General features: G+C 49.8%; 8 protein-coding genes, 1 long non-coding RNA gene and 2 other non-coding genes across 31 annotated transcripts; 5 read left to right on the top strand and 6 right to left on the bottom strand.

Moving 5' to 3' along the window:
* Positions 1 to 3557: 3557 nt before the first annotated feature.
* On the top strand, positions 3558 to 15779 carry LOC103670013 (paired immunoglobulin-like type 2 receptor alpha). 7 transcript variants are annotated; one of them, XR_570479.2, is made up of 5 exons: positions 3563 to 3814; positions 4129 to 4521; positions 8317 to 8511; positions 11818 to 12503; positions 13217 to 14301. XR_570479.2 is itself a non-coding variant. In XM_008698406.2 (4 exons), exons 1-4 carry the CDS (start codon positions 3760 to 3762, stop codon positions 11820 to 11822), a joined length of 648 nt encoding a protein of 215 aa, XP_008696628.1. In that variant the 5' UTR covers positions 3563 to 3759; the 3' UTR covers positions 11823 to 14301. The 7 variants fall into 7 exon arrangements, 3 of the variants coding, with proteins under 3 accessions (XP_040490770.1, XP_040490771.1, XP_008696628.1); XR_005835953.1 differs by having other exon boundaries at positions 11818 to 13088; XR_005835955.1 differs by lacking the exons at positions 8317 to 8511; positions 11818 to 12503 and adding an exon at positions 14688 to 15779 and having other exon boundaries at positions 3562 to 3814; positions 13217 to 13420.
* Positions 15780 to 16157: 378 nt separating this feature from the next.
* Positions 16158 to 17676, bottom strand: MBLAC1 (metallo-beta-lactamase domain containing 1). The gene has a single exon (XM_008698405.2). The coding sequence runs from the start codon at positions 17127 to 17129 to the stop codon at positions 16377 to 16379; it is 753 nt and encodes a 250-aa protein (XP_008696627.1). The 5' UTR covers positions 17130 to 17676; the 3' UTR covers positions 16158 to 16376.
* A 138-nt stretch (positions 17677 to 17814) lies between these two features.
* CNPY4 (canopy FGF signaling regulator 4) lies at positions 17815 to 22100 on the bottom strand. The gene is made up of 6 exons (XM_008698404.2): positions 21834 to 22100; positions 19879 to 20005; positions 19686 to 19782; positions 19343 to 19465; positions 18717 to 18834; positions 17815 to 18623 (listed from the first exon to the last, which is right to left on the bottom strand). Exons 1-6 carry the CDS (start codon positions 21946 to 21948, stop codon positions 18463 to 18465), a joined length of 741 nt encoding a protein of 246 aa, XP_008696626.1. The 5' UTR covers positions 21949 to 22100; the 3' UTR covers positions 17815 to 18462.
* A 146-nt stretch (positions 22101 to 22246) lies between these two features.
* Positions 22247 to 31094, top strand: TAF6 (TATA-box binding protein associated factor 6). 2 transcript variants are annotated; one of them, XM_040634832.1, is made up of 15 exons: positions 22247 to 22388; positions 26168 to 26383; positions 26487 to 26573; positions 26700 to 26853; positions 27045 to 27101; positions 27218 to 27337; positions 27546 to 27691; positions 27798 to 27875; positions 27978 to 28079; positions 28185 to 28367; positions 28825 to 28899; positions 29033 to 29158; positions 29683 to 29856; positions 30079 to 30273; positions 30551 to 31094. In XM_040634832.1, the coding sequence occupies exons 2-15, from the start codon at positions 26228 to 26230 to the stop codon at positions 30929 to 30931; spliced, it is 2034 nt and encodes a 677-aa protein (XP_040490766.1). In that variant the 5' UTR covers positions 22247 to 22388; positions 26168 to 26227; the 3' UTR covers positions 30932 to 31094. The 2 variants fall into 2 exon arrangements, with proteins under 2 accessions (XP_040490766.1, XP_040490767.1); XM_040634833.1 differs by having other exon boundaries at positions 22367 to 22490.
* On the bottom strand, positions 31028 to 34932 carry AP4M1 (adaptor related protein complex 4 subunit mu 1). Of its 2 annotated transcripts, XM_008698403.2 has the most exons (15): positions 34733 to 34932; positions 34545 to 34633; positions 34122 to 34228; positions 33947 to 34043; positions 33705 to 33815; positions 33543 to 33623; positions 33269 to 33331; positions 33098 to 33164; positions 32941 to 32994; positions 32687 to 32793; positions 32491 to 32585; positions 32198 to 32242; positions 31902 to 31952; positions 31660 to 31771; positions 31028 to 31520 (listed from the first exon to the last, which is right to left on the bottom strand). In XM_008698403.2, exons 1-15 carry the CDS (start codon positions 34788 to 34790, stop codon positions 31299 to 31301), a joined length of 1359 nt encoding a protein of 452 aa, XP_008696625.2. In that variant the 5' UTR covers positions 34791 to 34932; the 3' UTR covers positions 31028 to 31298. The 2 variants fall into 2 exon arrangements, with proteins under 2 accessions (XP_008696625.2, XP_040490769.1); XM_040634835.1 differs by lacking the exons at positions 33947 to 34043; positions 34122 to 34228.
* Positions 34933 to 35097: 165 nt separating this feature from the next.
* On the top strand, positions 35098 to 42545 carry MCM7 (minichromosome maintenance complex component 7). Of its 5 annotated transcripts, none has more exons than XM_040634827.1 (15): positions 35098 to 35245; positions 36430 to 36509; positions 36797 to 36961; positions 37345 to 37469; positions 37544 to 37724; positions 38024 to 38161; positions 38463 to 38612; positions 38800 to 38914; positions 39010 to 39141; positions 39375 to 39458; positions 39709 to 40102; positions 40400 to 40483; positions 41011 to 41179; positions 41925 to 42034; positions 42156 to 42545. In XM_040634827.1, the coding sequence occupies exons 1-15, from the start codon at positions 35215 to 35217 to the stop codon at positions 42355 to 42357; spliced, it is 2160 nt and encodes a 719-aa protein (XP_040490761.1). In that variant the 5' UTR covers positions 35098 to 35214; the 3' UTR covers positions 42358 to 42545. The 5 variants fall into 5 exon arrangements, with proteins under 5 accessions (XP_040490761.1, XP_040490765.1, XP_040490763.1 ...); XM_040634831.1 differs by lacking the exon at positions 35098 to 35245 and adding an exon at positions 35797 to 35815; XM_040634829.1 differs by lacking the exon at positions 35098 to 35245 and adding an exon at positions 35822 to 35865.
* A 907-nt stretch (positions 42546 to 43452) lies between these two features.
* Positions 43453 to 46142, bottom strand: COPS6 (COP9 signalosome subunit 6). The gene is made up of 10 exons (XM_040634838.1): positions 45994 to 46142; positions 45647 to 45772; positions 45305 to 45436; positions 44893 to 44981; positions 44736 to 44798; positions 44386 to 44433; positions 44195 to 44309; positions 44011 to 44103; positions 43815 to 43915; positions 43453 to 43710 (listed from the first exon to the last, which is right to left on the bottom strand). Exons 1-10 carry the CDS (start codon positions 46115 to 46117, stop codon positions 43570 to 43572), a joined length of 1032 nt encoding a protein of 343 aa, XP_040490772.1. The 5' UTR covers positions 46118 to 46142; the 3' UTR covers positions 43453 to 43569.
* Positions 46143 to 65526: 19384 nt separating this feature from the next.
* LOC103670106 (zinc finger protein 3) lies at positions 65527 to 126974 on the bottom strand. 8 transcript variants are annotated; one of them, XM_040634819.1, is made up of 8 exons: positions 126837 to 126974; positions 116788 to 117303; positions 116390 to 116543; positions 114290 to 114381; positions 113884 to 114010; positions 110867 to 111685; positions 82884 to 83484; positions 65527 to 69587 (listed from the first exon to the last, which is right to left on the bottom strand). In XM_040634819.1, the coding sequence occupies exons 2-8, from the start codon at positions 117211 to 117213 to the stop codon at positions 68759 to 68761; spliced, it is 3048 nt and encodes a 1015-aa protein (XP_040490753.1). In that variant the 5' UTR covers positions 117214 to 117303; positions 126837 to 126974; the 3' UTR covers positions 65527 to 68758. The 8 variants fall into 8 exon arrangements, with proteins under 8 accessions (XP_040490753.1, XP_008696721.2, XP_040490750.1 ...); XM_008698499.2 differs by lacking the exons at positions 82884 to 83484; positions 110867 to 111685; positions 113884 to 114010; ... (2 more) ...; positions 116788 to 117303; positions 126837 to 126974 and adding exons at positions 71466 to 71592; positions 71864 to 71955; positions 72980 to 73116; positions 75187 to 75307; positions 76505 to 76634 and having other exon boundaries at positions 65527 to 69828; XM_040634816.1 differs by lacking the exons at positions 82884 to 83484; positions 110867 to 111685; positions 113884 to 114010; ... (2 more) ...; positions 116788 to 117303; positions 126837 to 126974 and adding exons at positions 71466 to 71592; positions 71864 to 71955; positions 72980 to 73116; positions 75187 to 75223; positions 76505 to 76602 and having other exon boundaries at positions 65527 to 69828.
* On the bottom strand, positions 120235 to 120341 carry LOC121104147. The gene has a single exon (XR_005836510.1). It is a non-coding gene; the product is annotated as a U6 spliceosomal RNA (small nuclear RNA).
* A 329-nt stretch (positions 126975 to 127303) lies between the features above and the next one.
* Positions 127304 to 133962, top strand: LOC103670004. Of its 2 annotated transcripts, none has more exons than XR_570473.2 (4): positions 127304 to 127429; positions 130555 to 130783; positions 131318 to 131663; positions 132239 to 133962. It is a non-coding gene; the product is annotated as an uncharacterized LOC103670004 (long non-coding RNA). The 2 variants fall into 2 exon arrangements; XR_570472.2 differs by having other exon boundaries at positions 131315 to 131663.
* Positions 128457 to 128529, top strand: TRNAK-CUU. The gene has a single exon. It is a non-coding gene; the product is annotated as a tRNA-Lys (tRNA).
* Positions 133963 to 137059: the final 3097 nt, after the last annotated feature.

The raw sequence follows: 137059 nt of genomic DNA, 5'->3' as shown, positions 1-137059 counted from the left end.
TATGTCTTCTTTGACAAAGTATCTCTTCAAATCTTTAGCTCATGTTTTCAGTTGGGATTTTTTTTTCACAAATTTTGGGGGTTCTTCGTATATTTGGGATACAAATCCTTTGTCAGTTATGTGATTTGCCAATATTGTCTCCCAGTCTGTAGTTTCTTTTCATTTTCTTGATACTATCTTTTTTTTTAAGATTTTATTTATTTATTTGACAGACAGCCAGTGAGAGAGAGAAGGCACAAGCAGGGGGAGTGGGAGAGGAAGAAGCAGGCTCCCAGCAGAGCAGGGAGCCCGATGCGGGGCTTGATCCCAGGACCTTGGGATCATGCTCTGAGCCAAAGGCAGACGCTTAACGACTGAGCCACCCAGGTGTCCCTTGATAGTATCTTTTGAAGAACAAATTTCATTTGAGGGGCTCCAATTTGTCAATATTTTCTTCAATGCTTTTGGTGTTGAATCTAAGAAATCTGTGCCTAACCCAAAGTCACAAAGATTTGCTCCTGTTTTTTCTTTTTTTATTGACTTCCATAATTTTAGGACTTACATTTAAGCTGATGATTCATTTTGGGTTAATTTTCGTAGATAGTGCAAAATATGAAGTGAAGTTCATTTTTTAAATATAAATTTGTAGTTGTTCCAGTACCAATTTTTCAAAAGAAATTACAATTTCTCCACTGAATTGCCTTTGCATCTTTGTTAGATATAAATTGACCACATAATTGTGGGTCTCTTTCTGTACTCCGTTCTGTTCCATTGATCTATTTATGTCTTGACACCAATACATTTTGATTACAGTAGCTATACAGTAAGGCTTAAAGTCTGGTAGTGTAAATCCTCCAACACTGTTCTTCAATTTCATTTTTTAGCCATTCTAGGTACTTCGAATTTCTGTAGGAATTTTAGAATTGGCTTGCCAATTTCTACAAAATAGCCTACTGGGACTTGGTTGAGGTTGTGTTATATCTACATATCAATTTGGGGAGAATTCACTTCTGAGCAGTATTGAATACTGTTCATACATATGTATGAAATCTCCATTCATTAATCTTTAATTTCTCTCAGTAATGTTTTATAGTTTTCGTGTTCAGATCTTGCACATCTGTGGTATTATTTCTAAGTATTTCATATTTTGAAGCTATTGTAAGTGGAACTATTTTCATTTGACTTCCATTTTTTGTCATACTTGTCATAGAAAAGCAACTGATTTTCATGTATTGCTCTTGTATCCTGTGACCTTGCTTAAATCACTTATAGCTCTAGTAGCTTTTTTTTGTTGATTCCATTGGATCGTCTACATAAACATTCAAGTCCTGTAAGTAAAGAGTTTTTCTTTCTTTCTTTCCAATCTGGATGCCTTTTGGCTCAATTCTTATACTCACAGGGTTTTAATTTATATGGGTGACTGAGTGATGACACAGAGAGGGTAGTGACACTGAAAGAAGGTTTTTATAACTTACATTTCCTGCAGAGAAGGAAAATGCCATGCCATAGAGGGCCATCTGTGGAAGCACTAGAGGAGGCAGAGGCAAGACCAAGGGGAAGGCACAGACCATAGCCTATAGTGTGTTTTCCCCTGGCAAGACAGGGCAAGGGAGGGGAAACAGCTTAGGATTGGCTCGTTTGACTAATTCTGGTAGGCTTTGGGTTACACGTATTATCTCTAGTTGTCTGGCACCTGGCATAGGACTGACTCAGGGCTGAGGAAATATTGGCTTGGTGGGTGAGAGTTAGATAAAGGAGGTGGTTTAGAATATGGGCCCTAGATTGATTAGTTTCCATAGGAAAGGCATGCTCCTAGAAATGCCCTTTGCTCTAAGAATAGGCTAGCCTTGGGAGTGGCCATCTCTCCCCAGTCAGCAAGGCCACACATGTCAGAGCATCAATAATGCAGAAAAAAAATTTTTTTAAGTTAATAAATTGCCCTGGTTGGATGAATGAATGCCAAAAACATAAATACAGAATCTAAGAAAACACAGAACAGTTTTGTTTCTTTGTCTTGCCTTATTGCATGGGCTAGAATCTCCATCACAATAAATGGAGGTAGTCAGACAGGCATCTTTGCCTTACTGCTGGTCTTGGGGGGAAAGCAGGAGCAGGGTGAAGTACTGTGGAGGAGGTAGGGACTGGGGTAGTGATGGATATAGCTAATGAGGAAGGGAGAACAGAAACTTAGGAGAACTTGGGAGAAGATCTAAGGCAGTATTCTCAAAATGTGGTCCACAGCTCATAGGCCTCATTCTGTCTCTGCTCCTGATCACGTGCTTCTGACCCCTCCCCCTTGGCCACCCTCTGAGCTATAGAGCTGCATTTAGGCTCTGTCCATCTATGAATCACAAAACTCCAGGCCCTTCTCCCACCAGAAGCCCCCTCTGTGAGAGCCACAGCTCAAGGCTGATTACTGGTCCCTCTCATTGGTTCCACCTCCAGAAGATGAGGCCACTTCCTGTGATGAAATCATGCTCTCCCATCACCATCTACTCAGTAAGCCAATGCCAACCTCATCCAGGGAAGGGAGGGAGCAGAGCCTCCTAAAACCTGCCCAGGGAGTCACCAAAGGTCCCAGCCCCACTCTCTCACCCCCACCCACCACCAGTCACAGGCTGGCAGGGCCCTCCATTGGAGACTGTCCAGGGACTGTCACCAGAGTGACTCATTACTTCTGGTCAAGGACAGCTACGGATTAGCCAGGGCTCTCAGAGCTGTGGAAGGAATCACCTTAAGAGCATTATAAAAATACAGCTTCCTGGGGCTCACCCCCTAGAACTCTGCTCTTGGGAGCTGAGGCCCTGAGGTTGTATGGGGCAACAAGGCAGAAGCACCCAAAAGGAATAGAATGCTCTGTGGACTCAGCAAGACTGGAGTTTGAATCCTGGACCTACCATCTGAGAGTCATGTGACCTGGGACAGGGCTTCCCTGAGCCTTGGTCTCCTCATCTGTAGAGTGGACGACAGAAGGCAAATCCAGTCTTGCATCCAGGGGGTCAAGGAGTGGCCTCCAGAAGGCCCGCCCTCATCTCTTAACCCCGGGGAGGGTGTGAGACTGCACAAAAGGGACTGATCAGGGCAGGGAAGGGGACTGGTGGGCCTGGGTCCTGCACAGGACTGCAGGGGAGGGACTGAAGGGGAGCCCCTGCTGGGAGAGGGAAAGACCAGGAGCAAGCTGGGTGTCCCTGGTGCTGGGGCTGGAGGTCGAGGGCATCTGACCACCAGTTGTTCCCTCCTCCTTCTCTCTAGGGGGCTGAAGCTGGGCAGAGACTCATGGCTGCCTGTCCTCTTGCCGGAAGAGCTGGAGCTGGTCCTGCTGCCTCCCCTTCATCTGGGAGGACAGACAGCATCCAGGAGATACTCAGCCAATGAAAAGGGGAGCTAGAGAGACAGACACTGACTCCTAAGGAGAGGTAGAGGGATGGCTGTAGCCAGGAATCAAGGTGGGAGGGAGAGGCCACACATGGCCAAGGTCAGAACCATGGCCCTCAGGGTGAAGATAGAGGCTGGGGGCTCTGTCATGGCTCTCTGCACTCTGACCAAAAGGAAGCACTTGTGCAATATAGGAAAAGAAGAAACCAGATTGATAAAGGAAGTGCTGGTTACTCTGGGTGCGGGTGAGTTTGGGGAAGGCTCTCACCCTCCCTTGCTCTTCTGAAGGGGCCTGATCCACGCTCTCCGGGTGTCCCCTGACTCCCCGAGGAGGGGTGCCTACGGCCTCCCCTCTGGCCTTGACAGAGCTGCTGTCTTCTCCTCCCATTAGAGGAGGGTGAGGCAATGGGTCTGTCCCTGCTGCTGTCTCTGCTGCTGCTGCCGACATGTCTGCAGGCTGGTGAGTGTCCGGGACACCCTGGCTCTGCCCCGGGGCCCAGCGAGTCCCCAGGAAGGGCTGTGGCTGGGAAGTTGGAGAAGGGGTCTGCTGGGGTAACTGGTCAGGCCTCCCAGCCCCAGCAAGCAATGGTGCTAGGTCAGTGCCAACCCTTCACCCTCCTCCCTTCCCCAAGCCTGGCGAGGTGCACCCAGGCCAGAGAGCCAGTCCTACCACCTGTCACACTACTGGCCGTGGGTGAGGGCGCAGAAGGTCTGGGGTTATCTTCTTCATCTCTCCCAGTGGCTTGAAAGTCTCTCCTCTCCCCCCTCCTGCAGATAGCTCAAAAGAATGCGATTCAGATCCTGACTATCGTCAGATAGACCAACCAAAGCACCTCTCAGCCCCCATGGGTGGCTCCGTCCACATCAATTTCTCCTTCTATTACTGCTGGGAGTTAGCCAAGAATTCCAGAGTGAGTGTGGCCTTGAGACGGACACAATTCCATGGGGAGTTCATCTACAACAGTACTTGGCCTTCCTTCCATAAGGACTACAAGAACCGGATCTCCCTGAACTTGCCAAAGGGTCAGAAGTCTGGCTCCCTGCAGATATCGAACCTGCGGAAGGAGGATGAGAATATATACTTTTGCCGGGTCCAAGTGGAAACACGAGAAGATGGCAAGAAGGTGTGGCAGGCCCGCCAGGGGACCAAACTCACCATAACCCACGGTGAGTCCAGCTGCCCCGGCAGCCATCACGCCCACCCTGCTGAGGCTCTTAAAGGCCATGGTGCCCTCATCCCCCAGGCCTGGCCCAGGCCCCAATCTTCCTGCTCACTCCTTCTCTCAAACTCCTCTCCCCACACCCACCTCCTCCCCAGGCCTCTGCCAACTTTACTCTTTCTCCTCCATCTCCCCAGGCCTGGGCTGCCCTCCGCGCCGACCCCCTTCCAGGCCCCAACCCCACTCCCCGGCCTCAGCACCTTCTGGGCTCCCCAGTTATCTTCCCTTCTTGCTCCAAGCTGGGGCTCCAGCCCTGCCTCCCTACCGTCGTCCCATGCCATCCCGGTGGACTTGACTTCTTCAGGATGTGGGCTGCCTTCCCTTTGTCATGTGTCCGTCTGTGCAGTCCCAGCCAGCCCCGAGTCTTGCATCTCCCCACAGCCATGGGCTCAGCCCAGCACACACAGCAGGTACCCAGTGATGACCCGAGAGCCCAGGTTCCCTGGCAACACCCCATTACCTGTCTTTCCAATCTCCCCACTTCCTTCTCCTGCTCTGTTCCTCAGAACCCGACCCACAATGCTCCCTGCCCAGCCCCAGCCCTCCTCTCCTTTCCTATCTCCCTTTTCCCCTGCCTCCATCCTCTTGACCCTCCTTGCTCCCCCATCCCTACTGCCCACCTCTGCCTGTACTGTCCCCATTGTCCACTCCGATCTCGCTCCTCCGTGCTGGCTTTGAGAAGCACGTGTGCAGCAGAAATATGGCAGCTCTCGCTTACTGTGCACTGTTGGGTTGAACAACTTGGTATGCATCACCCTAGTGAACCTTCCCCATGACCCCACAGTAACAGTAGGTACTGCTGTTGTCTTCCTGTTACAGATAGGGACACTGAGGCTCCAAGAGCCCAAACGCCTGCCCAAAGCCACAGTCGTGGTGCAGGCGGGACTTGAACCCAGTTTAAGCCAGAGCCTCCACTCTTAACCAGTAGCTGCTCAGCCTCACCAGCTGACCTGATCATATCGTTGTCTTGACCTATCTTTCACCCAATGATGGGATGTGTCACATTAATGGATCTTCCCAGTCACTCAGCAGGCCGTGGGAACTGGAACCTAGGTTTGTCCCCAGAGCAGTGTGGGGAGGGCGTCTCTCCCAGGAGCAGGCACTGGGGGACGCACTGTCTGTAGGCAATTCCTTAAAAACTAAACATCGTAGGTTTGCCTTTTACACCCACTTGCACCGGCAATTCTGAGCAATGCCTCACTGCTCTTGGTGGGAAGGACACTCTCTGCGGCCCCGCCCTCGGTAACCCCTGCCCCGTAGGACCACCGCGCTGGTTTACAGCAAATAGACAGTGGCTCACAACCTGAATTAGGCAAGACAGCCTTGGATTTATATTTCTGGCACCTTCTCCATCTTCCCTTAAATGGCCTTTCCGGGGAGATTTTGGCTCTCCTCAGACCCCTCCTTCCTCCTTCCTTAATCCTCCTAACTTTTCTCATTTCTCAGTTTCAGTCACGTTTGCTATGAGTTTCATCAATAAATTAATTTTTTCCATTAATACAATTAATTGGATATTCATGCTCATATATTTTTTTAAAATACAGGAAAGTAATAAAAAGAAAAGTTTTACCTAAGTGAAGTACTGCCATGCAAAGACATCACCCCAAAGGGATGTTTGCAGCTAATAGAACTGATAAGTTTGTGGTTGGCTTAATAATGTTTTTTACATACAGATGTTTTCGTTTTGTAGCCAAATCTCACTGTATTCTCCTTTGTAAATTCCTGTTTTATTTCTTAACCCAAAATCCTATGTTCCATTAGGGGCTGAAAATATTTTAATTTCTTCTGACTTTTTTAAAGAATTTATTTATTTATTTACTTACTTGTTTGCTTATTTGCTTATTTATTTAAGAGAGAGAGAGAGTGTGTGTGTGTATGAGCACAAGCAGGAGGGGAGGAGCGGAGGGAGAAGGAGAAGCAGACACCCCGCCGAGCAGGACCCTGAGATCATGACCTGAGCCAAAGGCAGACACTTAACCAACGGAGCCACCCAGGCACCCCTAATTTCTTCTGATTTTTGTATGCTTTCTTTTGACAGTAAAACTCATTAATGTACTGAGGATTTCTTTTAGTATATGGTATGAGGTAAAGAACTAAATTGATCTTTTTACCAGGAAACAAATCAATCATCCCAACTGCGTTTATGGAATCTTTTTTCTCCTCTCCATTGACTCATAGGCCTGGCCTTTTTGTAGGATGGCACCCACTTCTGGTCTGTCGGCTCCATTTCCCTGTTCTGCCTTCTCTCTTGTTGCCGCCACACTGTTCTAGGGACTGTAACTTGGTCATGTTTCAGTGGCTGATAAGACTATGTCCATCAGAACCATGTTACTTCCTCAAAAACCTTATTATGGTTTTGGCCTATTGCTTCACATAAATACTAGAATAAGTTTGCCAAGTTCTGAAGAAAACAGCTATGGGTATTTTTAAAATCAGAATTACATTAAACCTATAAGGCAATTGAAATGGAAATCAGTGTAATGTCCAGTCTTCCCACCCAGAAATGGCCCCTGTTCTATACCCCTCAGTAACCTTGGGAGTGTTCTTCTAAAGACCACGTAAATATCTCACAAGATGCTTTCCTCTAAATCTTTTATTTTTATTATTAATATGCAAGATTATTTTTGAACATTCATTTTCTATAATTTTCACTAGAAAATATTGCATAAATTCTGGCCAAATGGTGAGTTATATGCACATTTACCTCCCCTCCCTACCAAACCCTACTAAAATGACAGCAAAGAGAATTTTTTAAGACAAAATCCACACGGACAAGAAATATGTGAGTTATGTGGTTAAAAACAATATTTGGGAAGCTGGAAACACATAGACTAACGTACCTGGCCTAGGAGACCAGGGGAGCTTAGCCCTAAACCAGCAGTGGGGAGACCCAGAAGAAAGGCAATTTTTACACTGCAAAACCCCTTGATGGTTCATGAAGGGTGACCCCAGAACCCCCGACAGTGGGAGTGAAAGTGGGTCAGAAACCTGGAGGGCTGGGTGAGAATCTGTTTAAGAAGCAGGGAAACCTCTATGCCCCCTTCCCCCCGCCCCCCCGCAGAGACTGGAAATTTGCTTTCCAGAAAGGATGGACCAGAGGGACTCTGGGGGCAGTACCCCAGGCATACTGGGGGCAAGGATTCACTCCTTGAAACTGAAGATTTGGTGAACTGATGAGACCCTAAACGCCTTGCCCCCCCCCTTAGATGCCTCCCAGGACTCAGGCATCCCAGCTGGTATCTCCCACACAACCAAGGGCAAGAAATCAGCAGATTCTTCTCTGGGAAATCTATCTGATGGGCCCCAAAAAGAATCTAGAAATCCTAACAGATCCTACAGCCCATTAGCTGACAAGCACTTTCTCCCAGACCACACACACAGCTTCCAATCAGCTTGGCTTTGTGCACACTGGTGGCCAAGGGGGCAAGGACTTGGATCTCCGTCTTCCACAGAATCCCCCAGCCCTGAGGCTTGACCCCTCCCCTCTGCTGTGCCTGGGATGCCTGAGGCTAGAGATTTAGTGATCCCTATTTGTCGGCGATGAAATGAGGTTCTGAGGTCACAGCGCTGATGGGAGGTAGAGTCAGCATTTAAGCTGGGTGATGTGGATTCTGTACCCCCTCCCTGTGAGAGTTGCTCCCCTCCCCCAATATTCCCCAAACTAGGGAACAATGTGACAAGTTTCATCCAGAAACCTCCAGTCCTCCAGGAGAGAATCTGCTAAATTCTCATGTCTTCTCAGCTGCCATGATGACCACCGAGGGCCCCACCAGCACTGCCCCCACCACCACGGGCCTCGGTGTCTCGGAAGGCAATGGGAGCTCAGCATCTTCACCCCTGAGTGTGGGAGCTGCAGTCGGGGTGGCACTGGCTGGTGCCGTGCTCATAATTGCAATTTTGGGACTGATACTCTACCACAGGTGGAGGAGAAGCAAAGGTAAGTGGTTCTGGGCCACGCCCCCTGCCGAGCATCATTCTGCATTAAAAAATGCAGATCCCTGCTGGGCTTGAGGTCTGGGCGTGGGAATCTGCATTTTTAAAGGTCTCTTCAAGTGGCGTCTGTGTGTGATCAAGTTTGAGAACCACTGCTCCAGACCAATCCTTCTCCACAAACTGATCATTTTCCAGTTTTTGTCTTTTGACTTAATCATTTCTCATCAATCCTCACCTTTTGGTTCATGGGGATGGGAGGGTCAGCCCCGGGCAGAGTAAGGAGAGAACAGAAGGGACAGGAAGCTGGCTCAGCATTGGTTGAGGGCCTATTTTCCAGGGTCTGGCTTGTAATTGGAGATAACAAATGTAAATAAAGCATAGGTCCTGCTCTCAAGGAACTCAGTGGTGGAGGGAGGGGAGAGGGAGTGACTGCCTCATTTGGAAAGAGCTGTAGTCATTTGGGTGGAAGGAGGGGAATCAGGGAGGACTTCCCATAGGAAGTGTCCCTGCAAAAAGTCTCAAAGAATATGAAAATTGGCCTGGCAAACGGTGAGGGTGGTGAAGAGGTCACTATCCATGCAGGTGCAGGAAATCAGTGTGCGAACTCTAAGTAGCTCAGTGCTGTGGAGGAGGCTGGAGATGGGAGAAGAGCACCTTGTAAATGAAACCCAAAGCCTCTGATCCCAGAGGCAACATCAGCTCTGCCTTACAGATACATCAGTCTGTGGTGGAGGGGCCAGAGGGGGCCGGGTGGGGCCAGTCTAATGTGGTCGCGGTGGATGGAGGGAGAGAGCCAGATCCTGAACAGTTTAAGAGGGAAAACCAGTAGGACTTGGTGATTGGACTGGTGTAGAGGTGAGGGAGTGGGAAGAACCAGGGTGAATGAATCCATGGTGAAGCCACCGAACGAATTAGAGAACACAGGGGTCAAAGACCATGTTTGGGGGAGAATGATGGTTCTCTAGTTTGGGATATGTTAGAGATGCCTGTGTGGCATCTGAGCAGAGATGTTCATCAGAAATGTGGATGTGTGCATTTATAGCTCAAGAGGAGAGGGCTAGAGACATTCATTATTTACACCCCAGCACCCTCCAATATTGATTTGAAATTCCTCTGAAGAAGATTTTCAGGGAGAGGAGATTAGCCCCAGCAGATGTTAAAGCACAGAGGTGAAGAGCACAGAGTCCGGACGGCCTGCAGTCAGATCCTGGCTGAGTCAACTCTGGGGCAATGATACTATGACTCTGTGCCTCAACTCACTCATCAGGAAAATGGGAAGAGTAATTATACTTACCCCGAGGGTTGTCATGACAATTAAGCGTAACACACTGAGAATAGATCCTGGCACGGAGTAAGGACCATATGAGCAGTAGCGCCTGCAGTTATTAAGCTGTAATGATTAAAATGATGCGATGCTGTCATACTAAAACACAGATAAACCCATATATGAAAAGAGAAAAGCCCACATATAGGCAGGATGAAACAGATCAAAATATATTCAGGAATTTAGTAGGTTAATAAGTAGTATTTCTTTTAAAGATTTTTTTTTTATTTTTATTTATTTGACAGAGATAGAGACAGTCAGCGAGAGAGGGAACACAAGCAGGGGGAGTGGGAGAGGAAGAAGCAGGCTCATAGCGGAAGAGCCTGATGTGGGGCTCGATCCCATAACGCCGGGATCACGCCCTGAGCCGAAGGCAGACGCTTTAACCGCTGTGCCACCCAGGCGCCCCATAAGTAGTATTTCTAATCAATGGGGAAAGATGAGTCATTCCACACACGGTGCTGGAAGAATTGATTAGCCATCTGGAGAAAATAATATTATCTCATAATTTGCACCAAAATAAATTCCACAGAGATCAATCAAAGAGTTAAATGAGGGGGAAAATAACCCCAGTACTAGAGAAAGCATGTGAGGCCATCTTATATCCATGGAGTGGAGATGGGCCTCCCTAAGTATGACATAAAACCTAAAAGCCATGAATAAATATATTGATAAACTCAATGATACACAAATTGTTTTTAATTCTGCAGAGGAAAAAGCACAGCAGTTGTTTCTAGAGTGAGGATGAGGTTTGGAGATGAAGAGCTGTGACAGTCACTGGGGGAATGGAAGATGGTATCTCAGGATTGCACCCAGATGAGAAGCCAGAGCTCTGTAAAAGCATCACTGCACATGATCATGTTTCCCCCAGCAGTATTAGCCATGCAGATTTAGAAACTTCTAGAACTTGTTGCTTAGAAGTTACGTTCCCCTGCTGGCACCAGAGACCAAAAGTAACAGGGCTTAGATAAGACAGAGTTCTTGTTTCCCCTCATATAAAAGGATGAGGAAGTAGATGGCAGAGGCCACTGTCCTCAGGCACTCAGGCTTCCATCTTCCTGCTCACTGTCCTGCCTACTGGCTTCTATCCTGAAGGTTGCCTCGTGAGCCAAGACAGCTGCTCAGGCTCCAGCCATTATTTCTGAATCCAGGCAGGAAACAGGAGGAAGGAAGAAAGGATGAAAAGACCACAACTTCCCCTTGAACCATATTGGCAAGGATGTGGTCATAGGTCTCATATCTATCAGTAGGGGAGCATACGGCCACCCCAGATAAAATCAAGGTGCTGTAACTGAGTAAGAAGAAATGAATGGATATTGTATAAGCAAATAGCATCCCCTGCCATAGGCTGCATCCAGAACTAAAGATGTGTCAGCTAAGTGTGGCAGAAAGACAGGAGAACAGGAGAGGTCAAGGGGCTCATGAGAGGGGGAGTGGAGAGTAGAGGATCAGCAGGGAGCTTGCACAGCCCGAAAGAAAGTGGATTATTAAGGGATAAGAGTTCGGGGGCTCAAAACACAGGTATAGCAAGCAGGATGATGGTAAGAGAAAGCTGGAAGGAAAGAAAGACGTAGCATAAAAATGATGCTGGCATTTAATATTTCCGAGTTCTCAGTCCCAGAGAAAAAAAAAAAAACAAAACACCCCAGGGTATGGCAGAGTAGAGGGCACTGGAGTTCGGGGGACATGAGTCCCATTTGTTCAGAGGGCTGTCTCTGTGGATGACAGGACCTCCCAGGATGGTTTGGGTGGCAGGGGGGATGTCTGTGGAGCAGGGGCCAATCCTTGGGAAATGTCGCAGAGAAACTCGGGAGGATGAAGAGGGAAGAGGGCGGTGGGGAGACCGGCGGGTTTCAGTGGCGCAGGGTGGAGAGGAAGAGGCTGCAGCGCAGACCCTGGTTCCAGCCATGAGGTTCCCAAGTCAGGAGAAGAATAACCGCCACTCCCCTTCCACTGTCTCACGTCCTTCTCCTTCCTTCTCGCCAGGATGAAGCTCAGGACAACAGCGGCGTCCTCTATGCCTCCCTCTCCCTCTCCAGCTCCTTGTCACCAGCAGCGCCTCCCTGCATCCCTCCCAAGGACAGCCCCCAGGAGTCGTCCCTATACTCTCTCGTAAAGGCCTGATGAGTGGGACTGGAGGATGACCTCCTTGACTAAGCTGCCCAGCGGGTCACAGCTTTGATAATAACGCCAGCCAGACACAGAAGACTCAGAGCCAGAGGTGTGGAAGGCCACCAAGGACCGCAGAGAAACAGAGCCATCTGCTCCAATTCCCTCTCCACCTTCCCAGCCCTTGCCCACAAGAATAAAAGTACCCGCAGAATCTGTCTGAAGGCATCTAAGGAGAAAACTGATGGCATCTTCCACTTCTGTCTTCTCCTTCTCACCAAAAATGAACTATACTAAAGAGCTCACACTGAGATCCCTCCCCCAGTACTGGAGTTCGGTGACTGCCTCTGGGGACCAATAAGCCTGAAAGCTGGTAGCCAGCCCAGAACCCAGGGTCTGCCCCTCCTCTACCCGTTCTCCTTTCCCGACCATCAGAACGAGCATGTGTCCAGCGCACCACCTCATTTAAGCATCTCCAACAAGCTGACCCGGGACTGGACGCACTCACCTGAGGCGTGAAGAGAACCACAATGGTTAGCGCTTTTCTCCAGGCCACGCACCTAGTAAGTGGCTGAGCTGGGTCTGAACCCAGACCTGCCCTTCCCGACAGCCTTCTCCCAGGACTCCGGTGTCCCAGCCTTCCCAGATCCCCACGCTGTGCCAGCCTCGCATAGAAACAGGGGCGTTCCACAGGAGCGGAGGGGAGGGAGGGAAGCTGCAGGGAAGCATGTGGTTAGAGACCGACTACAGAAAGCTGGAAAGCTGTAACCTGTTTTATTCACTTGTAAACCGCACAGCTGGGACATTAGCCAGTTAACCTGCAGCCGATGAACAAGCCCCACATGTAGCAGCTTCTCAGAGACCCTCTGAGGGTCTCTCCCTGCTGCTGGCAGGGAAGGGGGTGAGAGAGCAGCAGGGAGGCAGGCGCGCACAGCTATTCCTCGAAGAAGGCCAAGGTGAACTCGCCGGCCGCATCTCCACACCGCGGCTCCTCCAGCTGCTCCGGCTCTTCTCCAGCATCTTCCAGGAGTTGCTCCAGGTCCACGTCACTGGAGGCTTCATCGTCAGGGGGCACACTTCCAGCCTCCCGAGGACACTTCCAGCCTTCTTTCCCCACCACAGGACAGGCCCCGCGATGAGCTGATGGGGTCAGGTCCTTGGGCACCATTCTAGCTTCTTTGTCCTCAGACAAGCTGGTTCCTGCGGCCTTGCTTGGAGGAGCTCCTTGTTGTGTTCCTTGTTGTGTGAGCCTGTTGTGTTTTTCTCCCTCCTACAGCTTTGACCCATCAACTCTCATTCCACCCTGGAATCGGGGCCCCAAAGCCCTCTGGCAAGACACCCAAAGCTTCCTGTAGGAAGAGGTGAACAGGAAGGCCCTTGAGTGGTACCACTGTGTTTGCAAAGTGGACAAGATACTGGAACTTCTCCAGAAGCTGGGCAGGAGTGAAGTCCTGGGCAAGGAGTCAGAGATGGGCCACAGGTAACAGATGCCCAGAGAAATCAGGAAAATTGCACGTGTTTATTTCATGATGTTTACAGACAGACCACCAAGCTCTGGAGCATTCAGAGAGAGGCATTTTTCTTAGTTTCTGCTCTCAAGGGGCACCGTGTGGAGAGGACATTTCCAGAAAAAATGACTAACACCAGCCATATCTAGTGCTAAGTGAATAATATAGAGAATGCGTTACAAGCGTCTAAAGTAGTGGAAAATTCAGAGGAGGTTTTTCTGTAGGAGATGAGCTGAGTTGAGCCTGGATGGTTGGGATGGTACAGCAGAGGGAGGACAGCAGGAGGAGAGGAGGATTAAAGGCCTGCGGGAGAAGGGGGAGGCAGGCGATTCTGGCAGGCAGCAGGCAGTTCCAGCCAAGCTGGAGCAGAGTTGTCTTAGGACTGGGAGAGAAAGTTTGGGTTATTCTTCAGGCAATGTGGAGCCCCTGAATATTTGTGAGTAGAAGCATGTAACCATGGGTCAAGTTTTCCCAAGAGTTTACACAAAAGGCAAGTTGGAAGAAACTTCTAAGAGTATAATCACTCTGGGCCCCACCCTGTAAGACTGCTTTCCCACGGTTCCCGTGGCCTCTCTAATGGGTCATTTCCACCAGTGTCTGTATCCACCCAGGGGCTCCTCTTGTTGCGACTGAAAGCAGAAAGCAGCTCAGGCAGCAAAGTGGGGGATTAGTCCAGGTGACTGAAAAATGCAGGGGTGGGTCTGGCTTTCAGAGCACGAACTTGTCTTGATCTGTTTCTCTTCACTGCTCATTTCTGCCCCCTACTGTTCAGTTTCAGCCTCAGCCTCCACTCGGCCCCTGAGCCCATGGGCTCTTCCCACAAGGTGGCAAATAAACCTATTCTCTCGTGTCAGTTTAAGTTTTTATTTGAATTCCGGTTAGCTAACATACAGGGTAGTATTGGCTTGAGGTGTACACATCGTGATATATGTAACTATAGTGATTCAACACTTCCATACATCTCCCAAGTCAGTCTTCCAGGAAAGAACTAGACTTTTTTCCACTAGCTCCAGCAAAACCCTAAAGATGGCCAAGCCTCGACTAGCGAAGGTGACCTGTCCAATTCCAGAGACAATCAGTGTGGCCAAAGACATGTGGTGTTCTAGATGACCAGACCTGAGTCGTGGGCAGAGGACCATGTTCTGGAAAGTAAGTCAGGACTGGAGTTTTTATTTGTACAGGTTGAAAGTGCATAGTTGTAAATAACCCCCATCTGCCCCGTTTTCATCCTCCCTACAGCCCTGAAGCTGTTGGATCTGCACTCCACATACCAGATGGGGCCCCTGACGGCCATGGAGACCTCTTAGGACACAGTGCTGCATTGGTGGGCCCACAGCTAGCTCCTGTACTCTCTGCACACACCGGTGGCCTCCCTGTACTCTGTGACCCAGAAGCTAGAAAACCTGGCCAAGGGCCCCCACACCATGGTAGTTCTGAGGCTGGGTGCCCACATTGCCACCTTCACTCCATTTATCTTTATCTGGTGACTGGCAGGGATCTGGGCAGCTGTGGCCGCACTGTTGGCCCGGGAATTCTGCACTCTGTGGCCATCAAACTGGCCAACACCAACTACAAGTCTGTTTGTGGCAGCTACTGGTTCACCCTCTAGGTAAGCTGGTTTCTCTGAGCTGCCTTGGTGACCTCCACCTGGCCTTTGTGGACACCTGGGAAATAACCCCCCCGTCAGGCCCTGCCCCGTGGCATCCACTCAGGATGGCTCGTCATTTGCAACAAGGTGGACTTGCTCCTCTCCTTCATCTGCCCCACCTGAGTGCTTCTGTGGGTCCTGGGACTGTGTGGATGGAGGGCCTGGGACACAGTTGTGAAGAGGACCAGTGCCATAATAGGATTTCTAGGATATGAGCAGGTGCCACTGACTCCTCTTGCCTGGAAGACTGCAACAGTTTCCTAACCAGTCCAGCTGATTCTATTCTTGCCCCACTCCGACCACTTCTCCACTCAGAACAAGAGTACTTACTTTAAATGAGACCAAGTCATGCCTCCTCAGAAGCCAAAGCTTTCTATCTCAGTATAAATCCAAACCCCTAACGCGGTCCACAATGGCCCCGCCGAACTCTGCATCCTCATTTGCTGTCACCCTTCTCTGGCACTCTGCAGTCCAACCCCATGCTCTTCTTGCTGCTCAACCAGGTCAAGCCGTCCTGCCTCAGAACCTTGATATCTGCTGCTCCTGTGGCTGGGATGCATCTGCCAGAGCCCCATATGGCTGGCTTTCTTCTCATTCAGTTCCCTGATTTAAACAGCATCTACTCAGAGGCTTTTCCTGACCACCTTAAATAAAAGAGGCCACCTTTCCATCCAGGCACTCTACTCCCTTCTTGCCCTCCTTTTCTTTCATATCACTAAACACAATCTGTAATTATTTGGTTTACTATTATTAGTTGTCTTTCTGTCTCTCTAGAATGTAATCTCCATAAGGAACTGGGAGTTTGTCTAGCTTGCTCACTGTTGCAGCCCCATGATCTAGGGCAGTGCTTGAATCATTGCAGGTGTTAAATATTTCTAGAATGAACAAATGGATGAAAGTCAGATGACTAAGGTGTTACTTCCACGCCCTGCACCTTCTCTCGGCAAGCCTCCATCTTATGAGAAATAAGCAACTGGCCAAAGTGCCCCCCCCACCGTTACACTTGCTAATTACCAAATTTGCATGATTATCACTAGTAAGGATTCATATTTACTTAGGGCTTTATGATTTTTCCATGCAGTTTCCTATTTTTATTTTCCCATTTCACGGGGGCCCCAAGAGATGGCACATGGCTGAGCAAGTCCTTGGTCCAAGTTTGGTTGCAGAACCAGTGATATCCATGACTGTCCTCGCTGGAAAACTGGACTCTTGGAAGAGCTGGAAGCGATCACCCCTGACTCCTCTGACTCGGCTGACTGGGTCCTCTGGTCTTCTGGACATCAGTTCCTTGGCTGCGGGGCTTCCCTGACCACCCTAAAGGCGGCTCCGTGACCAGGCACGACCACGTCCGCAGTGCCTAAGATCCTCTTCCGGCTCCGCTCCTGGGCCACTGGGTCTTCGCTCAGCGCTTGCCATGAGTCCTCGTCTCCGTTGCGTTCAAACACATCGCCCGCCACCACCACGGTGCCCAGGACCGTGCCCGCCACCACCACGCTCACGTCCCGCTGGCCCCCATGGCCCGGCGTGGCCCACACCTCGAGCCCCGGGCCCAGCTGCAGAGGCCGCTCCTCACCTAGCCCGTGGGGGAGGTAGCGGCCCCCGGGGAGGCAGAAGTCGTGCGAGACCAGCAGAGCCGCCCCGGGAAAAAGCCCCAGGTTCCCGATGTGATCCGAGTGTCCGTGGGTGCCCACCACTAGAGTCACGTCTCCGGGGGCCACGCCCTGCCCCGCCAGGGCCCCCAGGAGCGCCTCCCGAGCCCAGGGACCTCCAGTGTCCACGAGGATGGGGCCACGGGCCGCCTCCTCCAGGGCGGTCTTCACCCCGCCGCCCTCGGGAAGGGACTCTCGGTGGCTGGAATCTGAGCCCCAGGTCCGAGGCAGCACAAGCGTCACGGAGCCGTCAGCGCGTACCGCGTCGTCGACCCCCTCGGGCTCCGCGTAGCCCTGCAGCAGGACCACCACGGAGTAGGGGTCGCCGCACACCAGCAGAGGCAGCTCCCCGCGCAGCGGCTCGGTCCGCACCACACCGCTCATGGCTGGATCGGGACGGCTGGGGAAGGCAAGTGGGGATGTGGGCGACTGTCCAGTCCCTTTGGGTTCCCACGTGCGCCCTGCCTCCTCCAAGTAGCACCTTCCAAGTCTGTTCTTTGCCACCCCCTCGCACCCTTAAGATGGTATCGCCCCAACCCCCTTCCCTAGATGGTATCGTCCAAGCTTCCCTTAGCGTGAACCCGCCAGTCCCTCAGTGTCTTCGGCCGTCGCTACCCTTCTCTTGCGGTAGGTCCTCACCCATCATCCCCCAAAGGATATCCTCTTTATTTCCCTCATTCTAACCGAGGCGCTCCCCGCCTTGGACCTTGTTTCCCCGCTTCTCCTAATTCTTGCCTCACTCCAAGGTTAGGCAGTCCTCGGAAAAGCGCGCGAGATTTTGTCCACTGCGAGCTCCCGTAAGCCCAAAGTATGGTGGCCGGGACGCACGGCCGCACGCTGATTTTTAATTGCGGTGCATTCTCCCGCACGCGCCGTGAGGGGTTGCACAGACCCGCGCCTAAATAGTTATCAGCCGAGGGACCCCTGCCAGCCTCCCTGGACTGCAAATTACAAAGCACCATTAGCTTCTAACAGCCGGCGACCAACGGCCGTATTCTCTGGGCGCTGCTGTATCGGCCAGGTATGATGTGTGCAGGGCAGTTGTTTGAAACGATGGGCCCACGTGATATTTTTAAGAAAATTTTTACTAGTGATGTAGAAAATTTGGCACCTGTGAAATTACATGGTGGGCCCTCGGTGAAATTAGTATGAAGTAGACCAAATATCTATTCCACCTAACTTATCAACATTGCCTCATCCTCATAGTGTCCCCTTCTTGTTCAGTTTATTGGCTTGTAGCCTTCTAGATGCAGGCAGTGTGTATAGGTCGTAGAGAATGTCCATGCTGGCTTCTTCCTTGTAAGGATCTAAAAACAGACCCCCGAAGGCAAAGTGCCTTTCCCAAGACCCAGGGCTCCAATGCCTTCACTGACCTCTGGGTGGGGTGGGAAGTAGTAGAGAGATTTAAAGGGGAAAGCCTTCAATACTGTCACCACAGACCCCCACACACACACACCTGCCAATTAAGGGGCTAGATGGCAGGCAGAGGACTCATCTGTTGGAGCAGGCCTTCTGCCTACTGCTCCCACCTTTGTCCCCATAGCCATGGCATGTTGCACCACAAGTATCCTGCCTGAGACCAGATAGGAGAGAACAGTTACAAGCTCTGGGGTGGGATCACTAACACACACGCGCGCCCTTATATGGAGCAGGGAGAGCTCAGACTTCAGAGGGTTCTCCATGATTCCTGCCCCTCCTGGGGGCTCAAAGGCAAGAGTCAAAGATCCTCTGGGTCATGGTTGGAGTGCCCTGGTATGTTGATCATCTCTTCCTCCCCTTCCTCTTCTTCCTCCTCCTGATCTTGCTCCTCCTCCCCTTCTGTCTTCTCTTGCCCATCTGTGATCTTTTCCTTTCCAGTCCAAGTTTCCTGTAGACATGCTAGGTTGGGTGATAGAACACAATTTAGATATTAGTCTGGAGGGTAGAGGAGGTTGTGGCCTGGCAGGAAAAGGGCCAGCCCCACACACTTACCAGTTTCAGCAGGGGGGAGCACATGACCTTCACAGAGAAAATGCTGTAGGGGCTGCTCCTGATGATGGAAGTACCAATCTCCCACGACATCTTCGAACTCCTCCAGCATCGTCTCACACTGATCAAGTGGAAGGTTCAGAAGGGAATCTACTCTGCTGGGCTTTGGAAACCCTCCTCTCTGCTTTCACTCCTGTCTGCCCACCCCACCTTGAAGAGCAGGTAGCCAGGAGGCTAAACTTGGCTTACAAGATGGCGATCCTCATTCAACAAACATTTACTAGCACCTATTCTGCCAAGTAGGCTATTAAACTCTATGTCTCAGCTCCTTGCTTATAAAATGGGAAATGTTAACAGTACCTACCACATGAAGTTGTTGTGAGGGTAAAATGAGGCAGCAGCTGGAAAGTATGTGGGCCCGAATCTGGCACATAGTAGGTGCTCAATATGTGGAATTAGATATTATTAGCCTCCAGTATTACTCCTTGATATGCTCCTGGTCCCACTTCAATCAGTGACAGAGTCCTCACTCTGCCCCCTTCTCCCTGCTCAGAGGTAGACTTCCCAAGGATCTAGGTCTCCCATCAGTTCCCTTCTATTGCCCTGAGCAGTGCAGTATCCTGTCCTACCTGCTTCTTGAGGAACGTGACTTCCACACTGGGCTCGTCCCACAGCTCCAGAGGGATCCCCAGGTCCACCTTCACCCCCTTCTGCACCAGACCTTTCAGCGTTGCCATGGTCTGACTCTGACCCTGAGAGACAGGAATTTGGGATCAGCCCAGCTCACTGCCCCACCTCCTCCTTCCCCTTTCTGCCACAGCAGCATTGTCAACTACCAGAGACTGAGGGGTGAACTTCATGAGGGAGTCTAACAATGGGGAGGGGACACTCTCCAGAGCTGGAGGGAGATGGGTCCCAGGGGATACCTGTTGTTTCTGAAAAGCGGGATGCTGCCCTAGGGAAGAGTCTGACCTTGGCATATCTCAGTGAGCCCTTGCGCTCGGCATGAACACTGTAATCCAGGATCCTCTCACACAAATTCTCCAGGGCCTCTTCCAGCCTCGTCTCTCTGTGGGAAGAGGGGAAACGAAGATTTCTTGGATGCTGTAGGAGCTCCCAAGACTCCCTCGGGTTGGGAGGTAGAGGAGCAACAAGAAGAACTCACGAAACACTGTAAGGGATATGTCTTTTCCTCTTGCCAGTGTCTAGCACCTGCCCCAGCTCCAGCACCTCTCGAGACCGGCCAGTGCGACTCAGCTTTTCCTGTAGCTCCAGGCTCAGCAGCTTACACACTAGAGGTCCAAAAGGATGTGAAAGATAAACAAACATTCCAGCAACTCATTCTGTAGATGAGCAAAAGCAGCAGAGCCTGATGGTTACAAGTGCAGACTGGAGCCAGACTGGCTGGGTTAGAATCCTGACTCAGCCACTTAATAGCTATGTGGCAATTATGCTGTGCCTTGGTTTCTGCGTCTCTAAAATGGAGATAACAATATAGTAGAACCTCCTTCGTAGGGGTGTGGTGAGGATTAAATACATCAACCTCTGTCAAGCTCCTAGACTAGTGCCTGGCATATAGTGACCACTGTGTAAGTGTCTGCTTTCTTTCTGCGGTTATTTACTGAGCTCCTATATGCACGAGAGCAGTAAGACCCATGATCCCTATCCACAGGACATTGCTGATGTAGTTGGGGACAGATAAAAAATAATGACAATGTGGTGTGATGGGCCCTACACTAGAGGTTAACAAGAGATTTAATCTCTAGGAAATGCACAGTTCATTCAATGGTCATTTACTGACTCGCTGCTAGCTTGTGATTTCTTTAAGGAAGAGCATTGCCTATGTTCCACCACTGTCTTCCCGCAACTAGCACCTGACCTGGCATGAGGTGGGTCCCAAGAAAGGGAGTGGCTTGTACAGAAGTGCCAATCAAGCTAAACTCAGGGCAAGTAACAGAAGTGCCTTAAATGTCCCAGGCACTATGCTAGGACCTCGGAGACACGGGTACTCTCCTTCCCTCTGAGGGCTTACAGTATAGTGGGAGGTGACAGAAAAGGAAGAAGGCCTCCAAAGGAATTGACATCTAAACTGGGTCTTCAAGCAAATACAGAAGGGAGAGGGTTATTCCAGGCTAAGAGAAAAACTGCTGAGGCACAGAGGTGCAAGAGGTAAGGCAGGCTCAGTAACAGCTGGGAAGTTCAGTGTGGCTGACGCATGGGCACTTTGAGGATGGGAGTTGAGGTACAGAAATATAAGAGCGGTGGGGGCCAAACAACAAAGAGACTTCTATGCTGTGCCAAAAATGGGTGTATTCTGACCACAGCAGGAGGCCTGCAGAGGTGTTACAGCAAGGAGGAGAGGTGAGGTAGGCTCAGGTCATGCGGAACACCAATACTGAAATGCTGGGTGGAGTGGGGTGAAAGGAAAAAGGATCCAGGAAAGAAATTAAAGTCAGGAAGGCAACTAACTAGGGAACCAGGGAACTCAATGGCCCAGCTCCAAAGTGTTCCCCCCTGACCCGGTCACCACCCTCATGGAGCCACATAAGATGCTGCTCACAGTAAAATCCATAAGTACACACCCTCTGCAAAGCCTCACACGTATGGGTAACCTCCTCCATTTGTGGCCTCCTCTTTATGAGCTTCAAGGCCTTATTCACTTACCCCCAAACCCTCCCCAGAAGAGCGGGGGACTGTAATTTGAGAGCGTCTCTGCAAGGGTGGAGCAAAGGACATCCACAAGGTATGAGCCTCACACCCAGCTCCTGCAGGCTCCCCAGGTTTAGGTTTAGTGTCATGGGGGAAAACACTTTAGAAGTTCGAAAGAGTGGGCGATCCTGGGCAGATGGTCTCAACTACAATTCCCACAGATCACCGGGTCTACGCAAGCAAGAAAAAGAGGACTTCCTCTGGGTGCCCTATGGGAATTGTAGTGCCACGGTTGTGGGGTAGCGCTATACATTCCCTCCCTTGACCCCTTTCGAATTCAGCCAAGCTCCACCAGAATCTCCCTCAGGTCTTCAAGGAGATCGAGTGATCCACCCATCACGGTCCATTTGGTCCGGTCCAGACTAAGGACATGGGCAGAGGGATGCGAATAGGAGCCCTCCCTTTAGATACCTTCGCATTTGCTGGGCAAGCGTTCTGTGTCATCGTCTTCCTCCTTCGGCGTCCCAACCCAAGCGCCATACACAGCCAAAATGAAAAGCAACATTCCCAACCGCACAGGACCCATGGCAAAGTGCTGTCCACAACCAACAAGCCCTTGCCTTCAAACCAACTTCGGGAAGGCAGCGGGCCCTTTAAATTCCGAGGGGGTCGGCGGCAATTTCCATCCAGCCTGGCTTGGGAGGCGCACGCGCAGTCCTGGTCCGGAAGGGGGTGGGGCCTCATTGCGCTCCCGGCTATCCCGCCTCGGTTTTGTGGCGCCTTCTGGGGTCCTGGTCGCCGGGTAGCGAACGTATAAACTGAAGTAGTTGCAGCAGGAGGGTGTGCTCCTTGCACGTAGACAGAAAAACTCGTTTTTTTACACCACTTCAGGCCCTGAGCCTAGGAGACTCATTCCGGCTCGGGGAAGGGGCAGTGACTTCCTCTCCGTCTCTGCCAGGACCTGCTCCAGGGAGGGGGCGGGGCCAACATGGCGCCGAGCGCCGGGTGAGCGGCGCTTTGGCGGCGGTGAGAGACTTTTTTGCGTGGGGCGTTCGGCTGGCGGGGGCGGGTCTGAGTGCCCGGGACTAGGCCCTTTGAAGGGCCCGTTTGGGAGCCTGGAGGAGGACGGTGGGTTGTGTGTCCGTGCGCGTGGGGACTCTGTGTGTGAGTGTGTGTTTGCATTGGAGGATGTCGGGGGGCTGAGGTGGGCTCTCAGCGCCTTCTTCCGCGCTGTACCCATTGCTTGGGGAGCTTCGCCTCGCTTCCATGCTGGGTAAGCCACTACCCGCATCTCGTTCAAGTTAACCCTCTTCTGTGAAGCTTTTCTGCCAACTCCACGGACCTGAGGGGCTCCTGAGGTCGTAGCGTGTTTTGTGAGCTGGCAGAGGGTACGGAGGGTATTGAAGGCTTAGTAAGAGTTCGCCAGTGACCTGGGATACGACAGCGTCTTGCATACCCGCGTCAGGCACAGAGTATGTGTTGAATAAATGTGTTCCCTGAACATAAGACTTAAAACAGTGGAGGAGGAGACCAAATTCTCTTTCGCCCCCGTGCTCACCCCTCCAGCACGCCCCCATCAACACCCCGCAGTCAGTCCTAAACACTTTTGACAGTAGTCTTCCTAATGCCGACTTCAAGCGAGCCGCTCTCCTTTTGGTCACGAAGCAGGTTCCAAGCTTGGACCTATATCTTGTTCATCTTGATAATGGTGGTACCGTGTATTTATTGAGCGCCTACATCTCTAAGCCTAGTAATTCACTGATTTATTCAACAAATGATTTACTGAGTACAGTGGCTCATGCACCAGTGTGGGATCTTGTAATACATCAGTGAGCATTACAGAGATTTTTGCCCACACAGTGGGGGCTGGAAGGGGAAGGTGTGGTGGTGATAAACAATTAGAAACAATACAGTGTATAATAGTAGATGTTAAATGCCATGAGAGGAAAAAGCAGAGTGGGATTGGAGTGTGGTGTTGAATAGGGTGATGGGAGTAGGCAGCCAAGCCGGCATCTGGGGAAGAGCATTCAAGGCAGAAAGAAAAGAGCAAAAGCCATAAAGCAAGAGCTTCCCTGCGAGGTTTGAACAGCAGGAGGACAATGGGGCTGGATCAAGATGGAAGAAGGAAAGAGCAGATCAGAGCTGTGATGGGGAGAGGCCAAATTATGAAGGGCCTTACAGACTGTAATTAGGATTTTGGATTTTTCTCTGTGGTAAACAGGAAGCCATTACAGGTTTTTGAGCAGAGAAATGACCCAGTCTGATTTATATTTTGACAGAATCACTCTGGCTGCTATGTTGGGAATAGATGTGGGGAGCAAGGGTGGAAGCAGGAAGACCTTGTCAGGAGACTGTTGAAGTTAGCCAGGCAAGAGATGGTGGTGACTTGGCCATGTAGTGGGAGTGGAGGAATCAGGTTGGATCACCTGGCTGATTTGATGTGAGGGCTCACATATAGAGTGAGTGCCTGGGTAGATGGCATTGCCATGAAGATGAAGAAAAATGGAGCAGGTGGGGAGAGAGATCAAGAGTTCAGTTCTAGAAGAGATTTTAAGTCGACAGTTTGATATACAAATCTGGTGTTAGGAAGAACGTTCTGGGCTGAGGATATAAACTTGGCCACCATCAGCCTATAAGTAATATGGAAAATTGAGGGTAGTTGACGTCATCAAGGGAGTGAGTGTAGCTACAGAAGAAAACGAAAGACCGAGCTCAGGCAGCATCCTTAGGCAGATGAGAAGAGGAAGAACTGGTCAAGGAAACCAAGAGGGGGTGACCAGTGAGGTAGGAGGAAAGCCAGAGGAAGGCAGTGGAGTAAAGAGTTTTCTGGAGGGAGTAGTCAGCTATAGTGTGTGCTGTTGGCAGGTCAGGTATGATGAGGACAGAGAGTGTACCTTGGATTCGGCAATGTGGAGTCATCAGCGACCTTGATGAATGGTTTTGGGGACCTGGTGGTGTCAGAAGCCTGCTGGGAGTAGGTGCAAGAGAGGAGAGGAGAAGAATTAGAAAGTTAAGATAACTTTCAGGGAGTTTGGTTGCAAGGAGGAGCCAAAAAACACGGTATCTGTTGCCAAGAAAGTGGAATGAAGAAAATGTTTTATATTTGTAATTGTGAAGAAATACACATAAGCTCACCATTCTGAGCCATTTCAAGTATCCCGTATAGTGGATTAAATATGTTCACATCGTTATACAACCGTCACACCATCCATCCTACCAGAACTCTTCATGTTGTAAAACGGAATCTCAGTTGCCATCGAACACTAACTCCGCATTCTTCCCTGTCCTACCCCCAGCAACCCAGTTCCACTTGCAGAGTCTATGAATTTGACTCCTCTACGAACCTCATACAAGTGGAATCATACACCATTTGTCCTTTTGTGGCTGCCTTGTTTCACTCAGCATAATGTCCTCAAGGTTCATCCATGGCATAGCACATGTCTGAATCTCCTTCCTTTTTAAGGCTGAATACTATTCCATTGTACAGCTAGACCACCGTTTTGTTTTCTGAAGATGTGAGGAATAAGTCCATTTTGTAGGCTGGCAGGAATGACTGGGTAGGTTGAAAACTTGGTCTGATGTAGGGAGGAAGTGTTGGGAGTTGGTGAGGGGCACAAGCGGCTTCTCTAACAGGTAGGGAGTCCCTGGGTGGCTAGGCATCCAACTCTTTTTTTTTTTTTTTTTAAGATTTTTTACTTATTTATTTGAGAGAGAGAGCACAAGCAGCAGGGAGGGGCAGAGGGAGAAGCAGACTACCTACTGAGCAGGGGTCCCAACGCAGGGCTTCATCCCAAGACCCTGGGATCATGACCTGAGCCAAAGGCAGACACTTAACAACTGAGCCACCCAGGCACCCCAAAAATTCAACTCTTGATCTCAGCTCAGGTCTTGATCTCAGGGTCGTGAGTTCAAGCCCCATAATGGGCTCCGTGCTGCATATGGAACCTACCTTCTTAAAAATAAAATATTTAAAGTAACAGGTTGGGGGGGGCGCCTGGGCGGCTCAGTCGGTTAAGCGTCTGCCTTTGGCTCAGATCATGATCCCGGGGTCCTGGGATCCCATGTCGGGCTCCCTGCTCATCAGGGAGCCTGCTTCTCCCTCTCCCTCTGCCTCCTGCTCTGCCTACTTGTGCGCTCTCTCTCTCTGTGTCAAATAAATAAGATCTTTTAATAAAGAAATAAATAAGTAACGGGTGGGAAGGCAGAAGATGTGGGCGCGGGGGCTATTAGGTTGGTGGATATGGTGGGACTCTGTGGAGGTCTCTTCTGATGGCCTGAAGTGAGGAAGGGAGGAGGTATCTGAGTGTAGGGAGGTGTAGTACGATTGCCCGGCAGCATGAGGGGTTCGTTTGAGGTTCACGGCCGTGAATTCAAAGTGAGAACTGGTCGGGATGGTTGTGTGTTTTTTCTTCACGTTCAGTTGAACGGGTGTGTAGGCTCAGAGTGGGAGCGTTGTATTTAACTGTTACTGCACGTTTGTGTCAAGCACGAATAATGGTGCAAGAAGGGGCGGGAGAGATGAAGGTATACAGTTCCTGCGAAACAACCTTAGGAAACAAGGCCTTTTCCACATCCCACATAAGGGGAAGAACCCCAGAGCTGGGAGAATGTCAGTGATTTGCCCAGATAGCCCAGCTAGGGCGTCGAGGACCAGGATTTCAGTCAAGGCCACGTCCATTCACTGTGCCTCACTTGCACAGCACGGGGCACAGAATCCGAGCTCAGTCCTTGTGTCGCACTGCATCGGATTGCTGCCTGCTTCTGTTACACCCTAAGCTGACTCACGTCTCCCGTCCCCCTGCCAGGGTCTCCATCTCTCCACCCTGGGGTATCGCTCTTTGGGGGAGGGAAAGAGGGGCTGCAGAATGGCCGAGGAGAAGAAGCTGAAGCTCAGCAATACGGTGCTGCCCTCGGAGTCGATGAAGGTGGTGGCCGAGTCGATGGGGATCGCGCAGATTCAGGAGGAGACCTGCCAGCTGCTGACCGATGAGGTCAGCTACCGCATCAAGGAGATCGCCCAGGTAACCTGACCCGTCCGCCCAGCCCTGTGTCCAATCAGGGGTGCTGCTCAGGCCCCCTTCTTCCTCAGGCTGTCAGGCTGGTGACTGTCTGTCTCCCCGCCAGGATGCCTTGAAGTTCATGCACATGGGGAAGCGGCAGAAGCTCACCACCAGTGACATTGACTACGCGCTGAAGCTAAAGAACGTCGAGGTGATGGAGACAGGACAGGGTGGGGGCAGGGTGGCGAGACCCATCCTCCCAGATGCTGCACCTGCCTTCGGCCGTGCCTCCTCAGGCTCCCTTCTCATCCTGGTGTCTCTCTCTCTCCTGATACAGCCACTGTATGGCTTCCATGCTCAGGAGTTCATTCCTTTCCGTTTCGCCTCTGGTGGGGGCCGGGAGCTTTACTTCTACGAGGAGAAGGAGGTTGATCTGAGCGACATCATCAATACCCCTCTGCCCCGAGTGCCCTTGGACGTCTGCCTCAAAGGTTGGGGTGGGGAGAGCAAGGTGGCGGGGAGGAGGGAAAGGGGGTGGGGGTCACAAGTGGAGAAGCCCACTGCGTGAGATTGCTGGTGAGTTGCAGGAAGTGGGAACAGGACAGAAAAGACGTTCCTAGTGTGGAGTGACTCCTCGGTGTCCATGTCCAGCCATTCAACTTGACACCTTCTTTCCTCGCAGCTCATTGGCTGAGCATTGAAGGCTGCCAGCCAGCTATCCCGGAGAATCCACCCCCAGGTAACCTTGTCCATCCCCAGAGCCCCCCCCCCTCTGTCTCGCCTGCCCTCTCCCCTCTCCTTCCTGTCCATCCCCTGCCTCTCTCGTCACTCCTGCTGTGACTGCTTTGCCACCAGCTCCCAAAGAGCAGCAGAAGGCTGAGGCCACGGAGCCCCTGAAGTCAGCAAAGCCAGGCCAGGAGGAAGATGGACCCTTGAAAGGCAAAGGTCAAGGGGCTGCTCCAGCTGATGGCAAAGGTCAGTACTGCTAGGCCAGCCCTCTCCTGACTCCTGCCACAAAGCCACGTGGCGAGCTGTGAGACGGCTGGGGTCTGGGCAAGGGGTGAGACCTGTGGCTGGAGAGCCCTGAGAGGAGCCAGGCCCCAGGTCTCACTGGGTGGGGAGCAAAGGTCTGTCTGGTCCAAGGCCTCTCCTGTTTTCAAACCCATCTTCCCAATTCACCCAGGGAAAGAGAAGAAGGCGCCACCCCTGCTGGAGGGCGCCCCTCTGCGGCTGAAGCCGCGAAGCATCCACGAGCTGTCTGTGGAGCAGCAGCTGTACTACAAGGAGATCACTGAAGCCTGTGTGGGCTCCTGTGAGGCCAAGAGAGCGGTGAGGCGCCCCTGACCCGCTTTTATCCCGGCCTCCCTTCTCCCGGAAGTCCCACGGATCTGTCTGCGGTCTCTGCCCCCACGTCACTCGCTCCCTCCCCCCACAGGAGGCCCTGCAGAGCATTGCCACGGACCCGGGGCTCTACCAGATGCTGCCACGGTTCAGCACCTTCATCTCGGAGGGGGTGAGGAGGCAGACGGCCAGGACCTAGGATGAGGTTCCGGGCAGTGAGGAGGCGGCGGGGGAGCTCATCCGAGGGTCTCACCGCCCGCTGCCCCTCCCACAGGTCCGTGTGAACGTGGTGCAGAACAACCTGGCCCTGCTCATCTACCTGATGCGCATGGTGAAGGCGCTGATGGACAACCCCACGCTGTACCTGGAGAAATACGTGAGCGCCCCTGCCCACTCCCCTCTCCGCCCAGGGCCGGGCACCTTGCTGCCACCGCCGGGAAGCTGTTCGTCAGAATCCGCCAGCTCGCCGCGTCTTCCTTAGGTGCATGAGTTGATTCCGGCGGTGATGACCTGCATTGTGAGCAGACAGCTGTGCCTGCGGCCAGATGTGGACAATCACTGGGCACTCCGGGACTTTGCTGCCCGCCTCGTGGCCCAGATCTGCAAGCATTTCAGCACGACCACTAACAACATCCAGTCCCGGATCACCAAGACCTTCACCAAGGTGAGCAAGAATGAGGAGTGTAGGGGCGCCTGGGTGGCTCAGTCGGTTGGGGGTCCGGGTCTTGATTTTGGCTCAGGTCATGATCTCGGGGTCATGGAATTGAGCCTCCCTGCTCCCTGGTGCTCCACAGTCAGCAGGGAGTCTGCTTGAGATTCTCTCTCTCCCTCTGCCCACCCCCCCAAATAAATAAATCTTAAAGAACGAGGAGTGTAAACAGTTTCACATCTGCACCCCAGGGTGGTGACCAGGACGAAGAGCTTCAGCCAAGCCAGGGGCGGGTCAGTGTGGCAAGAGGAAAGGGACACTGAAAACACAGGGCAGAGGGACAGGGCCTCAAACTCGGGCTCTCTCTATCATGTCTTCATGACCCACAGCAAAAGTGTGTTCATGAGACTTGGTCCTTAACAGCTAGTCTCTCAGGCCCTTTTACCCGGGTTTCTCTTCCTTCCCCTTACAGAGCTGGGTGGACGAGAAGACTCCGTGGACCACACGTTATGGCTCCATCGCAGGCCTGGCAGAGCTGGGACACGATGTGAGGCCCCCGCGGGGAGGCGGGGGGAGCCCTGGGGGAATGGAGGTATTGTGGGTCCTAGTGGGCAAGAGCCCTACCCGGGAGACCCCGTGGTGACCTAGGACTCCTGGCTTCTCTCCTTCCTTTCCGACAGGTGATCAAGACTCTGATTCTGCCACGGCTGCAGCAGGAGGGGGAGCGGATCCGCAGCGTCCTGGACGGCCCCGTGCTGAGCAACATCGACCGCATCGGAGCTGACCACGTGCAAAGCCTCCTCCTGGTGACCAGAGCGCCCATGCCTGCCCTCCCCCTTCTTCCCATTCCCACTCCCCCCCACACACACAGGGGTACAATGTTCAGCAGGCAATGGTTGTCTTTTATTTGCTCATCCCGTCTTTGCCTCGTACGCTCAGAGTCCAATACTGTTGTGCAGACGGAGACCAAGGCGCCAAGAGGTTAAGTAGGAAATGAGAGGCCCTAAGTCTCAGCCCAGGACGTGCCCTAGACGGGACTGCCCGAGGCTTCCACATCACTGTGCTCCATTTCGTACAAGGCATCACCCTGTGGACCAGCCACCCCTTAGAAATCACCAGTGTATTCAGCGAGTCACCCAGTCACACCAGTGGGTGCTTGTTCTCTCCTGAAGAAAAGCCAGCAGTCCTCACACACACGGCTGTCCCAGCAGTCCGACCTGTGCCAGGAACATACTGAAATTTGGGGTGCTTTCTTTCTCACCCCCTACCTGTCACACTTCCTGAGGGGCCCAGCCCCCCACCTATTGGCTTGTCTTTGCTTTCTCCTCAGAAACACTGTGCCCCTGTTCTGGCAAAGCTGCGCCTACCACCTGACAATCAAGATGCTTACCGGGCAGAATTTGGGTCCCTCGGACCCCTCCTCTGCTCCCACGTTGTCAAGGCCCGGGCCCAGGCCGCTCTGCAGGCTCAGCAGGTCAACAGGACCACTCTGACCATCACTCAGGTCCGTGATGGGGGAGGAGGGGTTTGGTGAAGAAGAGGGATGGGGGGGGGGACTCAGACATGAGCTCACTTTTGGAAAACACAGGGCCCTCTCAGCAGTGTTGGGGGAGTCTGGCCCCCTTAGTGGAGGATTCCCCAACCCCAGTGAGACCCGCTGAGCAGCAACAGGTGCCCTTCCTTTTCTTAGACTTTGACGTTTTCTTCTCGCCTCTTGTCTGTGCAGCCCCGGCCCACGCTGACCCTCTCCCAGGCCCCGCAGCCCGGCCCTCGGACCCCTGGCTTGCTGAAGGTCCCAGGCTCCATCGCACTGCCAGTGCAGACGCTGGTGTCCGCGCGAGCCGCCGCCCCACCTCAGCCGTCCCCTCCTCCGACCAAGTTTATTGTAATGTCCTCCTCCAGCGCCTCCTCCACCCAGCAGGTACTGGGAGCCTCGTGGGACCAGGGATGGTGGGGAGCACGACCAGGGTTACCTTCAAGTACCCGGGGGGCTCCAGAGTAGAGCCCACTTCCCTCTGGGCCCAAAGACAGGAGCAGGAAGGGGCATTTGGAGGAGGCTCGCGAGGCCACGGCTGGTCATCCCGAGCATGGCTCTCGATACGGCAGCCTCCAGGCTCCTGAGCACGTGAACTGTTACCAGCTGTCCCACTGAGCAGGTGACTCCTCCCCCAGGCTGCGCCTTTCCTTTCTTCCCCCAGGTCCTGTCCCTCAGCACCTCAGCCCCCGGCTCAGGCTCCACCACTACCTCTCCCGTCACCACCACTGTCCCCAGCGTGCAGCCCATCGTCAAGCTGGTCTCCACAGCCACCACCGCACCCCCCAGCACTGCTCCCTCTGGGCCCGGCAGCGTCCAGAAGTACATCGTGGTCTCTCTTCCCCCCACAGGGGAGGGCAAAGGAGGCCCTGCTTCCCATCCTTCTCCAGCCCCTCCCCCATCCTCTGCCCCCTCCCCGCTTGGAGGCAGTGCCCTCTGTGCGGGGAAACAGGAAGCTGGGGATAGCCCCCCTCCAGCTCCAGGGACTCCAAAAGCTAACGGCTCCCAGCCCCCCGGATCTGGCTCCCCTCAGCCTGCGCCTTAATGCCGTTGCACACCTGCCAGTGTTCTGTCCCCGACACACACACACACACACACACACACACACACACAGGCGGGGTGGAAGGAAATAATAGTTTGCTTCCTCCGTGTTACTTTTTTTTAGATATTGTACAGCCAGTTCCTCAGAATAAAAGTTTGATTTGTAAGTTCTGATCCACCTCAGCCCTTCCTGTGTCCGGTGCCACGGGAAGGTCGAACTTGTCGACCAGGACTGGTCTCCTGGACTCCCAGGACTCAGGACTGTTCAGCCAGATCCATCGCCACGGGCCAGAAGGGTGGAAAAGACAGTATCATCCTCTCCAGCTCCACAGACGACCATCTTTGCTGCCTGTGTCCTCGTTTGGGGAGCCTCAGATCCGGATGACATAGGCATCGCTGTGGCTTAGGTGTCGCACCCACTTGTGGGGGTTGGCGTTGCCACAGGGTCTGAACGCCAGCCTGAGGAAGCGAACCTGGAGGCCAGAGCACGTGTGCCGGGGAAGTTCAAATGAGAGGCTGGCGGGGCCCAGGCCCAGAGGGGCCGAGGTGGAGGGTCCTTGACCAGGAGGCCCAGGGAGGCCCGGAACATCCATCTGTAAGGGACAGAGGCCGGGGATGGGTACTGAGGCCCAGAGAGGACGGAGGGCAGGGAGGCCCACCGCATGAGGAGGGGCGGGGTGGGGCTGAACGTGCAGGTGGAGGAGAGGGTCTCCGAGAGGAAGCAGCTTGTACCTGGAAAAGGCCTGACAGCTGGGAGCCGCCCTGAACCCGAGGCAGGTCCCAGCGAAGGGCTCCCTCCCCCAGCTCTGCCTTCTGCTCGGGACCGCTCAGCTCCTGAGACAGGCTGGAATTTGGAGAGGCGCTGCGCTCAGTCCTGCCTTCCTGGGGCAGGCCAGTTCCACCCTTCCCAGGGCCACCCTGTTGTCCAGGAAAGCTGGTGCAACCTCCCAAGCCCCTGCAGCTCACCCACTAACCTGACCACCCCTCGCGGCAGGGGAAGGTGCAGCCTGACATTGAGAGCTTGGCTACAAAGAAAAAAGGAACAGAGTCAGTCCCTGGAAGGCAGTGAGTGACCAGTTCCCACTCTTCATTAGCATCACAGCCAAGGTTCAGCCCAAGTGCTACCCCATCCCCTTCCCAAGCCCCCCTGCCTCTAACTGAACAGGATTCCGAAGCCGGTGGATGCAGCTGAAGGCGGGAGCAATAGGTATGTGGGCCCTGGGTCCTACCCCACGTAACAGAACTAGGCTTGGCTAACCCCCGCTCGTACCTCTTTGGGGGCAGGTCACATCGTAACTTCAGGTAAACCTGGAGCCTGCGTGGAAGGGCACGGAAGTGTTACTGGCTGGCAGCTCACCATCCACCCCCCCCCCAGGGCCTCTGTGCATGGCTGCTGGGTGGGTCGTGCCCCAGCGAATCCACTAAGAGCTGAGTCCACGTTGAGGGGAGGGTGTCTTTTTCTGACTTGTACCCTATTACCATCACTCCTCCATAATGAGTTTTGGGAACATCTTTGTCTTGGCTTAGACTTCAGAGAAGTTCTGGAACAGGAAATGGTCTCACCTGCCCGAGCCTCGGTCCCACTGCACAGAGGGAAAGAGCCGGAAGGGGAGCGGGGAGGGGAGGTCGTCTGAGAGTTGGTACCGCATCACAGTCAGCTGAGACCAGACAGGAACGGAGGTCAGTTTGGTCTCCTCGCCCCTGAACTAACTCCCTTCCCCATGGTGGATGGAACGTGCAAGGCCAGCCCGATCCTGACCTCGCCCTGTGGGGGCTGCAGGCGCAGAATTCGATGAGACTCAAATTCTTCCAGAAGCACCGAGCTATGAAATGAGACCTCATCCACACGGATCCCCGGCCCGTAACCTGGACGGAGAGAAAGTTTCCTCTTGGAACCCACGTCATGCAACAGGAGAGCAGCAGGGAAGAGCTGGGGGAGAACCTGTCTCTGTGTTCCACGCAACTTCTGGCAGTGACCTCTACGTAGGAAAGGGAGACCTACTTTCTTCTCACCTCTCAGTTCTGACTTCCCCACACAAAATTCTTCGGTCAAGCCGATGCGCATTTCTGTCAGATAAAAGAATGCCAGAAAAGGCTGCCAGATACCACCAAACGGCACCAAAGAGCCTGTCCCAGAGCCCACCCTGGGCCAAGCCTGCAGACTTCTCACCAGAGCCACTGGGAAGAAAGCTCTTGAGCCGGATCTCTCCCTGCACGTCTACCTTCAGCAGCGAGCCCTAAAAATGGCAGAGAGCTCAAGGCCCAGGGACGACACCCACCTCCCCATACATTTCCCAAATGCCATCTGTCCTCAGTTCTAGGGTTGGGGGCCCAAACTTACATTAGATGCTATCAGCACAGACAACCTCTCGACCACATCCAAAAACACTTCGTTCTTTTGGCTCTGAGGAAGAGAGGGGATTTGGACGCTTGGAGGCAGAACAGCCTGTATTCTAAAGTGGACAGGCAGAAAGGACAGGGCAGTGGAGGCTAGGACCCTGGGGTGGGGACACGCGTAAGGAAAGGAATTATCCACATCTAACAATGCCAGGATCTCCATCTCTGGTGTCCCAGAAAAAAATCAGAGGGTCCAAAACCACGACGCCCGCCCTCACCTGGTCAGAGCGGCTGGCCAGGACGGGGCGGCTGGCTGCACTGCTGGGGGCCACTTTGCTCTGTTGCGTCTCGGCCCCAAACTGGAAAGCACCCAAAGCAACGATCTTCAGGTTAGACACTACCCACCAACCCTCCTCCTCCTCCTCTTTCCCTTGACTAACCAAGCCAACGCTGCTGAGGTCAAAGAGGCTGAAGGGCTTGCTGACCACAGCCTCGGTCTGGATGAAGTTCCGCAGCATCTCCATGGACGTGGTCTGTACGTAGCCATAGTCCTGCAGGCAGAGGAAGGACAGCCCTTGGGTGGTCAGCGGAGGAAAGGGGTGAAAATGAATGGACTCAGCTCCCCATCACAGCACACATCTGCAGGGCCTGGGGTGCGGTGGGGGAGATCCCCGGCCCTCACCAGCACTTCATCCAGGAGTTCGTAGACAAGAGCCACGTTGCGGGAGATGGTCCCCTCGCTCAAGGAGCCACAGTAATCACCCAGGAGAGTGGCCAACCTGAGAAACAGGACGGAGTGTGCATACACTCCCACGGTCGCATCCCCGCGCCCAGGTGCCCAGCCCCGCCCTCCTCACCGGGAGAGCAGCTCTAGGAGGCTGAAGGGAGAAATGTTTTCTGAAGTCGTGGCCACCAAATAGAGGCCGCTGTGTCTGATGTGAATGAAATGACGGTCATCGTGGTGCTGAGGCAGAGGCGGGGAAGAGAGCGTTAGGAAGAGAGTTGTGATTCGGCGCCCTCGAGACTTCCTAGCGGTGGGCCTTGGGGCGAGCGAGGACCCCCACACACACACCGGGGCCCAGCTGCCTAATGTGTCAGCGGAGGTAGCCCCCCAGTACCTACCCCGGAGTGGCGGGGCTGTGCCCGGTATAGTGTTAGCGCTCGAGAAACTGTCGCTCGGATGATTTGGCAGAAGGTACTCCCCCAAGCAGAAGCTCTCAGGGAAACAGCCTCCCACCCCCGCCCGCTGGGAGCCTACGCGAAGCCCCGCCACTGGTTACCATGACAACCGGGGACTCATCTCCGGGCAGTCCCGTCAGCTTCCGGTAGAAGAGCTCGGCCACATCGCGGCCGCCACTGTCCCCGCGGACTGATCGGTGGAAGGACAGCTAAGGAGTCGGCGACACAGGCTGGCTCTGAGGCACTACTCCCACCCAGGCTCCCCTCCCGCCCCGCAGGTCAAGGATACAATCCTTGTAGATGAGCGGGTCCCCTTTGGAGGACAGAATGAAGAACTGGGAGATCATGGCGGTTCTGGAGAGTAAGCAAGGAGACAGCGAAAGTTGGGCCTGCCCCGCCCTGCGGCCCCGGAACAAAAGGACGCGCGCAGCCTGGCCCTTTAAGAGCAATTTCTCCTCCGCCCCTGCCAGCTCGGACCGCGGGAAACCCGGCGCCCGCCCCGCCCCACTCCGCCTTTCCCTCCAGGTGCCCGCGCCGCTGCCCCGTCACTCAGCCCAGGCTCGCCCGATGATTGGTCGAGGCTGGAGCCTGCGGGCGACTGGGAGGGGCGAAGGGCCTCCTCTCTGATAGGCCCGAACGCAGCGGCGGCGGTCACGTGGGGCGCGACGTTTCGCGCCAATTTCGGTTGGTCGGCAATAGCCCGCCGCGCGGACCCTTTCTGCTGTCCGGGGAGTGAGAACCTTGAACCTGCCAACTGCTGCCACACGGGCGATGGCAGTTAAGGACTACGTGCTCGAGAAAGGTGAGGGTATGCAAACTTGGGCGGAACGTCCTGCGCGGGAAGCCTCCCAGCCAACACCTGTTGGTGTGAGCCGGCGTCCTCGGGGGCCGGACTCGGCGCGCGAGGCCAGAGGCAGGGTCGGGAGGCGGCGGGGCAGAGGCAGACGGTGCCTGGGAGGGGCGCGGGCCACCGAGGTCGGAGAAGAGCCGATGATCTTGTTTGGGGAAGGAGTGGGGGTTCGCGGGCGGGGGGGCGTGGGACACCCGGACTGGGGGCCCCAGACGGAAGGGTCTTGCCCGGGAGAGACCTAGACCTCAGGAGACCCTGTCTAAGGGCTTGCGTCCTCAGGGACGGGCACCCTGGGTCCGCGTTCCTCCGCGCCCTTAGGCATTCGGAGCGCCCGCGTCCTCCGGAGACGCGCCGGAGTCCCGGGGGCGGGCGGGCCCGGGCCGCTGCGCGCCGGGATTGGCCATTTTAGGCCAACCTCCAAGCGGAAGTGAAGGCGGGCGGAAGTTGCGCGACGTCGCTGGAGGGAGTGTCGTGTGTAAACAGTGTCCTTCCGCGCGGCGGCCTTGGAAAGAGCTGCTCGGGGTGGGGGCGTGCCTGGAACTGGGGGCCTTCGCGGGAGCCCGAGAGAGGAGGTGGTGGGGTTGGACGGAGTGGCCCTGAACGAGCCGGCCAATCGCCGGACGGGCTCCCGCCCTGGGCGGAGGAATCCCGGGCTGTGAGGCGGCTGCATCTGGGCCCATGTGCTTCTTTGTTTACTAAGAGCGGAAGCAGTGGCGGGAGAGGGGGTGGGGTGGTGGACGGGCCTAGTGGAGAGATTGGGGAGACCGAAAGAAAAGGGGAAATCTTACACCTGGAAGAAAAGCTGAGAACCTTGAGCTCGGAGTGTGTGGCGGGGTGTGGGAGGTCTTTAGGAAAGAGTCCTGAGATTTTTAAGACAGAGACTGGAATTCCTGGGGCGGGGGGTTTGGGTAATGGTCTTAACTGCCCGGGCCCCTTCTCCTTCCTTAGGTCAGAACAGGTTTGTTAGGAGTTCTGCCCTACTTGGGGAGAATTACGAAGGCTTACTTAGATGTTCATGTAAACTGATTCCTTCATACGTTTTGTAAGTGAAAGTGAGTTTTTTAGATTTATATCAAGGGGGTTCGCGGTAAAGTATCTGGAAGACTGATTCTCGTGATTTTACATTTTCCTTCCAGAAAAGGTTAAGAAATTCCTACAAGAGTTTTATCAGGATGATGAATTTGGCAAGAAGCAATTCAAGTATGGGAACCAGTTGGTGAGTCTAAGATAAAGTGGAGGGAAGGGGTGCTTGCTTAAGGAGCTGTAAGAGGTGGCTTGGTTTATTTCGTTAGATATATGCTCTAGGGTGACCCCTTCAGCGATGTATTTAATCCGGTAAGTGGATGTAATTGTACACGCATAAGATCAGACTGTTCTTTAGGAATTTGGAGGCTGTCTTTTGAGTGCTGAGAAGCGAGTCTCCCGCTGCTCTCTCCCTTGTGGGTGGCGGATGCTGCCCAGCAGGGTAAACGTGGCTCTGTTGCTGTCTCTTCCCTACCGCAGGTTCGACTGGCTCATCGGGAGCAAGTGGCAATGTACGTAGACCTAGACGACGTAGCTGAGGATGACCCCGAGTTGGTGGACTCGATTTGTGAGAACGCCAGGCGCTACGCGAGCCTCTTCGCCGATGCCGTACAAGAGCTGCTGCCTCAGTACAAGGAGAGGGAGGTGAGCGGTTGCAGAAAAGCGGAGGGCAGGGAACAGGTTGCTTTCAGGAAGCTTCTCAGGTACTGGTGGTTTTCTGAGCTGGCAGAAAGAGGGCAGTAATTTCTGTGTGGTGCCCTTTATCAGCTTTCCTTACTTCGTCCTGCTATTCGTTTTTCTATCTTCTTTTTTTTTTTTAAGATTTTATTTATTTATTCGACAGGATAGAGACAGCCAGCGAGAGAGGGAACACAAGCAGGGGGAGTGGGAGAGGAAGAAGCAGGCTCATAGCGGAGGAGCCTGATGTGGGGCTTGATCCCATAACGCCGGGATCACGCCCTGAGCCGAAGGCAGACAGACGCTTAACTGCTGTGCCACCCAGGCGCCCCCTCTATCTTTTTTTTAAGGTGGTAAACAAAGATGTTCTGGATGTTTACATCGAGCACCGGCTGATGATGGAGCAGCGGACCCGAGACCCTGGGGCAGCCCGAAGCCCGCAGAACCAGTACCCTCCTGAGCTCATGCGCAGATTGTGAGTGGCTTCAGGGGGAAGCGTGTGGGAATTTGTTCTCCAGGACCTTCCTCATGACCCTTTTTTACCCCTAGTGAGCTGTATTTTCAAGGCCCAAGCAGTAACAAGCCTCGCGTGATCCGGGAAGTACGGGCTGACTCTGTGGGGAAATTGGTCACTGTGCGTGGAATTGTCACTCGTGTCTCTGAAGTCAAACCCAGAATGGTGGTGGCCACTTATACGTGTGACCAGTGTGGGGCGGAGACCTACCAGCCGGTATGTATGGAGCAAGAAATAGGAATGCACTTAATTGGTAGTGGTTTCCCCCAGAATTAGTTTTCTCTGCTGATGTTTGTGTTATTTGTTGTGTTCATTGTAAAACGTGACTGTGTTCACGTCTTTTTTTTTTTTTCCGGTTTGTAGTGTTCTTTTCATCCATTTTGTGTTCTTGGTTCTTATTATCAGCTTAGGATAGGTCAAGACCTTGTTTCCAGTTCGTGGTGTGTACTGTGAGCAGGAAGTGTTGACTTGGTAACGGACTCCGTTTCCTTCCGCTTTCCTTTCTCGCTTCCCAGATCCAGTCCCCTACTTTCATGCCTCTGATCATGTGCCCGAGCCAAGAGTGCCAGACCAACCGCTCAGGAGGGCGGCTGTATCTGCAGACGCGCGGCTCCAAATTCATCAAGTTCCAGGAGATGAAGATGCAGGAACATGTGAGTTTGGGGTACGTGGCCCCAGGGAAGGTGGAGCCGGGGGTCCCCTCAGGTTCTGCACTCAGTGGAAGGAAGAAAGAACAAGAGGCTGAGGCAGGGAGGTCACCTAGAGCAGGAGGGAGGTTTAAACTGAACTTTCTATTTCTAGTTGAGTTAGGAAGGAGCAAAGAAGATCTCGGGCTCACTTCCATTGGCTCGTCTGAGGCTGAGAAGTAGGGGGTGGGATGCCTGAGCCCGGAAAATGAGGTCCTCACAGGCTTCGTGTTCCTTCCTCCTTGCCCGTGGGCCTTGTCCCCTGTAGAGCGACCAAGTGCCCGTGGGAAACCTCCCTCGTAGCATCACTGTGCTGGTAGAAGGCGAGAACACACGGATCGCCCAGCCCGGGGACCACGTCAGTGTCACTGGCATCTTCTTGCCGATCTTGCGCACTGGGTTCCGGCAGGTGGTACAGGTAAGAAAGGGGCTTGAAAGGAGGAGGAAAAGATTTCTCTTTCTCCTTGTCCACTCCCGCTGTCCCCGCAGAGAGAACCGTCAATGGTGAAGTAACACAGAGGCTTTTGTCAGGACCTGCTGAGGGAGTCGGGTGAGCGGGCGAGCGAAAGGGCCTTCATCTCTGCCCTGGTGTTTTCCTGCCCCAGGGTCTCCTCTCTGAGACCTACCTGGAAGCCCATCGGGTCGTGAAGATGAACAAGAATGAGGACGAGGAGTCTGCGGCTGGAGAGCTAAGCAGGGAAGAGCTGAGGCAGATTGCAGGTGAGTGGCCTTGGGGAGCCTGGGAGCGGGAATCTCTTCCTGGCACCCACCCCCACCCCAAATCCCACCCTCAAGTACTCTCAACTGTCCCACAGAGGAGGATTTCTATGAGAAGCTGGCGGCCTCCATTGCTCCGGAGATCTACGGGCACGAAGACGTGAAAAAGGCCCTGCTGCTGCTGCTGGTGGGAGGGGTGGACCAGTCTCCTCGGGGCATGAAGATCAGAGGTGAGGGGGGGATGAGGGGGCGGTTGGGAGGGAGCCAGGATGTCAAGGACCGGTGTTCTGTGACACTGATCAAATCTGTGACGTCTGTGTCACAGAGAAAAAGAGTCAGCATCTGGGCTTCGTGGACACGGAGGGATGAGAAGAAATAACGGGTATTGGGAAGGATCTCAAGAGTGTGTGTTGTTGGGCAACTTGCATGGGAAGGTTACCTGGGGGTTCAACCCTTCTTCCAGGCAACATCAACATCTGCCTGATGGGGGATCCCGGTGTGGCCAAGTCTCAGCTCCTGTCTTACATCGATCGCCTGGCACCCCGCAGTGAGTAACCGAACCCAGGGAGCAGTGAATGTACCAGACAGTGGGGCCCCCATGCTTCCCTGTGCCTTGGGGGGTCAGGGATGGGAGGTGGTTCTGGTGCCAACACTCAATTTTCAGCTGTCTCAGGAAGGCCTGGACCTGGTGGGTCGGTAGAGCGGTTCCAGNGCGGGCCTCACGTCTGCCCTATTCTTGCTTCTTCCCTTGTTCTTTTCCTCAGCGTGTTTGCTTTTTTCCTGATCCTGCCGTTTAGGCCAGTACACCACGGGCCGGGGCTCCTCGGGAGTGGGGCTCACGGCGGCTGTGCTGAGGGACTCTGTGAGCGGAGAGCTGACCTTGGAGGGTGGCGCCCTCGTGCTGGCCGACCAGGGCGTGTGCTGCATCGACGAGTTCGACAAGATGGCCGAGGCGGACCGTACGGCCATCCACGAGGTCATGGAGCAGCAGACCATCTCCATTGCCAAGGCCGGCATTCTCACCACGCTCAACGCCCGCTGTTCCATCCTGGCTGCCGCCAACCCTGCCTACGGGCGCTACAACCCTCGCCGCAGCCTGGAGCAGAACATACAGCTTCCTGCCGCGCTGCTCTCCCGGTTTGATCTCCTCTGGCTGATCCAGGACCGGCCTGACCGGGACAATGATCTACGGTGAGTGGAGCTCAGCCCTCCAGGGCACACACCCCGAGGGTCTGGAGGGAGGGAGGGAGGTGTGGAAACTCCTCCAGTACCCTGCTGGCGGGAACTCCAGAGCCTTCTCCTCTTAACACGGGAGCTAGTCCACGGCGCTTCAGGGGATGGGGGTCAGGACTAAAACCCTAGTGAGGATTTCCTGGGAGAGCCTCCCTGCCGCGCCGTGAAGGGATGGTGAGCTGGGGCATGGGTGGGACGGGGCACGGGGTGTGTAGCCCCCAGGAAGACGTGTCCGCTTGCCTCCTCTCTCGCTAGGTTGGCCCAGCACATCACCTACGTGCACCAGCACAGCCGCCAGCCCCCAGCGCAGTTTGAGCCTTTGGACATGAAGCTGATGAGGTAGGAGAGCTGGGGCAAGGCCAGGGTGCTCGACCTGCCCCCCCGTGTGGCAGCAGCTCGGGCTGTGTATGTGTCTCCTGGGACGGGGGTTTTTCACTACCACCCTGTGGCCTCACAAGAAGAACCTGGCATCAGCCCCTTTCTCACCAGGTGCCTGTCTTGGGGTGGAGGCAGGTTCCGACGTCAGCAGTGGCTGGGTGCTGCTCGCCGTATCTGATCTGTTGGCTCCGAGGGGCCCCAGCGAGCCCTCAGTTCTCCCCTTGGCCAAGTGTATTCCCCCCGCCCCCCGTCCTAGGTTCAGGAGAGGGGATTTGACCATCTCCTGTGACAGATGGACTTATTCTATAAAATCCTTTCTCTGAGAACTCCCTAGAAATCATTTGTAATGTGCTATTTGGAGACCACCACCAGTGATGCTCAAGTGAATTTGTTTTTCCTACTTGAAAGTGCCCCCTCCCCATCCCCCAAGTGTTTGCTTAAATGGAAAATTCCCAGCCTTGCTTTCCCACGAACCTCGTCTCCCGCAGACGGTACATCGCCATGTGCCGGGAGAAGCAGCCCGCGGTGCCCGAGTCGCTGGCCGACTACATCACGGCCGCGTACGTGGAGATGCGGCGGGAGGCCTGGGCCAGCAAGGACGCCACCTACACTTCGGCGCGGACCCTGCTGGCCATCCTGCGGCTGTCCACGGCTCTGGTGAGCGCCCGGGCCCGCTCCGCTGGCGGGGGGCCGTTCCGACGCTCCCCGGGCAGCCCGCCCCGCTGCGCCCGCGGCCGCCTCCCTCCCGCTCAGGCCCTGCCGGTGCTAAAGTGCTGACAGTGCAGATAGCGGTCCTGCGTGCTACCGCACTGTGGGTACTTGCTGCTCCGGTAGGGCACGCACGGCGTCCCCGGAGGGAGAGGCAGGCTCCCGCTTCTCCAGCCTCATGGGGGGGGCGGTGAGAGGGTCGCCTTCGCTCCCCGTGTCCTAGATCCTTGCTAGAAACCTGCAGTTCTGTCCGCACACCCTGGACCTTGGTCCCCGGGGGCTCCAAAGTGCTGTTCGTGCAGGTAGCGTGATTACCTGACCTACTGCTGAGCCAGCACTTCCCGAGCCCCGGGGACGCGACCTCTGCCAGTCACCTTCTTGGCCAAGCTCCCCCTGCTCTGTCTGTCGTGCTGGGGAGCCCAGGGGAGCTCCGAAGGGTCTGGTCTCCCTCACAGGACAGCGGAAGCCCGGGACTGGCCAGCGTTGCGAGGCGGAGACTTGGGCAATTGCTGGACGCTGCCCGCGCATTGCACTTGTCTCGGTCTGACAGTGCCGGCCCCGCACTGCGGCTGCTGGGCGGGGGGCTCTCCTTGCGTCTTCGGGGCCGCCCTCCTAAAAGCTAGAGCTGGGGGGCAGGGGGCGATGTTGTCCCATCCCCTCCTTCCGTGCCCATCTCTCCCTCCCTTCCCCGCAGGCGCGGCTGCGGCTGGTGGACACGGTGGAGAAGGAGGATGTGAACGAAGCCATAAGGCTCATGGAGATGTCCAAGGACTCCCTGCTGGGTGACAAGGGGCAGCCGGCCAGGTGAGCCGCCCGGGGCTGGGCTTTCCCGCCCCAGCTACTCAACCTCGGGGCTTCTGCGTCCACACGCGCGTGGTGTCTGCCTCGGGGGGCTGAGCGCGCACACCCCCGCTGTTCCCTTCAGGACCCAGAGGCCGGCGGATGTGATATTTGCCACCGTGCGGGAGCTGGTCTCCGAGGGCCGGAGCGTGCGGTTCGCGGAGGCGGAGCAGCGCTGCGTGTCCCGCGGCTTCACTCCTGCCCAGTTCCAGGCGGCTCTAGATGAGTACGAGGAGTTAAACGTCTGGCAGGTTAATACCGCCCGGACGCGGATCACATTTGTCTGATTCCATCCGGCTTGGGCGACGCTGGGGTCTACTCCGAGTTCCTTCCATGTGCTGACTTACCCGTTCCTTGGAAGAGCTCATGATGCCTCTGAGGAGAGAGGAGGACCCCCCCTCCTTTTCTCCTGAGCTGCACTTGTTTTATTCTTTTTGCCAATAAAGTGTTTGCAGATTGCTTTGATCTCTTCAAACAGGGTGTTAGGAGTTTTCTAGATTCTTACCTTGTTCCTTCATGCATGTCTTATCTTATCCCGTCCACCCCATGAATTCAGCAAGTAAGGCGCCCACTCTACCTGCCAGGTACTGTTACTCCTTGCATCCCCAGCCTAAAAGTCCCGCTGTGCCGAGATGACGTGGAAGCTGGATCTTCGCTCCAGTCCCCTTTTCGGTCCTACTGTGCCCCCCGGCTCTGGAGAGAGCGCGCCAGTACGAACTGCAGAAACTCCAAGCCAACAGCTCTCCTTTTCTACTTCCTAAAATGCCTCAAAGCTCAGACCTTCCCTCGTCCCCAACTCCTACTCTAAAGCTCTGTAAAGCTCTGTTCGGGGGTGAGGGACAGCGAGCTAGAGGCTGGCACAGGGAGATAGGACACCTCACACAGATGGCCACAAGTACCAGTCCCCACGTTCGCGCTTGGCCTCTAGTATGGCCACCAGAGCCTCTGCCTGCGAGGGGTGAGGCGCCCCCCGGGTCAGGTGTAGGTCTCCCTGTCGTAAGCACTCAGTGAGCATTAGCAACGAGAGAAACCTCTTCCTTGGCAATGAACAGTGCCCGTACGGTCAGAACTTCGGGGCTATCCAGAAAAGACAAACTCGCTTAGCGTGGACAAACGGTCATCGGTCAAGTGTGTAGGGCTGGTCTCTGCACTGCTGTCCCAGGGAGACCTCAGAGAACAGAGCTTGCTGCGGTGGAAGCCAGCAGCCTTTGGCTCCGTGTAGACGCATCCACCGGACCGGACATGGGGTCACCCCAAGTGGCAGTGAGCGCCCCATCACTGCAGGCTGTCGTGCCTGAGCGAGGCTGGAACCGAGGGCCTCTTTTTAAGATCCAAGTTGAGAAAGCTGTGTGGTGCCCAACAGAGAGGACAGAGCCACTGGAAGGGGTGCTGAGGGGCTGCTCCCCTTTTATTATCGACAGGTTTCTCTAACGGGACTGAGACACCCCTCCCCTGTGGGACCATTGTCCGACCTGTGCATCGTCCCTTCAAGTACCCTCTCAGAAGAAGAGCCCCCGCATCCGCCTGCCGATGCCTTGTCGGTCATAGAGGACGTTGAACTTGTTCACAAACTGGTTCATGGTGTTGCAGGTCTTGGTGATCGTGCCAAGGTAGGCCATGAGCCCCACGTCATTGCATTGCTGGAAGAAACGGACCAGTTGCCCCGGGAACAGCAGACCGTCCCAGGTCCTGCATACGGAGATGCCCGTAAGCCCCACCTCCCCAGCCTGGGTTTCACACTCACATCGTAGAAGTCTGTCTTGAACTTGTCCGTGCTGAGCACTGGGAGGCAGTGACACAGGGCGTAGGCCTCCCGCAGGATCTCATGGTTGAAGGGGACCTCCCCTAAAGGCACAAAAGGACTGCGTTAGTGTGGAAGCTGTCTCCTCCCCAGGAGGGAGAAGAAAAGTGGTATGAATGCCAGGGAGACCCTGTCCCACCTGCTTCAGAGGCTTTGACATACTCCAAGATGAGCTTGACCCGGCTGTGCAGCATCTTGATGGCGCTGTGCTGCGCAATCAGGTGTTCGGCCACTGCAGGGGGACGGGAACAAGCCAGGTGGAAAAGGCACATGGCGGGACTTCCCAGCGCCACAGCCAAGGAAGCCCCTCCAGCCTTCCTTACCAGTGGAGTTCTCGCCGCTGCCTGTGGCTGTCATTCGGGCCACGTGGTCGACGCCAATGCGTTCAGCTTCCTCCGTGGCCAGAGTGTAGGTCAATTCGGCAAACAGCATGGTGGCCTACAGGGCACCAAGGCAGAGTCAGAAGCAGGAAAGGCCAGGAGCAGAATCAGAGGGTGGAAGGGTAGGGCATTACCTCTCCATTGATTATATCGATGACAGACTCAAAAACACTGACGGGAAGCTGGAAAGAAGCAAAGGAGACAGCTCTCACTGACAGCGAGCGCACCTGACTACCACCGGCCAGCAGTTGGGCTTGGCTCTTCCACAATAGATTTTTCCCAACTAATCTCCCCAAGGACCCACTGAAGTAAGGATAATCCCCATCTCACATGGGAGACAAAAAGCAGTTCAGGGGTTCAATGACTAATGCAAAGGCACACAGCTACTGTTGGGAGAATTCACTTCAGGTGGAAGATTCGACCCAACAGAGATGTCATAAAGGACCAGGGGAGGAGGATGAAAGAGGCACGGGGTATTACTCACATCTGTGTGCTTGGTCATAGGGTTCAGCTTAAGAAACAGAGGGCTCTCGATGATCTCGCACACCTGGAAGAGGGGATAGTGGACGTGTCAAAGCTCATCTCTCCCCCTTCCCTCACCCTCGTGCTCTGCTCCGGCACGTAATTGTGAGCACATGTACCTGCTTGTGGACGTGGATGTCGGAGGGGTCAGGCGGCCCCCCAGTGGTATACCAACCCAGAAACTCCAGCTCCTTGAACACCTGTTTGACTGCAGAGAAAGAGCCAGAGCACAGAGAATTTCTTTAAATCACCCTCCCTTAATTGGAAGCTCCTGGTATATTTTTCATCAGCTTCTCCCCTCCCCACTCAACTCCTGGCTCAATTCACAATAATTAATCCCTTCTACTCTCATCCTTTACTGTCTTTGCAGGGAATATCTAAATGTGTTTTTTTTCTGAGATCCTTTCCGCTACTCTCCTCATTCTCCCCTTCTTGTCCCATTCTCCTATTTCTTCCCAACCCTCTCCATCTTCCCCACTCTGCCTTTTTTCTTACTCCCACTCCTCCTCCCCAGGTCTATTCCCCTCTCACACTGCTCCTCCTTGGTGTAGTAATATTCCTTGTCAATGATAATCTTCTCCTCCACCGTGTGGGACAGCAGCTCAAAGGAGTTCATCACCTCGATATTTCGGCCCTCCTGCTTCCCAATCAGAGCCCCAATCACTGGGGGGAGAGAACGACACATAAAACACGAGATTAGGAATCTTGTCCCTCATCATTACGGCCCAAGGGTCGAGGTCAGTGTGAACCGAATGCTGGAGACACGGTGACCTGGGGGAGGGGGAACCGGACTCCGGAACGGAAAGGCCAAAGACCCCTATTTGGGGGAGGTGATCAAGGAGAGGAGGTGGGAGAATTACGCCGAACACGCACCCTGCATAGGCCGCCCCTCCTGGGAGCGCATGCGAATCCAATGGTCTGAAATGTTGAGAATGACGAGGGGATGAAGAGCAACGGAGACGCTCCCCGTCACGCCGGAGGCCATCACGCTGGGGACTACTGAGGGTGGAGGAAAAGGAGGGCGAGTGAGAGTCGGGGCCGCACGTTCTGCCCCGGAGCTGCGAGCGGGAGACGGCAGAGCCGGAGCCATACATCCCTCCCGCAAGTTAGTCCAGGGGGCGGTATTGCCGTCCCGCCTGCTGACTCCTCCCGGGAGTCCAGGGGGGCCTCGTCCCTCCCCGAGGGGCGTCACCAGAGGCCGCCCCCGCGAGGCCCGTTACCTGCTGCATCCACCTCCATCCCGCTGCTCCCTCCAGTCCCGTTCGCCGCCGCCGCCATTTTCCCCGCGCCCGCCAGCCTCGGCCCCGCCCCCTCCCTGCCGGCTTCCGTAGGCCGGCGGCGCATGCTCAGTGGGCGCAGGGCCTCGGCGGGCCGGCGGGGTGGGCGGCCACCGAAACGGCGGACTTTGGAAGACCTGGTCCCGCCCCTCGCCGGCAGCTGAGGGTGAACTGGAACAAGTTATTTAACCCTGTCCCCTCCCAACCCTATCGCCCTCGTCAGTAAAATTGGGATAAAACGGCCTAGTTCCTAAGGCTGTTGCAGAAGGAAAGAAAAATCCTCAGAATAAAATCCAAGCCCCCAGCCACGGCGTGCAAGGCCCTGAAGGATCCGGCCCCTGCTTGCCAGCCGGCTTGTCCAATCCTTTGCCCCTTGGTCCTCGTGCTTCGGGCACAGCGGCTCTCACGGCAGTTCCCTTCGCACGCCCCACTCCCACATGTGGGACCATCTGTGACCAACACGATACCGGACACACGGGCACCCAAATAGTTTTTCAGTGAGTGGATAATTTGAAGTGGTTCACCTGGTGTCTCCTTCCAAATACCCTATTACCTACAGTACTAGGAACATTCCCAGCACTCTCTAACCCTTCCCTCTAACCTGCCTCTGTCCTCCATCTCCAGCAGCCTTTCAAAACTCGCTTCTGGCAAACCTAGCCCTCTGCAGACCTCTCTCCACCCCTACACTCAAGCAAGTTGTACCCTGCATTTACCCCCTCTTGCTGCCCCTACAGTTTGGCTGGCTGGCTTTTTCAGTATGTGTCTATACCACACCCAATGTGTAAACTATCAGAAAGCAGGTGGAACCTGGGTCTTGACCTTGCAGAACCCACTCCAGTACCCACAACCAGCAGGAACCAGGAAATGTGTCTGGTTTATCACCTTCCTCATCTCAAGTCCAGTCTTGTAGTGGCATCTTCAAACCTCTTTGTCCCTGTTCCCTTTGTCACATTGCTTTCTCTAATAAAACCCCCTCCCTGCTTCCTCCTTATAAAGACACCTGGCATCCCATGCAGTGCCCACTGGGATAACCCAGGATAATCTCCCCATCTGAAGATCTGTAACTTAATCAGATCTGCAAAATCTCTTTTTCCCTATAAAGTAACATTCACAGGTTCCAAGGATTGGGACCTGGCTGTCTTTGGGGACCATTGTTCAACCCGCCACAGCACACGAGCCACTGTGAGGGAGCCGGAGAGCAGTGCCCTCAGTCGAATGGTCGTTGTCTTCATGATCTAGAATTATGTCAGTCCATGAAGAGAATCCTGGTGACTGAACCAGAATTAAGTTGGAATTCCCTAGGCTCCCTTTTGGCTGCAACCAGGATGGCCTGGGGTAGCCACGGGATGGGGGGAGGGAGAGAAGTGTCATAGCAAGGAATGGTTAGGGCAGAATCTTGAATTTTCAAAACAAGTCTAGAAAGCCCTCCTTTCATCCTGATCATTACTCAAGAGATGGCTGACCAGGAGGAGATGAACACCTTCAGGGGACAGCCACATTTAGTGACCAGGATGCCTGGTCTGTGGACCAGGAGGAGGTACGGAGGTTGGGATGATTTGGAGGAGGCCATTCCGGCCCTTGGCACTCAGATGCTGCGGATGGTAGGGAGTGTAGAACGTCCACCCACACCTTGACTACTGACCCATTGTTGGGTAGCTTTTGTAAGAAAAAGCTTTGTGCACCCCAATGTCAGACTCCAGATGGTCTGCAAAACCTAAAACGTGACACAGCTTAGTTTCAAGGGCATAATGATGTGGCCTAAGTCAGGGGATCAGACTGGAACAGGGACATCGGCACCAAGAGAGCCCCTAGAAGGTGTCGAAGGTTCAATGGAGTCGATTTAGGTGTGGGAGGGAGCTTCTGGGCAGTGCAGGTTGATCAGCATCTTAAAAGTGCCAGCCTCATCAGAGACCAGGTCCCCACCACGGGCGTGCACAGGAGTGACTCGACTGTCAGAGCCAAGGTCTGTTCGCTGCCGCCAGAGCGTGTGCCTTTCATCTCTGTCATCCTCAAGTGGCAAACCAAGCAGCCAGGCCATTGGCTGACAGCCCAAGTCAATGAAATGCAACCAGGCTCCTGGGGGGAGCGCTGGCCAGATTTGTGAGAACAGCTTTGAGTTCTGCCCACTGAACAGAGCCCTGACATTAGGTTTTGGTTTTGGGTAGCCGGCCCTAAAGTTGGGCAGCAGCAGCATGCAGCGGACCCCACCAGGGTTCACCTTAGCTGAGCCATCAGGGGCCCTAGCCCAAGCATTCAGGGGAAACTCTGAGACTTCCGGTCCCTACTGATCCACGTCTTGGTGTCAGGTTTCTTCCCAAGCAGTAGTGCGCTTCCTGTAAAACCCCTCTGGGGCCAGACTCACTGTGCTCTTAACTATGCCATTCCTGTCTTACTAGTGAGGGCTGGTAGGCTCTTCCCATCTTGTTATTCATCAGCTCTGACTTGATTCACCCCAAAATGAGGCTATCAGGCTGGAGAGTTACCAAGTCCCCCAGGTCTGGAGTTCTTCGGGAGCAGGTGTGCCCGCTGACTGTGTCCCGCAGGTGGCGCTGTTGCACCGCCCCTGGCGGCGCCTCTGCGTTAAGCTGTGATTTCCCTTCCTCCTCCTATGCTTCCCACCTGTGTGTCCCACTGTCACCCGCTACATACAGCAGACCCCGAATGGGAAAATCCCCTCTAACACTTACGGGACTGGAAAATCGCGAGCGTATACCCACCGGTTCCTACTTACATTTTTAGCTGTAGAAGCAGCCAAGACATCGGGCTGGGGCGGGGCAGGGCGCGAGATCGCTTGAGCTTCTCTTCTCCACTGCAAACCTTGTCAGGCCCCGGCAGCTGAATTCAGCCACATCTTCCCCTACAGGAACAAGGACCAAGGAAGCTAACCCGTTTGTCAGGGTTAGCACAACAACCCGCAGGAGACCACACTGATCCTCCAGGCCAGACCGAGAGGGCAGGGCCTGGTGGAGGCAGCACAGGGGAACTGAACCCTCAGGCTGGTTTTTTTCCCTTGGCCTCAAGCTCCGGGCTCAGCAGCCCCAGTTCCGTCCTGCCTCTGCCCTCCTGGGGGCTGCCTTCCCTCACAGGCCTGATGAGGATGGGGGGGGGCGGCTCCCAGCTGCCACAAACCACACTCCAAGCGTGGCTTTGGGAATAACACTGCTCACGCACCTGGGATTCGACCACGTTCCTCAGCTGTCTTACCTCAGGCAGCTGCCCCAACCCTACAGGATAAACGACCTGGAAGCTGCCCCATCTTTACGGCTTCCGCTCAGGCCGGCACCGTGGATGTAGAGGGGAAAAAAGAGCTCTAACCCATTTGGTTCACCGAGTGACACACGGTGGAGAGGGCCGCTGGCCTGTAGGAGCCGGGTCCTGAGGGCAAGACCCCGTGCTTGTCCCAAGGCCAGCCCAGGAGCAAGGGCCCTCCTCCACTCTGGCCTCAGGCAGGCACCCCCAGCACTAGGCCAGTTTCTTCTCCTCGCCCTGCCCCTCCTGCCCAACATCCCAGTGCAGGACCCAAGAGATGGATCTGAGCACCGGGGAGCCCCAGCCACGTGGAGACAGAGCAGGCTGAAGCTGTGGAGAGGGACAGGCAGGACGTCTGGCTGTGCTTCTGCGGCGCTATGGATGGGAGCATTGACTGGGGACCCCCCCAGAATCCGAACTGAATGAGGCCGATACTCCAGCTAGTTTTTAGTTGTTATTGGAAATGGATGCATGATTCCATAGTTCTCTTTCCCCTTTAAACCAAGAGCCGCACAAGCCATGGAGTAAGAGGGGTCTCTCAGTCCTCACCTTTTGGGGCCCCTTTACCAGGCACTTGCTCTGGGGAGTCACCGTGCTGAGGGCTTGCTGCCAGGAATTGGAGGTTCGCGGTCCAGGGGAGTGGCCGGTGCTGGGACCCAGGGCTTCATGGTGCCTACAACGGAGCCGGAGCCACTCCAGACTAACTCCGGGGAGAAGCGCCAAGTGGGGAAGGGAGGGCGGTGTAGGGCGCAGAGAGATCGCAGAATTCAAAGGCAGGATCCAAGTCAGAGCCGGGGCTCGTGGGACTGCCGTCCACAGCCGCTGTCTAAGCAAACTGGCCCAGCTTTCTCCCTTGTGGGTCCGAGCACGAGCCCCCCCTGCTCACCCATGAGCTCGCACACGGGACCGCAGGCTACCTCCGGAGGCACAGCTCGGGCTCGGCCACACCTTGTCTGTACTGAAGGTTTCTCGAAGGCTAGAGGAATGGAGGAACTACACTCACACCCACAGTGGTTCCCATTGATGGCCTCAGCTGGGCTGTGGGTGCAGCGGGTGGGCTGGCAGGCGAGCCCAACTCACTCGACAGGCAGTATTTTCAGCTGTGGCAAAAATTCACGTGGCCTTTGTGCAAATAATTTTTGTCCTTTTTCTTTTTTTTTTTTTTTAGAGCAGGGGAGAGTGAGCAGGGGTGGTGGGGGCGGGGATGGGGGGGCAGAGGGAGAGAGAGAATCTTAAGGAGGCACCATGCTGGTCTCAACCCACTACCCTGAGATCATGACCTGAGTCAATAATCAAGAGTCGGCCGCTTAACCGACGGAGCCACCCAGGCGCCCCAAATTTTTCACCTTTGGATAAACAGCCACAGCCTCCGCGCGGGCGTGCCCCGTGAGGGCTCTGCGTGCAGACCTCGCTGCGCTGGAGCCCAGAGCCTCGCTGCTTCTTTTCGGTGGAGGGAGTTGCCCTCCTTCTCCCACAGGTCGTCTCCCCGTGGCCACACCTGGCCCTGCCCCAGGCACTTGTCATCTCCCCAGGCCTGCCTGCAGCTGACTGGCCCCTGCAAGGTGTCCCCTGCAACCACGGGTAAGTTTCCTCCTCTACGACCGCAGATCAGGAGATGAGAGGGACGTGCGTCCCTTGTGGGTTAGGTCAGAGGTCAGGAAGTTGAGGTAAATCAGATCAGAGAGCTTTGATTCTCTGTGAAGCAGCAGGCCCGGCAAGGGTCAGGGTCAGGGTCAGGGTCAGGGTTGGGGAGAACGGGCTTCTGGTCTCAGCACCCAAGGGCCTAGCGGGCTCCACGGCTGCAAGGGAGAGGGGTGAGCGGTGGGAGCAGGAGGTTGGCATGGAGATCTCGCAGAGGTAGAAGCAAGAGCGCCTGTTAAGCGATGCAGTGCCCAGGACGAGGGGCACGGAGGATCCGAAGAGAGAATGATTTTTTGACTCTCAGGGCACTGGGATCGGCTCGGTCTGCTAGTTCCTGCAACGCCCGGACACTGCTCGCTCTCGTGTTCTAGACTCTAACTCCCGGGTGGAGGCTCACAGAGCCTTAATCAGGTAGAAAATTAATGATGGTTACTTTATAGATTGTCCTCTTCTGACCACCTCTTGGCCTAAATGAAGAGGGAACACCTTATCCTCTCTCAGCCCATCCTCCCGGACGGTGAGCAGGGGTGTGTGTGTGTGTGTGTGTGTGTGTATGGGTTAGTGGTATTGGGGTATGCGTGTGCAGGTGTGTGCGTGCGTGTGTGATGGTGGTTGTGATGGTCTGGGTGGAGAATTTGTAATACCTACAAGACGGGGACTGCCCACGGATGACTAGGTTGTGTGTTACAGGAATAGATGGGAGGCCGGCGCCTGAGACAGGGCTTCAGCGACCTGCAGCTGACGGGGGCACTGCCGAAAGGTGGTCTGTCCGGTCCCAGCCGAGCAACAAGACCACTCATTTCCATTAATATGGGCCTGGAGGGGGCCATCACAGGTGGTCGTAGGACAGACATTGCTCCTTTATGCCAGGCAGGGTGTCCAGACAGTCGCCTTAGGCCAGTGCCGCACAAGCCAGTGGCCTGAGTGTCCCCTGGGCTGCGCTCAGCACCCAGCTGCAGCACCTGGTTCCTGCTCCGCCCCAGTGTGGCTGGCAGTGAGGGTGGGGAGCTGGGCACGGGGGTGACCCAGCTGCCAGGGACCGCAAGGTGAAATGCAGCAACATGCAATTCAGTGAATGCACATAATAAAGTTGGGGAAACTGCAGAAACCAAAAATCAGTTTTAGATTAAATGGACTTTCCTAATTTAAACATATGAGAGGGACACCTGGGTGACTTAGTCGTTGAGTGCTTGCCTTCGGCTTAGGTAGTGACCCCAGGGGTCTGGGGAGCCTGCTTCTCCCTCTGCCTGCCGCTCCCCCTGCTTGTGCTCACTCTCTCTCTCTGGCAAACAAATGAAATCTTTTAAAAAATATGAGAATTGAGTTAAACAAAACAATACTTCCTTTAAAGGTTTTTGAGGAATGTCAATACTATATGATGATGTCTCACACGGCTTGATCCAAGAGCAGGTCTCATCTTTTATTCGGAGTCCGTTTCAGAGGCGGGCGCGTGACCCATAGTAGCAGGGTTGGCCTCCTGGCCAGGCTGGCACCGCGCAGGGAAGCATGTGCTGTGAAGAGGGTTTGCTGGCGCTAAAGAGCCTCATTTAGGAGCCGAGAGGAACGTGACTCAGGTCTTGCTCCTCTTCAGAAGGCAATTCATTGGAAATTAACCAATTTTTCTGCAAACCTTAGTGGATTACCTTGATTTGTCTGAAGAATCATTTACAAATGTCAACAGGCCTAAGAGCTACTTCTGTGCTCTGTGGAATCCAGCAGAAGGTATTAAAGCACAATGAGCAGACGCCAGAACCTCGTTTTGCACATCAAAGGGCCGCCTGCGATGCGAGCTTTCATCCCCCTCACACCCCAGCAGCACCGTCCTCCTGCCAACCAGAATGTTAGCCTTGGGTAGATCCTCAGTCTTCCCTGGACGCCATTCCCGGTACAGAATTTGTAATACCGAGGGGCGCCTGGGTGGCTCAGTGGTTAAGTGTCTGCCTTCGGCTCAGGGTCCTGGGATCGAGCCCGACGATGTCGGGCTCGCTGCTCAGCGGGAAGCCTGCTTCTCCCTCTCCCACTCCCCCTGCTTGTGCTCCCTCTCTCGCTGTGTCTCTGTCAAATAAAAATCTTTAAAAAGAGGAATTTAGGGGCGCCTGGGTGGCACAGCGGTTAAGCGTCTGCCTTCGGCTCAGGGCGTGATCCCAGCGTTACGGGATCGAGTCCCACATCAGGCTCCTCCGCTGGGAGCCTGCTTCTTCCTCTCCCACTCCCCCTGCTTGTGTTCCCTCTCTCGCTGGCTGTCTCTATCTCTGTCGAATAAATAAATAAAATCTTTAAAAAAAATAAAATAAAAATAAAAAGAGGAATTTAGAATACCTAAAAAACTGAGGGTTCTTTTTAGTTCTTTGATTTCTGTTCTTAGGGTGAAATAGAGATACATGAGAGAGGTTCGGTTATTGGAGACGTCTGTCCCCGCTGAGCTCCTTCCAGTCACCGGGGATTCTCCTCCCGAGCTGACATGGCCAACAGTCCTCTGGGCCTTCATTTCTTCTATGAATATCTTCCTAGTTCGTGGGACGGAGAAGCGACACCTCAACGGGATCAAGCACAGGAGCTCTGGGTTCAGTTTCCCCACAGCTAAAAATAGAAGGCTGATCTCATCTCAAATTCCTTAACTTAAGTAGCTCTATAAAGATCCTTCTTCCAAATAAAATAACATTTACAAGTTCCAGGGATTAGGGCTTGACACCTTTGGGCGGCCGTATGTAACCTACTATGGTAGCGTACCTTGAATAATGGCAGATCTATTTTTGAGGTAGGAGATGAAGCTTATTCTCCAATTCTTTTTCCTCATCTATCAAATTGGGCCCTTCTCCACTTCTCCAAATGGTGACTGCTTCCAACGTGCTGATGGCATCCCTCTGTCACCCAGAGACCACAGGTAGTGACAAAACGTGGTTTACCAGTTGGCTGTGGGGGCAGGGGTAAGTAAGACAGGCCATGGCTGGAGGTGAAATATCTTCCTGGGGGAGATGCCGCTGGAAGAGGACGGAAGCATGAAGAGCACGGAAGTGACCCTGATTATGAGTGCGGGACCCAGGGCCATTCTTCTTAAACTCTCCTCTTCCTCTTCTTGGCAGCTGCCAGAAACCCACACTGACCTCTGTGTGAAGGAGAATGTCCTTAGCAAGTGCTTCTTGTTGTTGTTTTTATTTATTTTTAAGTAATCTCTCCACCCAACTGGAGCTCGAACTCACAACCCTGGGATCAAGAGTCGCCCGCTCCACCGACTGAACCAGCCAGGCGCCCCATCCCAACAAGTGCTTCTGGGAGATGACACCAGCTACTGTTCACTGAATTAATATGGCGACTTAGGATGTCAGGTGCAGTGCTTGAGGCTTTCACGTACATTCTGTACCCAGAAGAATCTGTGAACTAGGCGTCGTGTATACCCCTATTTCACACGTGAGGAAACAGATTCGGGGCCCCCGAGAAATTCAGTGGTGGAGCTAGAATTCTCACTGAGGCTCTGTCTGCCTCCAGTGCCCAGGCTGCCTGCCCATTTATCTCAGAGTCGTGTAAACCATTCTAGACTTTTGGTGGAATGTTTCTTTCCTTTACCACAGAGATTAATGGCATTTGCCTTTTCTACTTCCTGTTATCTTAGACCAAAAACTGACAACCAGGAATCAGCTGAGTCCTCCAGGAGGGGGTGACCATGAAGCAGCAGATACGCACGGAAGACTTGGTAAGTATTCTAAATCCACGAGCTGTTTAGAAACAGCAGAAAAACTCCACAAGAGAGAGAGAAAAGTATCCCCTTCCCCCAGGTCGTGTTCAAGCAGAGGGAAATTCTGTCTCTCTCACCGAGCACGCACACATGCTCTCTCTGTAAAATAAATAAATCTTACAAAGAAAAAAAGAAAAGATGGACCTTGCCGAGCACCTGAGAGTTCACCTAGGGGAACCCCTGAGATAGCCGCCAGGCCCAGGTCGGATTCCCTCTCACATGCAGTCTAGCTGTCATACGGGTTAGGAACCCCGCGCCAGGGCGGGCTGCAGCTGTCCAGAAACGGGAGGCGTGGTCGGTCACCCGAACTCGTACTTCAGGAAACCTGGTGAGTTTGGTGTGCCAAAAAGACTCCAACACCGCGAGTGGACTTCAGGACACTGAACTGTACACAGAAAAATAGTAAAATTTATGTGAAGTATATTTTACCACAATTTTTTAAATTGCCCCAGGGGCGCCTGGGTGGCTCAGTCGGTTAACCGTCTGCCTCCGACTCAGATCATGATCCCAGGTGCTTAGCTGACTGAGCCACCAGGTGCCCCTGATCTTTTTTTTTTTTTTTTTTTTTTACAAAAAAAGGGCTAACAGATGTTTGACTCATTCTGCAACAGTGGAGTCTACCTTTGGAGGAAATTTAGAGTATGTTAAAGACAGACGATGCCTTATGGTGGCTCAAAAGTATCAAAACTGGGACTTCCTCTTACAACAGATGAGATTAATCTGAAAGAGTCTATAAATGCTCTTTAAAAATGACGTGAGGCGTGTCCGTTCTGTCTAGAAAGACACCACAGGACCTGTCTGGGGTCTCTCTAAGCCATGAATTGCTCCTGGTAGAACCTTCTATTGATATGAATGGTTAGTAACGTGTCCTGAGCACACACTCCCAGCAGCCTCTAGGCAAGCTCTTGGCCGCATGCTGGCTTGTAAGCCTCACAAAACTCTTACCAAGTAACTCCTGTTCACAGAAGTGACAACTGAGGCTTAGAGAAGGTGAGTCATTTGCCAAAGGGTCACTCACGGCAAGTCAAGGGACACAGCTAAGAATATCTGACTCTCGAACCCATTGTGTTGGCTCACTGCAGACACGGACCATCTCCGAACAACGAGTCTCCGTGGTGGTGAAGCTGCCCGTCAAAGAATCTGTCTAGGTTTCTGGTAAGAGAGCATCTCGAGAACAGTCTGTGAAGTCAAGACAAGTAGGAAATGGCTTGACGGGCAATGGCCATGAGGTCAAGGATCTGATCGGATAAAAGTCTGTGTCAGTTCCAGGGTGCCTGGCTGGCTCGGTGGGTAGAGCATGTGACCCTTGATCTCAGGGTTGTGAGTTTGAGCCCCATGTTGGGTGTGGAGCCTACCTTTAAAAAAAAGGGTCTCAGTTCCACAAGGACTTGATCACATTTTGAGTTCATTATGCTATTCACTCAAAATAAATAACTCAGTAAATACACCGAGTCTCTGTTGCCTTTCCAGTCACAACTAAGTAACAAAGGAACAGCCCATGTTCAGGACACATCAATTTCATTCCTAATCCCGACTTTTCTTTGCTGCTCTCCACCACGACTCCTTGGCGTCAGAGGGAGCCCTTGTCAATGGGGGTCAGACCACAGACCATGGCCACCCTGCTGAAGCCCTCCTGTGGCTCAGGTTCACTCAGGGAACAGGTCAAACCCCCGACGGTGGCTGCCAGTGGGTACATGACACCCCCCCCCCCCACGTCAGTCAGAGGAGACACACAGACCAAGAGCTTTCCTGCGATGGAGTGGCTTAGTGATCGCAGGGGGCTGGCTGGGCAAGTCTGAAATCCATACAGCAGGCCGTCAGGAAGGGCAGGCCAAACTCCGGTTCAAGCCAAAACCACTGCTCACAGGCGCAATTTCTTCTGGGAGAGGAGCTCTGCTCTGAGCCTTTCAATGGATTCATCAGTCCCACCCAGATTACCAAGGATGATCACACTGAGAGCTCTGACCACAGGGACAAACTACACGTCGTGGCTACACCTCCATTAGTGCGACTGAATGTCTGGGGACTGTCATCTGGCCAGGCTGACACAGGAAGCCACCACATCCCCTAACCTCTTTAACCTTTCTCCTGCTTCAGCCCCTGCTCTTTGCTGACCTGCTATTTCTGGCCCCGTTTGAACAGAGGCTCCAGGACTGTTGGATTCCCTGCTGCCCCCGGCAGGTGCTCAGTAAATATTAACTGAACAATAATGAATGTGCAACCTTTCACGTGAGGCTTCAGCCTCTCTGAACATTCCCGCCCCTGGGGCTGGCAGCTCCCTCTCTGGTCAGGCCTTTACCTCCCGACAACCTGACCACAGGCCCAAACCAGTCCCTCAGCAGCTTCCCCTCCTGGCCGCTGACCCCGTCCCTTCCCTGGCCTAGCCCTTCCCCGTTTTCCACGCGCACCTGCCCGCCTCCGCTGCCTCCCAGCCCCCATGCTCTCCGAGTGTGTCGGCCAAACCAAGTGTGATTCTCCCCGCTTGTCCCTCCTGGGGTGGAAGGGGGCTCCCACTCCCACACTGCACCTGCACAGCCTCACACCCCAGTGGCTTTGCTGTCGGGCCCGTTGTATCTTGGTGCTCAGCGACAGCCAAGCACCCTCGTGTTTTTCACAGAATCGACTTGCTTATAAGCCTCCTTTGACTTCCTGCTACCCTGGGAGAAAGTGAGCCAGTCCTCAGCTTGCCATGAAAGGCCTTTCAAGATCTGACCCTAACCAGGGTCTCCCAGCATTCTCCTGGGGGCGCCCTCTCCTGGGCCACCTGCCCTCCTTCCCCCTACACGGCTGGCCCGCAGACCCTCTCCAGCCAGCGATCAGCAAACCCCGCGCTTCTCCACCCTGCAACCTCATCTCCTGGGAGGGGACTCTGCGTTGGCCGGCAGAGCCATTCTTCCCGCTTTGGTGAGTTCACTTCAGTGGTTAGGGGACTGGAAAAACCTGCCATTCTCCCCAGCGGGCCCCGTCAGCCTCGACCAGCCTCTCTTCTCTGACCAGTGCCGGCACTGAAGCCAGCTTGTCTGGCCATAAGGTGACGGCCTTAGAGAGGGAGTACCAGTCGCTGGGGGTCAGGAAACCTCTACAAAGGGGTGCATGTTCTAACGTGCCAGCAGCAGGGAAAGGACTGGATTAACAGACCGGGAAAGCGAGCACACTGTGGCTTTCCAACTTCCACGGGGGCATTGAAATCACCCTCGGATGGGGGTGGGGGTGTGTAAGGAACCTGAGCATTACAGGCCCCGCCCCCAACGGCCTGATCCTACCTGAGCGGGATGGGGGGTGTCCTCAGACCCAGAAACCCGGCTGTGCCCCGCGGGGTCAGAGGCAGCTAGAGGCGCGAGTCCTGCACTGCTGGGACAGAGGTTGCTGGGGAGGGCCACACACCCCCACACACCGCCCCCACCCCCCACCCCGTGGGTCTGGAGGCCGGTCTGGCAGGGGAGGGGCTGTCGCGGCTGTCCCTGCGCTCCCCTAGCGTGCAGTAGGTCTAATGGTCGCCGCCAAGCAGGGCTTGGGAGGCCCTCTCTGGGTCGGGCAGGACGCAGGTCCCCGTCACCGGCTCGGTACCCCTCTGATCGGCCCCTCCCAGGGCTTCCCAAGGCATCTTCCCTGCCTGCCAGCCCCCTCTTTCCCATAGGACGTGCTTCCTGTCTCACCAAACCAACCTGCCCGTGAACCTCGGGAGCACACCAAGTGCACTGTCCCCACTGGACATACATGACTTTGTCTACTCAACAATCCATGAAGTAGTTACTTTAAATTTTTAAATGTTTTAAAATGAGGACGCCTGGGTGGCTCAGTTGGTTAAGGGTCTGCCTCCAGCTCAGGTCGTGATCCAGGGGCCCTGGGATCCAGGCCCGTCAGGCTCCCTGCTCAGCGGGGAGCCTGCTTCTCCCTCTGCTTCTGCCTCTCTCTCTCTCTTCCTGTCTCTCATGAATACATAAAATCTTTGAAGAACAAAACTTTTTAATGACTATGCAGTGAGTTTTTCTTCTGTTTTCCAGTTCTATGAATTTTAGCACCTGTATAGGTTCATGGAACCCTACAGAGCGGCCACACGTTCCCAGGATGGCCGCACCATTTTACACTCCCAGCAGCAACAGTTCCTCAGATAGGACACCGGGGTGGTGAATTTTACGTGGCAATGTGCCTGGGCTAAGGGATGCCCAGAGAGCAGGTGAGACATTGTTTCTGGGTGTGTCTGTGAGGGTGGTTACGGAAGGATTGGCATTCGAATAGACTCAGTAAAGAAGATCTGCCCTCACCAACGTGAGCCGGCATCATCTCGACGGTTGAGGGCCTCAACGGAACAAAAAGGCAGAGAACAGGTGCATTCTCTCTCTCCCTCTCTCCCCTCACCCCCACCCAGCCTCTGCCCTCTGCCCTCTGCCATCAGGGCTGTCCTTGCTTCTCAGGCCTTTAGACTCCGGGAATTACACCAGCTCTTTGGACCCGGACTGAATTATACCGTGAGCTTTCCTGGTTCTAGAGCCTGCAAGTGGAACGTCAGGGCAGAGCTCGGCCTCCGCAACTGCCTGAGCCAATTCCCATGATAAATCTCCCCTTCTGTATCTCTCTGTACCCTCTTTCTGGAGAATCCTAACTAATACACCCAGAGCGTAAGGAACCGAAAGACAAGTGGACAAACTGGACATCACCAAAATAAAACATTTCCAGCTTCAAAGGACACCGTTAAGAGAGTAAAAGGAGAAGCTGTAGAATGGTAGAAAATTTTTGTAAATCAGGCATATTTGATAAGGCTTATACCTAGAACATAGCCTATAACTCAATAATAAAAAGCCAACCAACTGAAAGATAGGCCAAGGGTCTGAATAGACATTTCACCAAAATGAAATACACAAATGGGGCCACCTGGGTGGCTCAGTCGGTTAAGCATCTGCCTTTGGCTCAGGTCATGATCTCAGGGCCCTGGGATCGAGCCCCAAGTTGGGCTCCCCGCTAAGCAGGGAGTCTGCTTCTTCCTCTTCCTCTGCCCCTTACTCCCCCCGCTTGTGCTTTCTCTTTCAAATAAATAAATAAAATCCTTAGGGAAAAAAAAGATATACAAATGGATGATAAGCAAGTGGAAAGAGGCTCACCATCATAGCCATCAGAGAAATGCAAACCAAACCACAATGAGACTTCGGACCCAGCAGAACTGCTATAATAAAAAGGATAGTGACAAGTGCCGTTGAGGATACAGAGAAATCAGAAGCCTGTGACTTCCTGCTGGTGAGCATGTAAATGGGACGACCACTTGGGAAGACTGGCATTCCCTCAAAAGGAAGCATTTGACCCAGAAATTCCTATCCTGAGTATATATACCCAAGAGAAATGAAAACATACGTCCAGAGAAAAAGTGGTACACAACGGTCACCGCACATTATTCCTAACAGCCCAAATGTGGCAACAACCCGAATGCCCCCCAACAGATGAAAGACTGAACAGACTGGGGAACGCACACAATGGAGCGCTATTCGGCTCTTAAAAAGGATGAAGCGCAGATTCAAGCGGCAACATACACGAACGAAGCCCGACGTCATCGTGAGAAGTGAAAGAAGCCGGACACAATAGGCCACATACTGTGCCGTGGCGATCCCATTCCCGTGAAATGTCCAGAATAGGCAAATCCAGAGACACAGACAGTAGACTGGTAGTTGCCAGGGGCTGAGGGAATTACGGGAGTGACTGGCCTGGGGTATGGGGTCTCTTTTTGGGGGTGACGAAAATGTTCTCAAAGTGATTATGGCGATGCTGCACGACTCTGAAGACTGAAACCCACCGAACTGTGTGCTTCAAATGGGTAAATTGTGTGGTGTATGGACTGTAATACAGTTGGTATTTAAAAACACATGCACAGGGGCACCTGGGTGGCTCAGCGGATTAAGCGGTTGCCTTCGGCTCAGGTCATGATCCCAGCGTCCTGGGATCGAGCCCCACATCAGGCTCCCTGCTCAGTAGGGAGCCTGCTTCTCCTTCTGCCTGCCATCCCCCCTGCTTGTGCTCTCTGTCAAATAAATAATAAATCTTTAAAAAATAATAATAATAAAAATAAATAAAAACACATGCACAAATAAACCCAAACAAACAAGCAATTAAGGGAGCATAAGGCATACAGAGCCTTTGTCAATAGGAGAACCTTGGTGGAGCAGTGAGGGATTCATGCTGAGGAGAACCCTGGACCCTGGATGTCCACACAGGCTGCTTTTTTTTTTTTTTTAAGATTTTATTTATTTATTTGAGAGAGTGCGCTCAATTGGGGGGAGTAAGGGGCAGAGGAAGAGGGGGAGGAGAGGGACAGAGGGAGAGAATCTCCAGCACACTCCACACTGAGTGCAGAGCCCAACGCAGGGCTCAATCTCATGACCCTGAGATCATGAGCTGATCTGAAGTCAAGAGCTGGTCACTTAAGCAACTGAGCCACCCAGGTGCCCCACGTGCTGCTTTTTAGTAGAGGCTGCCTGTGGGGGTCAGATATGGCTTGACATGCAAAGATTCATACCACCAGTTACCCTTGTGGGTATTAAGGATAGCCAAATTTTCTATCAGAATTTCAACTGGATTAAGGATCAAGGATTCTGTATGAGAAAACCCCCTCACATCTGATGATCTGACTTTCAGAATGCAGAGCCCTTCCTAGATCGTATTGCCCTCGCTGGTCCTGGAATGTGACAAGCACATTCCTCTCCAGGAGCCCAGCCCAGCTGCTGTTCCTCCCACTTAGAATGCTCCCCCCGCCCCCCCCATATTGACATGCTAGGGTTGTAGCAATCAGAGAGGGAGGGAAGGACACTGCAAAAAGAGGGAACAGCATCAGCAAAGGCAGGATGGTGGAGAGTAAGTGACACGCTCATGAGAGAAGATGCTGCATGGCGGGTCCTGGGGGCGCTGGTGAGCTCACAGGCCCTTGATGCCCGCTCATGGGGTAGGTGATGGAAATCCATGACAAGGCACCATGACCGTTCCTGAACATGTGAGAGGCATGACGAATCCCGCGCTGCTGCGGTCAGGTTTCTCTGGTGTAATTAGAGCAGTTGAGAATTACTAAGAAATTATATTTTCAATTTCAATTCAGGTACAAGACAGGTGATGTAAGTAGCTTGAAAAGCATTTTTGGGGGGGTCATTAGTTACTGTTTATGATTCTGATGGTGCATCAGGTTCTCCCTACAGAAGAGATGATCTTAAGTTCCTTCTCACTGTACTTTTCATCCTGGTGTCCACACTGCAATGAAGCCGACAGCAAGGGGAGGGGTGGCAGGGGTCGTGCATGTTTCTGGCTCAACAGTTTTGTCTTAATGACTCCTACCTGCCCACAGTCTTAAGCATCGTACCACACAGAGGAATTCTAGAGGACTATGATAGAATCTTGAGGGAANGAGGTCACATGTTTGGGATGAAAAGAGAAATGGTTCTATTTTACCTGTCCACGATTTCAATTTAATGTCATTTCCTCAATGAAGCCTTTTGTGACCGCTATGGGCCTCGCATCTCCCCACGCAGAACACAAGCGAACTTTTTTTTTTAGTTCCCCCACTTCACTTGTAGAGACACTGCCGTGGTGTCATTAAGAGCCCGGGCTCTAGGGCCAGGCTGACTGGGGCCGAATCCCTGCTCCACCACGTATTAACTCTGTGACATCAGGCAAGTTACTTAATCGCGTTAACTCTGCTGGTGTCTCATTCTGTCTCTTATTGTCCATACAGGCTTCCTGTCTCCCAGGGGCCCAGAGTCCCCTTCGGTGCAGGAACCAGGCTTCGCTGTAGCCCCTCCAGGACTCATGGAACTGCCAGTGAAGAGCTCTAGGGACTGGTGGGAGGAGAGGGGCCTCACGGGAGGGTGTGGGGGGGTTCCCTCTGGTGGTCTGGGGAGAGTGATAAGGAGATGAAGCCCTGGCTGGAGGCTCCAAATGCCTTCGTACCTCACTGCGCCACTCACCGTGTGCCTGGGGGCTCCCCCCTCTCCCTCCTTCCTTCCTTCTTTCCTGAAGAAAGGGAATAGAAATGGGGACAATAATAGTAGCTACCTTCACTGAATTGTGATGAGGATTGAATTAAGTAACATAGAAAGTGCTTAGAACAATGCCTGACACATAGTAAGTGTTCAATGGCTGTTACTTCTTGCTACTTCTTTCTTTTTTTAAAAGATTTATTTATTTTAGGGGGGCGCCTGGGTGGCTCAGTTGTTGAGCGTCTGCCTTCGGCTCAGGGCGTGATCCTGGCGTTATGGGATCGAGCCCCACATCAGTCTCCTCCGCTGGGAGCCTGCTTCTTCCTCTCCCACTCCCCTGCTGTGTTCCCTCTCTCTCTGGCTGTCTCTCTGTCACATAGATATATAAAATCTTTAAAAAAAAAAAAAAAGATTTATTTATTTTAGAGGGGGGGAGGGGCAGAGGAAGAGGGAGACAGAATCTCCAGCAGACTCCCCGCTGACTGCGGAGCCCGACGTGGGGCTCGGTCTCACGACCCTGAGCTCAATCTCACAACCCTGAGATCATGACCTGAGCCGAAATCAAGAGTCAGTCGCTCAACCAACTGAGCCACCCAGGCGCCCCTAGTTTCTTTTTCTTAGTATTTATCATTTTCTCATTAAGAAAGCAATCCTTATTTGCGGTAGAAAAGTGTGAAAATGTAGGGGGGAACTCAGCACAGCGAGGGAGTCAGATACATGAACAAGTAATGAGCAAGCACAAGAAGGCAAGTACACCCGAGATGCAGAGGCGGCTTGCAGGAAATGAACGCGGCGCAGGGGGAGGGGGACGGGCACGATTCCTGGAAAGGTGTCACAGAAAAGGTCCCGTTCACAGGGAGATTTGCAAAGGTGAACAGGAGTTAGGTGGACAAGGAGGGGAGGGCGTTCAGGAAGCAGGACAGCATATGCAAAGGCACAGAGGCATGAAACCACATGTGCGCCCACGTAACCCTAACCGTGGTTTTGTGTGGCTCCAGTGTCAAGTATGTGGGAGAGGCGGCAGGGGGGGGTGGGGTAAGAGGTGTGCTAGGAGGCAGGGCAGGGAAGGAGAAAGGACTAGGGAATGAGAAGCCCTGCTTCCCCATAAAGAATTTGGTCACTGGCCTAAGGAATGAGAAGGGGCCACTGGAAGGTGGGCGGTGCTGTCACACACTTGGCATTTTAGAGGGAGAGCTCATGCAGAGGTATGAAGAATGGATTGAGGAGCAAGGCTCTGGAAGCAGAGAGACGTCTGGAAGGCTGGGGCCAGAGTCCCAGAACGAGTTGAGGACAGCCCAGGCCAACGTGGGAGTCAAGGGTGCGCAAGAGAGGATGGGCTAGATATTGCCTGACAACTGGAGGCTCGGGGGTGGGGGAGGAAGATGCAGAGAACGCATCCAGAACAATTCCCAGGTTTCTGGGTTGGTTGGCTGGGAAGTGGATGATGTCAGCAACCAAAGCAGGAAATTCACACACAAAAAATAGGCTTGTGGAGAAGAAACCACTCCGGTGATCAGACTTATCTTTATGTAAAAAGTAGTCCATGTAATTTTTTTTCTTTTAAAGCAAGCTCTACACCCAGGGTGGGGCTTGAACCTATGACCCTGAGATGAAGAGTCGACTGCTCTACCGACTGAGCCAGCCAGGCACCCCTAGCCCATCTAATTTTTCATTCATTTAAAAATCTTCAGTTCTTCATTACTGACGTATTTAAAATAATACACCTGACTGGGCTTTCCTTTTTTTTTTTTTTTTTTTTAAGGAGATAAAAAATTTAAACTCCATAAACAATTTATTTTAAAAAAAATACTAGGATTTTCTTCCCCACCACCACTCCATGGTCATACTCCTCTCGGCTGACATGTTTAGGTAAAACCAAGGTTTTCCCTTAGGAAACTTATCATATAATACGTGTTCTCAGAATCGAGCTGGATGTCAAGAAAGACTCAGAATGCGTGAGGAGCGTTGGGAATGAAACGGCTTTTGTCACGACAGATACGTCCTTGGAAGTCTTGCCCGTCCCTCTCATTTCACGGATGAGAGGCGAAACCGGAAGCTACTGGTGGGAGGCCGAGCTCAGCTCAGATGAACTTTCGGCAGTGAGAACGCTCAACAGGGAACTGCCTGCCTTTCCACGGGGTCCAGCAAGGAGCCTCTCATCCCGAACAGTACAGGACGGACGGACATCCGTCAGGGCCAGCGCGGAGCTTCTGCACAGAGCAGGAGGCTGCAGATGATTTCTAAGGCCCTCCTGAAGTCTGAGTCTTATTGGCTGAGTGTGAGGAGCCCGAGGAGGACGTGGGACACCAAGTGAACAAACTCGTGGGCATGGACGTAGGTGTGGATGGACCCCGTTATCACCTTGCTACTTGATGGGACAAAGCTTTTTTGCTTGAGCAAACCAAATTCAGGGTCCTGAAACTTCTCCCAGGCCCATCTGCGCATTTGCTCATAAAATCGAGTTTTAGCAAGAACGGTGACAAGTCAGTTTACCAACAGTCCCTCATCCCCCACTGTCACCCCAGGGCGGGATCTGCTCACCCGGCCCATCTTCAGCAAGAATCCTGTTAGGTCAGTTTAACCAAAACCCTTCTTAACCCCATGGGTTTTTTTTTTTTTTTTTTTTTTCTCTCTTAGAAATTTTCCATCCCGTGACCCCTACCTTGCCCCTCGGCTGTAAATTCCCACTTGAGCAGCTATATTCAGACATGAGCCCAGTTCTATACAGAGGTCTCTTTTCCTCTATTGCAAACATACTGAATGAAATATATTTTTACCACCCTCACTACTGACCAGCACTGGTTTTTCACAAATCTGGCTCCTCTAAGTGTGAAGAGGAGCAGTCGGGGATACGGCTGTGCACATATGCAGAGACCAGCTCGAGGAAAGCCCGGACTATACGACTGAGTTCAAATTTTATTCTTGTAAGAAGGGAGAAGCCACTGAAGGAGGGACAAGATGGGTGCTGTGCTTTGGGGAGATTGAGAGAAAATAAAAAGAACAATCCATGAAGAGACTATTCATACAACCCGGGGGAGTAGTAGTAAGGACCTGAACTCTAGGCTTAGCAGCGACGGAAGCAAAGAGGAACGACGAAGTTGTGTAATCTAAGGGACAGGGCAAGGCGATCGCTTGGGCGAGGGTCACTCTTCACACATGCCTCCCCACCTCACATGGGAGCCGTCCAGGCCGCGGGGTCCAGCCTCCCGCCAAGTAGAGCAACCCAGGGTCTTCCATTCTCTGATCTCATGGTCATGTCTCACCTGGCAAGTTCAATGGCGTGATCTGTCAGACGGGGTTAATACTGACACCCGCCTCACACACAGCTGGCTGTGAGGATTACATGACTTAAGATCTGAAACCCACTTGGAAGAGGGCCAGGCGGAGGACAGGCCATGTGTCAGCTACCATTATTACCGCCACATGGAAATCCCACCTCCCCCACGACCTCAACTCCGAAACCCTCCCCTCCGACAAAAATCTCTCTCCACTCCGTGCCTACTGAACCTGCCCAGGACTTGACGCTGGTCAGATGTAGGATGAGAATTACCGAAGAAAACTCGGAAGGTCTGACCCTGAGTTTACAGAAATTTTGAGAGGCGGCAGTTTATGGGAAAGATGTATCTGGTTTGAAACACCTAACTTGAAACTTTTAGAGGTCCAAGTTCAAATGCCCAGCAGTCTGCCAAAGACCCAAGACTGGAACTTGGGAGAGACTAGTACCACAGGTGCAGATTTAAAACTTACTTGCATAGATACTAGTTGAGACCACAGGAGTAAGTGGTTCCAAGGATAATGGTAAAGAAAGAGACAAACTGGTATCATGACCCAACATTCAGGAATATGCAGGGACTGAGAAAAGAGGAATCATGATGGGAAATAGGAATAATCAGGAAAACCAGATGAATAAGATGCTATGGTAGCTTCAAAGATATCTAAAAAATAAATATAATTTTCATGCAATGGTCCAGATCATTCCCAGGTCTCACGGAGATGCTCTGAAGGAGGGAGTCATGCAGTCTTTGTGGGGTGGGGGGAGTTCAGCTGTGGGTAGAGAAGTGGTTGATCCTTCCTGTGTAGTGACTATCCCTCACCTACAAGTTTTCCCTGTTCAGGGGTCTTTCCCCAAGCTGCACAATCTGACCTCCACATCAGTGGCCATGCTCAGGCCCCCCTCCAACGATCCTGCCTGGAAACTCCTCTAAAACACACAATACTTTACAAGACCTTGCTCATCTCCCTCCAGAAATATTCTCTATTCCATTACTAGCTCTTCCTTGTCAGTGTAAATTTTTAGGCTCTAACCTCAGAAATTATTTGATAGGTCTGATTTGGGGGTTCAGAAACCTGCATTACTAACAAGCAGCCTAGTGATTCTAACATGGATAGTTCATGGCCTACACTTTGAGACACAAAGTCAATCTGTACGTATGTGGTGAATCTCAAAGAGCCAGAAGAATGAGTTTCATTATAGCTTTAAGAAATCGAAAACATATTAGGTGGTCAATCACAACATATGCTCCGAGATTGTTCAGAGGCCAGTTCCAGACATTTCCCCCATCTTCTCCATGACTGGAACCTCCTCCCACCAAGGGCCCGAACAGGAAACCTCCATATGCCCACTGCGACCCAAAACCCAAGTACACGCTTGTCAGGGGCCCCACACACCCAGGAACACCTTTCTGGTTTGGGTTGCTGGTCGTAAGTATCGTACCACACACGCACGCCGCACACGCACTCCGATGCGTGGGTATGAGTGGGAGCAACTGTGTCCGTGACTGAGAGTCTGTGGCAGTATCTAGAGGACTACGACAGAGTCTTGACAGTGAGAGGTCATACGCGTGTGAAAAAAAAATAGTTCTCTGTAAAAAAAAATCTTAAAGATTAAATTTTAAAGATTCCAGTTATAGTCACGGTTTCCTATTTTAATTGAAAGAAATTTGGCTCCTGCACAAAAACACACGCAATCTCTCCTTCTAAAAAACTACTCTGTTTAATAGTGCACGTCATTGATGCTACAGGAGCAGGACTGGGAAAATGTAACGCAGGACCGTCCCTTCAGCTGGGAAAACTCAGGAGCTCCACCCTAACCCAGCAGGAGCCCGGCACCCAGGTCAGGCCAGACACTCCCTTCTCTGGGCTTTGCTCTTTCTCTGCATTCATACGTGGCTGCTGAAGTCAGAGGTGGGGTCACAAGAGGTCTGGCTGCTGGGGCCAGAGGTCACAGGTCATAGGTGACAGAGAGCAGGGCAAGCTGAGTGGGCTCCTTAAAAGCATTCTATTCTTAGCAACTGGGGGTTTGGATTAAACCACTTTTCAACGCAGGAGTGGGGAGAGAACAGGGAGAGAGGAGGATAGGAAGCAGGCCAATGCTCAATGCTTTTGATCCTCTCCCTGGGAGACTTCCTGATTATCAGCTGGATTTCCCAATGAGACCTATCACAATGGGAAGGACAAGGAGTTCTCCAACAAAACTGCCTCTCTGCTCTTGGAAACGGGCTTGCTGCTCCACGAGCCCCCCAAAATAGTTACCACAGAAAACCTCGTGGGGTCCCCCCCAATAAAATAATAAATCCCTCAGCACCGAACTTCCATAATTAATGAAGTCATGGAACAACAACAACAAAAAATAGCACATTCCTTATCAAAACTTAAAGCTGGATGAGGACCAGTGGCTTTGAAACACAGCCGCCATGTCCCCTTCTTAGCTAATAGCAGGACTCCCAACATTCCTTCCACTGCCTTCTGTGCGGACTATACCGACTCCAACTAGAGGAATCCTTGGAACTTTATTCCTACTGTGCTTCCATTCCCCACCTTGGAAAGAAAGGCTCCTCTGGTGTGAGAGAAATGGTCTAGTGCAAACTCCCTTCCAAAATGGAAGGTGACTGGTCCCAGAGCTTCCCTCGTATTCCCAGCACATAACCTGCCGCTGGCCTCCTGGGTCATTCCTGGGGAAACTGACCGGGTGGCTCGCCACGAGGGTGTGCCAGCATGACTTCCCCAATTTGCCCCGTCCTCTGAAGCGAAGGGTTTGAGTCGGAAGGGACACGGTCTAAGATGTTCGTACTTATACAGTAAGGCAGGAGCGCTTTAGACTCAGAGGAAGCGAGGGAAACAGGCGTGTGGCTCTCCCTCAGGTAGACTCTCTGAGATTTAGTTCAGCAGGGACTCTGAGCGAACTTTTGCTCATTCCCATTACATTCAAAGGCTTCTCTCCAGTGTGAATTCTCTGATGGCGAACAAGAGCTGAGCTATACCTAAATGCTTTCCCACACTCGCTACATTCATAGGGATTCTCCCCCGTGTGGATTCTTTGATGCTGAATAAGGCCTGAACTGTAGGTAAACTTTCCTCCACATTCCATACATTCATAGGGCTTCTCTCCAGTGTGGATTCTCTGGTGCTGATAGAGGTGGGAGCTCTGGCTGAAGGCCTTCCCACACTCGTTACATTCATAGGGCTTCTCTCCAGTGTGGATTCTCTGGTGATGGATGAGGGTGGAGCTCCTACTGAAGGCCTTCCCACATTCGTTACAAGCATACGGTTTCTCTCCAGTGTGGATTCTCTGGTGATGAGTCAGGGTGGAGCTCCAGCTAAAGGTTTTCCCACATTCATTACATTCATAGGGCTTCTCCCCAGTGTGGATCCTTCGATGCAGAATGAGGGCAGAGCTGCAGCTGAACGTCTTCCCACAATCGTTACATTCGTAAGGTTTCTCTCCAGTGTGGATCCTCTGATGCTGAATAAGATGGGAGCTCTGGCTGAAGGCCTTCCCACACTCGCTACATTCATAGGGTTTCTCCCCAGTGTGGATTCTCTGGTGCTGAATAAGGTCTGAAGTTCGATTAAAGCTCTTGCTACATTCATCACACTTATGGGGTCTGTCTCCCACAGGAAGTCTCTGGTGTGAAATAAGGTTAGAACTCACAGTGAAGCTGTTCCCAAAATCACTGTATTTCTTACTTCTCTCTCCCACAGGGGTTAGCTTTTCCTCATCTGTCACTTGACCAAAATCTTGTATCTTCCTACTCAATCTTTCTCCAGAGGAGTTCCCCAGCTGCCGCTTTAGACCGACTTCTTGTTCATAGGTATCTTCAAATTTAAGACCCTGAGAAATATCCTTTTGGAATCTTCCCAACAGCACCCCATGTGATCCTGTATCTTCGGAAATTTCTTGACCATGCTCAGGTCTGGTCTCACCATCTGGCACAATACAAAATACAAACATCACTTGTTCCTTGTGGAAGAAAGGATCAAAACCAGAGGACAGGATAATTACAAGAAGGATGTTCACGGGGCTAAAAGCACATGCCTCTCGTCTGCGTGCAGACCTGCCCGGGCCGGGGGCAGCTGAAGCACGCTGAGAGAGCTGCGTCGACAAAATAAGGAAGGAGAAAGGCAGAAAGCAAAATCAAAGCGAAAAGAGCTGGAAGCCTAGAGAAGGCTGGAGATGGGAGCAGAGCAAGACAGACCGGGCAGGGGTGGGGAACCAAAACCAGGAGAAAGAACATGCTGTTTAATGAAATGACAAAATCCTTACAGAGGTCAGAGACTGGAAATGCAAGTGGGGAGATGGTGGCTTCCAGAAGACAGGGGAGAAGAAACATAAGCAAGTAAGCACAGAAGGTGACGGGAACGGTCGCAGAGCAGGAAGAAGTGACACGGGGAGGCCACAGTGACCGCCACAGCCCCAGGTGAAAAGAACAATCCTACCCGTAGGCCACACATGCCAAACCCATGGAAACAGGCAAAAGACGGAGCTCAGTCCGCCTCTGGGCCCTAGTCCTCAAAGGCTGAGCTAAGATCTGAGGATACATAAATCATCTTCTTGTCTGACTTCCTTATTTTCACTGCTTTGGGGTTTTCAAAGGGAGCTTTGGGCAGAGAGAATGAGTGGAAAGGGTCTAGACAGTTAGCATTTTTAGTTTGCCAATATTTTAAGAAGACAAGGCAATGAGTGTTAGAGACACAAACAGCTGTTTCTCCCTCACCTGAACAGGCACCTCTCAGGAACTTTCCGTTCTCAGTTCCCTTCAAACCCAGGGCCCTCAGCTCTTCCTTTCAATGCAGCCCAAAGATCGCGTCCGAATTCAGAAATGGAAATCCTGCCCATGGGACAAGGTTTATCCTGCTCATACCAAGTGGTCCCAGAGCTCAACTCCGCACCCAGGATTTGCAGGGCCAGCAAGGGCATGTGCAGGGAGTCTCCAGTGGGAGTGAGGGAGACACCCCCGACTGCCCAGACAATGTTCTCACTGACACTGCGTGACAGACAAGGAATTAACAGTCCACAAACTAAAGGTTAAAGACGCCAGTTGCTCTCTGAAACAAGCGGAAACTTCTGCAGGCGCCGCAGCTGCACGAGCCCTGAACAAAACAACAGTTCCCTTGAGGAGGGAGGTGGTACAACAGAGAAGGGAAGGAGGAGGAGTTCCAGAATGCAGTTGGAAAAGGCTCTAAATTATACATTAGGAATCACATGGAAAAAAGCAGCAGACCTGGAGCTGAGAGACCAGGGCTCGAGTCCTGCTACTCACTGGCTGCAGGACCACCCGTGAAGCACCGAAGACCTCTGACTTCTCTTTCCTCACCGAGAACACAAGAAGAATACCAGCGACCTCTATTACTGTGTTACTGGGAGGTTCCCACGAGAGAATGTACAGGAAGGCTCTTTATAAACTGCCAATTACTGCACAAGCAGGAGTTACTATTATTGTTGTTAGAATTTTCTGAGACTACGTCAATCCTTAGCTGATCATTTTGTGACTCAAGTGTCACTAGCCAACAAGGAAACAAAGAAACGCCAAGGGAGTTTCACTGAGAAAGCGTTAACTCCTTACCCAGCGAGAACACATTCCCGTAATTCTCCAGCATCACATCCCTATAGAGGTCCCTCTGAGCAGGCTCCAAACGCTTCCACTCCTTCCGGATGAAGTACACAGCCACATCCTCAAACGTCACCAACTCCTGAAACAACATGGTCTTGCATGCAATTTCAGGGTGAGGGATGGGACCGGCAGTACCAAAAGTAATAACTGGGGATGAGGATGAATAAGGAGTATCTAAGAGGTGGGGGAAAGGAGGTTATGGCGAGGAAGAGAGGGGTCTGCTATTCAGCAGGAAAGGACCACGTTCCTGACGGAGGGAATCACGGCTCAGGGCACTGATGAAGTCATGGCACAAACGTTTCCGTGAAATGGGAAGTGAGAGAAGAAGGATAAAGGGAACCACAGCTCACCTGGGACTTGGCCTTTAGGAGAGCAGCTGCCAACATCTCATCCCCCAGGCTGTCCTTGTCGGAAAATGCAGGAACTTTCGAGGAAGGAAGAGCTGGAGGACAATAAAAGGGTCCATGAGTGAACCCATCTGCTCTCTGGCCTCCCAACCCACAGAAAACTCACCGGGTCCTGGAACAACCTAGGACCCACTCCCTCTTGAGGTGAGCCGTCCAAAGCCCTGCTGATCCCGCTCTCCACCTGCCCCAGGTCCCTTCCTGTCCAGTCACTGCACTCTCCGGGAACCTGGCGCAGGTCCCCGTTAGTGATCAGCACCTTCTGGTCCTTTCTTCCAAGCTTGGCGAGCAACGCAGACATTCCTGCTCGCATCCCTTCCACCCTCTCCACATCTCTGAACTCAAACTCATGCACAAAGGTCTCTTAGACCAGAGGAAACCAGCAGCCTCACCCACCCCCAGCGGAACAACACAATGCCCACTCTTCTCTTCACCCCCGCGTCAAATCTAAACACTAGAAATGATTCCTGTTTCTGTGCTTGATCACATCTTTTCTTCTGTCATTCTTAAGTTAACGTATCTGTCCCTTAGAGACTCTAAATCCCTAGAGACACGAGACTGCGTGCAACCACGGGGACAAAGAGATCCTTAAATGCTCTTTCCTGATAAGCATACCCTTTCAACTGCCACTGGCGTCAAAGTCGGTGGCGCAGTCGATGACAGCAAAATACAAATACTTCAGTGGCTTCATCCTTTCGCCTGTGACCTACAAAGTGATTTCCCAAGGGCCTCCCCTAAGCGCATGCTCCTGAAGAACACAAAATAGCACTAGGAGGTCGGCTGCTACCAAGCGCCTGGATTTCTGTGATTGTCACGGTTTCCTTAATCCTGCATGAGGTCCCAATGGCCCTTCACAGACGCCTCAGCTATAAAGGCTACCAAGCTGTACGTTCATGATTGGCTTCAGTCAGCTTTTCCACTAGGCTGTAAGCCACTGAGTGGGAAAGACTGTGTCTTAGCCACATCTGGATTCCAGTGGTTAGCCTGGTTTCCGGTGAATGAGACATGCAGCACGACTGCTGAATGCCTGAATAAAAGAATAAACGAATTCCTATTTCTTACCACTCTCAAGCAGAGCCTGAGGTTCCTGAGATACGCAATCAGCCTGAGTTTCCATGGGCGGGGCTAGAAGCTCTGGGTCTCTGGTCTACTAGGGCAGACTCAGCAGGGAGCAGGTTCTGAATGAGAATGAGCAAGCACTGCAGAAGCAAAGTTCAAGGTTCAATGATTTATTAAAAAACAACAACAACAACAACAACAACAAAACACACACACAAAACCCAACCCCCTGAGAGAAGCATTTGCAGTTAGTAACCAGGACAGGTCTTCTAGATCCTGTTAAACACGTACCCTGTGATGAGATTCCATGAGCACCACAGAAAGGGCCCCTGTTCCTAGACAATATCCCCCCTTTGGCTCCCACAACAGACTGAGTGATATTTATAACAACAAAAGACGTGGAACACTGGTGCCAAATAATGATACTAACAGAATGAAATACTAAGCAACAACTGAAAGTAAAAAGCAATAAAACGAAAAAGTATCTACACATAGATTTGCAAAATGTGTATGTATTGTATCAACTTTTAAGAATGCTTGGGATAGTGCATAAAGCTAACTGTTTACAGATTTTTTATTTACTTATTTATTTCAAAGTAGGCTCCATGCTGGGCTCCAATATGGGGCGTGAACTCACGACCCTTAGATCAAGACCTGAGCTGAGATTGAGAGTCAGAAGCTTAACTGACTGAGTCACCCAGGTGCTCCTATTTACAGGTTTTCTTTTAAAAAGCCTCATGAACATCAGAACTAGTAAAAGAAAAAAATTTATTAGGTTTCTAGCTGTTATATTAAATCTAGGTGTTATCCTTTAAGGAAAAGAGGTCACAAAACAGCACCCAACAGCAGAGATCAAGAGAAACTTTCCATGAGTTCTCAGTCTCTCATTTAAAAAACCCTAGGGAAATAAGAGCTGACACCCAGAACTAGGGCAAATAGCTCAGATCTAGTAATTAAGTTAGATAAATCCTTCCTCCCCTTTCTAAGACAGCTGTCTGCTTCCAGGCTCAGCCAAAGGCAGGATGTTACGGAGGGACGGGGGCCCCTTCTGTGGTCCTCGTGCAGTGTCACCGCAGGGCGCAGGTGAATGGCCTCACCAGATCTAGAGGCCTGGCCCATCACGGAGAAGGTAGCAGCCAGCCTTCTTTCTACTTCCCTTTTCTCCTAATACATTTCCTTGGATCAGAATATAAGTCCCTAACGCAGGGACCAACACTTTTTTTAAAAAACGTAAGATTACGTATTACTCCATTTTTATCCCTACTGACATCCCCATTCCCCAGTTGCCATGACAATCAAGAGAGGTCTGTTCTCTGTGGGTCTAGTGAAAAAAACAGAACGTTGAGTATCTAGACTAAGGTTTGGATCTCAAGTAGAAGTTTCTACTTCACACTTGCACGCTGTGACAGGAATCAACAGACCAAGAATAGACGAAGCAGCCACCAGAGCTTTCTTACTCTTAGGCAAGAGCAAAGAAAAAAACCCCTGGACTTTGTCTACCCCCCTCTTTATTTATTTGCTCGTGTGACAAACTGTTGAGTGTCACTACATTGCAAGGCACTACTGAAAAGAACGTGAAAGATATTTAAGTTCATCATTATAGACCGTTGCATTCACATAAAGCATAAAAAGGGGAGGGGCCTTTTCGAGTTCACAGAACTCTAGTGTTTGGGCAACAAGGGGGTACAGAATGCCCACTACCAGTGCCTTTACACAGAGAAAGGCACTGCATGAGGCGTGAGCCAGGCCCAGTGGCAATCAAGGTGACACACCCTATTGCCACCAGTGCCCTCCTCGCTGGGTCCCTCCAACTCTGTCTCAGAGCCAACCATCCTTTGTTCCTATCAACCAATGTGACGATTCCAGGACTGTTTATAAGCAGACACTGCCAACAAATCAGCTCTTGGTCCAGACTCTCTTTGGAAAGGAAACTCAGAGGTTCTGACTCCAGAGGAGAAAAAGCAAGCCTCCCTCCTCACAGCTGGGTTAACCGAAGCTGGAACTCAAAGGCATATTGTTGAGAACAAGTCCCCAGTGTCTGCATCAGTACACAATGTTTCTCATAGAAAGAAAAATCTCCATTGTGCCCCCACAGCTTCAGGTCCAGGCAGGGCCCTTCCCTGCTCCCCTGCCAACGCCTCTCCCTGAAGCTGCTCCTGGGGATTGACAAGGATGACCTGGCAGTGAGAACGAGTCAGAGAAAGCTTTACCTGCTGGAATCTTTCCTTCCTTCTTTGGAGTGAAGTCCTATAAGACCAGAGTAGCAATTATCAGGAATTTGGAAGCCTCTGTGCAAGTTCCTGGGAATTCTAACTTAAGGTGCTGCCAGCGCTGTATGATTAAGGGGAGGGGGGAATTAAAAATATTCACGTCAACTTCATTTCTACTCAGATAGAGATAAGGGGAAAAAAAGAAAACATACACTAATCAACAGAATTAAGACACAACTGGTATCTGTGTTGCACCCCTGGAGAGCTGAAAGGCAACTGAAGGTTCTCCCGGTCAACCTCCCACCCATGTGGATGAAATGCCTTCTCAAGTTCCCAGTGGTCTGACAGCTAACTTGCAAGAAACTCTCAACTTCAGCACGGAGACGGTCTATTGCTGCAGATCTTCACAATCAGAGAGATCTTCGGTTGCTAAGGCGAAAATCTATCTATCCCCTTGGACCTTCACCTTACAGAGGCCTCGCGCCCTGCCCTATGGAGCTTCAAGAATAGAATCTTCCCCTTCCACACAATTGTTCCTCAAACACTTGTAAACCAAATGACGCCCACTGCTCACAAACTTCTCTTCTTGAGGATAAATACCTCTAGCTCCTCTCATTATTTCATATATTTCGGGTTCATTAGCCCGCTTATCCTCTCCTGGAGTTTACGAATGCCATTTAGCCCGTAAACATCCATCTGCGTTCAATCCCACTTCAAAAGCGGATCAAATCAGGGATCTAACACAACTGAAAGCGGGAGCCAGACACAGCTGTACCATTCCCCGTAAGAGACTCGATTTACTGAGCGCCAGCAGGCTTATTCCCGGAATCTAAGTTTGCGCACACCCCCCACCCCCGACCTAGTTCCAACTGCGAACACTTCGTTGAACTCCCCCTCCTCAGATCTCAGGCCCGGCAAAGTACGAAGAGACCTCTCCGGCCACTGGCGCGAATAACTGTGTTAACACCAAATAAAAGCGTTTGGGAGAATTAAGAAGTTAGGGGAGCTGTCATGAGCTGTTCTAAAGAGAGGGGCCCGTTTACAGCCATACTGGAACTTTTAAGTGCTCGAGCTGGGCCAAGTCACAAGCCCAGAACCGGAGCCCCTTCCTCCCCTCCTGGCAGGGCCCCGTTTGGAGGAGGAAGGTCCCGGGGAAGCGGAGTCGGGGACCGGCTGCGTGGGAGGGAGCGTCGCCTCCCGGGACCCTGCTCCGGGCGGGCCTGGGGACCCCGCGGGCCGCAGCGGCGCGGACACCACCCCTTTCCCCGGCGGCCACAGCCTCCGTCTCACCGCGAGCCCCGGGGACGGCCGGACTCACCCTGGGGGCAGGCACGGGAGATTTGGGGGGCCGGACACGGACCAGGCCCTGTTGGACCCTGTCACAGACCCACACACCGGGACAGAACAAAGAACGGAAGTCCTCTCTATTTCGCTTCCGGGTCGGTCCTTTTCACTACCCAGCCCAGCCCCGTAGCCCCCACGCCCACTTGTTCTCTCTAGGAACATTGGAGGTGTTCACCTCTCGGTGATTCGCTGACTCGGGGCCTAGGCCGCGCGGCTCCCGCGCCGACGCCAACGCCAACGCCGGCCCTGGCGCTCCCGCCCGCCGCCGCGCCCCCTGATGGCCGGGCCAGGCGAAGCGCCTCGTCCTTTGGCCTCAGAGCGCATGCTCGGGCGCCGCACACCGGGTGGCGGGGCGGCTGGGCGGCGGAGCTTCCCCGCCGGTCGTCCAGGGCATAGGAGAGCTCATCTTGCCAGAGCGACCCGGGTCCCGAGCCGACCCGCAGCAAAAAGGAAGACTTTTGAAGGGTTCATCAATAGAAAAAATTCGCCTTTATTTGAAATTTTCAGATAAGCCAAGTTTTTGTTTGTTTCATGTAAAAATGCCCCCTTTAAATTAAAATCCGAAGAGAACATTCCAGCCCATCAGAGAGTTCCCGTGAGGACAAAACCTGTACAGGCGATGAGAGAGGAAAGTCGGGGAAGTTACCGATGCACCCGAAGAAAACGGGCGAGCCCCCCACTTAAGCCTCCCGGAGCCGAATGTGTGAAATGCTTGAGGGGAGGAGGAGGAGGCTTCCGTGGTTCGCCCACTTTTATGTCCTCACAGGAGGAACCCTGTAAGTGCCGGAATCAGATCCTTCCAGGTCACATACAGAATGAAATCTCGTGATATCCTGAGTAACGGGGGCCCTCCTGGCTCCCCTTCCAGCCCTGCCTCCCATTTGATCCCAGTTTCCACTGTATCCCATATTTACGGCGCCCACAGTCAGCTGTGCGAATGCAACAGACCTCACTGTCCGGTGACGGCAGGCTAAGCACAGTAATTTAAATGACCAATTCCAGTAAAATATGTAAAGTGCTAGGAAAGGAGACTTTCCAGAAGTGTTGCAGGCCCCAGAGGGAACAGCCAGGACAAAGACCTGGAGGCAGGACAGAACAATGCACAAGTCACTAATACACCTTGAGGGCGGCCTGAGATGGCGGGTGCCTGACCCATCTCCAGTCCTTCCAGACCACAGTGAGAATTTGAGCAAATACGTGGCATAGTCAAGCCACTCAGGAAACTCAATACCCACCCCCCACCAAAACAAAACACACACACAAAAAATAATAATGAAAAAAAAGCCTTACCAAAAGTCAATAGAAGGGAGGGCACTGGGGGCCTCACTGCGGTCTCAGGTCAGACTATAGCAGTCTTCAGACAAAGTATGAGCAACCTGGCAGGTAGGAATGGGGGATGGAGAACACAAATATTCTCAGAGTGTCTGTGTAGACAGCTAGTTTTGAGCGAATCAATTGCCCAGAGCCTTATATTTTCTACCTGTACACCTTTAAAATTGCTCCCTTGGCCAGGGTGCCCTCCTTCACGGCCGTCTTCCCTCCTGATGGAAGATAGGTTTCTCAAACCCAAAACTTATAGCAGTGTATTGCCCCAGGATGTCAAAACTTTTGGGGTACCAAACAAAAGGACTCATTTGAAATATTGCTACCAATAAGGATTAGGTGAACAAATCCTTTGTGATTCCAGTGGTTTCCTAATACTTCCCTCCAGTAAAGGCAGAGGACAAAACCATTTCTGTTGATAGATGACAGTGTGATTTGCCATATAAAATCAACATTGCTATCACTATACTCATTTATGTGAGCAGGATTTTTCAACATTTATGTCTATAAAAGCAAAAGTAGAGCAGTGCCTGGCTGGTTCAGTCGCTAGAGCATGCAACTCTTGATCTCAGGGTTCTGAATGTAAGCCCCGCATTGGGCATAAAGCTTACTTTAAAATCTTTTTTTTTTTTTTAAAGGAAGGAAATTTTAAAAAGCAAAAGCAAAAGTAGCGATAGATTTAATACCTTAGTAATAAGTAATACCCATCTATTGAGAAAAGCCTCTCAAATCAGCACCCAGAAAACACTTGAAAATATGATTTTCTTTCTTTTTTTTTTTTTTAAAGATTTTATTTATTTATTCGACAGAGATAGAGACAGCCAGTGAGAGAGGGAACACACGCAGGGGGAGTGGGAGAGGAAGAAGGCAGGCTCCCAGCAGAGGAGCCTGATGTGGGACTCGATCCCATAACGCCGGGATAACGCCCTGAGCCGAAGGCAGACGCTTAACCGCTGTGCCACCCAGGCGCCCCCGAAAATATGATTTTCTAACCTTTTAAAAAATATTCCAAAATTCTGGGCATCTGGTCGGCTCGGTCAGTTCAGCATCAGCTCTTGGTGTTAGCTCAGTCATGATCCCAGTCGTGAGATTGAGCCCCACGTTGGGCTCCATGCTCAGCGGGGAGTCTGCTTGGGATTCTCCCTCTCCTCACTGTCTGCCCCTCCCCCCCAAATAAAAATAAATCTTAAAAAAAAGAAAATAGACTTTAAAAAATACTCCAATATTAGTGACTGGAATTATTTTTTGTATCTGTCTACTTCTCATTGTCAGTATTCCCTCTCCTCCAGCCCCCACTAGTCTCTGAGAGCAGGGACACTGTCTTATATAGCAATGAAATCCTCCAGAATCTAGAACACTGCCTGATAATAACAACTGTGTGATGACTGATAAATAAGCAAGTAAATATTTATGGAATTCTTTGTTTACCTCCAGTATGTCCTCAATTATATACAAACTATGCCCCCAGATACGGCATGAGACATTTTATTAAAAATTATTCATTGTTCACCTAAAATTAAAATTTAACAGGTCATCCTGCATTTAATCTGGCAACCCTATCTCCACTGAAACTGTCCTTGTTGAAATTAAGGGGAATGATATTTTAGCTCACTTCCCTCATTTCAAGCCATACATGTGTTCAAATTTTTCTTTCTGCTGATAGAATTCTGCAGCTCACACCCGCGGTGATAAGCTTTACGTTAGGTACACTTCTCCTGTTAATTCTTTGATTTGACAGGATCCTAAGAAATGTAACTTTAGTGACTTTGGGACCTTCTGGGATCTGCTATTCTTTCATGTTAGTGAAACCATAAAGTTCTCAAGGAGACTTAAATTTGTATTTGGATATTTTACACAGCTTTGTCTAACTCAAAATCAAAACTTAGCATCTTTTTACTACTATTTCCTTTGAATCAGAAAATACTTCCTCATCAATGTATTTATTAATTTCTGTCCTCGTCAATATTGTAAAGTAGTCCATAATACCAATGTGTTTGAATAACAAGACTCAACAGAATTACTTCTCATTCTTAAAGAGCTTCCAATGGCCATTCTTTCAGAATACTCTATACCAACTTCTCTTTGTTAATCATTGGAGACTGCCTTTTTAGACTAAGTATATGACAATCAGCCTCAGCCAATATTCTCTTTGATGTTCAAATTTTCACAACTCTGGCCGTGAGCTCATTTATTTTTAAATTTTATTTCTTTCGTTCAATTTTTAAAAAGATTTTATTTTTGTCAGGGAGAGAGCGAGCACAAGCAGGGGGAGCAGCAGGCAGAGGGAGAAGCAGGCTCCCCACTGAGCAAGGAGCCCAATGCTGGACTTGATCCCAGAACCCTGGGATCATGACCCGAGCTGAAGGCAGACACCCAACCGACTGAAACACCCAGGTGCCCCTAAAATGAGATATTTTCTATTAGCTTGGTATAAAGTTTATACATCTTTAATAAATTATATATATTTTAAGGTGTATAACATGGTAAATTTTGTTGTATATTTTATAATTTAAAAAGTTGAAAAAAAATGAAGTGTGAACATATATTGGCTCTGATATTACTACAAATGTAGTAATAAGAGTCAAAATTGGCTTATTCATCTAGAATCATGTTTTCGAATCATGTACTTGGACTATACGCAAGTCACTATTGATAGACTAGATGGAGTAAAATTAAGCCATTACACAGAAATGTGGAAACGCTATGTGTTATTTCCCGTCTCAAGATAGATCAGACACATCTATCTCCCAGTAGCGGACGATGTCCACCAGACAGAATTCTGGAGGTGGGCTGCCAGGGAAGAGCTGCGGCCCTGATTTCCAGGCTAGCACTTAGAGGTTATTCTAGAATTTATAAAGTCACAGCATATTTCCTGGGATGCACAAAGCTGCCAACTCATCCACAAATATACAAGTTACTAGTGTGAGTCCCCTCAATTCATCAGATCGCCACATTTGGGGAAACCAAGGGGGTGGAAGCAGTCCTGCCCCCAAGGGCCAGGGGTAGGACTGCAAGATACAGGATGCCCAGTTACATTTGAATTTCAGATAAACACTGAATAATTTTTTTAGTGTAAGTATGCCCCAAAGGTGATCTAGAATCCAAATTTAAGTCCTGTACGTTTGTTTCCATGTGTGCAAACATGTGTATATGGGTGATATGGGGGGAAGGGTTCCCACAAGCATCTTCAGGCCAAGACAGCCTCAAAGCCCCCTGGGGAGTTTCTTCCCAGTCTACCAGCGGTTCTCAACCGCTCTCCTGGAGCTAAGGAGGCACTGCCTCCTAACCACAGGTGGGACTGGGACTGGAGCAGAGCTCAGGTATACCAGTTTCTCCCATTCGTTATGTTGCTCTGTGAAGGTCCCCAGATTCAAGTACTAGTTGTCTACAGAAGCCACCAGCTCAACAGTGCACCCATTACTGGCTTTTTTCCTCCCCTCCTTTCCTGCTCCCTCACACCTGGCTTCCTGGAGTCATCTCCCTAAATAAACTATCTGCCCTCAAGCCCTTGTCGCAGGCTGTCTTACGGGAAATCCAAACTGCAACAGTTGGTACTGGAAGTGGCCCTAGAAACCGAGCCCTCAGGATGGGATTCTGGAACAGGTCACCGGCTGGTCTGATGGTTAATGAGAGGAGCCCGGTAACGAATGCGGTAGTGGTAACTTCTGGCATGCTCTACCACGGCCATTATGAAGATTCCCACCAGTTACGACAGCTGCGGTTCAGGCAGAAGGGCAAGCATCAGCTTCTGCAGTAGTCCTAGAACTTGAAACATTATTGGGACAGTGGCAATTACAAGGACTGCAGTTTCTCTCTCAAGCTTTGAAGAAAGAAAATTATAGGCTTAGTTCAGCCAACTCTCATTTCAGGGCATGTTGTGAAAGCCAAAGTCGCCCACAGACGGGATTAAAGAGATCCCCATCTTCTGCAGCAAGAGCAGGCTGGCCTGAAAACCAGGACAGGTTTATTCTGAGCGTGGCAGAACCGCAGAGACAGCTAAATGCAAAGACTTGCCAAGTCATTTATCCCCAAATTCTGGGCCCTGATTGGGAAAGACTGGGATCCTGATGCATGGGACATCTGGGGAGGTATGCTCGAGTACCTCGAGCCCCAAATTCTCCAAAACCCTCTGGCCTAACAAACGCATTGCCCTCCCCCCTTGCTGTAGGATAGTAAACTTTTCTTGCTTGGAGACCATGCAAAGATCTCACCTGACTACAGTCAGGGAACAGACAGGATGGTCTTAAAGGAATCATGTTGGGTATTACTGAGTTGTGGAGTTTAAAAGGAAATTTCAGAGTCAGACTCTCACAGTGTGGCAGAGACAGGATATACACAACCAAAATGCACACGAGGCTGACAAATGTTTTCCATGATGTGTTCTATATGCAGAAAGAAGAAAAAAAGCACTACGTAGACCAAGATGCAGCTACGCTATACGCTGTACCCCAATTCCCCAATACACGCCTCACAAGCACAAAAAGCTCTCATTACCCCAAATCCAAATCTCCCCAAAGCTAAAACCAGTAGGAATAGTCTCCTCTCTTGAGAAGAGTGTTCAATAACCAACATACCATTTAACAGTCCTGAAGCATCATTACAAGATGTTCTAAGTTTATTCTGAATCAGATGAAATTGTCCCAATGTGGCTCAATTCTTTACAAATCGTACTTCTTGAATATGTGTTAAAACAGTTAAACAGTTTCAGTGTTTCTTCCTTAATTATACTGGATATACTCGGTTTAACTATACAAAAGGCAGTGCCAGCCTGGCTTATGGGACCCAACGCGTGGTGAGGGGACCGCACCCCAGGCGGACTGGCCAGTGAGGAGCGCTCCGCCACCCCCCAGCACCTCCTTGCCACTGTGCCACCACTGAGCACCCACTCCTCAGGCACCCCTTGATGTCGAGTGAAACAAAAGCTATGACTAGAGTTTATATTGCGATTACTGGGCTTCTCCCTAGCATCCATGGGCTACAGTTTAATAGAAACAAAGCCACCCAGAGAGCATCACTTGATGGGTTAAAACACTTCTCCCTCCCCAGTGTGGACTCTCTGATGTTTGGAAAGATTTGACTTACTACAGAAGGTTTTTCCACAGTGATTACACCAATAGGGCTTCTCCCCCGTATGGATTCTGTGATGTTTATTAAAGTTTGAGCTGTGGTTGAAGGCTTTCCCACACTCCTTACATTTATATGGCTTCTCTCCAGTGTGGAGCCTCTGGTGAGAACTAAGCCCTGCGTGCTGACTAAAGCTCTTCCCACACTCATTACACTGGTAAGGTTTCTCCCCAGTGTGTGTCCGATAGTGTCGGATGAGGCTGCCTTTCCCACTGAAAGCTTTTCCACAATCTTTACACTGGTAAGGCGCCTCTTCAGTGTGCATTCGCTGATGTTTAAGGAGGTCTGAGCTCTGACCAAAGGCTTTCCCACACTTACAGTCGTAGGGCCGGTCCACCAAGTGTGTTCTGTAATGAAGGGTGAGGTTTGAACTGTGGCTGAAAGCCTTCCCACATTTGGTGCAGACATAGGGTTTCTCCCCAGTGTGTGTTCGCCGGTGTTTGGTAAGATTTGAGCTATTGCTAAAGGCTTTTCCACACTCGGCACATATGTAACGCCTCTCCCCTGGGGCAGGTTTAGCAGGAATCAATTCTCTGCCTTTCTTGGAACCTTTGTCTAGGACGGGCGTTTTGGCTGCTCTTTCCTTTTCAAGGTTTACCCATTGCCTTTCTAACCTGGCCTCACATTTACTGGCAGTAATCATGGGAATATCAGCCCTTTTGAGTTCCTGAGATTCTTCAGAACTTTTCTGCTTATTTGTTGATTCCGCATTCTGAGTGTTCGAGTTACGATCTGAAACGAGAAGCAGAATAAGCGCAGGTCAGTTGTTTTGTGTTCTAAGGAGAAGCTGTTGAAGGAGAGACAGAAACGTCAGCTGACATGGATGGTGACCAGGTACCGCTCAGAGGTCACAGCATCACACTGACACAAGTAGATCTAGTTTACGGTACGAGGCCTTCACCAGCCCTCAGCAGCAGCTATGACGAGGAAGAGTACACAGCTTTCGCCGCCAGGAGAAGAACTTCATATAAGGAGGGCAGGAAGGCAAAACCAAGCCTCCCGGGACAGCAGCAAAGGAGCTGGGTGGCGCTCAGGCAGAAGGAAACAAGGAAGAAATATTACCGAATGCTCAAAGTTGATTCAGGAAAATAAAAGGGTAATTAAGGGAGACAAGGCTAGTGGCAAACTCACGAAATCCACATTCTCACAGAAGTGGAATATAAAAGTAACAAAAGAGGACATTCAGTCCACGTATGACCAAGCTAGTCCCAGATCGTTATTAATTTAAATCAAAGTGCTCACCTCCCAGGAGGGTTTGATTCCCAGCATGTAACCTACAATGACCTTCCCACCATTCTTTTAGTTCTAAATACTGCTTAAACCAGACTGAAGCCATCTATCTTTTCTAGAGCACTGCACTAAGCAGCCACACTTAAAGTCCATCTAACCCATCCACATACATGGAAAGGGGAGTCAGAGAAATCCACACTGAACTAGGGGCTCCCTGAGACCTGTCGCCCCCCCCCCCCAATGAGTACAGAAGCCTCCGTCAACAAGGTACTTTCCTCTCAGCCCCTTCCCTGGTCCCTGGCGCTCTCTCCCCTCAACCATCTCTTTCTTCCCGCTGCTGCCGGCAGCAACAGATAAAAGTCCCTTTCACTCTCGGTGATGAGCAATCACTCGGCTACACGTACAGACTTTCCTTCAAGTTGCCATGAACTATATGTGGGAAAGAAGTAACTCAATTAAGAAGCGAAGAATTTTAAATAACCTTATGAGGCAGAAGCTGAAAAGAATTTACCTGGGACCATTTCTGCATAATCCAACGCTGATTTTCACAGGTTCTTCACTCAGTCATTAACAAATGAACAAGCATCATCTTTCACTGGTTCGTTCAACCTGTCACACCTCTGTGAACAGTCCCCCCACCATTTTTTTTTTTTTTTAAGATTTTATTTGTCAGAGAGACAGAGAGAGAGAGAGAGAGAGAGAGAGTGAGCACAAGCAGGGGGAGCAGCACGCAGAGGGAGAAGCAGGCTCTCCACTGATCAGGGAGCCCGATGCGGGGCTCGATCCCACCACCCTGGGATCATGACCCGAGATGCCTAAACGACTGAGTCACCCAGGTGTCCCTAAACAGTCCCTTTTTTAAACTCACTCTGACAAACCTTTTAAGAGTACGTCATGTCCCCATGCTAGGACGCTGGCTGAGACGCACTTGGGAGGAAAGGCACTCAGGCACTCATCCTGCCTAAGCAGCCAGACCAGGCAAGTCGGTCTAGGGGGACTGCCTCACAACCAGTAATCAGAATTACTCTGTTTCTTCCACCACAAAGGCCTGGGGCACCAAGCACACAGCATGACAGACAGTCCCTACCATGACTCTTTCTCAGCTCTGGAGTGAAATCCTGCTCTTCCCCAGTCTCCTGGATGTATAAGGGCTCCCAACCTTCGCATCTGTGACTGGTCTCCACAGACTGGGGCTGCGTGCTGCTTGGAAACTTGGCTGTTTCTGAAGAGGACCTCTTCTCCCACACCTGCCTCTGTTCATTTGGAGGAGATGAGACCTAGAGACAATCAGGAATGGTGGGGTTTGTGCACAGCTCACCTCAGGACTACAGGTGACCCCTGAACATGGGTCTGAACTACGCAGGTCCACTGACACACATATTTTTTAAAGCTGCATACAATACAGTAAATGTATTTTCTCTTCTTTATGGCTTTCTTAATGTTTTCCTTTCTCTAGCTTACTTTATTATAAGAACATGATATATAACATACAGAACATACAAAATAAGTGTTAATTGACTACGTTACTGGTAAGGCTTCTGGTCAACAGTAGGCCACTGAGAAGTTAAGCTTTGGGGGAGTCAAAAGTTATATTGGGATTTTCAAATGCACGTGTGCTGGGGGGGGAGGGGTTGACAACCCTAGCCCTGTGCTGTTCAAGGGGCAACTGCGGAAGGAAAGAAAGCCTCAGGAGACCTAATGTACAACCGCCAGGGAAAAGAACAGAAACACATCCATCTCACTCAATTCCCACAGCTAAAGATCAATACTGGACAGGAGAAGAAAAACAGGAGGAAACATGATCTAAGTCTGCAGAAACTTCCATTCAGCCCCTCGCACTGGATGGATAAACCCAGTCTTGCACAGAGTGCTCTACTCCCAGCCTCACAGCACAGAAGGTCTTCCCAGCCTACCTGCTGTCCTGGCTCGTCCAGTTCTTGCTCCAGATCTTCTAGGAGAGTGACGGCCTCTTCAGCGCTCTGTGGGCAGTGCTCCTGCACCCAGGCCTGGAGCTCCTGGGGCAGGATGGTCAGGAACTGCTCCAGCACCAGCAGCTCCAGGATCTGCTCCTTGGTGTGGATCTCGGGCCTCAGCCACTCGCAGCAGAGCACCCGGAGCTGGCTCAGGGCCTCCCGGGGACCCGGTGTGTCATGGTAGCCAAACTGCCGGAAGCGCTGGCGGAACACCTCCAGGTTGGGCAGGCTCTGCCCTTCCTCTTCGTCCTCATCTTTAACCACCACAGGCCCCCTCTCCCGTGGAGGCCGAGAGCCCCGAACTGCAGCCATGCCCAAAACCTTGGTCATCACACAGATTCCAGAAACAGCCTCACTAGAGATGGGACTCTGTGGAGCAGAAATATTGGTTCCTTTGGGTTTCTCGTTCTTTAGGGCTACACGTTAAACCTGAGAAAATATGGTTACCATAAATTACAAAAAGAAAGAAAGGATGCTTTTTAGGTCTTGACAGCCACACCTTTAGCACAAGAAACTGTGGATATTACAGCCATCATAAATCTATCATATAAAAATTACTGTTCAAAATCATTCAGGAGTCAGCTCAGGATATCCTACTTAACCTTACTTTGTGTCCACTCGAATAAAAAGTGCACAATGGCATACTTTTAAAATTAAATCTAAATTAACTTTGCTCCAAAAACTGTTTCAGAATCTTACAACTCCTGAGATTTCAACAGGATATCTACAGGCCAAATGCAGCCTGTCTAAATCCTATGAAAAATTTGCTAGCCAAGGGTGCATGGTTGGCTCAGTCAGTAAAGCACGTGACTCTTGATCTCAGGGGTCACGAGTTCAACAAGCCCCACAACAAACCCCCTACTTTACCAAAAAAAAAAAAAAAAAAAAAAAAAAGCTAAACGATGGGGCTAGTCAGCACAACCAGGAATCATGTTAGAAAGTTGGAATTAACTAGAATATTTTAAAATAATTGAGTATAATTAATGATGTAATTTTAAAAATCTATTTTTCAATGATCCTATTTATTTATTCGAGAGACAGACTGTGAGCATGTGGGGCGCAAGGGGGAGACCAGCAGACTCTGCATTGAGCTCAGAGCCCCACCCAGGCTGATCCCATGACCCTGAGGTCATAAACTGAGCTGAAACCAAGAGCTGGACATTTAACTGACTGAGCCACCCAGATGCCCCAATGATGTAATTTTGAGCTTCACCTGACCCACTTTTAAGTAGGGCACACGCAAGTTTTTAAATGTCCTTCACCTTTAGGTTTCACAGAAAGACAAGCAGAATGACAGCGATTAGGTGTCACCTATATTCTTACAGAGGTATTTATTTTGATGAGATATTTATTGCTGAGAAGGAACTGAGGGGGAAAAAATTAAACCACAGTAGATGATACAAATGCAAAATGCTTAAAAGTATTTTTCTTTTAAATATTAAATACTAAATATTTCGGTCAGTTGATACATGAGAACACCAAAAACATCTGTAGTAAATATAAATTACTTCTATTTTCTTCATTTACCAAAAAAGTGAAGTCCATTCACTCAACATTTACTTGAATACCTGTCATGGGCTTGGAACTGGGAGTGCAGTGATGAGCAAGCCAGATGCACTCCCGCCCCCACGGAGCTTTCAAGTTTGTGGGAGATGGAAAATAAACGAGTAAAGAGACGTCAGAATCAGACTATAATTATCAGCATTCGTTAAATCACTCTGAAAGAAACCTGCATAAATTAACCTTCCATGCTTGTGAGTGGCCTTCCCGAGCATGTTTCCAAACTGTAAGCAACACCTGTCACGTCACATAGATGTCCCACTCTGAGTGTGGATAACTGAGAGCAGGAAAACTCCAGCGAAGTCTCGACAAAGAGCCAAACAGATAAAAGCCTATGCGGTTTACGTTACGTGAACCTATGCTGATAACAAGGGTAGAGACCATAAAAAGGAGGCACAAACGGCTTACGGAAGATGAGAAAATAGGAGTCACAGATAATCTAAATCTAAGGCATTTAAAAACTTGAGTATGAAAAAAATAAAAATGAAAAAAAACCCTTGCGAATGCTCATGTGGTTCTCACAGATCTGGCTGTATTACCTGAATACCAAGTCTCACATATGGCCCCAAACTCACAGCCAAGGAAAGGATACAACACAAACGGTGATACTGCTGGGTTATAGAGGACTGCAGTGTTTTAAATTCTTTTTTTCATTTCCCAAATTTTCTGTAATGGGTATTGTTGCTTTTATATCAGAAAATCAGAATATCTTCAAAGCCAAACAGAATGGGTTTACCACTAATGCCCAAACTTCATGGTCTTCAAAAATAAAACAGAACAACCCCGAGAAAACGACAAAGACCACGCAGAGCCCCCCGCCACAAATGTACATGTTCCAGCGTTTGTATTATTTAGTTTCACACATTTAGTAAACACACAGTAAAAACATCTATTTTATATGAATGTTCTCCTTCACTTATTTTTGTGGCCAATTCTGGTAATTTAAGAAAATAACTGAAATGGGATTCTAGGACTAGAACCTCAATATGTAATCTTTTATGAGAAATGCAGTAATTACCAGCTGCTATTAGTTCAGAATTCTAGGGATGCCAGTACTTGGGACGCCCCTCCAGCCCGCCCCCACTCTGAAGCATCCCATGAGATGTCAACAGGTGTCCTGACAGGGTGGACCCGAATCAGCACCGCCCACTCCCTCATGCTGCCCTGCACACCCAACCCGCTGCCGGAGCGCCCAAGTTCACGATAACTTGAAAACTGAGCCGGGACAGGAGCACACTGTCTCGTTTCCTAAAATAAAGGCGCTAGCACTCAAGGCTAAAATAACCTCAAAATAACAGATGTAGTGGTGCCGGGGGCATTCAGTTGAAATGCTCTGAAGTAGGTCTCCCCAGTGCTGGAATACTTTTTTGTAACTGGTTACAAAATTTCACACTCCACCCAGAGAAGGGCATCTCTGCAACAGGAAAGACACTGGAATCCGTCTGCGCTGCTCAGTTTCTGGGATCAAGCCTGGGAAAGTCAGCAAGACACGAGGAGTTACGTAGTAACACAGGTGGCATTCAACAGGGAGTGGACCTGCTCCCAGAAGGGCATATCCGAACCCACAGATCACATAACTGCCTGTGCAAAACATGTACCCAGGGACAGCTACAGAAAAAGTTGGGGAGCTTGGCCGGCTCAGCTGGTAGAGTGTGTGACTCTTGATCTCTAGGTTTGAGCCCCACGTTGGTGTAAAGGTTACTCGAAAAAAGAAAACCTTAAGAAGAAAAAGTTTCCCTTAGATGCTGCCCACGGCTCATATTCATGTGTTTGCAAAACCACAAATGAGAGCAGGGCCAAGTGCGGGCGCCCTTCATCCTTGCTGCGTCCGTTCTCCGTGGAGATTCATCCAGTCACACGGCTTGAATTACCATCTCTATACTCCCAACCGCCAACTTATCTCCAGCCTGGACTTCTCTTCTGAACTCTAGACTCAGACGACCAACTACGTGATGTCGCCACCAGCACGTCCAATGGCACCTCAAGGTTAACATGCCCCAAACCGCAGTCCCCATCATTTCCCCCGCAGCTATTCACCTCAGTTTACAGCAACTCCATCATTCTGTTTTCTTGGACCCAAAAACCTAGCTATCCCAGACTCCTCCTTCACATTCTACATGTAATTTGTAAGCAAATCCTGTGAGCTCTACAGCCAAAAAACCCAATGTTCGACCACTTCTCACCACCTCCAACACTGCCACCCCAGCCCCTCACCTCTTGGCCCGTGTACTGCAAGAGCCTTCTGAGTGCTTCCTTGGCTCTTGGTCTATTGCCAACAGGCAGCCAGAGTGATCCGGTTAAAATACAAGTCAGATCACAGCATTCCTCTCCTCATACCTTTGAAGGCGGTGTCTCAGAGGAAAAGGCAAGGTCATCACAATGGTGGACAAGGTCTCACAAAGTCTCAGCCCTGTTGTCTCTGATTTCATCTCCTACCTCTCTCTCGTTCATTCCACCCCAAGCGCACTGTTCCCTGCTATCCCTCTGCCTAATGCTTCCTCCAGACTCTACACGGCTGGTCTGTACTCTATGCTCTTGCCCGGCCGCCGTCTTTTAAACCACACACCCCTCCCTCACCCCAGAACTCCTTATGCTCCTAATCTACTCTTTTCTCCACATCACTTATCTCTATATATTTTACCTTTCTTTCTCATTAAAAAAAATTTTAAGATTTTATTGTTTTTTTTAAGTAATCTCTACACCTAACATGAGCTTGAAGCCACAGATCCAAGATCAAGAGTCCCAAAGTCTTCTGACTGAGCCAGCCATGTGCCCTTTCCCTTTAAAAAACAAAACCAACCAAACAAAAAAAACCCCAAACAAACAAGCAAAAAACCCCCCCAACTGTTTCTTTCCTGTACATCAACTCTTGAGGGCAGGGGCTTTCATCTGTTTTCTTCACTGCTATTTCCAAGTATCTACAATATGCCTGGTATTTTGCAGGGGCTCAAATATCTGTGGAAAGAATGAATGTGATATATGGACCTTTGGGGCTCCTTATGGAGCAAAAACTGTAAAATCAGGCTTTAAAAAAATATCAGTACAAATTTAAGCTAAACAAATATGGCAGCATAAACTCATGCTTATTTTACTCCAGACGCAGGCGGATACAGAATTAGCTAAGTGTGTGCACGTGAATTAGTGTACAGACATTTATCTCCTAGCTGTCTGCTGTGAAGGTTGAGAAGCAATGACATCCCACCATCAGCACACCCAGAGCCCAGATCTTGGTTTCTAAATATCATTCTCCAATAACAATTACTAGAAAATGGAGAAATGGTCGATTCTCGGTTGGGGAGCATACAAAATGAGCCTGGAGCGTCCTGCAGTGACAAACAGTTCAATGATCACAGCTGAAACAACGTGCGCTACAAAATAATACAGTACTGAGTCATAACCCGAAAGGTGAAATAAATATTTCTGAGTCCACACCATGTGAAAAAAAAGGGGGGGGGGACACTGAATAAACAGAGGAGAAGAGACAAATCTCCCATCCAGAATTATGCCAACTTATTTACGCAGATACCCCTCTGTCAAGAAGGTGGACTTCACTCCCTACCTCAGACGTGTGGGCCGCACTTAGGGACTCACTTCCACAAGGAGAGTAGGGAAAAGGGTCGAAGGGAAGCACTACGGTGCAGAAATCTGACAAACACTAGCTCGGCCGGGTCACCAAGGTTAACATTACCGTGGTTAATGATAATGATGACAAAGGCACATTACATCTGTGGCCTTCCTCCTCCACACCCAGATTGAGGGACGTTCTAGAGAATACCTAACCTGTACTTCTCAAAACTATCAAGGTCATTAAAAACAAGGAAAACCTGAGAAATTGTCACTGACCAGGGAACACTAAGTGGACTTGAAGACGAATATAATGTGGTACCCTAGATGGGATCCTGGAAGGGAAAAAGGATATTAGGGAAAAACTAGTGAAATTCAAATAAATTGTGGAGCTTAGTTAATAGTAATGTACCACTGTTGGTTCCTTGGTTGTGACAAATGCACACAGTAATGTAAGCAGTTAACAGTAACTGGAGAAGAGGCATATGGGAATTCTGTACTACCCTTGAGCTTTCCTAGAAATCTATTCTGAACTAAAACATTTAAGGGGCGCCTGGCTGGTTCAGTCAGCAGTGCATGCAACTCTTGATTTCAGGGTTGAGAGTTCGAGGACCACATTGTGTACACAGATTACTTAAAAAAAAAAAATCTTTGGGGGCACCTGGGTGGCTCACTCAGTTAAGCAGCCAACTCTTGGGGCGCCTGGGTGGCACAGCAGTTAAGCGTCTGCCTTCAGCTCAGGGCGTGATCCCGGCGTTATGGGATCGAGCCCCACATCAGGCTCCTCTGCTGTGAGCCTGCTTCTTCCTCTCCCACTCTCCCTGCGTGTGTTCCCTCTCTCGCTGGCTGTCTCTATCTCTGTCAAATAAATAAATAAAATCTTTAAAAAAAAAAAAAGCAGCCAACTCTTGATCTTGGCCCAGGTCATGATCTCAGGGCTGTGCAATAGAGCTCTCAGGTTCTGCACTCAGCAGGGAATCTGTTTGAGATTCTCTCCCTCCCCTTCTGCCCCTCCCCATGTGTGTGTGCTCTCTCTTTCTAAAATAAATAATTAAATCTTTTTTTTTTTTTTAAGATTTTATTTTATTTATTTAACACAGATAGAGACAGCCAGCGAGAGAGGGAACACAAGCAGGGGGAGTGGGAGAGGAAGAAGCAGGCTCATAGCGGAGGAGCCTGATGTGGGGCTCGATCCCAAAACACTGGGATCACGCCCTGAGCTGAAGGCAGACGCTTAACTGCTGTGCCACCCAGGCGCCCCATAAATAATTAAATCTTAAAAAAATAAAATAAAATCTTTAAAAAATAATAAAGTATAATAAAACATTTAAATTAAAAAATATGGGGAAGTGGGGGGCAAAGCAGCTTTGATAAATGCTATTACGGAGTGGTAGTAAAGAGAAATACATTAGCTGTTAGCTTCAATACTTATGATGTGGAAGCAGACCATTCTTAGAGTTCATCAGATATTTTTAAAAAGTTATGAAGCCTTTTTCTTTTACGATTATTTTTTTAAAAAGGTGCCTGCTTTGTCTCTAGGAACAATTTCTGACTCTCACCCAACAGTTATCAGAATATTGGCTTAATGAAATAAAGTTTCTAAAAGATCCATTGCAAACATAACAGAACACTTACTTTTACTTTTATCAAACACTTGCAACTAGTTGACGGTGTTATGACAATCTGGTCCCCCTTTGAAGTCACATGAGCCATTTTCCAGTTTGGCAACTCCAAGGCTCAAAGGCTACCAGCAGAAGTTCACTGATTTAGTTTTTTATTAAAAAAAGGGGGGGGGGCACCTGGGTGGCTCAGTCGTTAAGTGTCTGCCTTCGGCTCAGGGCGTGATCCTGGCATTCTGGGATCAAGCCCCGCATCAGGCTCCTCCACTGGGAGCCTGCTTCCTTCTTCCTCTCCCACTCCCCCGGCTTGTGTTCCCTCTCTCGCTGGCTGTCTCTCTCTCTGTCAAATAAATAAATAAAATCTTAAAAAAAAAAAAGATGGGGGGCACCTGGGTGGCTCAGTCAGAAGAGCATGTGACTCTTTTTTTTTTTTTTTTTAAAGATTTTATTTATTTATGTGACAGAGAGACAGCCAGCAAGAGAGGGAACACAGCAGGGGAGAGGGAGAGGAAGAAGCAGGCTCCCAGCCGAGGAGCCTGATGTGGGACTCGATCCCGGAACGCCAGGATCACGCCCTGAGCCGAAGGCAGACGCCTAACGACTGCGCTACCCAGGCGCCCAGAAGAGCATGTGACTCTTAATCTCGGGGTTCTGAGCCCCACATTTGGCATACAGCTTACCTTAAAAAAAAAATCAACAGGAGAAAATCAAATTTAGCTTTGTATATACAGGGAACCACAAAGATGTGAAATTCTGAAGGCAGTGAGGAAACAGGGAGGCTTATATAACAACCTGAGCTAAGGAGAGGGGTCTGAGGATACTAAGATGAGGAAGATCACTAGCAGGAAGGTGAGAGGAGATGTTTGCAAAACAAAGGGTGCCCGATTATGCAGGTTTTTTAGGTAAAGAGGAATCTCCTGAATAGCTCTCTTTCTGGTACAGGCAGGCACTTAAGGGGAACCGTAAAGAGCCTTTCCTGCATCTGCTGGGTTTCAACTGCGTTTAACTCAAAATACTTCTCATGCTGAAGTGTCCCATCTTGGGGCGGCCTGCCCTTAGCTCCTGAAGTTCCCTCCTCTGAAAAATCAAAGTTTCACACATTGTAAGTCTAGTATCAGCAGAGGTTTAGCATACAAATCTGCACATAAGCATTTTATTAATTTCTCTGTTTGGCACACAAAAGTCACAATCAGGCCTCTGCCTCCTCATACCGTCTCATCACTCTCCTGCTCATTCCCTATGCCCCATCAACGCTCAGTTCTCAGGGCAGATTTCTATTTGTCTGTCAAATCTCAGCTTAATAACAAATACACAAAAAGACACTTAACCTTAGTTATAATAAAAGATATGAGAATTAAAGCTACAATGAAATGTTTCCACCTATCAGACTGGCAAAGATTTCTTAAAAATCCGATAATGCTCTGTCTTGATTTTTCCCTGCTGAGCAAAGCCAGTTACTTCACATTTGGTCATGCTGAGTTTGCCTAAAGGTTCACTTAGGAATGCCCTCCAGGTCTTGGCTTCTGATTTTTTTTTTTCTTTCTTTCTTTTCTTTCTTCTTTCTTTCTTTCTCTCTCTCTTTCTTAAAATTTATGGACTAATTGATTGTAAGCTCTATGCCCAATGTGGGGCTTGAATTCATGATCTTGAGATCAAGAGTTGCATGTTTTATCAACTAAGCCAGCCAGGCGCCCAGGCTTCTGAAGTTTTCTTAATAAAGTATTTATAAAATCAAAGCATGTGGATAGAAAACAAGAGGCTTCATTACTAAGTCCCATTGTCTTCAACCACAGTGAACTACCTTCTTTAGGTTACCTAGAATGTTTAGCACAAGAGGCTTATAAGTTCACAGTCTACTATAACCAGAAGAGAATCGTTCCTGTTTCCAGAGTCTTTTTTTTTTCCTTCCCTCTTTTATGCCCATTTCCCAAAATGTATACTACTTTATAAAAGTGCCCCAAATCCATTACAGAACAAGATAGGGTATAAATAAGCCAAATTATCACAGATTCTAACAACTGAATGGTACTTACCAACTAACGCTAGAACGTCTTTAACACGTTCATTGTGTACCTGAAAACTCCTAGGCAGGCAAATTTGGTAACTGAGGCACAGAATTCTACTGTACGGTACTTACTTTCTTCATAGCAGCCTTCCAATCCCTGAAAACAATTGCTTTTTGCTTCTCAACTCTCTTCTTCACAGTTTTTTCAACTGTTTCTATTATAACATAGGTTTCCAAGGACCTCACCCACCAGATCACCTTTCTCTCAACAAATTATTTATAAATGGTAAGATAAAAATGCGTTTCCAAACTCGAGCAGATGCCTGTTGTGTGCATGCTTTCTAACCTTAACAAAGCCCAACGGTACTATTCCCTCCTTTGGATCAGCCGCGACCCGGGACTTCTAATGAGGCTCGGTTTCCCAGAGCAGGTCCCCAGGCCCCTCAGGCGTGTTCTCATCAATTAGCCCTCATCAATTAGCCCTGAGTTCGGACTTTCTGTTGAGAGCCGGGGAAATAGAGAAGGCAACCCAGGTCCGACTGACAGACGGCTCGGCTCAGAGAGCGCACAGAAAAACTGCTCTGAAACAAGAATGAGGCAGTTTCATTTGTGAAACCCCCCGAGGCGGGGAGGAAAAGGCTTTCCCGGGAGCAAGCGCCTCCATTACCTGGGGCTGGGCAGAAGCGCGGGGCTCCTCCCTGAAGACCTCCCGGGACCGGTCTGCGGGGGTTCTCCTCCCCGAACCCTTTCGGCCAAGGCTCCCTCTCTCGCCCGCCACGCGAACCAGAAATCGAGAGACGCACCGGATTTGAAACCGCTCGAAGCGCTCGGACACCTCGATGCACCCCGCTGCCGGCGCAGTCGGAAGTGCGTCAGAGCCCCGCCCCCGGGGGGAGTCTAACGGGGCCATAGCGGTCCCTCTAGGAACTGGGAAAGTGGTCTCGGCATCTCGGTGTCTCGGGTTCGTAGGGGGTCGAGGCGGTTTGGGGACTGGCGGAGTCGCTCCACTACGGGAACAGGGACCTAGTTCACCCCCCCCTTTTTTTAGCCAAGGAAGTGCCAACTAGGTAAAGTCTTGGGCGGTTCTCCCACCCGATCCCCGACGTCCCGGTCCAGGGAAGGGTCCCCTCGTGGACTTCAGAGCCCGGTTCGCCCGTGACCTGGGCCCGTCACTTCGTGAGAACTTGATCCACGTTTATGGACACGGAGCCCCACATTTGGCCCACGAAGTCAGAGATTGAGTGATCACTGTAAGACTTGAGTCACGGGGGCATCAATCTGAACAGAATTCTGGGCAGAAATCTCAGAGGCTGCCTTCTAAGGTGCTCCTGATGCTGGGGGGCTTGTTAGAGAAGTCTCTGCCTGCCTTTTTCTTCCTCTGCTTCTGCTCAGCTGCAGGTTTCAGACTAGATTCTCAGTGTTTCTTTCTTCATTGAGTTTACTTTTGCCTGATCCTGAACCCTCAAAAGGCACGTGAAATTCCCTGCCTAAATGCACCATAACTTTATAGAAACATGGTATCATTTACCCCCCTCTCTTTTTGGGGGGGGGTCACTGAAATTTTTTAAATTTTTTATTTTAATTTTCAAAGACAAATGTAGGGAGGATGACAGTGAACTTCCATGTACCACCTGGCCAGTTCATCACATGGTCAGTCTTCTTTCATTAATTCATTCCCCCAGTGCATGGTCAGACATCTAAGATGGGTGGATTCTGGCTGCCACCTGTTAAGAGGCACCAAAAGCAAACTGGAAGGTGTGAGGTCTGAACACCATACCATCCCACCGGAGAGAATCTCGAGAATTTTTCCTTTAGGTAGGAGAAGAGGGGAGAATGAAGGACAAAGTCGTCATAGTTTTCAAATATGTAAAGAGTTGTCATTTCCAAAAGAAATTTGTTTTATAGGACCCCAGAATTCAGAACTAAGACCAATGAATGGAAATGCTAGAAAAGTTCAATATAAGGAAGGACTTCCTAATGGAGTTACTCAAAATGGCCACTTCCTGTATCAGCTGGTGCTGTCTTGAAGAAGTGGGAGAGCCCTGGGGATGGGGAGCTCAGGAGGATTGCAGAGCACATTTTTGGGCTAGAGGACCTTTAACATCTTCATACAGCTTGCCCTATACCCCTGTTAGTTTTTCCTTGACCTCTAACCCTTTCACAACACTCCTTCACCGTTACCGTTCCCTCCATTTACCTCCTTACAGCACTTACTACGGGCAAGGTACTGTTAAGCACTTGGTTTCCCTTCCTTATTGATGCATTAAAAACCTCAAAACTTAGCAACTTAACACAATAATCATCATTTCTCATATGATCTCACAAATCTGTGGCTTGGCTGGGTTCTCCTGCTTCCTGTGGTGTCAACTAAGGAGCTGGGATGGCTGGCAGTTGATGCTGGCCCACAGATTGGAAGTTCAGCTGGGATGTGGGCTTGGGGTTCATCACTCCTCCATGTGAGGGTCTCTCCGTGGCTGCTTGGGCTTCCTCATGATACCACTGGCTTCCTTAAGAGGTCAAGGTAGAACTTGCAGATGTTTAGGGCCCAGCCTTGGAAGTTACAGAGCATCATTTCCACCACATTAGATTGTTAAAACAGGCCATTGGGCCAGATTCAAGGGGAAGACAAGACAGACTCTATTTCTTGGTCACGTTGCAAAAGAGTATGTGGGATGGGAGATAATGTTGTGACTATCTTTGGAAACAATCTACTACACACATATATCTTCATGATATCAATCCTATGAAATACTATAGTCCCGAGAATACTTACCCTGTGCAATATTAAAATCTCTGTTTTACAGATCAGGAAACTAAGTACCAGCGCAGAAAAGTAAGGACCTTGACCAGGGTCATACAAGTGATCTGTGGGAAAGGCAAGACTCAGACTTGGCTCTTTCTCCAAAGCCTATGCTTTTAGGCACTCTGCTACCTCTGAGCTAGACTGGAGGAAGAGATGGTTGAAGGGAACAGAATCACTGGGAAAACCAGGAAACCCACACAATTCCATGAGCCACATGTGTGTTGATGCCTTGGTAGTGCTCTCTCCAGCCTCTTCGTCAAAACGATCTTTGCCTAGCCAGGCAACCAGTGAGCTGTGATGTTGGGGCTCGAAGGGAATCCTTCCGATTCCAAGCTTGTTGCTCTTTCTAAAGCCAAGGAGGGGTGTCTGGGTGGTTCAGTCGGTTAAGCGTCCAACTCCTGATTTCGGCTCAGGTCATGATCTCAGTGTCATGAGATGGAGCCCCACATCGGGCTTTGCACTCAGCCGGGAGTCTGCTTGAGATTCTCTGTCTCCTTTTCCCTCTACGCCTCCCCCTGCTTGTGCACACGCTCTCTCTCTCTCAAATAAATAAATAATGAAAATCTTAAAAAAAAAAAAAAAAAGCAAAGAGGCCCAGAGTTGGAAAATATTAATGCCAACATAGACCTTATGGATGATCTGGTTAAGCTCTTATTTTCAGATGAAGAAACCAGTGCCTGGAGAAGTCTGATCCAAGGCACATTAGTGAGCTAGTTAGAAGCAGAGCTGAGAGTAGGATCAAGATTCTCTAATTCAATCCTGCGTCCTTACTATATCTCAACAGATTTTTTTAAATAGCATTAGGAAGGTCAATATGCTATCCTTCCAAATCATCGTATATTACAGCAAGTTAACTTAGGATGAGTTTTTATTTTCTTCCGTTAATAAGACTATGACCATATGGCACGACCACAGGGGAGCAAAGGAAAAGTTAGCTACCTTGCCTGGTGGCTGACCGTGATCTGTCACCTGCATTTCCTCTTCAGAGCAGTTTTGATTTCTAAGAACGTCATACTTTTCCCAGTGAATTCATTCAACAAACACCAAGAATGTGTCAGGCATTGTGTTAAAAGCAAAGGAAAGGGGGCGCCTGGGTGGCTTAGTCGGCTGAGCGTCCAACTCTAGATTTCAGCTCAGGTCATGATCTCAGGGTGGTGAGGGGGAGCCCCACGTCAGGCTCCCTGCTGAGCGTGCAGTCTGCGTAAGCTTCTCTCCCTCTCCCTCTGCTCCTCCCCCCCGCTTGAGCTCTCGCAAAATAAATAAGTAAATAAAAGCACAAGGAAAAAATGAAAAATACACACAGTTCTTGGCAGATATGTAAACAAATAATTGCAGATGTGGTCACTGAGAAGAGAGCGGAGACCAGTAAACGGTAACTGAATGTGTCATTTTGGGCAACCACAGTCTAACCTCTTGTAACATGGAAACATTCCTTCTTTGACAGCCCTCTGCTTCTAACCATTTACATGGCAGGGAGCTTACTAATTTAGAGAACAGTTCCCTCCTTTCAGAGAGTTCTAATTCTGAAAGTTCTTTCAATTAAAGCAAAAATCTGGGGCAGCTGGCTGGCTCAGTGGGTGGAGCATGCAACGCTTTTTCTCAAAGTTGTAGGTTCGAGCCCCATGTTGGGTGTAGAGATGACTTAAAAAGTAACAGGGACCCCTGGGTGGTGCAGTCGGTTAAGAGTCCCAATCTTGGCTTCACCTCAATTCATGATTTCAGGGTGGTGAGATCCGCCCTGTGCGGGCTCCGTGCTCAGTGCGGAGTCTACTAAAGTTTCTCTCTCTCCCTCTGCCCCTCCCCTTGCTCACTTGGTTTCTCTCTAAAATAAATAAATCTTAAAATAATAAAAATAATAAATTAAAACAAAAATCTATGTTCCTACAATTTCAACTCATTGACCTGGTCTTGATTGGTCCTTTTCTCTCACAAAATGCAGTTGTTCTTCTTGTCAGCCCTTTAAAATATCTGAACAGTATCGTGTCCCAGCGATCACCTACACAGTTCCATGGTCTCATCTGAAGGTTGCTGCTGAATCTTGGACTGTAAGCACTCACTTGGGCGGCACATTCACTGAATCTTGGACTGTAAAATGTTTGAGGGCCCTTGGAGGGTCCACAGTTCCTAAATGACCTCCATACTCTCCCATCTTTCTCTGCACTACCCAGTTGTCTTTTGTCTTGAAAAAGCGTTTCCCTCTCCTTCGTGGCAGAAATCTGGAAGGGGAAAAGCTACCAGTGGTTACTGTAGGCTCTGGCTTCCTCCTGACCCTTCCAGAAGCATGGGTCATGTTTCTCCCTCAAATGTGCCTTTCTAGATCTTGCTTACTCATTCTCACGTTCTACTGGCCAAGCATGCTGTCACTATGCTTGGCCAGTAGAGGGTGATCATACCTTGATCTCTCCTAGAACAGGGCTGGGCAAACTTCTCACCCATTACAGCTGTGAAAACTTGCCTTTTTATTTCCCAGAAGGAGTCTGCATGTACAGCATGTTGGGGAGCTGCAAAGACATTCATTCAGCTGAAGAAAATGAAAGGAGGGGTGCCCAGCTGGCTCAGTTGGAAGAGCATGCAATGTGCGATCTCAGGGTTGTGAGTTCAAGCCCCACGTTGAATGTAGAGTTTACTTTTAAAAAATATTTTAAAAAGAAAGAAAAAGAAAATGAAAGGCAAAGAGGATACAAGCAGAGTGATGTAGTTAGACAACCCGTAGCTTACAGCCGGGGCTCTGCGGCTAATGAGCCCTGTGAGATTTAGATCCGCAACTTGATGATCTGGAAAATGGGCAGAACACTACCTTCTCAGACAAGTTTAAGAAATATCTGCACCCAGGGACACCTGGGTGGCTCAGTTGGTTAAGCGTCTGCCTTTGGCTCAGGTCATGATACCAGGGTCCTGGGATTGAGCCCCACATCCAGCTCCCTGCTCAGCGGGGAGTCTGCTTTTCCCTCTCTCTCTGCCTGACGCTCCCCCTTCTTGTGCCCTCTCTCTCTCTCTCTGTTAAGCAAACCAACAAATCTTAAAAAAAAAAAGAAATGTCTGCACCCAGTGTGGGGCTCAAATTCACAACCCTGAGATCAAGAGTTGCATGCTTTACCGACTGAGCCAGCCAGGTGCCCCACCTTCTCTGACAACTTTAAAGCATTTGGATCACACGAAAGTGAACTAGCAACTGACTACACCAACAGTAAGAGATCCGTAATCTTCAACATTCTTGGCTATAATATTATTTCTGATGTCCTCTCTGGTTTAATGTTATCCACCCCCTTCCATGCCCCCTTCCCCACAGATAGATGTGGCTGCACGTATCACAGATTCTTGTTTTTCAATTCTGCCTTCTCTGGAGAGCCACCTGCCTTCTTCTTAACAAGAGAGGGTAGGGGCGCCTGGGGGGCTTGGTCAGGTAAGCATCTGACCCTTGACTTCGGCTCACGTCATGATCTCAGGGTGGTGAGATTGAGCCCCACCTGGAGCCCCTAGTCTGGGTCGTGCTCAGCAGGGAGCCTGCTTGAGATTCGTTCTCCCATTCCCTCTGCCCCTCTCCCCCACTCGAGTGTGTGCGGTCTCAAATAAATAAATCTGAAATAAATAAATAAATAAATAAAGAGAGAGAGAGAGAGTAAAGTTTCCTGCCAAGACTTTTACAAGAGCAGGTTGCAAGCTGTTCCCCTAGTTTCTGGAAGAAGCTGGAAAATTTTGCATATTCTCAGAATAGAAGGAGACCATGAAGGGCATGTGGCCCAGTCCTTCCTCACGCAAACTCCCTTCCAGCGCAGGGCCCGAGGTCCCGCAGCCAGACCTGAGTGAACTGATGCGGCTCTGGCCGGCCCCGCACAAGGTTCTTTCTTCTGCCCGTGGCTTCTGCAGAGACTACTCCTGCTTGTGCAGCCGGTGCCCCGCACTCCCCCAGGGACCACCGTTCACCTTATCAGGGAGTGATCAGAGAACTGTGTGGTTGTCACAACTCACCAACAGAAGGCAGGCGAGTAAGCGTCTGGAGGAAGGGATGCCTTTTCCTAATTTGTCTGAGTCCCGAGTCCTGGTAGCAGCGAGGCTGAGCCATTTCGCTTATCTGCCTCACTCACTGCTGTATCGCTTTCCTTTCCTTATTCCTAGCGCGTGGCCTGACAATGTTTGTTGAAAACGACTTTTGTTTCTATGTCTTGGAATCATGCAGGACAAATTGAATCCCTCTTGCATCCCTCTTTAGATACTTGAGGGCAGAGACCAAGTTCCCAGTGCGTTTTCTCTTCATCAAGGACATATGAGGTGGTTTTGCTTTTGTTATCCTGCACTTGGACCGTTTCTCTTTTAACATGTGGAATCCAGAACCAAAGTTAGGGCACACAATAAAGATGACCCAGGTAGGGTCGAGTCAGACTACCACCTCCTAAGCTCAAGAATCCGGAGTGGAGGCCATGCTTTAGACTTGGGGGCAGTGGTGACTACTGGCACAGGGACATGGGTAGTTTGGGACAAGCAAGGCCCCTTAAGCCTGTGTTTCCATTATTCCAGCGGTCATCTGGCCCCCTGGAGGATCTGGGGTTGCAAAGAAACGCGCATCAGCTGAGGGAAGGGGGCAACTTGAGAGAATCCCTGAGGCCGTGTGAAATTTTGTACCTAAAATTTGGGACTGAAATGGGCCCAGAGCCAGGGTCCCCAATTTCACAAAGACCTGATTTCAAGGTTATGTGTGTTTTAGGGATTTGTGGGATGGAGGACACGCCAGCATGTTTCACTTAAAAAAGTGAGACTTTTGTGAGGAGTAAATAAACATTCGGGAGAGAAGATCGAGAGGCCCCTAGAGGAAGTATTTTTGGCACACTTAAACGTCAGGCACTGTGGTACGTGCCTTACATGTAACGACTCATTTAATGCTTATGGTAACTCTATGCCCATTTTGCAGATGAGGTCACTAAGACACAGCAAGTAAGTGGTGGATGGATTCGATCCTAGGCAAACGCTCCACTCACAATGCCTGTGGGCAGTTAACCGTTGCGCTAGGCTGCTCCATACACTTAGCTGTGCGATCACGGAAGTGACTCGTGAAGGGAGACTTGAGCTCATAAAGGAGAACAAGGGACAACAAAGTAGTGGAAAGAACCTGGCTGCTTGACAAGTCACACACTTGGTCTGAAAACCAGCTCTGGGGGCGCCTGGCTGACTTAGTCAGTAAAGCACGCGACTCTTGATCTCGGGGTTGTGAATTCAAGCCCTGAGTTGGGTGCAGAGATTACTTAAAAATAAATAAGTAAACTTACAAAAAAATACAATAAAATCCAGCTCTGCCATTTCTTTTGTAAGCTGCTTCACTTCCTGGGCCTGTTTCTGCACTTGTAGGACGAGGGAACCATCTTTGTAAAGCTGATGTGTGGATTAGAGAAAATTCATTGTTCTTATTCATGAGTGAAGGAGAGAGAGGGACTGAAGGACAGCCTAATACAAGCCACTGCCAACAGTTTCAAGAAAATGGCCAAATGTTCTAGAAAAGGGAGAATGAAGGCGTGAGAAAATGCTGTCACGTATGCCGGTGATCTTTTGCTGCTTGGTTTAAGTGGTTGGGGAAGAGCTGAATTCCAGGAGCTTTAAGAGCGAGATCGGCAGCAGAGATGAGAAGTGGTCATGGTCCACTTGGTAGAGGAATTTAGTAGCCAAAAGGAAAGGACAAGGTCAAACGAAAGATTGCCTCGCTCCTTAAAGCTACAGGTGTGTGCTTAGCGAAATGCACAACGGGTGTTTCGGGGTGAGGAGGAGCGGGGAGGCACCAGAGAGCGAGGCCAGGGGCTCCAGGGAGCAGGACGGACCAGACCGTGAGGCACGTCCCAGTGGCCTCAGGCTGCTGGGAAGGAACACTGAGGGGCATCTGCTGAGAGTGACGTGAAGCCATGATCAGCCTGGGGATTTGGAGAGCAGGAGACACCTGCAGCGGGAACCCAAGACTACGGCAGCGAAGATCTTCCAGCAGGGCAAGGGTAGAAGGCAGGTGCCACATCTGCATGTTTCCCTCGGGCAGCTGCGATGAAGGCTCAGGAAGAGAGGCAGGGGAAGCAGCCGTCAGGTTTGACCGGGACTGCAGACTGAAAAGGTGAGGAGGGAAGCTCCTGGAAGGAACCCTGACCCTCGACTCCTGTGGCTCTTGTGTGCCCTGCGGACTGCTGTAAGGTTCTAGTCCTCTCCATGCCCCAGGCGGGTTTTATCAGGTCAGGGCCAGAATCTGCCTCAGGGCCCATCCTCCACAGCAGTAACCAAGTTCAAGAACATACTGGATCTCTCCCCGTTTCTGCCTGCTCTGTCCCTCACTTTGGTTCTCTGGAATCACTTCCTAAAATAATCACCTGCCCACAAGCCCTCACTTCAGGTTCTGCTGTCCGGGGGGCCCAGGCTAGGACAGTGGCCCAGGAAGAGGTGAACTTCCCCTGAACTGGGATTGCACTACGAAGATCAATGAGGAAAAATACATTTCCCCCCCACATGTGCCACCTTTTACTTACTTCAAGTTAAAAAAACCCTGCGTATTCCACTAAAAATTGTTTATTCCACTGCTGCCCTGGAAAGCAAGCAGAGCACAAGTTAGTGTTCCTTAAGGACCCTGAAACCAAAGCAGATAGAACATTCTGTGCCTCGATTCTGGTTTCTAAATAGGGCGAATAAATCAATTATTTAAATGAGACAAAGTAAAAAAAAAAAAAATCAAATGGAGTTTGTTTCACTCTGTTATGCAATCACAAAACCAGGTTATTGGGCGAGAGGTCACCGTGTGAAGGTCTGAACTATCAGATCACATGCCGACCATTAGGATGTTCAGTGTTCTCTGAGTTTCATAAATGGTCAAAGGTCGTACTTTTTTCTGAGTTTCTAAAGGTTGTACTTTAATAGTTCCATCTTCTAAGAAAATCATGTTTGGGGTGGGGGGATGACTGAAAGCTACTTTACTCCATGGTTTTTCATCTGGTTGGCCTCCTTCTGAGAAGCTACCTAGGATTCGAAGCTCCCGTGAAGGAGGAGGGCCTGCGGGTCGCGGGTCCGGTGTTTACCTTTGAAAATATGCTTTTTTGCCTCATCCGGAATGTGTGCATTTATGCAACCAAGAGTGAGAAAAAACGCACGCCGCCAACATTGCCACCTAGAAGTGATAATTTATTGTTTTACCATGACCCAGAAGAGAAACGACATAGAGATTTATCACAATTCCCCACAATTTCCTTCCCCATCTGCTCCAACATTTGTCAGACACCACCGGCCTCCTAAAATGGACCACTGACTATAAACGCATGTAAATGGTACTTTGCTGCCATTTCTCATGATGGAAACTTCAGTCCTCCATCAAGTTTTCAAATTATTTCCAATAAAGGAGTTCCTTAGCTTTTTAAAAAACCAACCACTTGCCCTCTAAGATTCCATTATTTATTCAAAGAAGCCTTCCTAGAAAGGTTAATGAGGATTTTAAATGAACAAATTCAATTTAAAAATCACTTACTGAACATCTACCAAGCATCTGGACTCTTCTAAGACTAGCGAAATCAAAGGCCAGGTTTCAACAGCAATAACTTAATTCTGCGGGTATACAAAGACAAGTTTCTTCTTTTGGTCTAATTTATTCTAAACTAAGAAACTAGGGACTGACAAAACAGGAAAGGTTTGTCTTCTCCAGTCTACAGATAAACAAGACAATGCCTGAGTTAGCTCTCTATATAGATTTAGGCTTATCATGTTGACCTGGTTGTAATAATCTATATTTAACTACAAGTTAATAAAAATACATATGTTCATTTTAAAATAATTGCTGATTTTGCTTGCAACACCCCCCCTCCTTAGCCTTAAACTCGTATTATTTTTAGACCAATTTTCCCGCACAATCACTGTCCGCTGCCCCCTCCCCCCATCTATTTGTTCTCACGGAAGCAGCCCTGCTACGAGCAGAAGCAGCTCTAAGCCTAACATGCTTTGTCCTTGCTAGGGCGGAAAGAAACCTTACCTAAACTGTTCAGAGGCTGAGGTGAGGGGGAAGGCAAGCGAGCAACACACCTGAGTCGGGGCGACTGCAGCTGCCTCGTCCCTTCCCTGGACCCAAGGAACTTAAAACCCAAATCTGAAACTGGAATGACATCCGAGTTTTAATGCCACCTTTCAATCATTCACAGGTCTCATTTTTTTTCTTCGTCTCTTAAAACAGCCTCACTGCTTAATGAGTGCTTGCGGAAGGGAGAAAGTTTAACTTGAAGACCAATTCGCTTTGCTGACTCCTGTGTAACTTAAGTCTTAAGTGAGCCACGATCCTTTACGTAAATGGAGGGGAGAAATCTTAAAAGACTTAAAGAAAAAAAACGCTGTTACAATAACATTGTTCAGAAGTCAACCTAATGCCTCTCCTTACCTTCCACTGTTGCAGGATAAAGAGAAAAACACGAGGTTTGCGGTATCCGCTGTTAAACAGAACCAGACAATACGAAACTCAGTTCTCATGTTAAGACATTCTGTCGAATGAGATGTCCAAAGTATTTCTCCAACTTTTGTGTGACCTGTCGAATTGGAGATGGCTTAGCCTCCCTATAACTTCAAGTTTGTTTTACAAAGCTTTGAAAAGTAAAACAGATAATTTCATCTTCAGATAGAATAAAAAAATTTGAGTAGCAAAATAAGTAACTGTTTTTAAATGTACAGTAGTGTGTCCATTCTAAAAACAAAACCTAAACCTATGTTAGGAAAACTTTTCAAATAATGCTTTTTATTGAATTCTCCAGTAGTAGTTGAAATAAAAATCTACTCTAACATCTACGAAACGATCTATTTATACCACTTAATTTCCTCTTCTCTGATTCTACGTTTCACTTCGCAACCTGCAGACCTTCATTTGGTTTCCCAGACGGGGAACCCAGCCCCCTCATAAATATTTCGGAGAAGTTGCTCAGAGTGGGACACACAAAAATATGGCTCCTCTGGCCCAGTATTGCTGTCACCGTTTGACTATGTTTTAATACTGTTACTCCAATTCGCATAATGAATCTTCCACGAGGATGGTAGGGTGAACCTGGTTAGCTAGCTTCCCATGGGGACTTCAGGGTGACCAGACCCTGGAATAAAAGGTGATCAACTCTAGGATAAAAAGGAGGAAAAAATTCCTTCACAGCTATGAATCTTCAGAAGCCTTTCAATAGTCGCGGGGAAGGAACAATCGGGGAAGGGAGTGGAGGGCAGGGAAGGTAAACAGGAGCCCAGCCAAAGGGAATACTGCAAAATGCTTCTCCACCCTTGTCAGAAAAACTTCCTGCCATGCCAGGAAGGAACTGGATGCACCCGTGCCTATTTTCCAGGAAAGAGCCCAACTTGGTGCTTTGCTACACCAAATTTCCTAAGCACGAAGATTAGTTAGTGGGGGAAGGACTATGGTTTTCACAATCTGGTCAGGTTAAGTGGTCCCACTGGCCTTGCCAGGGCACTCCCCACTCTCAATTCACAGAGAAGCCCCCCACCCCCCACCCCCGCCCAAGCTCCTAGAACCCATTTTCTTTGCCTGGAATGGTGAGCTGGCAGCTAAGGGGTCCACTTTCTGGCTTTGAAGAGAAAATGCTCAGGAAGCTGCAGACGTTTCTAGGAACTGTTTCAACTTAGAGCCCTATTAACCTGTCTCCCCTAAGGAATCTCCCAATTTCCTCTCCTGACTTGGTTAAGCACCAAACTATGAAGGTTTTCTCTCATTTTCCCCCTCCTCAGGTCTGTAAACTGACTTTTTGTCTATACCCACATCACCTCCCCTTCACTACTCCAAAACTTTGCTCTTTTGGAGTAATGTGTTCTGTCAAATAGATTAAAATAAAATACATTATCTGCTTACAGGGAATATACAGAATAACAACCGGGGTCAGAGGTACAAAACACGGACACTGACACTGTGGTCGTACAAAATATATAGAAGTCCCCAGCATGAACAATTTTGCCTTCTGTTTAGCATTTCCCCACATTTTTTTTTTCTTCTGTGGATCCTCTGGAGTTATGATTGAGCCTCCTCTGCAGTGTTTCTTAAATTCATTACATGATTGGAACATACTGACGGAATTCGTTTTCTGTCCAAAGCGATGAGTGGTACACATGAAAGTTTTCCTCACAGACAATATTAATAAAGTTTATTTACAGTGTAAGCTTTCTGATGCTAAGGGCTGAGATGGGATGGAAGGCTTTGCCATACGTATCGCATTCATGAAGTTCTTCTCTGGAATGAATTCTCTGATGTATGTGAGATGTCAACTGTCACGCACGTCAAACACGGCGAATTCTCTGTACAAAAATTTAGCACAGTCTCACTTTTATGCCTTTAATAAAATACTAAGTGTCTTACCTATCGAGATGCCTCACAGATCTATATTCTCAGGCTGTAGCTTTGCCTGCCGGGAGCAGAACAAATTCCCCACGATCTGAAGAATTTCACTTCTCTCCCTGGCAGGTTTATTTAAGGTATATTCTTAAAAACCCTTCAAAGACTTCCATTAGGTCAACTAGCATGCTAATGGTTAACTACGGAGTACTTCAGCTGTTAACAGACTTAGCCGGTCAAGAACTTCCGAATGTCCCGACGCTAATGAGCTGTGTAAGCCTTTCGGACCATGACCCAGTTACACTTCGCACTGGGCAGCAGATAAATGGACGCGACGTGAATGGTTTTAATCAACGGCCGGAGCCTGGCTTCTTCAGAAAACGCATTTTCAAATGGCTGCTTGAAGGAGTGTGTCTGACTGAATTTGCAGAACACGAACGATGGCTGCATGATGTCAGCACGCAGCTGTGGCTAAAGAAAGGCCATGTGGAACCAACCGAAGTTCGCTGCCTCTCCGGAACAGTCGGCGCTCTGACGGGTGCCCAAGCTGAAGCACCTCTGTTCTCTCAGGGCCTCCCGGGGGCAAGTCTGTGCCGCCGAGCACCAGCGGTTTCGTGTGAAGCTTCCACTGCGGCTCACTTTTGGAAGAAAACCGTGACAGCACTTCTTCCACCTTCGTTTACTATAAAAAGCCAGTCAGGTTTACTCTTGTCTGCAGGCAACACTGATGGAACTGCTTAGAAGCTCCAGGGCAGTCGTGGTTGGTCCCAGTTGTAAAGACAGGCCGAAGAACCACTGCTGCGCAGAACTGTAGTTTGGTTGGAGCGGAGGCCACGGTTGCCCCCACCTCTCTGGCTCCCCAGGACGCCATGCCGTCTGGTGGGCTCGAGTTGTCGGTCAGCAGACAACTGGGGAAGGATGACAGTTTTAGTTGCCTCTTGAGGGAAAAACTCAAATGCTATGTGGGGTTCTCCTGGTAGGGGGAGAGTCTTCGGGTCTGCTCTTAGTCTAAGTTCCTGCAGGGCTGTCCGCCATCATTTGCGCATTCTCGCGAGCAGAGACCTCTCTACCCAAGTCCCCGAGGACTGCCTGTGTTGCCAATGATACCTGGGTCTCCCGTGCGTGTATCCGAGAACCGTCTGTCATTAGCTTCTAGGCAGCCGAGTGCTTCCCCCTGCACAGACGATGGAAAAGATCAGTTTCATAGCCTCCCCTCAGTCTCCAGGGACGAGAAACAGGAAAGACCCTGTGCAGTTCAACTATGATACGACCAACCGCACCTCAGCTTGTTGGTGAACTTCCCAGAGCAACAAACACGTTGGGTAATTGCCAGCTAATGGTATCAAATGCCTTTGCAAAGCTTCTGCAAAGTGTGGGGGGAAAATCCACTCTACACCTTTCCTTGTTCTGAAAATCAACAAAAAATCACATCTTGTGCACTGTATCATTTAGTTACAAATGATTCAGAAAGTGCCTAAATGATCGTGTTGTTCATCAGCTGACTTAAGAGAATTCTGGCTAAGATCTTTCACCACAGAAAGAGGTCAAGACGCGGCCTTAGTCAAAGTTCCTATTTTTCTTAAGATGATGACGAGAGAGTCGTTTCTGACATTCCGTGGTATTTACTCACAGATTTGTGTTTAGAAGAGTCTATGCAGGCAGCTAGCCAGCGGCTTTCTTTTATATTCAGGATAAAAAGAGCGTCAGACCCTGGAGCTGTAGCATGCTCGGGCTCCGAAGGTCCTCTTCAAAAGCTGGGCCAGGCTACCCTACTTCGGGTGCTCATGATCCGCACAGGGCTTTACCGTAAGCACAGAAGTCCTGGTACAAGCCAGGTATACTGAGTGCCTCTTTCGTGTTCAGCACTGTGTCCAGTGCTGTCAGGGATAGAGATCCCCTGATGATCGAAGCAGCTCTTTGGGGAGGGGGCGTGATGGAAACTTTCATACAACGAAACGGCGGAGGATTAAAAGACAGTCTACAATCAATCAAGTGCTAACTTGTGGAGAAATGCATTTCGGAGTGCGATAGTGCTAAGGGAGAGAAGGGTCTGGAATCATTGTTGCCATGTCAGGAGAATTTATCTCAGCGATGAGGATAGAACCATCTACATTTGTTGCGATCCTTTGGAACTGTAGACTGGTGCACATACCCTCTTTCAGGAAGAGCTAGAAATCTTTGGTTTGATACCGATCAGCACAGTCCTAGATTTCTATAACTTTGGCAGGCTACCAGTGATCATATATATAACTTACTGTATATATAACTAGTTTGAGCAGCATGTCCCAATGCAGTTTGTTTTAACGGTTCCTCGTTTTTGAGAAATAAGGTTGGCCAAGTAGCGCTTGTTTGCGGCAAGCAGCTTCAAAACCCCGGTATCGCTTTCACAGAGCCAATCTTAATCTTTCAATTCTACATGGTGGTTGCTGAGTCCGAGCGCGCCTTAAAGATATCCTCATTACTGAAAAGCTTGACATTTGACTGTATGTGTGCTTTTATCTTGCATGGAAATATCGTGTGGATTCTCCATAGGACTAGCTTTTCCCTGCAGGGGCCGTGTGAAGGATTACGTGCCCACAGACGACGCAAAGGCGGAACACTGCTTATGAACTACAAGGATCCTGAAGTGTGATTTTTTTCCTTTTAATCTGTTGAGGCCCTCTTTTTTTCCCCTCCGTGGGCACACATCTCTGAAGTAATTTTGGAAACAAAAGGGGGAAATGGCTTGTTGACGAATCCTCGAATCCTCGCTTTACACACAGCTTTTCAGGAATGCGCCGAACGCGTCGAGGGAGGCGGGGCTGTACTCGGAGGTTCGCTCTCTGGTGTGGATCCTGTGATGCAGAGTGAGGGTCGAGCTCCGGGTGAAGGCCTTGCCGCACTTAGTGCACTTATAGGGCTTTTCTCGGGTGTGAATTCTCCGATGCAAAATAAGGTACGAGTTTCGGTTGAAAGCTTTTCCGCATTCACTACATTCATAGGGTTTCTCCCCCGTGTGGATCCTCTGATGTTTAGTAAGGTCTGAGCTCTGGCTGAAGGCCTTCCCACACTCGTTACATTCATAGGGTTTCTCTCCAGAGTGGATTCGCTGATGGAGAATGAGATTCGAACTGTGACTGAAGGCTTTGCCACACTCGTTACATTCATGAGGTTTCTCTCCTGTGTGAATTCTCTGATGCAGGACCAGGTTTGAGTTAAGACTGAAGGCTTTCCCACACTCGCTACATTCATAGGGCTTTTCTCCAGTGTGGATTATTTTATGGCGAATAAGGCTTGAACTCCTCGTGAAGCATTTACCACATTCATCACATCTGTGAGACTTTGCTCCCGTTGGCGCTTCTTCAGGGGCGTTAAAGTTTGAACTCAGACTGAAGCTTCTTCCCAAACCTTTACCCTTCTCCCTTGGACCTCTCTCTCCCGTGGTGGTTTTTTTTTCCTTGACTGTAGCTGGCCCCGGATCTCTTTTTTCTCTTCCAGTTTTTTCCTCAGGGTTTCTCTGCTGCCTTTCTCCTGTTCTGCCCTGCTGTTCACGTTTTTCTCCAAAATCTTTCTGGAATCTTCCTGCTGTCTCCCCACGTGACGCTGAGTCTTCTGCGATTTCAGCCTTTGAGGTTGACTCCTCATTTTCATTCCTGTTTTCACAACCTGACACAATAGAAAATACAAATGGCACCATTTTCTTTTGAATATGTGGGTTAATCAACTGACACTGTTTTCCTGGAAGCTTCTACATGCCTGCAAAATGACCTCATAGTATTAACTGGGGATAAAACTGGAGAAAAACAGGGGGAAAGAATCGGGACAACAGGGAGTAGAGCTGGGGAAGGAGAGGGCGGGCTGAGTGGGAGGACAGCAGAGGGAGCATGGGGTGAGGGCGCGGGGAAGAGAAGAGGGAACAGAACCAGTTAGGGAAGGAAGGGATGAGGAAAGAAGGAACATAAGAGGTCACAATTCACAGTTTAAGGATTTGGTCACCCAATAATTAATATGAAGGAATACACATTAAAAAAAATCATGTTCTGTTTCTAAAATATTAAGTGTGAGTTTGAACAAAGAGAATGGACAGGTCCCTTCTAGAAACGGAAAGCGTTACTAGTCCACAAAGGAAGGCATATACATAGTTAACAAAGGAAAAGTGAATACTCCGATTCTGTGAGGTTTTTATCAAGTCCATGGTTAAGGGACAGCACAGGAGCTCTGGACTTGGCGGGTTACATGGGTCTTCAGACACAGGAATTTCTCTCCTCCAGCAAGAGCAGCACAGAGCTGACAGTGCTCAAGTATTAGAGACGAGGGTGAGGAAGTTGGCTGGGGCATCAGTAAACGTAATTGAAACCTTCACTGACAGACCACTGAGAATACCTGAGAACAGAAAAGAAACTGAAAACAATTCTGGATATGGGCCATGAAGGAGATGATGTAGAAAACTAAAATCTCACAAATGCAAAGCTGATCCTGTCATTTGGCCACCAGCACGTTAAGACACTGGAATGCATCTTTACTGTAGTCTGCTAGATTCCGTGTGTCATTATTTTCAAATTGAGAGTGAAAACTGTTCAATGAACATGCACTATTTTATAGCTGTTTACACTTATCTAGGAAATAGATAAATTTCCCAAGAGAAAATCCCCAAGTTACTGCGACTCTATTCTTTATGTAGTTGGCTTTAAGAGCCCTTTCCAAGTGGGTCTGCATTATCCCAAAGAGGCCCCCGAATGCAACCACGGAAAGCTGAATAGTATCTAAGCCCCGACTTTAGTGATGAAAGCACCACAAATACTGAACCAATCGGAAGAAGAGGAAATTGGTCCACTTCTTTTGAATGCCAAGCCAAAGTCCTTGGTTATTGGGATAATTCCCAGACTGTCCCCAAGTTTTGTTTGCTTTTTGAAGTTATCACGGGGTAGGTAATACCCAGCTCAGAAACACAGATCAGTTCTTTGGCTTAATTTTCAGAATCTGGTCCGAAGAGCAAGTACCAAGAAACTATCGCCCGGTTAGGTCTATGGTTCAGAACAAAACCTGAGGCTTCTTCAGTCCCCTTCACTCCCCCTCCCTCTGCCCTCCCCAGGCAGAAGCTGCACTGTGGAAGTCGCACCGTCCCACGGCACAACTTACTTGAGAGCTGCTTTGCGGTACTGTCTGCCAGGCATTGAGGGAAGGGGACAAATGGGAATGTTTGTCAATCGTGTCACCTTGTCTTATCTGGCTGATGCCTCTGAGGGCTTGTTCTTGTTCTTACTACACGTCCGGGAGCAGACCTCTCCATGGAAGATCACCGTTAGGTTGGGACACGGGGAATCCTAATCGTGAGGGAGGTCACAGGCCCAAGTCATGAGTAATTACACAAAGCTGCTGTGGAGCCACGCTCACAGGATGGAAGAAGACAGAAAGCCCACGGAAGGATGCCTGTGAAGTCCAGGAATGCAGTCCTAGGTTAGGATTAGACTGATGATCAGGTCTCGCCCGGACCTCTACCACCAGAAATACAGATGCCATCCCCTCGACAGAGGCACCTCCATTACAAGCAACGGGGACTGGAGAAGAATCCTAGGTATCAGAGTGGTTGAAGAGGTGAGAACTCAGAACATAAAGAGTATTTTTGACTTCAAACAGCAAAAACTACCTAAAAGTGAAAAATCCACTTGGAACTGGGGACTCACAGTATCAGGCTTTGGGGGTTAAATGAACACAAACGTGCTCCTTCTCTACCTGGCCTGAAGAAAAGGGGCTCGGTAGTCTCTCAATCCTTGTCAACTCTCAACTGAACACATCAGAGATCGCACAACTAATGAAAAAAAGACGCAAAACAATCTTAGACAATAATCCTGCAACAGTCTTACCCTGGGAAAACACGTTCCCATAATTCTCCTGCCTGTTGTCCCTATTGAGATTCCTCCGAGCCAGGTTCTGACATCCCCATTCCTCCAGGATGAGGGACACGGCCATGTCCTCGATCTTCACCATTGCCTGAAATAATATGAGATCCCCACACTCAGTTCTCCCAAAGCTCAGGGACAATCCCATCACCCAAACAAACTTGGAGTCAGGGACAGAGTTGACTGCAACCTACGGGATACTGGGAAAGAAAAGGTGGTCATGCCAGGCTGTGGTGGATGGGGAGGGTGGGAGTGGGGTTACTCTGTGGGAAGGGGCATCAAGATTGTGTCCCGGGTGGAGAGAGCTGAAGAGCTCCAGGAAGAGACGCAGACACGAGGGTCTCAGGAAGGCAGGGGGCCCACTGCTCACCTGGGGGTCTGCCGCGAATAGTGCAGATGCCATCGCCTGGTCTCTGGGGCCCCCCTCGTGAGGAGGGGCAGGAACGTGGGTGGCAGGGAGAGCTGAGGGAGGAGAAAGGGGCTGTGAGTAAAACCAGCTCTACTCTGGGCCTCCCCTCCAAGAAGGGCCCAGGGCACTCGCTTTCCTGCCCCAGAATGTTCGATGTTCAGTGTTCAACTACAGAACAGGTAACTAACTACAGAGACTCTAACGAAGAAAAAGCACGACCTCTGCTTCCCCAGACTTTTAGGCAGGGGTCACAAGGAGTCCATAAAAGGGTCCTTAAAATCCCCTGGTCCAATCCCTTTAGTTTAAAGAGGGGGAAACCAAATGCCAAGGGAGTGAATGACTTGCCTAATGTCACACAGCTAAGAATGGCAGACCCAGAATTACAACCCGGCTTCCTGTCCTCCCTTACCAATGGGAGTGGGTAACTTTCGGCTCATAATTCAAGTCTGGCTCACAATTTAATTTTCTCCAGTCCAAGGAACAGTACCAGAGCGTCACAATCTCATTCAGGTGTGGAAAATACAACACAAGCATTAACAACCTTTAGGAGTAGTATCTTGAAACACAGGGCATGAAGGGGGTCTTTTCTGGTCATTTTTTGTCCTCCTACTTTTCTCCCTCACTTAGCCACAGTTTTTTGATCAAACACATACAAGGTTCAAATGTTGATGAGACATTTAGTAGTACGCAAAAGTGTGGCTCGGCACTGATCTAATTAATGCAAGACGTCTATCAGACGATCACACAAACGGCAACGTGTAAGAACAACTATACCCATTTTTAACCACAAAATTAAAATCTTCCCTTGCCAAGTAGTATTAGATTTGGAAACGTTACTGGATAAACAGATGGGGTTACTGAACTGCAAAGACATAAGAGAAATGAATTTGAAACTGAATTACTAAATCTTGTGACTATTTCAGACCATATCGTTGTAAGACAAGCTAAAGCAAAATGTGCAGAAAGACCAAGTATCTAGCATTTTAACCTTCCAAGAATTAGGAAAGACGCTGGAAGAGGAGTACTGCTGGGAGGGAATTAAGAATAAATGCATAAGGCTGAATTCCCTGGAGAACTATTTACTATCAACTCCACGTGCCAGGGTCTCTAAAACTGCTACTCTGGCGACAGGAAGCTTTAATCTGGCACTGAAAACTACAAATGGCCTCTTCAACTTTCTGATTTTCCCCTTGTGGAGTGTGGGGAGACCTCGCAAGCCCTGTCCCGGACATGAGTGGGACCGGATGGACACTGGTGGACCAATCATGTCAACGCGCTGATTTGCAGATTCCTCCAGAACACACAGAAGAGAATGTTTTCTGAAGCTCTAATATTTCCGCCTTAAGTGTCAGCACAAATGAACACACTGGTTAAGGAACGTGCCTTCTTGAAAACTGGACTTTTAATATGTTGTTTTTACTGATATTCTATGCACCTGCTTTGATTTTTAAATTGGATAAAAATATTGCTAATACTTCCCTCAAAGAAAAAAAAATTAACCGATTTTTATATATGACCTTGAAATGATTTTTTCCCTCATGTTCCTCAAACAAAAACAAGATATTTTTTCCATCCTTTCCCCACTGTTTGAAATTTCTGAAAGCTAGAAAAAGAGGCTCTACAACATTTTTATACATTTTAAATAAAATGAATTTAACAAATGATCCTTTTCAAGGTAGCTTATGACATTAACCAGAGTGTCTCAAAACCCAGGCTGGAAATATACTACCTCTCTTCCCAGCAATTTCCTATTAAAAAAAAAAAAAGAAAAAAAATCTGCTGGGCATTCAAAATGCTAACAATTCCAAGAATAATGTAATGTCCACCCAAGTTCATGACATACATTTCATTTACCTTCTCAGTAACATTAACTCCTGAGGTTGGTCTGTAAGTTAGATATCCCCCAATATTTTAGTAATAATGACAATAATGTATAATGATAAAAAACAATCATGCTTTTTTTTTTTTTTTTTTTTTTTTATTACAAGCCCTCAACAACACAGAGAGGGCATCCCCATCCCGAATAGTTTGCTTTTCCCCACATGAAACCTTGCTTCTTACCGCGTGACTGTAAGAGGCGAGGTTTCCGAGATGAATGCTTGAAATGGGACTGGGTGGCCTCATGATGAAGGTCAAAGCTCGAGGACTCCTGCACTGGATCCAGAGGCACCATCCCCCTTGCGAGCATCTCAGGTCCATGAACTTGACCCGGGACCTGAGGACAAACAGGGTGGGCTTGTGGGTAAATCACTTTTTAAATAGGAATTTACACAAAAAGAGGGTAAGTGGGCCAGTGGATGCAGGAGAAGGCGGCCAGCACAGCTTTCCGCACCCAAGCAGAGCAGAAAGAGTAACCACCACAAGGACGACTCGTGCCAGCTTTCAACTGTAACCTGCTCTTGGCTCCAGGCTTAAAGCCCATGCGCTGCGTGCACACAGTCGGTTTCACCCCTTCTTACCTGCTGTCCTGATAAATCAAGCTCCAGATCTTCCAGAAGGGTCACGGCCTCCTCCCCACTATCGGGACGGTATTCCTGCAGCCAGACTTGGAGCTCCTTGGGCAGGATGGAAAGGAACTGCTCCAGCACCAGCAGCTCCAGGATCTGCTCCTTGGTGTTGATCTCGGGTCGTAGCCACTGATGACAAAGTTCCTTCAGTCGACTCAGAGCCTCTCGGGGCCCAAATGTGTTCTGGTAACAGAAGTGCCTGAACCGTTGGCGGAAAATCTCTGGGTCGGGAGGAGGCGTCTCCTGCAGGCTGGAATCCTGCCCCCACATGTGGTCTTCTTCATCTTCCTCTTCTACCTTCACTATTACGATCCCGTCCTTCTCCTGGGCGGCCTGGGGGGACAGACCCGTGGCTTCCCTGGACTCTGCAGTCATCATTCAGGCTCAGGGGGCGGACTTGATCCAAACAGGGTCTGTGCTCTCCTTCCTGGCTTAGGAGATGTTTGCTGATATGTTTCGGTGCTGTTCCTGACACAGTGAACAAAATTATTAGTACCTTCATGAAAAGTGACTTGTGTTAGCACCTCACACAAGGCACTGAAAACCCCTCTGAACAGCAAAAGAAAAAGCCTCCAGAGGCACACTGTTTTCACTGTCACTTTATATATTAACGTTTGCAGAGGGGATCCTGGCTGCCTCGGTCGGGAGAGCAAGTGACACTCTTGATCTTGGGGTTGTGAGTTCGAGCTCCACACTGGGTGTAGAGAGTACTTACAAATAAAATCTTAAAGGGGTGCCTGGGTGGCTCAGTCAGTTAAGCATCTGACTTAGGCTCAGGTCATGATCCCTGGGTCCTGGGAATCCCAGCTCAGCAGGGAGTCGGCTTCTCCCTTTCCCTCTGCCCCTCCCTCCCTCCACCCGTGCTGTCTTTCTCTCTGGTAAGTAAAATCTTAAAAAAAAAAAAAAAAAAAAAAGAGTCTGGAAAGAGAAACCTCCAACAGACCAATTCCACCGTTGGGGTGTCTGGCTGAGTCTGAACACCTAACCTCCGGGGGGGAGGCAGGTTATGCCACCATGTTTTACAGCACTCAGCCCAGCGAGAGCCGAGTGTTAGCAGGGTGCCAGGCACCTGGCTTCAAGCAGTACACCCATCATCTTACTTCCTCCCACAACGGCCCTAGCAAGGAGGCACAACCGCTAGCGCCATTCATAGACGGCGGGTTGCGACTGCCATCAACACCTCCCTTGGTTCAAAGCCGAACTGTCCCATGTCACCAAGTGTGTCCCAAGGAAAAAGTGGGAGCCTCCCTCCCCCACGCAGAGCTGCCAAAATGCCCTTATTTCACTTGCTCACCTTTAGGTATTGTGATATTTCCCAGTTTATCTGAGACCAGTTATGTGGAATAATGGATTCTTTTATCTGGCTTGAATGAATCCTGCCTTCATAAAAGAAACAAGTATGGGGGCTGGGCAAACTGGGTGAAGGGGGTCAAATGATACACTTCCAGGTCTAAAATAAGTAAGCCATAGGAATATAATGTACAACGTGGTGACCAGAGATAATGATACTGTGTTGCATATTTGAATTTGCAAAGCGATCTTAAAAATTCTCATCACAAGAAAAAACATTTTGGGTACCTAGGTGGCTCCGTTGGTTTAGCGTCTGCCTACCATTCAGGTCAAGATTCTGGAATCCCAGGATCCAGCCCTGCAACAGGCTCCCCATTCAGCGGGGAGTCTGTTTCTCCCTCTGACCCTCCCCCGTCTTGTATGCTCTCTCTCTCTCACTCACTCTCTCAAATAAATAAATATCTTTAATTTTTAAAAAAAGCAAAAAAAATTATAACCATGGTGACAGAAGTTAACTAGATTTACTGTGATCATTTTGCCCAAATATCAAATCATGACATTGTACACCTGCAACTAATATATTGTCATATGTCAATTATAGCTCAAAAGAAAAGAAAAAAGACAAGCAGCTTCAAGACTCTGGCAGAGAAACTACAACTTGAAGAAATACTAACGGTGCAAACACACGTGAAGAAACAAATGGCACAGAGGAAGCTTCTGTCTACAGGAAGGTTTTACTCACCCAGATTAGGAAGGAAAAACCAATGTCAAGCTAAATCAAACAAGATGTCAACCAATAAGTGACCAAAGTAGCTGCTTTAGGGAAAAAAAAGGTGCTAGAAAAGACTATTCTGAGAAGAGCTGTATGCTGGGAAACAGTCTCCACTGTTATGTGATTTTAACTGCCAAAAAATGATACTAAGTATCCCGGAAAAACCTCACCATCTATACGTCTGTAAAACTTGTAAATATTTTCTACTATTTAAATAAAATCTTCCAAATGACGACTTTTATGGATCTTAAAAATCTGTTTTTTAAAAACATAAAACACCTTTTGATTAGCTTTTATAAAAGTAGCCTCTATGGCCAGTGTGGGACTTGAACTCATGACCTGCAAGATCCTGCCCTACTGACTGAGCCAGTCAGGCACCCCGGCTTTTGATTAGTTTTTAAGAACAGGTGATTTAAAGGTATGGAAAATGGAAATGTACTAGCCGAATTTCCACAACCAAAATTTAGCATGCTACACAGGACCAATCATGAGTTACTACGCAGAGCTGACAATGTGTTTCTTCCACCTGAACGGACTAATCTTTGGGAGGCATCTTTTTCAGCTCAACAGCACCAAATTCAAGCTTTAGAAACACAGCATCCACGTGCTGTACCATCCAAAGCCAGAAATTTTATTTATTTTTTAAGATTTTGTTTATTTATTTGAGAGAGAGAGAGATAGAGAGAGAGAGAGAGCCCACACAGGCAGGGGGAGTGAGAGGGAGAAGCAGGCTCCCCACTGAGCAGGGAGCCAGACATGGGGCTCCATCCCAGGACCCTGAGATCACGACCTGAGCGGAAGGCAGACGCTTAGCTGAGGGAGCTACCCAGGCGCCCCTAAAGTCAGGAATTTTAAACTAGCAAAGCATTTTTTTTAATAAAGATTTTTATTTATTTATTCGACAGAGAGAGACAGCCAGTGAGAGAGGGAACACAAACAGGGGGAGTGGGAGAGGAAGAAGCAGGCTTCCAGCAGAGGAGCCTGATGTGGGGCTCGATCCCATAACGCCGGGATCACGCCCTGAGCCGAAGGCAGACGCCCAACGACTGAGCCACCCAGGCGCCCCAAGCAAAGCATTTTTAATTACATGGCTCTCATTAAAAAGATTATTAGTAATTTTGGTGGAAAACGGATCACGTGCATTTAAAGCACAAAACTTATTTCTCAATAGCACAATTTAACGTATTTTTTGTTTGATTATATAAAATGCTGGGATACATGTATCAATTTTGTACATGTACAAATTTTGTACATGTACACAATTTTGAGAAATAATTTTTACAGAAAGGAACGTGTGTCCAAAAAAAGATTTGGAGATAACTCTCTGGTTTGTTTTGTTTTGAGCGGAACGCTTCATGAATTTGCACGTCGTCCCTGCGCAGAGGCCGTGCTCACCTTCTCCGCGTCAGTCCAATTTTCGTGTATGTGCTGCCGAAGCGAGCTCTAGAGAGGCCTGTTTTAGTGCTAAAGACTATGATTCTAATCTGACATTTATCACAGGATTGGTTTTTCTTTTTTTTTTCTTTTTTTTTTTTAATTTATTGATTTTTTTATTATATTATGTTAGTCACCATACAGTACATCCCCGGTTTCCGATGTAAGGCTCGATGATTCATTAGTTGTGTATAACACCCAGTGCACCATGCAATACGTGCCCTCCTTACTACCCATCACCGGTCTATCCCATTCCCCCACCCCCCTCCCCTCTGAAGTCCTCAGTTTGTTTCTCATAGTCCATAGTCTCTCATGTTTCATTCCCCCTTCTGATTACCCCCCCCCCTTTCTTTATCCCTTTCTTCCCCTTGGGATTGGTTTTTCTATCTTACTTTTTTTGTCCTTAAAAAAATTAAAATCCTTATTAAAGTAGCAGACTATGAGAACAGCGGAGAACGTTACATTCAAAAAGGCTTTCTATATAAACTGAAAGAATGTGGGAGTTCAGTCATTTTTCTCAACGATTTTAAGTTGGCAAAGCCCCGTGCAAACCATCTTCCAGCCCTTCCCGCTGACCTCCTTCAGACCCGCTCTGCGCCCACCCTCCTCGATGCAGTACATGTATGTTTTCAACTTCAGAGCAGCTTTCCTGAAGTCCTTCAGTTACAATCATTCGATTTCCTAAACATCTCTCCACATCTACAATATGCAAAGTGTCCTCCTAGACTGAGGGGAATACAAAGATGAGAAGCCTTATTCCTATTTTTACACAAATAATTATAGTACAAAGCAGAATGTGCGAAACGTTCTAAGGAGGTTTCAACACCAGCGCTAGAGGAGCCAGAGAAGTAACGATGTGTCAACAAGGCAGCTTCTAGCAAGAGCCAGCCTGGAGCTGGGGAATCAGAATAGCCAAGACTCCCACAGCAATGCGTCCTCCACCAGAAGAGTCTGAGCGATCACTCTTTGGCTAGCTTCTTCCCAACTGGAGGCTAAAGGATTCCTATGTGCCTTAGTTTCTCTAATTTCATTCTGAAAAGTCAAAAGAAAGACTGCCTTTTCCTGCTACGCCTCCAACAATTACTTCCCACCACCCTAATTCAGGCTCCAGATCCCCTGCCTGACTGGTGACGGGGTCCCCCAGCTGCAATCTCTCCCCAGTCCCACAAGAACGACAAACAGGTCGGTGCAGGATTCCCCACAAATGCTTCTGGTCATTCCCTCCTTCCCCTCAACTAGCGTCAGTGAATCCTTGGTATCTACCAATATCGTGTTCAAAGAACACCCCCTAGTCTACTTCTCCAGTCTTACCTCCCACTACTTTTCGTAGTAGTGACCCCCCCATATTTCAGCCTGTCTGGCCATTCACGTTCCCCACGCACAGTGTGTGATGTTCCATCTTCACGCCTCTGCTGTGCACAATTTCCCACCGTAACAACTTTGGTGGTCAAATTTTTACTTACTCTTCAAGATGTAAAACCTCTCCTGACATTCCAAATTAAACAAGACACCTTCCTCTTTTGAACACCCTCAATCTTTCTTTGATCCTATGTATGCCACATATATTCTCCTTCCGTTATCATTTGGGCTGCAGTTCCTATCCCCTCCCAACTAAATTCTAAGCCCCTCAAAGACGGCAAGTCTTCTTTGTACTTTACCAGCCAGAGGACCTGGCAGTTTAATTCCGTTATACGGGGCAGAAGAAATAAGAAGTACGCAAAATCTCACCGCTCCCCTGCCACTTACTTCCCTTGAGTGGCAATCAGCGATCAGATATTCTACTAGTACCTCAGTCACTAACACCCACCATCTCACCTTCCTGGACTCCTCTCCTCACGTGGATTCGGGCTCCACAAACACTCTGTGGCCTTCCAGGCACCACCCTCCAGCACCTGGTCCCAGCTTCCCCTCACGCGTCACTGTCCATCATCGATTTCCTCCCCTCTCCTGCGTGACCCTTTTCCATCCACGAAATGAGTGTCTCCTAAACAGGCCTTGGATTCTGATCGCCATCCTTTTTTCACATCACATCAAAGCCTGGGATTTCCTCTCCCAGTGCTCTCTGGCTTTTCAAATCCTCCTTAATCACTTCAGAGCGCAGCTAAAATGCCGCTCGCCCCTCATCGCTGTTAAGAACATTCACTCAGAGGCGTAACAGTAAAAGCGGATGTTCACTGAGTGCTTTCCACGTGCCAGATATTAAGTCTTTCACCTAACAATCTTAGCAGGTAATAACTACAATTATCATCTCACTTTACACTAACCAAACTAAGGTTTGTGGACGTTAAATAACACACCCAAGGTCATACAGCAATTAAATGGTAGAGCCAGGATTTGAAATTCGGTCTGTGGGACCCCTCAGTTAACCATCACACAGAGCTCATTCTGTCCCAACACGTGGGTAAGGAAGAGCTTCTGCGCAGACACAGATTCTTTTTAGGGGGGGGCTATGAAGGTGACTGTGAAGGACAATCACCCAGGAATGGGCCTCATCTGCTGTTTGCACCGGAGAGCGGTGTGGCTAAGGAGACACAGCAGGAGATGCGAGTAGGAATCATCTCAAATCTAACCGGGCGGGGGGGGGACCATCCAACAGGGTAACTGAGCAAGACAGGTGCGGAAACTAGCCTAGCATCAGAAATCTCTATTTCTATGAAAATGTTATCCTGTCTTGGCTATCCCAAGGAGGATGAAGGAAAGGAATCTTGATTTGTGTCCCACCTAGGCCAGGGTTTTAAATAGTGGAATATTGGGACGCCTGGGTAGTTCAGTGGTTAAGCATCTGCCTTCATCTCAGGTCACGATTCCAGGGTCCTGGGATCGAGTCCCACATCTCCCACATCGGGCTCCCTGCTCAGCAGGGAACCTGTTTCTCCCTCTGCCTGACACTCCCCCTGCTTGTGCTCTCTCTCAGACAAACAAATAAAATCTTTAAAAAAATAAAGAGTAGAATGCTTTTTGGGGCAGTTGGCCGGCTCAGTCGGTGGAGTATGCAACTCTTGATATCGGGGTTGTGAGTTCGAGCCTCATCATGGGCGCAGAGCTTGCTTGGGAAAAAAAAAAAAAAAGAGTGGGTTACTTCTTGAGTCAGTGGGACTCAACAGGAAGAGACTGAAGAGGAAGTGAGACCCAAAGGGACAGAGATGAGGGCACGGGCACATTCCCTCTTCCACCAGTTATGACAGGTCCTCTCCCCCATCCCTCAACATCTCTGTTCCTACTCTAGGAAAGAGAGAAGTCTCAACAGCAGTGCAGTGGAAGGGCTGGGTTTTATTTTAGGTTTCTCAGATGATCTCAGCAAGCAATCTTTTCTCCTCTCTCTACACTTCTGGCCCAAATGCTCTCTGCCAAGCATCTGTCATGGAAGTTCTGATCTTTCTCTGTAATTTAATTTTTCATGCCTTCTTCCTCAACTGGACTACTCCTAAGGGCATGCTTCTTTGTTTCCTTTTTCTTAAGTAAGCTCAACTCTACACACAATGTGAGGCTCGAACCTACCAACCTGAGAACAAGAGTCACCAGTCCACCAACTGAGCCAGCCAGGCGCCCTAAGGTAGGCTTCTCTGTACCTCTTAGACCATTTAGTACAATTCCCTGCAAACATTAGTTTTTAAGAAATAATTGATTGAATTTATGGTGTTATTATTTTTGTGCCCACTCATGCAGCACTCAATGCTGCCCTCAAATTACCCCCAGGGGTTACCGGGAAGAGTTTCAGTAAGCTGTACCACCACGTACCGGCCGATAAGTTTAGGCAGGTTAATCTCTCTCTGCATTTGTGCGACAGGGATAAAAAATGTTAATTTCCTCACAGAGTTGTTGTGAGGATTACATGAGTTAACAGACATAAGGCACTTAAAACAGTGTCTGGCATTTTGAAGGCACTAGAGAGGCGTTTTAATTTTTTTCAATACACAGTAAGAGATGTAACTGTGCTTTACAATTTTCAGCCCACTTAAAAGACTAAGCACCAGGAGAATTCCTGTAATACTGAAAGCAGCACAGGTTGGAAAAACCTACATTCTAGTCTTCCACAAAGAAGTGACACATCCCCAAATGAGTTATTTAACCTCTCCGGCACTTAGTATCCTTATCTGGCACACGGGGGAGGGGAGCAGAAAACTACCTCTGGGGTCCCTCTCAGCTGAAAAACATTGACACTCTATCCGATTTAGATAAGATTACCCCCAGCAACTGGTTCTCACCGAGGATAAATATCAACGGTTTTCTTACAAAAAGGGCTTGGAGTTACAAGCTCAGTTTATTTCAAAGGCTATTTTCTAAACATGCCGGTATATTTTCCAGGGCATAGTCTTGAAAGTTTAAACAAACTGCAACTCCCTCCCAATAATTGAAAAATCAAAAGCTTTAAAAAAAAATTAAGATTTTATTTATTTGAGAGAGAATGCGAGAGAGCACAAGGAGGGGGAGCAACAGAGAGAGAGGGAGAAGCAGGCCCCCCACTGACACGGGGCTCAATCCCAGGACCCCGGGATCATGACCTGAGCCGAAGGCAGACACTTAACCGACTCAGCCACCCAGGCGCCCCCAATTTTTATTTTATTTTTTTAATTTATTTTTTACTTTATTTTTTTTTTAAGATTTTATTTATTTATTTGACAGAGATAGAGACAGCCAGCAAGAGAGGGAACACAAGCAGGGGGAGTGGGAGAGGAAGAAGCAGGCTCATAGCGGAGGAGCCTGATGTGGGGCTCGATCCCAAAACGCCGGGATCACGCCCTGAGCCGAAGGCAGGCGCTTAACCGCTGTGCCACCCAGGCGCCCCTAATTTTTTTATTTTTTAAAAGATTTTATTTATTTATTTGACAGAGAGACAGCCAGCGAGAGAAGGAACACAAGCTGGGGGAGTGGGGGAGGAAGAAGCAGGCTTCCCACAGAGGAGCCTGACTCGGGGCTCAATCCCAGAACTCCGGGATCACGCCCTGAGCCGAAGGCAGACGCCCAATGACTGAGCCACCCAGGCACCCCCCCCAATTTTTTTTTAAATATGAAAAAGCACCCTTTAAAAGACAGCTACCTACCCAAAGAATACCAAGACTACCTCAGAATGAAAAGGCAAAATTTATCATAACAATTCACCTGTATTTAGATGCAATATAAAGTTAGAAAAAAAATTACATGTTTAGATCACGCAGAGAATCAATAAAAGACTGTATATTAAGTAGCTAGCTTCCCTGTTTATACTTTAACACTGGTGAAAACTGCCTGAAATAACGAACAGGCATCTTGAACGGTAATTGAGAGACAACACAAACTTGGGAGATACATTCTGAGGCAAATTATCATTATGGTTCCCTATGTAATGTAAGCTATTTCTCCACATTTGGCCAGCATGTATACTAACAGTACTTCGTTGATCTGGTTACAATGAATTCTCCACAATTCCATTCAACAAGTATTTACTGACCACCTCCAATCCGCCTAGCACTGGCCCGTACAATAAATGCTTTCTTTGGTCCCAGGCCATGTAACAGCCACTCTCTATAATGAAAGTATCTTATTGTGCACTGGCGGCACTGCAGGAAAGGGAGGGGAGGGGCGCCGTGTCAGGCTAAACTGTAGCAGAATTTTTCGATTACACTGACCAAATAATTTCAAAGTTGGAAGGGCCTTTTGAGAAAATCGAGTTCATTTTATTTAAAGATGACAAAACTGAGAGCTGGAGAAGAGTCCTGTATTACCCAAGGTCACTCAGGCAATCAGTCTCCTCATGGCCTGGCGCAATTTCCACAAACTCCCTTCACTCTTCGCCCACTCCAAGACAAGCAGAGTAACTACCCAGAACTGGGGGGAAAAATCCAGCTAATCTTCTGGACAGATAATTTTTAAAGATCTTCAAAATATTCCGCAAGGCGGAAAGAGAGAGTGGGATGTATAAAATCTCTACTAGATCTGAATTACGTCTTTATCTACTCTAAGCTTCGAATACTCTTTAATCGCCGCTTGGGGGTGGGGGTGGCGTGAGAAGCAGGTGATTTGGAAACACGTCAGCGGCACCTCGAAACGTGTCCATTGCTCGGCCTTCCGCATATTTCACCTCGAGGTCCTGAAGGACCCCGAAAAAAAAAAAAAAAACCACCTCTCATTGGAATCAAAGCAAATGGCGACGAAGGGAGGGCAGTAAAATAAGACAGGGGTCGGCTCGCTCAGAACCCGGTTCTCAGAAACGTCAAATGACGATGACGACACTGCGGGCGAGGGGCCCGGAAGGGACCCGCAGATGGCTTCTCCCTAGACCTCCGTGCACCCCCGGCCACTAGACCCTCGCCCCCTCCCCGCCTAGACCCGGGGGCGGGGCGGGACGTCTCCGGGGGACGGCGCTTCCAACCGCCGGGCCTGGGGACGGACAGGGGCTTGGGCTCTGTCCACACTCCGCCCGGGCCGCCTGGAGGGGACCCCGGGGCCGCAGCTGCAGAGCCCACCCTCACACACACACACCCTGCGGCGCCGCCCGCCCTCCCCAGAGGCCGGCCCCAAGTCTCACCGTGAGCCCCGGGAGCGGCCTGGGGGCGCTGGGCGAGAAAGGGGAGCTGACTCTGGGGCTCAGGCCGGCCGAAGGGCGCTGCACACGGACCTAGGCCCTCCCGACGCCTCGACACAGACACAATGAGTCACAAAGGCCGGAAGTGTGTCAGCACCTCGCCTTCCGGGACTGCGCTGCGCTTCCGGGTTCTCTCTAGGAGCGCAGGAGGATCTTGCATCTCGGTTCCCGAGTCGCCGGAGCCGGCTCCCGCCCTGGGTGCTCGGCTCAAACCTCCAGCCGCGAGGTTCCCCCGCCCGGCTTGTGCGCGCGGGCAGTTAACGCCGGCGACGGACAGGAGGCGGGGTTCAGACGAACCACAGGCTGCCCGGCTCACACACCAGTCCATATGATAATTCGATTTCTCCCGTCCTTTCCATCCAGTAATTATAGTTATTATCAAGCAATAATAATTCTTCGTAATTGCATGTCTGTGGCAGAGCACCTGAAACAAGGGTGTGTCAGCAGAGGAAGATCAAAATGAAACCAGGGGCGGCCGGTTTCGCAAAACTGCCGTGGTAGCTTCTCTCTGGCTCTGGAGATGTCGGCGAGTTGAGGTGCGTGGCGTTTTCAAACATTTGGCCTGTGGACAAAGGACGTATTTACACAACCAACGTTGCTGTAAGAGTCTGTTTTGCCCAGGTGGCATATGCAATTATAGCAGTTTGAAAGGAGTTTACCCTGAAAACTTTTGCCCTCAGGGTGCTTTCACGACCTACAACTCTGGCTCTCACTTCTACCTGAGAAAGTCGACCTTGCTCCACTTTCTTGTGCAAGGGTGACCGGGCTTTCTGGTTGTAAATTTGCTCTATGTTCCAAGTCAAGTTCAGGAGAGAGACTGAACTTAGTAGTGGGTGCATGACTCCTATTGCTTGGGAGAGATTACTTAAAAAACCAAAAACCGAAAACCAAACCAAAACAAAAAACCTTGAAAACTAAAAAGCAATTACAGTATCATTAAATGAAAATTGCAAAGTGGAGAAAAATAATCACTTCTAGTCCCTCCCCCTAACCGGTCTGTGATGGCTCTCACTTATCCCTTCCCTCTGTGCTTTCGTATATATGTCGTATTTTTTTTATTTATTATTTTTTAAGATTTTATTTATTTTGACACAGAGAGAGCACAAGCAGGGGGAGCTGCAGGCAGAGGGAGAGGGAGAAGCAGGCTCCCCGTGGAGCAGGGAGCCCAACATGACATGGGGCTCAATCCCAGGACCCCGGGATCATGACCTGAGCCAAAGGCAGACGCTTAACCAACTGAGCCACCCAGGAGCCCCATATCTTTTTTATTTATTATTTTAAACATAGTTCAAAACCACAGTTGTATTGGATAGGTGGCTGGTGTGCCTAAAGTAGCTGCTACATTCATGTTGCGTGACCACTTTTCAGACCAGAGTTGAACTGATTGGGTTTGGGCACCTGACAGAAACACAGCTTACATAAATCCTGACCGGTGGAAGTATGGAAATGGCCTGGCCTGAGAGCTCTAATGGAACAGCAGGGAACTAGACCATTAGATTCCCTTTCCTGGGGAGTTTCAATGGGAAATACACATTTAAACAATCAGAAAGCAGGGCAAGGGGAGCCTGGCTGGCTCAGTGGGTAGAGCACGCGACTCTTGATCTCGGGGTCGTGAGTTCAAGCCTCACGCTGGGTGTAGAGATTACTAAAGAAAAATAAATAAACTTTAAAAAAATGAGTGTAGCAAAGTGTTCACCTTAAAAAAAAAAAAGCAGCGGAAGCAGAAATCAGTAATTGTAAACCACTAGGTGATAGAAGCATGAAAAATCACGAGTACACAGAGGTTTGAGGAGAGAGAGAAACTGAACCATGGGGGCGCCTGGGTGGCTCAGTCATTAAGCGTCTGCCTTCGGCTCAGGGCGTGATCCCGGCGTTCTGGGATCGAGCCCCACATCAGGCTCCTCTGCTGTGAGCCTGCTTCTTCCTCTCCCACTCCCCCTGCTTGTGTTCCCTCTCTCGCTGGCTGTCTCTGTCAAATAAATAAATAAAAAATCTTAAAAAAAAAAAAAAAGAAACTGAACCATGGAAACAAAGTGAGGGGCTGGTCACCACATGCAGATCTTGCAGGTGGCAGCCATCTAGTACTGAGGGCCCACAGCAGAATGAGGTGACAGCCCTAGTCACCTTCAGGCGGCAAATTACGTTCTGTTATGTCAGTGCAACCTGCGGCCCCATCTCCCCGCGCGTCCTCATATACAATAAATCCCTTGCCAACAAAAGAGCCTAACTTTGCTTCTTGCCACCTGGAAAAGCCCAATCTGATTGAGGTGACATCATGTGTACTGGTCTTTTTTTAAATCTTTTTTCTTGGTCAACTCTCCAACATGGAGGCGGAGGTCGATAAGCTGGAGGTGATGGCTGGAATAGGGAATCAAGACCAATCATCCTGGTGCAACAGGCAAGAAAAATCCAGTTACATTCTTAAAGGAATCGTCAGTGATAAAGTCTCGGTCTCAAACTTCCCCTGCACGCTTTAAACCAACTGCTGCAGAGCAGAAAGAGACTAAAAACCGCATTTGTGCTACTGTCAGTAAGACTATGAGCAGGATACAAGAACAGCAAAAGCACACAGACCTGGAGCTGTAACTACTGAGTAAAGAAAACTGGGACAGCAATTACGGTCTTTCATGTCAGGGGCGCCTGGTGGCTCAGTCGGTTAAGCGTCTGCCTTTGGCTCGGCTTATGATCCCAGGATCCTGGGATCGAGTCCCGCATTGGGCTCCCTGCTCAGCGGGGAGTCTGCTTCTCTCCCTCTGCCTGCAGCTCCCCCTGCTTGTTCGCTCTCTCACTCTGTCAAATAAATGGGTAAATCTTTCATGTCAGACTTAGGAAGAAATGGACTTGCAAAAGGGAATTCTAGTGGAGAAGAGATCATTCCAGAAAGATTTAAGAAGATGTCTTGTTAGCATCTGATGACTAGAGGTGGGGGGATGGAGAAGATTTGACTGGGGGGACTGGATAATGATGCCTTTCACAAGGGTAGGGACTATAAGAAGGGCGGATATCATATGAATAAAATTTAGCCAAAAGGATGGAATGGGAATAAAGAGATTTAAAAATATATATGCGCACACACTTAGTCTTATAATACCAGGCAAGGAAGTCACGTAACACAATTTTGCATTGGTTTTTCTGTAACTGGGATAACATGGATGTCCTGGCCTATCATAAAAGGATATTTATGTACGATCAGTCAGTCAGGGGTGACTGAGCATGCTTTGGAAATTAAAGGATGGAAAAATATTTGTATTACATTATATATGTATATAATTTTATTTTTGAAAATTTCTATTACAGATAATGGTCACATTATTGATGAGACCGCTAATATGTGACTTATAGTCCTCCACAAATGCTAACTTTAGTAATAATGAATTGGCTTTTCTGTGATAAAAAAAAAACTAAAATAAAATATTTTTTATTAAGTAATCTCTATGCCCAACGTGTGGCTTGAACTCACAACCGCAAGATCAAGAGTCGCACCCTCTACCGACTGAGCCAGCTAGGCACCCCTCTTGTGTGCTATTTAAAAGCTCTTAATATCGTATCATTAACATTTCACATTTTGCTTCACAGAATGGATAATTGTCATTTTAATAGCTATGTAGTATTCCATCGAGCAGCTGTACCATTAATTATTTCAGAATTCCTCTATTTCTAGGGGCTGCTCCAAGGTCAGCGGTGTTGCCACTTTTCCTTCTGCCCCCGAAGTACCACTGCCTGCTGCTGTCGTGTCCGGGCTCCCTGGTTTGGAACAGCCCCTTCTTCTTCAGCTTCCAGACCCAGGAAAAGTCCATGACACAGAAAACTGTTGTGCACAATAGATTTAATCCCTCAGTTTCTGAATAAATGAGGGAGACTATAACCGTGCAGCCTGGAATCAACTCAAGGTGAATATTTAACATTTTCAGCCATCTCAGCCAGCAGAGATTTATCCCGGGCCAGCTCTCCGATGCTTATCCCCTCCTGAAGTCCTCTTTGTCCAGAACCTTCCTCACATCCCCTTTCTTTCAGGATCCTAACAATCTCTTGGGATTTTTATTCCATTGAGCATTGACTACTTTTTATGTATGTTCAATCCGCCCTACCCCCACCCCCGCCCCACCCCCAAATGCCCACAGGTGCTTCTGATAAATGCTACTCAAATATTGGTTTGCACTGTGGGAATGCAGGTTTCACTGACAGAAACTTTCCAGAAGCATCTCTCATGTCAGGTGTGTGTGTGAAGAAGGGAGGGGCGGAGACAGGTTGGTGAATAAGACAAAAGCTTTCCTCTTTCCCAAAGATATGGAAGACATTTTCCAGAAACTGCACAGAATTGAGATGTAAAGGTTGTAAAGGAGACTGGGCTGTCTTCGGTCTTGTGTGTCCTTTTAAGAGCAAGGAAAATCTCATAATTCTACCCCCATCCCCATTCCCAGCAGGCTTTCATGACTCTTCAGCTTGAAAAACATGACATATCCGTGCCAAGAACCATCAGAGCATAGGTGATGGGATTACCACGATTGGCTAAGACTTACGAAGATTCACGACCTGGGATACAGAATCTGTGAGCTGGCTGGATGGCGAGAATCTGAGCAAAAGCAGCCAGCAGGGAAAAAATAGGACAGCTGAGCTCCTTGGGGCAGACAGGGCAGAGGTCTGTGTAGCAATGAGCAGGTTCTGCCCCACTGGACAAGAAACGGAGACATCTAGGACACTCTTCCCTGAGATACTGCCGATCCATGGGATGACTTCAGAAACTGGTGAGGCCGCCTCCAGCTTCTCCAGGTACGAGGCACAGTGTACTTATTCCAGGCGTAAAAATTAGAGTCAAAAAGAGCTGAGTTCAAGTCTCAACTCCACCATTAACAGGTTATGTGTTTGGGGCTTTAAACAAAAAAAAAAGATTTATTTATTTTTAGAGAGTGAGAGAAAGCTTGAGCAGAGGGAGGAGCAGAGGGAGAGGGAGAGAGAGAGAATCTCAAGCAGACTCCCTGCTGAGCAGGGAGCCCGACACGGGGCTCGATCCCACGGCCCTGAGATCAAACCAAGAGTGGGAGGCTCAACTGATTGAGCCACCCAGGTGCCCCATGTCTGGGGCTTTTTAATAACCTCTCTCTCTCAACTTGCAGTTTTTTCATCCATAAAACGATGATAATTAATAACTGGTAATTATAACATTTGATAATTACCGATAATAACTGGTAGCTGATAATGGCGATGCTAACCTCACAACGTCTCTGTGGGAACTAAATGACTAAATGTGTATAAAGTGCAGAGCAAAGCACTTGGCGCACGGTGAGCCCTTGATGCACGTTACTTATCTCAGTTATTGTTATCTTTATCATAATCTTGACGAGAAGAGGAAATAACGGCACTGACATCAAGACGGGGGAAAAGAGACAATAATCAAAGAAGACACTTTGGTGGCAGCACCACAGGAAAAGCAAACCATCTCTGTGCATGATCATTAAAGACAGCGCTGAGGACTTCCTAAGGATAGATTCCAAGAAATGAGATCGCTGGCCCCACAAATAGTCAGAGGGTCTACGTGAAGTCGTGCTGGTGACCCCAAGGTTCTACACCTACTGGAGAACAAGCTAATGAGATCAGGTGACATCCACACAAGAGTTTTGAAAGAACTCAAAGTATCATTGAATGTAATGATTTACTATTACAAAGAAACACCGTACTTTAGGCCTGGCAGTTTGCCCTGAACAAATAAAACTTTCTGAAGGGCACTCCAGAAACTGTGGGCTCCCAAGGCTGACTCCTGCGCTGTGAAAACTGGTGGGGTTAATACCGAAGGGACGCATGCCTAGACGTGCTGCCGACACCAGGCACTAGGGCTCTTGGGGGCGTTTTCTCAAGTGTCTAGTGATTTCCTGTTGTGAGCTCCCCAGCGTTCTCCCTGTGGGAGCCAGGTGGGGGCTGGGCTTATAGTGAGACTCTGTTTGATTCAGTCTTGTACCCAGAAACATTAATACATTGGGGTCACTATAAACTAAATTTATAGTTTATAAATTAACTGGCTGGCTCATTGGTGAAGAGTGTGACTCTTGAGCTCAGGGCTGTGAGTTCAAGCCCCATGCTGGGTGTGTAGATTACTTAAAAATAAACTCTTTTAAAAAAAGATTGTATTTATTTAAGAGAGAGAGAGCACGAGCAGAGGGAGGGGCAGAAGGAGAGAGAGAGGGACAAGCTGATTTCCCGATGAGCATGAAGCCTCACATGGGGCTGGATCCCAGGACCCCGAGATCATGACTGGAGCTGAAGTCAGACGCTTAACTGACTGAGCCACCCAGGAGCCCCTAAAAATAAACGCTTAAAAAAACGTAGCTAGAGATATTTTGGTCACTCAGGGTGATTTCAGGCACCAAAACTCTGTCAGGGTGGCCTTGGGCTTAGGAATTTTCCAAGACCCAAATAGCCACATATTCCCATGGTCTTCTTCAGTGTGGGTTTTACTCTTACTCACCTTTCAGGGTGTTGTCCTTTGAGGTTCCTAGCTTTAGGCAGAGGGCTCAGTCCCTGGCTTTGTCTCCTAGCCCCCTCACGTGTGGCCTGTTAAAACCCATATTCTCGGTGCCAGAGATGAGCAGACACTCCAGGGAAAAGTCCCTCTGGGGATGTGCTTATCCCCCTGGATTACTGCTTTCTTGTCATTTCTGGCCTCCAGAGAATTCCCTTACTTTCCCACCAGCTCATTCATGAGTAAGTAGAAGATGCTTTTTGCATGGAACCCATCATTTTTCAGTGTGCTATATGGGGAGGGATTCTCTGCTCATCTTGTCTGCCATATGGCCAGAAGTGGAAGTCTAGAAGGATATATATTTAAGACTCGTGAGTCTGAAAAATTATAGATGGCATGGTTGGAGTAAAACGGGCTTGATCATTATCTTGGAACACTAGAATGAAGGCGTTCAAGCAGAATACAAAGGACAAGTACCACGAGACAAACCATAAGAGACTCTTAATCATCGGAAGCAAACTGAGGGTTGCTGGAGGGGAGAGGGGTGGAGGGATGGGGTAACTGGGTGATGGATGCTAAGGACGGCATGTGAGGTCATGAGCACTGGGTGTTATGTAAGACTGAGGAATCACTGACCTCTACCTCTGAAACCAATAATACATCATATGTTAATTAATTGAACTAAAAAACACAAAAAACAGGGGCGCCTGGGTGGCACCGCGGTTGGGCGTCTGCCTTCGGCTCAGGGCGTGATCCACGCGTTATGGGATCGGGCTCCATATCAGGCTCCTCTGCTATGAGCCTGCTTCTTCCTCTCCCACTCCCCCTGCTTGTGTTCCCTCTCTCGCTGGCTGTCTCTGTCTCTGTCAAATAAATAAATAAAATCTTAAAAAAAAATACACAAAAAACAAAACAAAACAAATACCTGGAGATACTGCTTTATAGAGAAGATAGTGTGTTTATGGCTCTTATTCCGGGGGCACAAGCCCTCAGTGAGTGCTTGCTAATTGGATGGGAGGCAGGTAAGGGCCAAGCTGGTTCGACTTTTTAGTTGGTTGAGCTACCAGTCCCAAGTTTTATTAACAAATTCACAGCAACTTTGAATGCACTCTCCAGAGCTAGCTACTACTGTGTTCTCTCCCACTTCCTGTTCAACAGGGTCCTTTCATATGTGCTTTATACGAACTGTTTCCTGTTTTATCAATGTTATATCTGGGAATGCTGGCGACAGAATGTTAGATCAGTGCATGACCCCAAGCTAACAGTGTTACCTTGTACATCGAGGGAGGAAAAGCAACTCTGGTCCCTACACCCATGCCCCAAGCAAGGAGTGGGTGTGTTAAAATGTAATAGGGCCAAAGGTTCTGCATGCAGATGGAAAAGCCTACAACACATCCCTGTGGCCACCATCCAAGATAGAACCTCAATCTGGAAAAAATAAATAGGAAAGGGCTGGATGTGGAAGATGCGGCTTTTTGACAGCAATAGTGGTGAGCAAGGCCCGGGGCTCCTCATGGGCTGTAAACTCGAGTGAGCCAGGAGTGTGGTTCAATAGCAGTTGAACAAATCTTGGGCTCCATGGACAGCGGCACAGAGTCCAAACACGAAGTGAGAGGCGTGCCTTCCTCTGCAACGATCACGCCACCCAGGCCCAGGGCTTTGCCTTCTGGGCTCCTGAACCAGCCCGAGTGCAGGGAGAAGGAGATTAGCAACACAGGAAAGGAGCAACGGCAGCTCTTCCTCGAGGGTTCTGCAAGAAGAGCACGGTCGGCTTAGATGGCAGTGGGAGCCTGGGGGGGAGACCCTGTCAGCCGGCTGGGGCCGCTAACAAGGTACCACGGCTGAGCAGCTTTAGCAACAGACCTGTATCGTCTTAGGTCTGGAGGCTAGAAATCCAAAATCAAGGTGTCAGCAGGGCTGGTTCATTCTGAGGCCTCTTCGCTTGGCTTGTAGATGGCTCTCTTCCCTTTCCCGTCCGTGTGCCTTCATGTGGCCTTCCCTCTGTGTGTGTGTCCTAAACTCCTCTTCTTTTAAGGACCCCAGACCTATTTGATTAGGGCTCACCCCAATTTTTTTTTTTATTTTTTCAGATTTTATTTGTAAGTCATCTCTGCACCCAAGGTGGGACTTAAACTTACAACCCAGAGACCAAGAGTCGCGTGCTCTCCCGATCGAGCTGGCCAGGCAACCCTGTCCTTAAGTGATTTTTAAAAATTGAGATATAATTGACATATAACATTCTATTAGTTTCAGGTGTGCAACATAACGATTCGATATAGGTATATGTGGCAAAATGGTCACACCAATAGGTCTAGCTAACACCTGTCACCAGAGTCACAAAATTGTTTTCTTGTGATGAGAACTTTGACGATCTACTCTCTCAGCAACTTTCAATTATGCAAGACAGGGCTATTAGCTATTGTTGCCACGCCATACATCATGTCCCCATAACTTATTTATTTTTAAATTAATTAATTTGTTTTAGAGAAAGAGTGTGTGTGTGTGTGTGTGTGCAATTGGGGAGAGGGGCAGAGAGAGAGAATCCCAAGTACACTCCACACTGAACATGGAGCCTGACCCAGGGCTCAATCCCACGATCCTGAGATCATGACCTGAGCCAACATCAAGAGTCAGTCGCTCAACCGACTGCAGCACCCAGGCACGCCCCGTCCCCCCCCCCCCAGGGACTTATTTATTTTATAATTCGAAGTTTGTACCTTTTACCCCTTTTACCCATTTTGCTCAACCCCCTACCTCACTCCCCTCTGGGAACCACCAATCTGTTCTCTGTATTTATGAACTTCCCCTCCCCCCAGATTCCACACATAAGTGAGATCATACATATGCCATTTGTCTTTCTGTGTCTGACTTATTTCACTTAGCATAATGCCCTCGAGTTTCATCCATGTCGTCCCAAACGGCAAGATTTCATTTTTTATGGCTGAATCATATTCCATTGTGTGAGTATATCTATTCATCTATCTGTCTTATAAATATATATACATATATACATTATATATATTTAAATATACATAAATAATATATGTACACATATATATTATACATACATAAATATATATACATAAATGTACATTATATATACATAAATAAATTAGGTTATTTCCATGTCTTGGTTATGGTAAAAATGCTACAATGAACATAGGGGAGCAGGTATCTTTTGGAGTTAGTTTTAAAATTTAAACATAGAGATTCTTATCCTTATGCTTAAAACTGTGGTTGGACTGCAACCAGGTGACCCAGAGGGAGAAGTCAAGTCCAGCCCAGTTCTGCTCAGCTGGGACCGGCGATTGTCCTGCAGGTGAGCTGCCCCCTTGTTGACAGGCCCATTCATATCAGGGAAGGATGTAAGGGGACCCAGCTGACCAGTGGGTCCCAGCAGAAGGTCACTCTAGAAGGTCACTGTAGGGTTCAGATGTCCTTGGTTCTAATCTTATCTGTACTACGTTCTCTTAGCCTATGTTCTCGTAGTTAGGTAACCTCATAGAGCCTCAGTTTCTCTGTAGAACAGGGATTATAACAGCAGCTACCCCATCAGGCTGCGATGAGGCTCTAGTTGAACTGATTCGTGTGAAGCCACTAGCAGAGTGCCCGGCAAGCTGTGAACTATGTGGCTAGTAACGCCACTGTTACATGGTTATATTTTTGGACTCACTCACACGAGACACGAGCTGAGTTTAGGGCGCTGGACTGT

The sequence above is a fragment of the Ursus maritimus genome, unplaced genomic scaffold, assembly GCF_017311325.1.
Source record: "Ursus maritimus isolate PB19 unplaced genomic scaffold, ASM1731132v1 scaffold_2, whole genome shotgun sequence".
Taxonomy (NCBI): Eukaryota; Metazoa; Chordata; class Mammalia; order Carnivora; family Ursidae; genus Ursus; species Ursus maritimus.
This window is presented reverse-complemented; position numbering and strand designations above follow the sequence as displayed.

What these genes read in the sequence shown, in the direction of transcription:
- LOC103670106 (XM_040634819.1), bottom strand. Translation starts at nt 117,213, where the DNA reads ATGATGACTGCAGAGTCCAGGGAAGCCACGGGTCTGTCCCCCCAGGCC. An exon ending in TATTCGCGGCAGACCCCCAG is followed by an intron (nt 114,011 to 114,289) that starts GTGAGCAGTGGG and finishes ATATTATTTCAG; the next exon opens with GCAATGGTGAAGATCGAGGA. An exon ending in TGGGAACGTGTTTTCCCAGG is followed by an intron (nt 111,686 to 113,883) that starts GTAAGACTGTTG and finishes CTATTGTGTCAG; the next exon opens with GTTGTGAAAACAGGAATGAA.
- LOC103670013 (XM_040634836.1), top strand. Translation starts at nt 3,760, where the DNA reads ATGGGTCTGTCCCTGCTGCTGTCTCTGCTGCTGCTGCCGACATGTCTG. An exon ending in GCCGACATGTCTGCAGGCTG is followed by an intron (nt 3,815 to 4,128) that starts GTGAGTGTCCGG and finishes CCCCTCCTGCAG; the next exon opens with ATAGCTCAAAAGAATGCGAT.
- AP4M1 (XM_008698403.2), bottom strand. Translation starts at nt 34,790, where the DNA reads ATGATCTCCCAGTTCTTCATTCTGTCCTCCAAAGGGGACCCGCTCATC. An exon ending in CCCGCTCATCTACAAGGATT is followed by an intron (nt 34,634 to 34,732) that starts GTATCCTTGACC and finishes TCCACCGATCAG; the next exon opens with TCCGCGGGGACAGTGGCGGC. An exon ending in CTGCCGCGAGGGGTGGTCAG is followed by an intron (nt 31,772 to 31,901) that starts GTTAGTGGGTGA and finishes TCCAAATTCCAG; the next exon opens with CCTGTCTCAGGAGCTGAGCG.
- TAF6 (XM_040634832.1), top strand. Translation starts at nt 26,228, where the DNA reads ATGGCCGAGGAGAAGAAGCTGAAGCTCAGCAATACGGTGCTGCCCTCG. An exon ending in CCCGGAGAATCCACCCCCAG is followed by an intron (nt 27,102 to 27,217) that starts GTAACCTTGTCC and finishes CTTTGCCACCAG; the next exon opens with CTCCCAAAGAGCAGCAGAAG. An exon ending in CCTGTGAGGCCAAGAGAGCG is followed by an intron (nt 27,692 to 27,797) that starts GTGAGGCGCCCC and finishes CTCCCCCCACAG; the next exon opens with GAGGCCCTGCAGAGCATTGC.
- MBLAC1 (XM_008698405.2), bottom strand. Translation starts at nt 17,129, where the DNA reads ATGAGCGGTGTGGTGCGGACCGAGCCGCTGCGCGGGGAGCTGCCTCTG.
- MCM7 (XM_040634827.1), top strand. Translation starts at nt 35,215, where the DNA reads ATGGCAGTTAAGGACTACGTGCTCGAGAAAG. An exon ending in TCAAGTATGGGAACCAGTTG is followed by an intron (nt 36,510 to 36,796) that starts GTGAGTCTAAGA and finishes TCCCTACCGCAG; the next exon opens with GTTCGACTGGCTCATCGGGA. An exon ending in GACCGGGACAATGATCTACG is followed by an intron (nt 40,103 to 40,399) that starts GTGAGTGGAGCT and finishes CTCTCTCGCTAG; the next exon opens with GTTGGCCCAGCACATCACCT.
- CNPY4 (XM_008698404.2), bottom strand. Translation starts at nt 21,948, where the DNA reads ATGGGTCCTGTGCGGTTGGGAATGTTGCTTTTCATTTTGGCTGTGTAT. An exon ending in GCTCACTGAGATATGCCAAG is followed by an intron (nt 19,466 to 19,685) that starts GTCAGACTCTTC and finishes CCTGTCTCTCAG; the next exon opens with GGTCAGAGTCAGACCATGGC. An exon ending in GCTCCCCCCTGCTGAAACTG is followed by an intron (nt 18,624 to 18,716) that starts GTAAGTGTGTGG and finishes CACCCAACCTAG; the next exon opens with CATGTCTACAGGAAACTTGG.
- COPS6 (XM_040634838.1), bottom strand. Translation starts at nt 46,117, where the DNA reads ATGCGCCGCCGGCCTACGGAAGCCGGCAGGGAGGGGGCGGGGCCGAGG. An exon ending in GATGGAGGTGGATGCAGCAG is followed by an intron (nt 45,773 to 45,993) that starts GTAACGGGCCTC and finishes CTCCACCCTCAG; the next exon opens with TAGTCCCCAGCGTGATGGCC. An exon ending in TGTCAAAGCCTCTGAAGCAG is followed by an intron (nt 43,916 to 44,010) that starts GTGGGACAGGGT and finishes TTGTGCCTTTAG; the next exon opens with GGGAGGTCCCCTTCAACCAT.